The sequence below is a fragment of the Grus americana genome, chromosome 1 (genome assembly GCF_028858705.1).
Source record: "Grus americana isolate bGruAme1 chromosome 1, bGruAme1.mat, whole genome shotgun sequence".
NCBI lineage: Eukaryota > Metazoa > Chordata > Aves > Gruiformes > Gruidae > Grus > Grus americana.
Window position 1 is genome coordinate 86795388 of NC_072852.1, and position 139451 is coordinate 86934838.

At 46.3% G+C, this 139451-nt stretch overlaps 9 protein-coding genes and 1 pseudogene across 21 annotated transcripts; 5 read left to right on the forward strand and 5 right to left on the reverse strand.

The window, feature by feature from the left end:
* Positions 1-23507: 23507 nt before the first annotated feature.
* PEX5 (peroxisomal biogenesis factor 5) lies at positions 23508-46668 on the reverse strand. 13 transcript variants are annotated; one of them, XM_054833816.1, is made up of 16 exons: positions 45806-45937; positions 45231-45438; positions 44695-44730; positions 44386-44518; positions 43681-43815; positions 42454-42559; positions 41154-41244; positions 40704-40820; positions 40228-40320; positions 39936-40055; positions 39246-39389; positions 37075-37145; positions 36693-36908; positions 36388-36553; positions 36032-36189; positions 23508-23690 (listed from the first exon to the last, which is right to left on the reverse strand). In XM_054833816.1, the coding sequence occupies exons 1-16, from the start codon at positions 45919-45921 to the stop codon at positions 23651-23653; spliced, it is 1950 nt and encodes a 649-aa protein (XP_054689791.1). In that variant the 5' UTR covers positions 45922-45937; the 3' UTR covers positions 23508-23650. The 13 variants fall into 13 exon arrangements, with proteins under 13 accessions (XP_054689791.1, XP_054689811.1, XP_054689800.1 ...); XM_054833836.1 differs by lacking the exons at positions 23508-23690; positions 45806-45937 and adding exons at positions 34578-35694; positions 46538-46667; XM_054833825.1 differs by lacking the exons at positions 23508-23690; positions 45806-45937 and adding exons at positions 34578-35694; positions 45992-46130.
* Positions 46669-51050: 4382 nt separating this feature from the next.
* LOC129195445 (solute carrier family 25 member 36-like) lies at positions 51051-61841 on the forward strand. The gene is made up of 7 exons (XM_054801484.1): positions 51051-51274; positions 57935-58111; positions 58562-58639; positions 58960-59060; positions 59674-59740; positions 59935-60218; positions 60318-61841. The coding sequence occupies exons 1-7, from the start codon at positions 51234-51236 to the stop codon at positions 60515-60517; spliced, it is 948 nt and encodes a 315-aa protein (XP_054657459.1). The 5' UTR covers positions 51051-51233; the 3' UTR covers positions 60518-61841.
* CLSTN3 (calsyntenin 3) lies at positions 61810-77238 on the reverse strand. Its single transcript, XM_054801469.1, has 18 exons — positions 76828-77238; positions 74013-74135; positions 72851-73046; positions 72154-72362; positions 71697-71846; positions 70864-71049; positions 70217-70486; positions 69815-69927; positions 69580-69742; positions 68422-68478; positions 67489-67646; positions 67158-67306; positions 66476-66702; positions 65227-65397; positions 64475-64620; positions 64207-64342; positions 62602-62819; positions 61810-62516 (listed from the first exon to the last, which is right to left on the reverse strand). Exons 1-18 carry the CDS (start codon positions 76910-76912, stop codon positions 62346-62348), a joined length of 2928 nt encoding a protein of 975 aa, XP_054657444.1. The 5' UTR covers positions 76913-77238; the 3' UTR covers positions 61810-62345.
* A 549-nt stretch (positions 77239-77787) lies between these two features.
* RBP5 (retinol binding protein 5) lies at positions 77788-79570 on the forward strand. Its single transcript, XM_054844655.1, has 4 exons — positions 77788-78033; positions 78287-78465; positions 78910-79011; positions 79402-79570. Exons 1-4 carry the CDS (start codon positions 77961-77963, stop codon positions 79453-79455), a joined length of 408 nt encoding a protein of 135 aa, XP_054700630.1. The 5' UTR covers positions 77788-77960; the 3' UTR covers positions 79456-79570.
* A 4543-nt stretch (positions 79571-84113) lies between these two features.
* C1R (complement C1r) lies at positions 84114-91697 on the forward strand. Its single transcript, XM_054812521.1, has 11 exons — positions 84114-84262; positions 85069-85297; positions 85533-85725; positions 85907-86050; positions 86198-86394; positions 86892-87039; positions 87124-87245; positions 87840-87918; positions 88319-88459; positions 90096-90170; positions 90404-91697. The coding sequence occupies exons 1-11, from the start codon at positions 84255-84257 to the stop codon at positions 91204-91206; spliced, it is 2139 nt and encodes a 712-aa protein (XP_054668496.1). The 5' UTR covers positions 84114-84254; the 3' UTR covers positions 91207-91697.
* Positions 91698-94471: 2774 nt separating this feature from the next.
* Positions 94472-102770, reverse strand: C1S (complement C1s). The gene is made up of 12 exons (XM_054812747.1): positions 102626-102770; positions 102099-102163; positions 101468-101669; positions 100027-100204; positions 99645-99770; positions 98783-98982; positions 98411-98564; positions 98061-98176; positions 97752-97830; positions 97359-97496; positions 96771-96845; positions 94472-95700 (listed from the first exon to the last, which is right to left on the reverse strand). Exons 2-12 carry the CDS (start codon positions 102101-102103, stop codon positions 94907-94909), a joined length of 2067 nt encoding a protein of 688 aa, XP_054668722.1. The 5' UTR covers positions 102104-102163; positions 102626-102770; the 3' UTR covers positions 94472-94906.
* Positions 100732-100887, reverse strand: LOC129204325 (60S ribosomal protein L39-like; annotated as a pseudogene).
* A 9100-nt stretch (positions 102771-111870) lies between the features above and the next one.
* LPCAT3 (lysophosphatidylcholine acyltransferase 3) lies at positions 111871-126982 on the forward strand. The gene is given in 14 exon segments (XM_054832163.1): positions 111871-111912; positions 111914-112067; positions 121013-121120; positions 121243-121349; positions 121503-121596; positions 121718-121755; positions 122804-122982; positions 123388-123496; positions 124213-124299; positions 124631-124797; positions 125426-125573; positions 126108-126266; positions 126374-126500; positions 126632-126982. Coding segments are annotated over 13 exon segments (1509 nt in total). The 3' UTR covers positions 126491-126500; positions 126632-126982.
* Positions 126983-127208: 226 nt separating this feature from the next.
* EMG1 (EMG1 N1-specific pseudouridine methyltransferase) lies at positions 127209-129501 on the reverse strand. Its single transcript, XM_054832188.1, has 6 exons — positions 129314-129501; positions 129134-129235; positions 128654-128795; positions 128215-128273; positions 127897-128046; positions 127209-127529 (listed from the first exon to the last, which is right to left on the reverse strand). The coding sequence occupies exons 1-6, from the start codon at positions 129440-129442 to the stop codon at positions 127416-127418; spliced, it is 696 nt and encodes a 231-aa protein (XP_054688163.1). The 5' UTR covers positions 129443-129501; the 3' UTR covers positions 127209-127415.
* A 146-nt stretch (positions 129502-129647) lies between these two features.
* Positions 129648-135750, forward strand: PHB2 (prohibitin 2). The gene is made up of 8 exons (XM_054832176.1): positions 129648-129829; positions 129904-129988; positions 130102-130181; positions 130276-130460; positions 132299-132428; positions 132914-133017; positions 133429-133506; positions 134040-135750. The coding sequence occupies exons 1-8, from the start codon at positions 129703-129705 to the stop codon at positions 134118-134120; spliced, it is 870 nt and encodes a 289-aa protein (XP_054688151.1). The 5' UTR covers positions 129648-129702; the 3' UTR covers positions 134121-135750.
* The last annotated feature ends 3701 nt before the right edge of the window (positions 135751-139451 follow it).

The following is a 139451-nucleotide window of genomic DNA, read 5'->3' on the forward strand; positions in this document are numbered from 1 at the left end:
ATTTCCCCATCCTCCTTTATTTTCTTCCCTACATGGGTACAAATTATCTCCTGCATCAAGTTATTGGTTCTCTCAAATTCCAGACTTTGCTCTCAACAAAAAGAGTTGTTAGCAGTGCACTGAAGGATCTTTTTGAAAGATCTCATGATCAAAGGATTCAAACTGATACTGACAGAGAGGTCTTAAAGCAAAGTATTTCCTCTGTGGTCACGTAAGTGACAGTACCTTAGGTGTGCTCTTGAGAACTCAGCCTGTACGTGATTGCTGTAATCTGTGACTGTGAAACAACTCACTCTTCTGTGAATGCCATCTCCAATAGTGCTTCTCCAGAAAACTGCTGGACATGGTGAACAACCTACAATGAACACCGAGGGAAAACAGTTTACTGAGGTGTGATGAGTATCATTACTGATCACACACTTTGAGTCATACTGGAACTCTTCTTTGCAGAAAACAGCATCCCCTAAACTCTGCTGGAGTTTCTTCTGTAGTGTGGGTGTTCAGGACTTAGCCCATCCTCTGTCTGCTAACCATCTTTCAAGGGGCTTCACTCATTCTATGCTGGTGTACCTGACTAAATACTAAGCACCAGAAAGATCATCTAATGAATTACTGAATTGAATTCATCATACAGTGAATTGCAGAATTTGCTATGCAAACATTGTTTTTCCTCATAAATATTATCTAACCGTCTTTCATCATTTATCACTGGGCACCTGCTTTACAGGATCATGCAACTAGAAGATGTTTTTCCTCGCTGCTGGTTTCGAAATTAACTAACAGGCATTCTGGAAAATATTACAAAATCATGCCTGGAACAATTCCCAGAGTCAGCTTCCAGCCTTCATGCTTTATCAGCTGTTTAAAATCTTCCTGGTTTGTGTTTTCACAAAATGTTTTATATTATCATGTAAAAATTTCTTGAAAATTTGCATTAGCATAAAATGAATTTTCAGCACAAAAATAAAAATAAATTATGGTGGGTTTTTTTTTAATTTCTGCTTGCCATTTTTGTTGAAAGAATGTGAGACACTACTGGTGCCCACTCAGGGGAAACTGCACTAGCCCAACCACTGTCAGAAATTAAAGTTAGGGAAAAGTTAGAGAGACCTATGAAACTATGTCACTAGGCATTCATGATGGGTCTAAGACTGTCTTCATCAAGCTTTGAATAGTGTGTGGGACAGGGCGGTGTGTGGTGCTTTGACAGGGAAGCCATGGGTGGACTTACATTAAAACCTCAAATGTAACAGAGGCAGTGACATGCGATAGATGGTGTTGACCTGTAGCTGCTGCAGAGCAGGGGGTCTGCTAGACCATATTTAAGAGGCATGGATCCTGCATGGGTCTAAATCTAATTGAATTATTCTGCTGAGCCTTATTGTCTTTTCTCCTTTGGTCACCAGCTCTACAAGTGTCTCCTTCTGTCCCACTAAGACCCATCTTGCTCTTTATATCTGTAGGCTTGGAGCACTTCTGAATTTTAAAGTCATACTTGTAAGAGTATGTGGAATATGAGAACATTTGCTTCATTAAGTTTATCAGACCAAGACCTTTTTGGTCATAATGGTGTAATTTGCTAGCAAACTTCAAGCTGGACTAGCCAGCAAGTAGGAGGCCCAGGATCTGGGCAGGGATATCAGACAGGCAGAGGACTCATGCTGATACTCAAGGCATCCACAAGTGTGAGGATGCCTATGAGTGTGTGAGTGTGTACATTGGTTGGCTAGCAAGCATCAAACTGGACTAGCCAGTGAGTAGGAGACGCATAGCTCTCAGTCAGAGCGCCAAGATCCAGGCATGATATTGAACAGGCTGAGGGCTTATAGTGATACTTGAAGGACCTGTGAATGTGCTTGTGGATCTCGAGAGTGAGGGTGTGTATGTTTTCACTGTTGGACTTCAGTCTTGATCATCTGGGTACACTTACATTTTATGTGAGTCCTGGTAGTTTATACATGAGGTTGTTGAAGGCAGCGCCTTGTCTGTGGCAGCCTGTGCAGTTGGCCGTGTCAGTGTCCTTTGCGTGGACGTGTGTGCGCGTGTCTCTGGGTTGCATGCCCAACCTCACTGCTGGCTGAACCTGCAAGCTGGGAAGCAGCAGCTGTGTCCACCAGCCTTCGACAGAGAGACCCTGGCTGGGCTCCAGCAGCCAAGCAGGAGGAGTTACCGGGGCTCCAGCCTGCCATACATCCCTTAACTATACTTACACACTATCTTGAAAAGTGAGTGGACCAAAAAGAAACTCTGGAACTGGTGTTTCCCCACAGGACAACTAGCTTGTGCAACTTTATTGTTCTTTCCTTTTACTTTATGCCCTTGTTCTGTGATATGTTTTCACCCTTTGGTTCATTATTGCTGATCAACTGCTTACAGGAACTATCATGGGCTTTCCTGGAAGAGCATCTTGCATGTTGAAATCCTAGACATCAGCAGACAGTATCTGAGTTCTCTTTTTCTTGCAGTTGTTGTAAGATGTTCTACTGTTCAACTTCTGCTGTGTCAAAAGCAATAAAACAGCATCCTGAAAAATTAGTTTCACCAAAAAAAAAAAAGAAAAGCAACAAAAAGCTGAAAACACCAAACTGAGGAGAGACAAATTCCAGGGACAAATTAACTGCTGAGTGCTAGGACAAAGCAAAGAAGCTCATTAGACCCACTTCAGTGAATGTCAGTGTACATAAATCCAGATCAGGATAGTAGCAGACTGGTATGGCTTAATAGGAGGGATGGATGAGGGACATGGATCATCTTTATTTATAGCAAGATTGCTGAGGAATACTATGGACAGGAAATTTGGATTGGATTTGCCAGTCCTGGGTCTTAAATAGTGAGCTTGGATGATCCTGCTAGCCAGGAGGATCATGGGATCATAGGATAATTCAGGTTGGAAGTGACTTCTGGATACCATCAGGTCCAATCTGCTGCTCAAAACAGGGACAACTATGAGGTCAGATATGGTTGCTCAGGGCTTTATCCAGTCAGGTCTTGAAAACCCCCTGAGTATGGAGACTACCCAACTTCTCTGGGTAATATGATCTAAATTTTTACTGACCACATCATGAAAATGTTTCTCATTATATCAGTTGGAAACGCTCTTGTTTCAGTTTATGCCTGTCACTTTTTCATCCTCCCACCACTCCAAAAAGCCTGGCTTCATCTTTTTGATAACCTCCTTGTAGGTATTGGAAAGCTGCTACTAGGTCCCACGAAATCCTTTTCTCCAGGTTGAACAAGCCCAGTTCCCCAGCTTCTCCTCACAGGGCAAGTGCCGCAGTCCCTTGACCTTCTCCATGGCCCTCTGTTGAACTCACCCGAGTTTATCGACATCTTTTTGTACTAGGTCACCCAAAACTGGATACAGTGTACCATCTGAGGGGCACGAGGAGAAGCATGCTAGTGAATAAGCAACCAAAAATGTGATATCCATGGAGCTGGAAAAGGGTAATGATCCTGTATGCAATGATCCCTGTAGAATCTGCAAGAAACAGACTGTCAGTACTCAATTGTTCTGGCGCATGGGTGACCCATCCTTTTTATGCTAAAGAATTGTTAATTAAAATGTCTGAACTATTTTAGCAGCAGGTGAGATCCTGCTGGTCTATGGAATAACAAACATGAAGATCCAGGTGGCAATACACTAATCTGGTGGAAGAGCACCACTTTATATTCTTCAAACCTGTCACTCATCCACAGTTATTAGGAACATGTAGGGAGTTACTCAAACTGTCAGAATCATTAGTAATAAGCCACCAGGGGAAAGATATCTCAGCCATTAAATTCAAAAAGAGATTTTTTCCAGATGTGTTTTCACAACACCTTCTTCTTCTAGGATAAATGTTCCCTCTGTTACGCGGGATATGTGCAAAACTTCCAAAGATTTTAATACTACAGCTAATGAAAAATAAGATTTACTAAGACTAGCATTTGAAAAATCCAGTTGTTGAAAAGTGACAGCATAGTACAGATAAGATCCCACATCACTTAGGTATACATCCAAATGGGGTTAAGAGGCAGAACGCAAGACTTGGGTGCAGTCTGTTGCCTCAGTCCAACCAACAGTTCACACACCAGTCACCCTGTTCACCTGCCCACTCGAAGGCCAGTCTCCATTGTGGTCATCTGACAAGGGTCCATCGTGAGCTGCTATTTCTACAGGGCACAGCACTGTGCTAAAGACAGACATGAGCTTGGATCCCAGGGTTGTGTATATGTGTTAGTACGGTACAGTCACTGTGCTAGGAGGGGGCTGATTTACAACAGGGCTAATTAACTCAGGTGCAGCCTTACACTGGCACATTACATCAATTTAGGTTCCAGAGCAGGGTTTTTTTGCCATGTTGCACTGCCATGTAGAAGCAAACTCACCGGCACCACTGAGACCAGATTCCCAAATTGTGTACACTCACTAGCCTGCAGGGCTCATCAGAGTGTCTCCGGTGGTATCTTAGCAGAGGAACTCTTGAACGTGTCTGGCCTGTAAAAGCACCCTGCAGATAATCTGTCCTCCAAAAGGTGGTAAAAGGAATTAATATTTCACAGGCAGAATGAACCACAGAATAAGATCAGGCTGGTTTATCTCACTGCCACATGTAAAAATTAGGCTCAAGGTCAGATCTTGTCTGCCAGGAAACCAGATAACAAGTAGGCGTACCTGCTTTACCTTATTTGTAATATATGGAACTTTGTAATATATGTGCAAGGTGCTAATAATCGGCTGCTAAAAGATAGGATTTATCAAAAGCAGTGCTCCCTTGTCACTGAGCTGGTTTTAATGCCAAGGTTCCACCTGGAGGCGTAATGAGGTCTTCACACACTCACCATTTCATGATTAAAGCATGGAGAGAACACAGCACTGAAACAGCTGGTCACCTGTTACTGTTCCCTAGCACCTTAAAATTTAATTTCACTGTTTAGATTATTTTCTTCTTGTTAAGCTGAAAAATTCATTTGTGAAGTATTTGTACCACTTCATTTTGATTCATTTGCTGATATTTTCACATATGATATTTTCAGAAAGCCTCTTCTAAATGCAGTTCTTTGGAATAGTTTGTTTTCTGGAGCCATTTCCTCAGACAATATTGGTTCCCAGCTCAATGGGTGAATATGTGATGCATGATAACTGAAGCAACGTACCTCCAATACATTTTTTGCAACAAGGTCAGATTTGAGAACTTGAATGATCCCATCAGAGACAGTGTTGTGAAGTTGGAATGAAACCACATTTTTCCACAACATGTTTGGACAATTACAGTCAATTTTCACAAGAAACTGGGGGATGGGGGGGGCGGGCAGGGACAACAACAGCCGGGACAGCTGACCCAAACCAGCCAAAGGAATATACCATATCCTATGACGTCATGCTCAGAGGGGGCTGGCCAAGGAGGAGGAATCACTGCTCGGGCATGGGCTGGGCATCAGGTTCTGGGCAGTGAGCAAATTGCATTGTGTATCACCCTCTTTGTATGTTCTTTAATTAGTATTGCTGTAGTTATTTTCCTCTTCCTTTGCTGTCTTAGTAAACTGTCCTTATCCCAACCCACGAGTTTTACCTTTTTCTTCCAATTCTCCTCCCCATCCCACTGTGGGGGGTGGGGGTGAGCAAGCAGCCGTGTGGTGCTCAGCTGCTGGCCGGGGCTGAACCACAACAATCGTGTATCATATATTATAATATATAATATGTTATATATTATTATTCACATCCTTCACAGCAGGGTGCACTGCCTTTTGTGAACTGTGGTAATGGGGCCTCTGAAGTGCTGGTATTTGGTCTGAATGTTGCAGCAGAACTGACCCATTGGGTTAGCAATGGGTGGAGGGTGCGCGTTGGCTGGCTCCTTTCCTCCAACCTCTCCCCGCACAGTATGCACTGTAAATGTATATAAACAGAAATAAATGCATGTGTATCTGTATAACCACTGTAGAGGGGCACAGATATAAGGGTACAGAAGGCCATGAGAACATCCTGCTACTCTTTGTGTCCAGCAACCTGGCCAAAAAATATCCTAGTAATTGAATCCTTCTACACAGGGAGAAACACACACACACCGATGCACTGATTTCTCCTGGAAAACCCTTCTCTGCCGCAGCTTTTATTACGAGATACCTGTGATCTCATTCTCCAAGGTGTCAACACCACTGGCACCAGTACAGCAGCTATTCTCTTGATTTGCAGGTAGGTGTTCCTGTCAGGGTCAAGTCATGGCAAAAATGGGGGGAAAAAAAGTGAAGAATATCCATATTGAGATTAAATTAAATGCTTATAAAAATATCTGCCTTCTGAAGCAAATTATGTCCCTTCGTTGAAAACATGGGAGTGGCCAGAACTTGAAAAACATTCAGTCCTGCTGGCATGCCCATGGTTCTCCAATAAGATGGAACCAGGAGGTAGCCAAAACATGTCTCTCATTATGTACCATAACCTAAAATATCTTTGGTATTTATATTATAATATAGTTGAGCAAGAAGGGAGCCTGTAGTTAGGACAAAAGAGCTAACCTGAAGCAAGTGGGGGTGGTTGTTCACCAAGAGCTACTGCCGCTTGGTTCCACGGGTCTCCACAGGCATGCTGAAGAAAATCTTTTCTCCCACAAAAGCAAGCTGTGTCCCTCTTTAGGCAAAAGGGTGAGAATATAGCATACCTCCTTTTTTTTAAGCAACTAGAATAGTAAATGAGAAATGTAGAGCAATGTTTGACACTTATCTGTCTCGTCTCCTTCCCGAAACAACTGTTGGCCTTTCCCTAGAGCTTTTGTTTTCCTCTCAGTGAGTCTCAACTCAACTGCAGTTCCTTTCATGTGGAATCCTGTGGTGACATTTGAGTGACATAAGCAGGGCAGAGGTGACTGGATTGAGTTTTTCCATGTTTATACAGATCTTCAGGCAGTCAGATATTTCAACGTTGAATTACAGAGAATTACACTGTGTTTCTGGTTTTTGACAAATAAACTAGAACCCTTTTGTAAAACCCTTTACTGTGTCTGCAGGCTGACATGTAGAAATATAAAGTTTAGAGAAATGAAAAGCTTATGCAATGGATTGTAAAGGTACATTTGATCACCTGGAACTAGACTTTATTTTTTTTTTCCTGAAACATTTAAAATTATTTTTAGTTATTTTTATTTAGTTTTAATTTAGTTTTTAGTTTTATTTTAGTTTTCATTCATGACTAAACAACATTGTCAAAATGCAAGGATGACCTCTTGATAGATGTTTTCTTGGCAACTGCTTTCACAGCCTCATCCTATCTTTGCTGTTTCCAGATCAGTTTCCCATTAGGGACCACAAGAAGTCAGTTCTCATGCTGTAAATGAGACCTTCAAATAGGTGATAGGCAAGTGGGGGGATTTGCACAACTGTACTTTCATTTATAGTTTTGTCATTTACTGTGGCAAAATTTAGACTGAACTATATATCACATAAATTACCTTTTTTGTTGTCTTTGAAGTTTATCCTATTATATGGGCTGCCTAGTAATAGAAATTTTCCCCAAACTAAACTGTTCATGTAGTAAGACAATAAAAAAGCTCCATCCAGTTCTTGATGAGACTTCATCTTGATTGATCTTCATTGTACACTACAGATAATTTCTGGATGAAACAGCTGGGTACATCTTCCTTCATCCTAAGCCACACAGACTCAGAACTGAGATGAGAAGAATTATAAAAGTCATAGTAAGCCATAATAAAACCCTTCACCATATGTTAGCAGAGCTCAGATACTTCAGAGCAATGATTTCTCTGCATCTCCTGCAAACATGCAGAAATAATGAATGAACTTCTACTAATTATGCCTTGAACCCACAAATAGTCCCTAGGAGGATGTGACAAACATAAAAGGTAGAGGTTCAAATTAAATCCTCCTCTCTTTTTTTATTATCTTTTTAACTCTTTCCCCTAAATTCAGGGTTTTGCCCAGCACTGTTGTAGTGACATCAAAACAAACTTCAGATGAGATCACTTTACTCTCAGCAGCAGTCTAACCATACAGCAGCAGAAGCCCCATTTGAATTAGACCATATGGAATTTTGTGGACACTACCTGCTAGCTAAAGAAATACCATTGTATAAACCTTATACTACACTCCATGTGTGATAAATCCTCAGTGTGTCCTAATTTCTTAATATTAAAAAAAAACCCCATTATTCTGATAAATTTTGTACTTTATGTGTGGTAAGACTACATGCCTGTAGTTTTATACAGTACTCAAAGTTACTGAGAGAAACAGATTAGAGAACATTCATGCTTTGTTATTAAATGGTTATTTTACAAAAGTTGTTTTATAGAAGCTGTTTTTATAGATATTATCAACAAAAAAGTCTGAAATGGCTCCTCTACTATTTGAAGATTTTTCTTCTAAACACATAACTTTTCACATCTTTCAAGCTTTTTCTAATCAATTTTGCTTAGGAGATGCTAGATTTTCCTCTGTTTTTTCCAGAAATCTTTTTAATCTTCCCAATGAGATTTTCAACCCAGAGATTCTGGAGGAACAACTAAAAGGCAGCTGGTTACATGGAAAAGTTAGCATGCAATAGGTCAGAGGCAAATGTAGAATATGCCAGTTGCTCTGAATGACCTTCTTAGCTTGATGATATTAAATGTGAGCGTATTCCGGGGGTTTAAGAGAGGCGGCCAGGATAGGAACTGATTGTATACCACACCGTCCAGGAAAACCCTCCTTTGGGGAAGCACATACTTGATGTCTAACCCATGACTGCCTGTACCTCAATGGGAGAAGCTGAACACTTGATTCACTCTCACATACTTGAACCCGACTCAGGCAAACCAGGGTCTCAGCTGACTATCCCATGTTATAGACGTGCATGCTTACAGCAGATTTATTAGCTAGTCTGTTACAGAAATATCCCTGTCTCCCTCCCTCTTTCTTCACAGCTGCTCAGGAAAAACATCCAAGTGCCTCCCTGCCCAAATGTCTTCTGAATTTCTGACCCATTTAGGGTAAGAAATACATCTGGTACACATCACAGGTGCTATCCACCATTTAATTCCTGGTCAAGCCCTACTTTCAGAATTCCTGAAAAATTGTCTCTCAGGGAAAGAAAATGTACCCTGAGTATTGTGAACAGATCAGAGAAAACGGTAGTTGCATCAGCTCATAACAAATTCCTCTGCCTCATCTGAAAAGTTAGCACATTTCTATTTGCATGCAGTAGCTGTATTAATATTTGACTGCATAGAACAATTAGTTCTTTAAAGCATTTGAGATCTAACAGGTGCGCACTGTATCTTGTCTGTCTTTGTCCCTTTCCTTCTCATCAATTATTGCAACTTCTAAGCAAAATTTCACTCTGGAGTCACTAGTTAGAATAGGTTGCTGCTAACCCAAGAAAAGCCTAAGATTGCAAATTGATTCTGTTAGGAGGTTAAATTGCAGAAGATGTCTAGTACTTCATTGGTGTTATTTCATGTGCTTCTCTCAACACTGAGGTTACTCAGCCATCCTTGCTTTCATAATGATTTCAACCACTTGCCCTCTCACACTCACGGAGTTGAGTCAAACATCTAAACTCTTCAGAGAGTGCTCCAAGTAAACAAAAAAAGCATCCTAACCACCTAACTCCAACTTTTATGTAGTCTCTGAGCAGAGGATTCTCTTGGCTCTTTTTCACCCAACTTACTCCTTCGTTATACTTCATTTTGAAAAGTAGCTGGTACACTCACTATTGCTGTTAAGGTTTTACCCTACCCCAAGCTTAATGGTATTTAGTATATGCAACAACCAAGAGAAATTAAAGAATTTGAGGTGTCCCTGAGTTGTCTCTTTCTCACTCCATCCTATTGGTGGACAAGAAGTTGAACATAAGGTAATCATGCAATTGTGTGTTAGAGAAGGCCAACTGCATACTGCACAGCATGAGGACAGGAGTAGCCAGCAGAGTAAAACCTTTCTGTCAGTAATTCTAATAAAGATTAAAAAGCCTTAGTCACTCTGTGGAAAATTTGATCCTTCATTCAATTCTAATAAAAAAGTTTCATCATCATTTCAAGTCATATGTACAATAACTTGGAGATTACTGTTTCGACCTTTAGAAAGTCCATTTCCCCAATGTCAGTCTTCCCTCCCATTTCCTCCACAGGCTCTCACTTGCTATCTTATCATCCTAATCCACAGGGCTCCATTTAAGGGCCAAAGTCCATCTCCACCTTGATTTTCTCCTCCTATTACTGAAAAACCTTCAGGAATCCTTTGCTAGATTTTTTTTGACCTGACGCTTCTGCATTTGTTTATATTCTGTCACTTCGATCAAAAAAAAAAAAAAAAAGAGCACTGCAACAGCAGATGCAAAATTTCTGACACATCCCCATCCATATCCCTCCTTAGAACTTTCCTTTGCTGTGACACCTATGAGGCATTTACAATATTTACTGCTACAGTGCTGACATCAACCTACAGCTCTGTTATGTGCCTCACTTAAATTCCTATATTTGGTTCTTGACTGCAAAAGTTTTGTAAGATTACACTCCTCTCTGATGCATAAGTAGCTGTGTCTATGACATGCCAAAGAGAGGTTTATAGAGTTATAGAAACATTTAGGCTGGAAGGGACCTCTAAGGTTTTGTGCTTTAAGCCCTTGCTTATGGCAGGATAGAGATTTTGTGAAATCCATATAAGATCCCTAAAAACTCCACAGCTTCTTCCATCAATAATTCTAGTGTTTTTCTCTAGCAGGGAAACAGAGAACAGATTCCTTCCTTCCTCTTCTTGTGTTTGAAGCCTGTTCTCAACTCTTCGTATTAACTCCTTCAGACTAAGCAGTCTTAGCTTGGTCAACCATTCCTTAAAAATATGTTCATGCTTTTAAAAAAAAAAACCCTCAATATTTTTGCTGCAGTCTTCTTCAGACATATCCATCCTCCTTAGAAAGCAAAAACAATGTAAAAACAAGAATTCCCAAGGGAAGAGGAGGTGGACTAGACTGGCATTTGGTAGCTCAAAAGGAAGAGAAAGAAGAGCAACAATGTCCATGAGGGTTATGCATGTATTGGAAAGGTATTTGTGTTGAAAAGGGACCCCAGGGATGTCTGGAAGCAAATTTTTTAATAGACTAAAATACTTGATTGTAGACTAGAACACATAATTATGTCTAAATGGGTTTGGGAAAAGTTGTAGAATCACAGAATAACAGAATAGTTTTGGTTGGAAAAGATCTTTAACATCATCAAGTCCAACCGTTAACCTAACACTGCCAAGTCCACTACTAAACCATGTTCCTAAGCACCACATCTACATGTCTTTTAAATACCTCCAGGGATGGTGACTCCACCACTTCCCTGGGTGGCCTGTTTCAATATTTGATGACCCTTTCAGTGAAGAAATTTTTCCTAATATCCAATCTACACGTCCCCTGGCACAACTTGAGGCTGTTTCCTCTTGTTCTATCACTTGTTACTTGGGAGAAGAGACCAACACCCACCTGGCTACAACCTCCTTTCAGGTAGCTGTAGAGAGCGGTAAGGTCTCCCCTCAGCCTCCTTTTCTCCAGGCTAAACAACCCCAGTTCCCTCAGCTGCTCCTCACAGGACTTGTGCTCCAGACCTTTCACCAGCTTCATTGCTCTGGACACACTCCAGCACCTCAATGTCTTTCTGGTAGAGAGGGGCCCAGAAATGAACACAGGACTCAAGGTGCGGCCTCACGAGCGCTGAGTACAGGGGGACAATCACTTCCGTGGTCCTGCTGGCCACACTGTTTCTGATACAAGCCAGGATGCTGTTGGCCGCCCTGGCCACCTGGGCACACTGCCCGCTCATATTCAGACAGCTGTTGACCACCTGCCCCCCAAGTACTTTTCCACCAGGCAAAAGATGATTCATCTTAATACAAAAGTTTTGATATATAGAAGATAGTACCTAAAATGGAAATATATATATATAAAAAAAAAAAGGTAGGAGTTTTCAGAAAGGTAGAGAATAGAGAGATTTTACAAGTGCTGGTTATAAAGCTAGAGGAGAGACAGTAGTGTTAAAGAGAAAGGTTTGTTAGCCTCTAACTATGAAAACGTTTCCTGCAAGGGGCTGAAGTAATGGGGTGTTGGGAAAGTGGCCACGACTGTGTCAGTGAGTGAGAAACAGAGAACAACGGCTGCAGGAAGCCTCAGGGAGCTGATAGAGACAGCAAGCCTCACCACAGATACCACAGCTTCAGCTGGGCATCGCTGCCACAGACATGCTGGTCCCCAGGTGCGTGAAGTGTTACTGCAAGACAAAAAGGGCAACCAGGTGGCCTAGCAGCTGCCTCTCTAGGGGAGAGACTGTAAGGCAGCGACAGGTATTTGGGAATTAAGTACTGCGTGTTACCTTATTTATCTACCATTTGGGACTTCTCTTTTCACAGATTCACAGATTCACAGAACAGCAGGGGTTGGAAGGGCCCTCTGGAAGTCCTCTAGTCCACCCCCCCACTAGAGCAGGATCACCTACAGCAGGTTGCACAGGACTGCATCCAGGCCGATTTTGAATATCTCCAGAGAAGGAGACTCCACAACCTCTCTGGGCAGCCTGGTCCAGTGCTCGGTCACCCTCACAGAGAAGAAGTTTTTCCTCATATGCAGATGGAACTTCCTGTGTTCCAGTTTGTGCCCATTGCCCCTTGTCCTGTCACTGGGCACCACTGAAAAGAGTCTGGCCCCATCCTCTTGACATCCACCCTTTAGATATTTGTAAGCATTGATGAACTCCCCTCTCAGTCTTTTCTTCTCCAGGCTAAACAGACCCAGCTCTCTCAGCCTTTCCTCATACAGGAGATGCTCCAGTCCCCTAATCATCTTTGTAGCCCTCCACTGGACTTTCTCCAGTAGTTCCGTGTCTTTCTTGAACTGGGGAGCCCAGATCTGGACACAGTGCTCCAGATGTGGCCTCACCAGGGCAGAGTAGAGGGGGAGGATAACCTCCCTCAACCTCCTCGCCATGCTCTTCTTAATGCACCCCAGGGTACCATAGGCCTTCTTGGCCACAAGGGCACACTGCTGGCTCATGGAGAGCTTGGTGTCCACCAGGACTCCCAGGTCCTTCTCCACAGAGTTCCTTCCCAGCAGGTCAACCCCTAACCTGTACTGGTGCTTGGGGTTCTTCCTCCCTAGGTGCAGGACCCTACACTTGCCCTTCTTGAATTTCATTTGGTTCCTCTCTGCCCAGGTCTCTAGCCTGTCCAGGTCTCGCTGAGCGGCAGCGCAGCCTTCTGGTGTGTCGGCCACTCCTCCCAGTTTTGTATCGTCAGCAAACTTGCTGAGGGTACACTCTGTCCCCTCATCCAGGTCACTGATGAACATGTTGAATAAGACTGGACGCAGTACTGACCCCTGGGGCACACCACTAGCTACAGGCCTCCAACTAGACTCTGTGCCGCTTATCACAACCCTCTAAGCTCTGACATTCAGCCAGTTCTCAACCCACCTCACTGACCCCTCATCCAACCCACACTTCCTAAGCTTGCTAATGAGGATGTTATGAGAGACGGTGTCAAAAGTGTCGCTGAAGTCAAGGTATACAACATCCACTGCTCTCTTTTCTTCCTTTGATAATAATGTGGTTCACTAAGCCAAGTGTTTCCTGCTTGCAAGCACAGGAAATCAGCTACCTGATTACCAGAAAGCTTTGTTGACTTTTCCCAAGTTTCCAGATAAGGTCTTGTCCTTATAGTAACCCCTTCAAAATCTTACCTGGACTTTGCTGGTCTTGGCAGAAGGGTGGCATGGGAGGGAAACAAAACATGTAAAAGAGCTAATGTAGATTACAGGAGACAGCTGAAGCTATGCATAACAAGCCAAACAAACAGGTATTGCAGACCTTTTTTTGTATTTGAATATATGTCCTGCCTCCTGTTTTTATCCAATAGGTATAAATACAATTAATAATTTTATAGAATAAATGCAAGTGACAGAAATCCCTATCTCCCTCCCTCTGCCCCTTCTTCCTTCACTAAATGTTTTCAACGCTTGCTTAGACAGAGCAAGCGAGAGTAGTTACAGAGTCTTTTGCAAGTAAATTCAACCTTTCTGAAGTTAAATATAGACAATTTCTGATATCCCTGAAGAAAAATAAACCCCTTTAGGTTTTGCCAGGTTAATAGTAGGTAACTCATTTGGCCATTTGTATCTTCTACTTAAAAGAAAGAGAAATAAGCCCAAAGCACCAATTTAAGAGCAGTTTCTATTCCCATTAAAAGCCAGAAAACGTTACACTCTAAAATGCTACATTACAAGAAACTTCATATCATTGTGTCAGTAACCAGGAAATTACATGAACAAGGATGTTCTTGCATCTTCAATTTTTTCCATTGTACATATGAAAACATTCCATAATATTCATTTCCTGCCTTACATGTTGTTTTTTTTTTTTTCCACGGTGCTTCACTACATTCAGGTGCTATCCACTCTATGCCTAGTAAAGAGCTATAAAAGCATTATTCTTGTATCCTTTAATACCACAACCATAAGCCGTTCACCTTTAGCTGTAACAATGCTAAAGTTTTACCATAGACGTACCTGGGTCTACACAGCCTTACACCTTAGTATAGGGTAGATTTTCTCCTCAGTCATCCATGGATAGCATAAATTTTAAATGTTCATTTTGCTGATACTTGGAGCTTTAGAGACTCTTTTTGCTGATATACAGAATTTCTAAGAAGTGTATTACTAGCTTGTAATGGAACTACTGTAGATATGAAAAAAGTAATATGAAACTAAGATAACCTGACCTGAAACCAGGGCAAAGTTCACTGTATTGCTAAACTTACACATCATAGAATCATAGAATCACAGAATGGTTTTGCCAGGAAGGGACCTTTAATGACCATCTAGTCCACCCCGCCCTGCCATGGGCAGGGACACCCTCCACTAGACCACATTGCCCAAAGCCCCATACAACTTCCAGAGAGGGGGCATCCACAACTTCTCTGGGAAACCTGTTCAGGGCCTCACCACCCTCATTGTAAAAATGTCTTCCATATGTCCAATCTAAATCTACTCTCTTTCATTTTAAAAGGCCCTGGTAAAAAATCTTTTTCTGTCTTTCTTATAAGCACCCTTTATACATTGAAAGGCCACATAAGGTCTCCCCGGAGCATTCTCTTCTCCAGGCTGAACAACCCCAACTCTCTCAGCCTGTCCTCATAGGAGAGGTGCTCCAGCCCTCCGATCAGCTTCCTGGCCCTCCTCTGGACTCGTTTCAACAGCTGGATGTCTGTCTTGTACTGGGGACCCCAGACCTGGATGCAGTACTCCAGGTGGATTCTCACCAGAGCGGAGTAGAGGGGCAGAATCACCTCCCTCGACCTGCTGGTCACTCTTGATGCAGCCAGGACACGGTTGGCTTTCTGGGCTGCAAGTGCACACAGCCGCCTCATGCACAATTTTTCATCCACCAGTATCCCCAAGTCCTTCTCCTGGGGGCTGCTTTCAATCCATTCATCCCCCAGCCTGTACTGATCCTGGTGACTGCCCTGACCCTCAGGTGCAGGACCGTGCACTTGACCTTGTCTAACTTCATGGGGTTCGCATTGGGCCACGCCTGAAGCTTGTCAAGGTCTCTCTGGATGGCATCCCTTCCCTCCAGCATGTCAACCGCACCACTCAGCTTGGTGTCATCTGCGGACTTGACAACGGTGCACTCGATCCCACTATTTATGTCATTGATGAATATATCAAATAGTATTGGTCCCAGTACAGACCCTTGAGGAACACTATTTGTTACTGGTTTCCATTGATCCCAATAAGGCCTATCATGTACTCACCCTGAGCATGGCAACAAAAGACAGTTAATGTGTCGGTAGCATAGCACTAATGCTGTAAAAGAAGGTATCCCTCAAAGGAGATCTATCAAGTTTTCTTATCTTTTACTAGAGAACTGGGTGACTTGTTCAGTTAAGGTGATTCAGCAAGAAGGTGTGTTAACAATTAAAGATATCAAACTACTTCCTGCTTGTTACTTCTTTCTGTGTTTGTATGCATCATATGCTAATGTAGCCAAGATACTCTTGCATCTGTCCTCCACAATCGTCCTGATCTCCTAGTGCAACAGCTCCCACTCTGATACTTCAACATCCAGCACTTGTCCCCAGGCAACAGTGAATTTCCAGTGTATTCCTGTCACTCATACCTCCCAAAAGAAGGTGCTGTTGGATGATGGCAAGCCTATGAGTCCATCTTGCCCGTCATAGGCATTTCCATGAGCAGGTGTGCTGCGTACAGGGCTCCCAGCTACAGTTCATCAGCCACTGCATTGCAGAGTATCATTGCAATGGGAACTGGTACACAGCAGCTCTATATCGCCAAGCTGCTTTATTCCCCACAGGTCCTATTGCTCTGGGAGGGTGTCTCATGCAGCAGCCGTGTAGCAGGTGTAGCTGTCTGAGTGCATCTGCCTATGGGGCATAGACATCATACACATGCCAGGAGCTTGGGGGATTCAGGATCAGTCTGTGCTGAGCTCCAGGGCTGACCGTGTTTAGCTAGATGAACTGCACCCCAGGAATACGTGGGACTGTGTGAATAGGAACAGGGCTTTGGAGCTGTATGAAAGACAAGCTTGTTCCAAGAAGGGGAATTCCTTATAAAATAACCTGCTGCAGCTGCACTCATTTCACCATGTCACAATTATTTTCCCAGTGATCTGTAGGGATGTCTGAAGGAAGGTCTCTCATTACTGCTTTTGTCAGCTTCATGCTTTATATTTTTCGAGATTTGATTTAAAAGGGTGGAGAATCTCATTTAAGCTTTGCCATAGTATTACTATGATTAAATCAGAGTCAAATAAGGCACTGCCAAGAAACCACAACAGCATAAGGGGTAGGAATATTCTGACAAAGAAAACCAAGAAGAAATTAAAGGAAGAATCAGCAGGAAAGCTGAAGGTGGGATTGCTGTGTTGTTGGGTAAAGAGAAGATGTGTGAAGATGCATATGAAAAAAAAAGAAATTGCTGCAGCCCTTCTTCCTACAATAGGTTTTGTGTTGGATACAGAGATTAAAAATGTACAGCTGGGGGAGTACCGGCACTGGATGAAATAAACAGGACAGAAGCAACACTGAAAGCCTGCAAGTTTGCAAACAGCAAGTTTGAGAATTCTGTATTTGAAAAACAGCTTGAGTTTCCCCAAATGAATGTTAAATCATTCAGCCAAAAAAAGAAATTAAGAAATGTGCAGCAGAATATCCTGTCTTCTTGTTTCCCTCTGCTCCTCTGATTCTGGGCTGCTTGGGCAATGGAGCTGCCAGTACAGGTTAAGAGTTAGAGCCACACGGCTGATCCAAAGGAGCTGCATCACAGCCCTGAAAGTGACACAAAGGGGCCTGGTGTTGATCATCTGCCTGGAGTTATGGCCCTGTAGTTTCTTCCATGTTGAGACACAGGCTATGGGTTACTGTGTCCTAGCTGATATTATTGTTTGTGTGACTCCAAAGCTTTTAACCAGGATTTTGAGACCTGCTTTCTGCCCCCAAATGCATAATTCTCCATTTGAACGTGAAATAATAACTGCCTGCATGTTGATATGTATAAAAGAATTTACACTATCCTGATGTACTTCCTTTGCAGGAAGAGTTTCAAAACTGCTTCACAGGTTTCCCTCTGAACAAATGTGCCGGTGCCAAACCAATAAGTGTTACCAAAGATGCCATTCTTTAACCTAGAATTGAAGTCTTTCAGCAGGATCCTTCTCTCAACAACGGGGCAGCCAAAACTTGTATTGCTGTATATGCAGCTGCTAAAGCTCTGTGGAGTTTCTCCTCAGACTGCCTCCAAACTTGTGGTGGAAATTAAAATTTGTGCTGCCTTAAGCTCTGTACATATTCACTTCTGAGAGTTAATTGCTCCCCTGGGGTCACTTGAGTATAGGTTGCTGCGCAAGCATTTCTCATATGTCCAACAATAACTTCTGGTGTAAGTAAGGGGGAAGAAAACCCAGGAAGTGAGAACAGTGATGTGATATGATGTGTGTGTTACACAATTTTGAAAAGAGAAGTCTATTTTTGCAGTTAATGATTGCACATAGGGATTTAAAGATTTCAGCTTTTATTCAATATTTTCTGAATTAAATTTGGATCTAGAGCCTATAAGTCATACCAAATGTAATTCTTACTTTAAACAGCACAGACTGAAGGAGAGTCGCCTGGTGTCCTATCAGTCAAGAGTCATGATCCATCAATGCATCAAGCCCAGCCATGAGCTGAGAGCCGAGTTGGTATGAGGAACCGGCTCCAGGGAAGTTCTCTGAAGAACATGTTATCTAATCAGCAATGCAATACGGCATCGTTACGAAGTAAGGTAAGTGGTTAATGTGTAATCATCACCCTGTTTCTGGGTAGACAAGATCTGACCTTAAGCCCAAGTTTTATATTCTGTGGTTACCCAAACATTCCTGAACTTGCTGTTCCTGAATATGCTGTGGACATTTCTAATCAAGCAGAGAAAAGGAAAGTCTGTTTATGTATCACCTCTTCGTTACACCCATGGTGTTCGAGCCACCTTCTCTAGACTTCTCCTTTTGGTATATCACAGGTTACAAGCCTTCCTTATGCAGCACCCTGTTCTAATATCCATTTGCACTTCACTGTGGAATAGTAATAATCCCCTCTGTGAAAGTTTTTTACTGATTGTTTGTTTTTGAATCAGTCTTTTTACTCTGTATTAGTACTATGTGTAGTTTAACAGGGCTTGGGGCCTCCAGATACTGTTTATCCCTGTGTTGACAGGCAGATTGAGATGCCAATGCTCTAGTCTTTCCTGAGCAAGAGTGTCATACAGTACTTTTTTTAATAGGGATGCACATCACATGAGAAGTACAGTAGTGTCCGAAAAGCGGATTCATTGCCCGGTGTGCAATAAGCCAATTCTCGCACACACAGGAGAGATACTGCTTTTTATTCAGGCCTGGATGCTTGGTGGATTTCCACAAATCAAGCACACCTAACCCAGTTCTCTTGTCGTATTTATACACAAATGTTACAAATTAGTCCACTCCCAGTTACAATGGTCGGTTCGTATTTCTTCGCCTAGTATGCAAAATAGAACACGTGCTCAGTTCTTTTCTCCGCCTTTATCTTTTGAGTAGGTGGTATAATTTGGGTAGAGGGCTCATGGGTCGGTGGTCGTGGAGACCCTGGCCCAAATTACCTTCCCCTAATTTCTCAATACTTGTGGCACTTCCAAATGGTTCTTCAGGGTCTGTTGATCAGACTAATGATTTATCGGTTATGCTTCTACCTCTTGACAATCACGTCTTAATTGGTACATTGTTTGGGTAAATATTAACTAACATAATGGTAGGACAGTACAATAGCCATCCTTAGTAGTACCTAGCAACTATTTACAAAACTATCTGTAACATCCTTGACTGTGGAACTATGAAAAACTATCTGTAACTTCTGAGCTACAGAATCATGATTAACTTTTAACTTTGATGCTGGATATCAATTGGGAATGCCAGTAGGGAATGCCAGGCAGGGTGTTGTATCCTTCTCAGATGCCTCTTAAAGGCTGCTGCAAGGGTGAGGATGATCAGAGAATATGATTTCAAGGGCACTGCTATCTGAGTAGTGTAGAAATTGCCTGTTAGTGTGCAGTGCACTGCATCCCATGAGCAACTAGACCTCCCATCCCCAAAATAAAGAAAATCCCCTCCCTGGTGACCAGGAGAACCAGAGACAGACAGGAATATGAGATGGTTAAAATCACAGAGTAACAGCAACTTTGATAGGTAATTGTCCTGGTTTAGCTCCAGCTGGCAACTAAGCACCACGCAGCCGCTCGCTCACTCCCCACCCAGTGGGATGGGGGAGAGAATCGGAAGAGTGAAACTGAGAGAACTTGTGGGTTGAGATAAAAACAGTTTAATAGGACAAACACAAAAAGGAAAAAAAAATAATAATAATAGTAATAATACTATATAATTTACAAAACAAGAGATGAACAGCACAATTTCCCACCCTAAGGTCATGCAATACATGCCCCCTCCAGCTGCCCAGCCTCCCAGCCCACACACAAAAGCAAAGCAAGACAAGGAATTCATTCGCCACTTCCATGGGCAGGCAGGTGTTCAGCCATCTCCAGGAAAGCAGGGCTCCATCACACGTAACAATTACTCCGGAAGATAAATGCCATCACAGCTGCTCAAGACCCCTAGCTACCACGCAATGCCCCCAGCTGCCATGCCAGGCCCCCAGCTGACACACCTCTCAGCCCACCCCCAGTTATATGCTGAGCATGACATCATATGGTATGGAATATCCTTTTGGTCAGTTTGGGTCAGCTGTCCTGGCTGTGTCCCCTCCCAGCTTCTCGGGTGCCCGCCACCTTCTCCTTAGCAGGCCAGTATGAGAAGCTGAAAAGTCCTTGACTACTTGGCAACAACTAAAATATCAGTGTGTTATCAACATTATTCTCAGCTGTCAGAAAGAAAATTAACTCTATCCCTGCCGAAACCAGGACAGTAATGCAATCTTTTCTTTGCCCAAGAGAAACAGAGGGAAAACTCAGAGATAACAATTACCTGATTCAGAGACATCCTGGCTGTAAATAAATTTTCAGTTATATATGCCAAGAAAATAAGAAAATACCTTCTTTCTTCTTTAAGAAATGAGATTTTTCACAAAGGAAGTATCATAAAGTGTATTTCCTAGGAAAGATAATTAGAGACATCCTAAATAATCTCTCTAATATTAACAGTGCCTATGTAATGTCATTATTGTGCTGAGATGCTGAAAGGCATCCCTCAGACATGACCAAGGCAATTCAATAGCATTTCCAAAATAATTTCTTCCACAGATTGGTTTGGGCAGAAGATGACATTTGCCACTTGATTTGCCACTCCAAAAGGTATTAGTATTGGACAGTTGCATTAATACAGGGAACAAAAACATAACATTGATGTTTTGCAGCTTTGTATATATTGAGTAAATGCTGTGCTTGGGCCTTTTGGAATGAGTCTAATGGTGACAACACCGAGCTCTGCTCAATCTAATTTACCTTATTGAGAAGGCTGAGAACACTGCATACCACATACCCTCTGATACCATTGCTACATAGAACATACATTGCATACCTTAGAACATAGCAGTGTTTGCTTTCCCCCTCCCAGTACACTATCTCCTTTCTTTGGACAGAGCTGGCTTTATCTGGAGAGTGCTCAGTGTTTGCAACCTATTTTGGCCTAGAGAAGGGAGTATGCTCCATGTTCTTTGAACTGAATTTTGAAATCCCATTAAAAGAAGATCTTTGGTGAATAGAACAAGGAAACCTGAAACTGGCTGCAGAGCGGTAAGAAGTGTCCCAAAACACACGGAGCCTGAGCTATCACCATTGCATCTGCCCATGTGAGCCTAGCAGAGTAACACAAGTGGCCGATATGTCAGCACGGCCTGCAGTGTTTGTTTCAAAATAGGAAAAAAGCCCAGCAGATGATAGTGCAGGATGTTCTGGGTTTCATTTGCAGCTATAAATACAAGAAAATTGTGGCAAACAGGAGCTCAGCACAGAGCTAGATAAACATTGCAATGCAGAGCTGCATGACAGCTGTCGTAGTACATGCCTCAGAGACTGCAGCTGCCATTAGACAGTGATAACGCAGAACTGCAGCTCTGTGGTCTCCAGGTAAACTTGTACATGGCAAAACAGTTCCTGAAATAGCTACTGATCCCACATCTGCACGAAGGCCTTGCATAGTTCATATTCTGAACACCATTATTTTGAAGTTGACTTTGTCATGTAGCTTTTAATGCATCACAATCCTGCAGGAACGCTGAACAGTAGGTCATTCTCCAGGCTGCTCTGGGGCTTGCAAAATACTGAACTATGGATGCTTCAGCAACCCTTCTCCTGTAGCTTGCCACTTCCCGCAGCTTGCATCTTCATCCTCCATTTGCCCCCTTGCCCTGTGAAAGATCTAGTTTGTGTCCCGTGGTGCCCATGGAACTGGCAAAGGACAAAGAAGGGCCTGCTGGGATTCCTCACATGCTTGTAGCAGTGATAACCCCTGGCACTGCTTAGTGTGTTGTAGGGCCCTGAGCTACCTGACCTGGCATTTCAGCCTGACCTGTGGTAGAACATACCACGTGGTGAATATCCAGATTGTTACAACGCATAATGCCATTACAATGTAAAATCACAGTGAAGGTAACTTTAGAAGAAAGGGATTTTCCCATTCTGTTTGAAACACTGTGCTTTCAAAAGGGTACTTCATCTCATATCAAGATAAAAAAGGTTTAAAAAAAATCAGACAGGTTTTCCTATTGGGATCAACCAATCAATCAATTCAAATTTGTCAAAACTTTCTGTTTGATTATATAATTGAGGGCAGTAGAAGATGATATCATTAGTATGACCAATGCCTTGAGATATGGACAATCTTGTGATAAGTAAAGTCTCCAGGTGAGAGCTTGGCCAGGATCACAGCCATACTCAGCATGCTCACCAAGACTTTAAGTCTGGTTGAGTCAAGCCTGAACCCAGTGTTACTGACAAGTGAGAATGGAAGGAGATAGAACCTTCCAGGAGAGGTCCACCAAAAATGTTTACAAGCAACTGCATGAACTGTTCTCTGAATACACAGAGATAGGTCATCATGAAAGGGCAATATTTATCTATAGCAAACCACAAACAATACATAAAATAGACCCACTGTTGCTTTCAATAGCTTCTTTAATGGCAACCACACAAAATGGAATACAAAAAATGGCAGAGGCCATGCTAAAGCAAGAGCATTATAAAACAAATTACAAAGTAAGTGATGCTGGTTATATACTCACATAGCAACAGAAGCAACGTGCAATGCTTTCACATTACATAGTACAGGACATTGGAATGCCAACTGCAGGTGCAATAGATTACACACCCCTAGCTTGTCTCTTATCTTTGAATTTCTTTCATTTGACCAAATATGATAGTTCTTGCATTCATGAGGATTATAGGGAAGGAGAACAGTGCAAGGCAGGATGAAGAAGTACGGATCTGCAGTGCAGCATGAAAGAAAGCTCTCCCACTCAGTGTTTCTGTGACGCAGGGGAAAAAAGCAATACAAGCATAGACAGAGATCTAGGTCTCAAATTTCTTGCTGGGGCTGCATCTTCCCTCAGTGTTGCAAGATGTGCAGTCTAACAGCTGTTGCCAGGGCGAAGGGGACGCAGAAATGAAAGCTTGTCATTGAAATTGATTGTGTTGTAATTCGGAAGGTGTTCGTGTTCTCGTGCAATGTAACAAAAACCACCTCCATCGCTGTGTTCACACAACAGCCAGGCACCTCTCTGGACTTTGTGAGAAGATATGATGTCATTGTCATATCCCCTACTCAGATTGGTTGCTTCTGTTATCACCCTGGTCTTCCCTTGATATTGGGCATGTTCATAGAGAGTGATCTGGGGATTGTGCAGATTTTCAGTGATCAGCTTCAGAGAACTGATCTTATCGTTCATCTCTGTACCAACAAAGCTATGTTCTCCCTCCTCAAATACCAGTAACTTGCCTGTATAGTTGACATGCTCATAAGCCACCCAAGGCTGGCCAATTACTTTCACTGAGGAGACACAATCATTCCAATCTACATGTTTTAGATCGTCAATGTCGCTGGTGAATTCTTTGGAGTAACCCTGGAAGTTGGCATGCTCGTAGATGATGATTTTTCCCATCTCAGTAGGACTTCTATAGTTTGGATTTCTGGCTGCAGGAGCTGGATGACAGCCTGCAGAAAAGGAAAACAGAAAATAAGCAATGCCTGTAAGAAGCCTTTTCACACTGGACACAAAATGCTGGAGAGGGTGGTAAAAAAAGAAAAAAAGGACAAGTAAAACATTTTTAGCAGAGGATAAATATAGCAGCAGCTGTAAAAGAATGAGGAAATTTGAATTTGGAAGAAAAAAGTAAAATGAGATATGTACATCAAAACTATCCAGTTTTATTAAGTTGTGTGTTTTGGTTTATGTGAGGGACATCTGAGCATTTAGTTTAACATGTTATTGGTATATCCTAGATAATAATGAAATATATAACTGGTGATAAATCTTTCAGTTGATAATTGACACTGCATGTGAGGATTATTTTAGAAATTGGCATTCATTGTTTGGACTAGATTTTGTGATCCACATAATATTACAAGTAAAGAAGTAGTGAGACATTCAATTAATTCAATTAATTCAATTAATTTCTAAATGAAAGTGCATTTTGTACTGTAAACAGGAAAAAAATCTATTTTGTTAAGGCCAGAACTGAGCTTTTAGACTCACTGAAATACCTTATTTCTCTTTTTATATGAAATGCTATTGAAATCAAGAGATTCCTCTTCTTGACGTAAGCTGAAAAGCAATCAAGTTCAAAGCATCAGCTCTTTGAGTTGGACTAAATTTCGAGTTGTAAATGTCTTTTTGTAGCAAATACTCATATCTAATTCCACACAAAGTCATCTGGAATCAGATAAAGAATCACCATATTTATTAGTAACAGCTGCAGGAACAGCAGCAGAAATGAGCAGCCAATTAAGATAGCAGCTCCCTTTCTAAATCACTTAACACTCATCAAAGCAAAGTTTTAGATTTCATGGCAAATACTTCTGAGGGAAAGAAACAGTTGCTCTGATTCTGGGAAGGGGTGGGAGAAGATCATATCTGCCCAAGCAAGATTAAAAGTCAGACTAAAATTGCAAGACCTGAGCAATATAATCAACATTTTTAAACAAACCTCACTTAAATCTCGCTTTTTAGAAAAGAATCTCACTATGTGATTAAATACATTTAAGCATTTTTTCACAGTTATAATTGAATTTATGGAGGCTGTGGCAACCCAAACTCTAATTTATTGTTTGTTTGAGCACTAGTATAATGACCTTCTACCTGTAGAAAAAGTAATAATAAGAATAAAACAGTTAATTTTGCTGACATAATATAAGGATACTATGCCCAAAATTAATTTGTAAAATATTCTCACTTTCACCCCATGGAATTTTGCAGCAGTGGCTCTCTCCACTCTCTCCCTTTGTAAGGTATGTTTATCCTGCAGCTGTCTTCTCATTACCTGAAAGACGCATAAAGTTTCTGCAAATACAGACACCACCAGATCCTCACATACACGTTGCAGCTTTCATCCTAACACCTCAACCTCTTTTCTCTGCAACTTCATTTCACAGTAGCTGCCCAAGAAGCTATTGGAAGTTTTCATCTAGAAAGCGTGCATCTCACCTTGATGTTGGCGTCTCGGATGGGGAAAGCTGACAGTACTTCCTCCAGTCCGGTGCTGCTGTTTGCAAGAGGCGGCCCACTTGCCTGTATTTGTAGCTAGCACAGAAGTCTTGTGAAACACCTCATTTGACAGAAATGAGAAGTGGCCTCAGGGATCAAAAACAGTTAACTATTTCAGTTTTGTTCTTCCTAGAAACAGCCATCTTATTGCTCTGGGTTGAAAGTGCATTGAAGAGCGAGCCTCTTGATAAACCTTAGAGCTTTGATTCTTGTCTTTATTACTGAGAAGCCAGCTGAATCACAGTAATAAAAACACATCAAAGTATTTTGTGATGCCTAGGCTGTACAAATTTTTTGCTTCCTGCAGTTTACATGTTTGCTTACCTGGGAAGCGCATCTAATACACACTGTTAGCTTTACAAAGGGTTTCTATGTGAGCTATCCAGGTGACAGAGGTGGCATTTAAGTAGCTTTTTTTTTAAATTTCCTTTCCTCCTTCTCACCTATGTAGCCATTTGAGCAGCGACAGGGATGCAGAGCTGGTAAAGCAAGGCAAGGAGGCCCTGGCAGAGCTGCAGTGGCAATATTTTTTTCTTATTTTCATATTGCAGGTTTACTCTGTAATATATTTTCAGACATATTAATTGGCTAGCATGCTGGCAAGCTGTACCACAGTGGAAGGAAACAATGGGATCTTGGTTAGTTCAAGAGCAATCCAGATCCTGCAAATACCCACACCCATAAAAAGAAAATACTTCCTTTAAAGGCTTATTTTGCCTTAGCCATCTCCGAATTTTTAAATCAACAGTCAGATGAATTATAACAACTGTATAAAAAAATTAACAAGCTGCACTGCCAGTGAAAGCAAACAAGCAACTGTTTAGCTTCACAGAAAGATTTAGGTGGGAAGGGACCTTTGCAGCTCTTGAGCCCAACACCCCTCTTCATAGCTGGGCTGAATCTAAACCTACATGGGGCTGCTCAGCACCTTGCCCAGGTGACTTCTGAACATCTCCAAGGCTGGAAATTGCCCAGCTTCTCCGGGTGCTGAACCACCCTCAGAGGAAATTGGTCCCTCTCTTACCAGCAGATGTGAGAAAGCTCACAACAAGGACTCAGAGGGAATTTAGTGGTTATTGGAGCGAGTGAATCAAACACTCACAAGCTCAGGAGTGGTAGATCTCAAACTTATCTTGGATATGGGCAGGCTAGCCAGGCGCTGTGTGCAATTCTCTGAGAGCAACCAAGGAGGCAGGGGCTATGAGCCAGTTTTTCATACAACAGAACTCCCAAGAAAGAAAATACGTACTTGTGCTCACAGCTACAGAGCAGATGTATCTGTTGGCTGCTCTAGGCTGTCATTAAACATAATGACCTCAAAAGGCAACATTTGACCTGCACGGCTTCATCCAAGGCCACTGTATAACATGCCCTGCCGTAGTATGCTTCAGGGACCCCTGCTCTGTCAGGTAGGATGCTGCTGGAAAGATGGGGAGCTGGGAAGTGAGAGAATTCACCCCTGCCAAAACAGGCAGCCTGTAGACTAGCTCCAGCCAAATCCTCCTGCTGCGTTTCTTTCACTGGTGTTTGCCTGACCCCACGGTTTGCCAGATCACAAAACTGAGATAGCACAAAAATACATGGGTTCTTTTTCCACACAGTTCATTCTTTTGCTGCTCTGCAAAGGCTGGGAGCAGAGCAATTGAAATTTGCATTCTAGGGTTTGGAAGAGAGAAGCAGGACCTCACTTTCTAGCAGCAGCTAGATGCAACATCAGCTTTGCTGTACTGCCAAATCACACCTTTACAGCATGGGTTTGAGTGTTGCAGAGAGCTCACCCTACAGTTCAGTGCTTCTGGAAAGGGGAAGGCCCCATTCCGTTCCTGAACGATGGTGTCCACAATATGGTAAGGGAAGGGAGAAAGAGCACAACAAAGTGAGGAATGGTTAGAAGAGGGACTAAATCAGCCTAGAATGGGATGGATTTATGCTGCCATTGAACAACGTTCTTTTTTGGCTTGCTAGTATATTTTACTCATGAAATTATTTAATTGTGTTTCTGGAAAAAAATAAATATATATATATATAATATGACATAATTCAGCACAAACTAAACATTCCCACCTTTCTCAGCACCTGCAGACTCAGAAAAGCCCTTTGGACAAACATATGAGCCATGAAGGCAACACAAAGAAAGAGTCTGAGTGTGTTTCAATTGCATTACAGAGTGATACAGGCAACAGCGAACTCCGAAGTCCCCCACCTCCTCTCTGCAGAGCACCAAAGCTGGCAGTGGGGCTTTTCATGGCACTGAGGAATATCAAAAGGCGATATGCGATGGGATGTGTTGATGCAAAAGCTTGGCAAAGGTTCTCTGTATAAACACTCCCAAGCTCATAGAAAGAAATCACAGAATCATAGAATCATAGAATGGTTTGGGTTGGAAGGGACCTCAAAGATCATCTAGTTCCAACCCCCCTGCTGCGGGCAGGGACACCTTCCACTAGACCACGTTGCCCAAAGCCTCATCCAACCTGGTCTTAAACACTTCCAGGGATGGGGCCTCCACAACCTCTCTGGGCAACCTGTTCCAGTGCCTCACCACTCTAACAGTAAAGAATTTCTTCCTAACATCTAATCTAAATCGACCCTCTTTCAGCTTAAACCCATTACCCCTTCTCCTATCACTACACTCCCTGATAAACAGTCCCTCAACATCTTTCCTGTAGGCCCCCTTCAGGTACTGATAAGCCGCAATCAGATCTCCCCGGAGCTGCCTTTTCTCCAGGCTGAACAACCCCAACTCTCTCAGCCTGTCCTCACAGGAGAGGTGCTCCAGCCCTCCGAACAGCCTCCTGGCCCTCCTCTGGACTCTCTCCAACAGCTCGATGTCTCTCCTGTACTGGGGCCCCCAGAGCTGGACGCGGTACTCCAGGTGGGGTCTCACAAGAGCGGAGTAGAGGGGCAGGATCACCTCCCTCGACCTGCTGGTCACACTGCTTTTGATGCAGCCCAGGACATGGTTGGCTTTCTGAGCTGCAGGTGCACACTGCCGGCTCATGTTGAGCTTCTCATCAATCAATACCCCCATGTCCTTCTCCTCGGGGCTTCTTTCAATCCATTCCTCACCCAGCCTATAGTCGTGCTTGGGATTGCCCTGACCCACGTGCAGGACCTTGCACTTGGCCTTGTTGAACTTCATGCAGTTTGCACAGGCCCATCTCTCCAGCCTGTCGAGGTCCCTCTGGATGGCATCCCTTCCCTCCAGCGTGTCGACCACACCACACAGCTTGGTGTCGTCGGCAAACTTGCTGAGGGTGCACTCGATCCCATTGTCCATGTCGCCAACAAAGATGTTGAACAGTGCCAGTCCCAGTACCGACCCCTGAGGAAAGCCACTCGTCACCGTTCTCCACTTGGACATTGAGCCGTTGACCACAACTCTTTGAGCACGACCATCCAGCCAATTCCTTATCCACTGAGTGGTCCATCCATCAAATCCATGTCTCTCCAATTTAGAGACAAGGATGTCGTGCAGAACAGTGTCAAATGCCTTGCACAAGTCCAGGTAGATGATGTCAGTTGCCCTTCCCTTATCCACCAACGCTGTAACCCCATGATAGAAGGCCACCAAGTTTGTCAGGCACGATTTGCCCCTAGTGAAGCCGTGTTGGCTGTCACCAATCACCTCCTTATCTTCCATGTGCCTGAGCATAGTCTCCAGGAGGGTCTGCTCCATAATCTTGCCAGGCACAGAGGTGAGACTGACCAGCCTGTAGTTCCCTGGGTCTTCCTTTCTACCCTTCTTAAAAATGGGGGTTCTGTTCCCCCTCTTCCAGTCGGTGGGAACTTCACCAGACTGCCAGGACTTCTCAAATATGATGGTGAGTGGCCTGGGCACTTCATCCGCCAGTTCCCTCGACCCACAGATACAACTCATCAGGTCCCATGGACTTGTGCACCTTCAGGTTCCTTAGATATTCTCGAACCTGATCTTCTCCTACAGTGGGCGGTTCTGCATTCTCCCAGTCCCTGCCTTCTGCAACCTGGGCAGTGTGGCTCAAGCATTTGCTAGTGAAGACTGAGGCAAAGTCATTGAGTACCTCAGCCTTCTCCATATCCTGGGTAACTAGGTCACCTATTTCATTCCGGAGGGGACCCACATTTTCCCTTGTCCTTCTTTTCTCAATAACATACCTATAGAAGCTTTTCTTCTTGTCCTTGACATCCCTGGCCAGACTAATTTCTATCAGGGCTTTGGCTTTCCTAACCTGATCCCTGGCTGCTCAGACAGTTTCTCTGTATACTTCCCAGGCTACCTGCCCTTGCCTCCACCCTCTGTAGGCTTCCTTTTTACGTTTGACTTTGCCCAGGAGCTCCTTGTTCATCCATGCGGGTCTCTGGGTGGTTTTGCTTGACTTCCTCTTTGTTGGGATGCATCACTCCTGAGCTTGGAGAAAGTGACCCTTGAATATTAGCCAGCTGTCTTGGGCCCCTCTTCCTTCCAGGGCTTTGTCCCATGGTATTCTACCAAGCAGGTCCCTGAAGAGGCCAAAGTCTGCTCTCTTGAAGTCCAGGGTAGTGAGCTTGCTGCGCGCCCTCCTCGCTGCCCTGAGGATCCTGAATTCCACCATTTCATGGTCGCTGCAGCCAAGGCTGCCCAATGTGCTCCTAGTTCTAATGACCATCTTTCAAGAGCGTTATTGGGATTGAAAACTAAATAGATTTCAGTGTTGCTCATCTCATCTACATGGTACTGTATGCTCAAGGAAGTAAGACACTGAACAAAGCAGAATACCAGAGGGTCAGGTTAGGAGATTGAGATTGGAAATATTTTTAGCTTGGGGGTTTTTTTCTTGGGTGTTTTGGTTTTTTCCTTACAGGAGATTATTTTTCCAAAACTTCCCTCCACCACCCTCCTACAGAAATAGCAGTATCTCAAAATCTGGAAAAGGAAGTGAAAAGAAAAAGAAAACTGAAAGATGATATGAGCAAACCAATTTTCCTCTATTGCCCTCAGCAAACAAAAAGCAGAACGAGCAAGATGAATGATGAACATGCAGAGTCTTTGAAAAATGTGCAAAAAAAACACTTGAAGAAATGAAGACTTATTCTGATTTGGAGCAAAAAATTACTGAAAGATTTTTGCCTCTTTCATAAAACCACTTTTGGGGTTTTTTGTTTGTTTTTGATGAGTCTTAATAGTGAGCTTATTTTTTTGTTCTCCTGTAGAATCATTTCCAAATCCATTAAGACTCTTATGTATTTATTTACTTTTATTTCCTCTGTGGTTGACTTCATCATCATTGCACTGCCGGAGTCTAGTTTCCACTAAATTGTAGGGTGGTAAAACAACTTCACTTTGATCTGTGGATGTCACATATGCACCCACTTCACATCATTAGAAAAAGAAAAACAATAGAAAAATTAAATTAACAACTCCTTCCTCCTCCACATTCTCTTGTGTTCCCACCCTTCACCACCACAGTGGATACCTTAGTTTGTATCTCAATAATACTAATCTCTTTGTATTCTGTACTTTAAAATAATGGGGTTTAAAAAAAAAAAACCCCACACATGAACTGCATCTCCCCAGTTCCTGATTGCTATTTTGGCTGGTAATTGTGGACTCAAGGCAGCAGGACACTGGTTTCTTTGTTTCAGAGTGGTTTTTGTGGTTGGAGGGTGTGTGGTTTTTTGGTTTTTACTCTCTTGGCAGTTGTTAGGGCTAGTCAAGTAATTCTTCATTGCAAAGAGGGAGCCTTTTTCTCACTTTTGCCTCTAAGACTTCTGTTTCTCAAACAAAACAACCCCAAAAAATGCAACATAGGAACATGCAACTGGACCACAGAACCCCAAGCTGTGAACAGTCCACCCACCAATAAATACATTCACTGGCAAACCCTTGAGGGGAAAAAAGATGCCTCCTTTTTTGCCTAGCATATCTCACACAAAATCCCCCCCCCTTTTTTTTTCTCTTCTCTCTTTGTTTGCCACTGTGTTTGCTGCACTCCCCAATTGCCAGAGCTAAGTGGCCTGAACAACACTACTTTTTTAGCACTGACTAAAAGAGAGACAATAGCACCCTTTTGGATGAGTACTGCATATCCACGCATGGCACTGGGAGTGAGCTCCATAAAAGATGGGCTGGGAAGGCATAGCAAATGCAGACTGACAAAACCCTTGTAAGTCCGACTTGACAAGACACAGAAGCCAGAAAGGAAAGGGAAGGGCTTTTCTAACTATTATTTCCTTCCCAAAGTCTCCCCTTCCCAGATAAAGGAAAAGGCAACAGACTGTCTGTGAATAATTTAGTTCAATTTGTCAGAAACCAAACTGGGTTGCTTTCTGTCCCTGTGTTTAATAAATGTGCAAATGGGTTTCTATAGCATGGTTGCTAAGCTGGACTCTGCAAACACAAATGCCTAGACCAATTAGATGCTTAGTACCAAGAAAAAAGAAAAAAAAAAGAGCATCACAGACCCTCAAAAGGTCCTAGCTTCACAGCACCACATTTGGCTGGGAAAGCCTCTCCAACTCACAAAAGCCACATGTCCAGCATTTTGTTGCTCTGATGTTTTATTAGCAGGTTGTGCTCCTAAACCCTTTAATGGCCTGCTCAAGTGTGTCAGACACGGACCTGCCTTGACTCGACACTAGGTGTCACTTCTGCTTAAGACACACAACGGAGAAATTGAAAAGTTTCAAAAAACCTGCCCATCCGGTATTAGATTTTCAGGGCATCTCTGTACCTACAACTCTTCCTACAGTCATGGACAGTTACAAAGTTTCACGTCTCAAATTGGGCATCCAAAAGCATCAGAAAATAGCAGGAATGCTTTGCCATACTAAGCATAACGGTGACGGGTGAAAGGTTTCTCTTCTTACCTTTTGGAGGAGCAAGGAAAGAGACGGCTAGGTGAACAAGGGACTACTATATGGAGAAGCTGCCAGAGTCTGCTCTGACAAAGTGACCTGCCTCTATTGCTGCTTTGCTGCTGCAGGTGGGAGAGCTGCTGTGATGCTTTCAGTCCTTCCTCAGGAGCAGACTTGCCTGCCAAAAGATTTCTGAGCATCAGGGACTGACTCAGAGGAGGAGAAAGATGCATGGTGTTTTGTGGTCAGAGCCCCAAGGCAGGCTAGGGTATGAATGATTTGCAATACAGGAAATGTAGAAAAGATGCAGAAGCATGGGGTACAGAGGTAGGGAAAGAGCTCCCCCTGGGGAGAACTATCCTGTTTAGGAAGGACACACTAAAGAAAGGAGAGAGATTAATGAAAGTATAAGAGGGTGACTGCAAGACCAATTATTTACTATGTCTTACAGTGCCAGAAGCAGGAGACCACAAAAGAAGAGGTAGCAGGCTTAAAACAAAACAAAACAGAAGACTCTGGATATCCACAAGACATTGTAGAGACCAAAAGTATTACTGGGTTTGAAAATCAACAAGATGCCAGCAGAGAATAAATTCACCGAAGGCCATTAAACAAACATAGTGATGCAACTTCCGGGTCAGGCAATTGTTAAGCAGCAGAGTACCCGCTATACTCTTGCCCTTACACACTTTCCATGAAGACCCACTTCAGGTCACCACCTCTAGAGAAAGATTGGTCTGAGCCCCTTTCAAACTGCAAGGACTTCAGCACACACAGGCAAAAAAGGTAGGAGCCTGGGACAAGAGATCAAGGGTTTGTAACTCAAGAAAACCCAGGATCATAAAGAGGCTCAGTAGCTCAAGATGAGGAAACTGCAGTGGTGAGGTACAGCATACAACGGCAGCACATCCACCTTGTCAACAAGCATGGATGCTAATGAGGAGCACGCTGGCTAGAGGCATAAGGATCTCAAAGTACAAATTTTCATTTGCTGGTACCTCCCAACTGGGTGTTGAGTCAGGCCAACACCAAGAGAGAAGAGATTCTAAGACTTCTTGGGGCCTTATGCAGCAAATACATAAAACACTGAGGGAAGAAATACAACAGAAACATAGCAAGAAGCATGAGTGGAAGAACACATACTGAACCATCCCCTTTGGCCACATGCCCAGTACCCTGTGAAAGATCTAGTTTGTGTCCTGTGATGCCATGGATTTGGTTAAGAACAAAAAAGGGTCTGCTGGGATCCTTCACATGCTTTTAGTGGTGACAGGCCCTGCCACTGTTCTGTACACTGGGAGAAGTACAAAAAATGCAGAGCATGATCATTTATAAGGCCCCCAGCTACTTGATCTAGCATTCAAGTCAGGCCTGCTGTGAGCATTAGGGACCTCCAAACACCCCTCACTGCCTTACCTTTCTTGTGAATCTGAAATGCTCAGTACCTGCTACCCACCCCCACTGTACAACAGGGCTCGATAACAGCAGACGTGGATGCAGCTAGAAATGTAAACTAGGATCTTAGATACTTATAGCCACAGTGCAAGCCTGGTTCTGAGGCAGCCAGAGACAGGGTTGCAGAAGGCAGGCAAAAGATGTGAACTGGAACCAGAACGCAGATACGATCAGCCAGCTGCTGTTCCCTGCACCAACACTCCGGTTCCAAAGACAAGTCTTAACAGGACAAGGTTAGACATGGTCTGGACAGAGGCAGCTCACTCATCACTCAGCCCTGGGAAACTAAATAGGGACTACTGTCTATGTGAAGATCTGGCCTCAGCAAAGGTAGCACAGATGCTGTGAGATGATTTAAGGTGAGCAGAGAAGAATCTGACAGAAGGATTGAAATTAGTAAAAACCAAAAAGCACATCTCTGACCAGGAGCAGCGTCTGTGAGGACACAGAAGCAGTGTTTTCCTTCCTTTTAGACGGCACAAGCAGCAAAGTGTTTTGTATGCATTACAGCAATTTCAGAACAGTGCACATGGTTTCAGTGCCACAGTGCAGGATGGGAGACAGGGGAAGCTAGAGCTCAGAAAACACAGTGAGAAATGCTCCCTGCACACATTTTCTGCTCCCAATTGTTGCAGCAGTGAGAGCAAAACAAGCCTGTGAGGTAGAGGTTTAAAGAAACAGGTGCCTGGTGGAAGAGGAAGGGTAAGTGCTCCCTGCCTAAGCCCCTGATCTCAACTACTGCAGCAGTCAGGTTCCTCAAAGAGGTAACACTGCAGATGGTAGGAAAAAGTGCTTCACTGACCCCTAAACCTAAGCAAGGAAAAAAAAAGAGCTTTTTGGCACAGGGAAGCTCTTCTGCTGGCTCACAAAACTGAAGCCTGAGGCTACAGCAAAATGAGGTCCTTTAAGCTTCATTTGCATATGAGCTATCAGTAAAACAAAACCTGGGTCAAAAAGGGAGATAGAAACTGAGAGAGACTCAGATCTATCTCTTGAAAAACAGTGGGCTTATACCCCCAAAGATCTATACTACCCACCGCAGCTCCAACAGAGGCACAAAGACATAGTTTTGGCAATTTTAATTCTCCCCCCTTTATTATACAAAATACTTTACAATTAAAAACATTTTCCCCAATAGAATCATATACAGATATTTATAATTAACAAGATTCAGTTACAGACAAGATGGGGAACTTCTGCACAGAAGACAGTGACAGACCATCAAGTGAAAATTAAGACTTGACCCTTTCCCTACCATAATTCTGGGAGGGGAGGTTACATTTTAGACACTTGTTCCTATCACATTCCCCCAAGTCTGAACTCTGGGATCTCCTCTTACCATGACAGGCTAAGGGCCTCCACCTGTGTCCCTAGCATAAGTATAATACTCTGCTCTCAGAAGAATTATGAAGAGATACTGAGAAAGTAGCATCTGGCTGTACCACAAAGTTACCAGTACCCAGAAAAGGGGACGGCTGCCCCAGTTTTCCCTAGCAACCCACATATACACACATGCAAGCACATACATGGGGGAAGCATGCTCAAAACCCAGAATTTTTCACCCTTTCACCAAATGGCAACCCCACCCCACCAGAGCAACCTGCATTCGAGACATTCAGCAGCAGGCAGTCTCTGCAGAATGGCTATTGTAACCTCTCATAGCCGAGCTGGGCATTACTGTGAACGCAGTCTGGCAAGAGGGCTGGATGTCGCTGTCTTCCCCTCTTTGATCATCTGCCTACCACAGCAGAGTGTCAGTCAGTCATGGAGGCGGTAACATGAACTGCTCAGAGATGCTCAGGCCACAACGGACAGGTAGGGGAAGTCGCACACTTCAGCGGGAGGTCCTTGAAAAAACAGTTGCCAGTGATCTGCCCTACCAGAGCAAAAGTATGTGTGAACCCTAGTGAACATTTTCTCTCTAAGGAAGATCACTGCTGGGCGGGGCGAGCCCTGCACTCACAGGGAAGCTCATCCCAGAGTCACTGCTGGAGGCCAAATGCCTGAAGCAGTGTGGGGAGATCATGGGCATCAGCTGCCCCATACAGATCACTCTGTCCCAGCATGGAGAGGGCCATGCGGAGGGTGCTCCAGATGTTGTCAGACATAGCACCTTGCTGTCCCCGTGGACCTCGGCTCTTCTGCTGCATGTGCAAAGCCTCTAAGAAGTGCTCCACAGCCTCGCTGTCAACATGAGAACATACACATGCTTACGGGAGAAGATGATACATCTCATACATACTCCCTTCCAAAACAGTTTCCCCCTCTTCACCAGATCCTGCCCTACTCCAGAACCATCAGAGATCCCCCTTTTCCTTCTTAACAGAAACTGAAGTCCAGATGGCCCCTACTCCAACTGCATCTGCCTGACACTTTGTACTCAGGGCAGAGTCCTCACACTCACTCTGCTCTTCTATGCCAAGGGAAGACTGCAGGCAGCGTGGCACTGCCCGAGTAACCTATTGCAGTCTCTCTCCCACAAACCCATGCACGCTCATAGGTGACAGCAACCTATGCTCACCGGTGGGCGCCTAAGTTAATGCAGCTGATGCCCAAGTTGTAGCGAGAGCGGATGTATCCTGGCTGGAGCTCCAGCGCCTGACGATATGCAGCCACAGCTTCCTCACTCCGATTCCCATTGGCCAGGGTGGCACCGAGCTTGTTCCATAGAAGATGGTCCTGGATGAGGGGGCAGAGAGAAAGGGCTGAGATAAACTGGATCTTTTTAAGCTCCAAGCCAACCCTCCCTCCCCCACGTGTCTGTCTTCTTCCTCCACTCCAAAAATGTACCTCATACAAGCGGCACAGCACCTCCACCCAAACCTTCACCCATAAGCCTCCAGGTACCTCTAGCATCCACAGTCTGCCCTTTCTTACATTGGGGCGCACACTGAGTGCGGCACTGAAGCAATCCACAGCCTTCTCATACTCGCCACTAAGGTTGAAAAGGACACCCAGGCCACACTGAACATCAGGATCCACAGTTGAGGGGTTGCTGCGCACAGCTGCTAAGAACAGCTCTTTCACCTCTATGAACAGCGAGCTGGAAAAACACAGAACAAAGATATTGGTGTACTGTGGAGAGAGCTGGCCTTGGGTTGCTCCCTCTGCTCCTGCCTGACCAGTCCCAACCATCCAAAAAGCTTTTCAGCCGAAGGCTGAAATTTGTAACCCTAACTCACTCTGAAAGCAGGGAACCGAGGACACGCTTGGAAGGCCCCAGGTTTGTCCCTGAGACACTGTCCTCTGGTTCCTTCTCCAGCAGGTGGGCATAGTCTGCTTTATGGCGTAGCCAGTCCCGCAGAGTCTCGCATGCCTGCTTCTGCAAGGACTCATTGGTGAAGCTGACCGCTAAAGCCATAAGTGCCGTTAGGTTCCCAGGCTGCAGTTCCAAACACCTGCAGATCAAAGAAAAAGTAAATACAGTATTAAATCAGTCTGGGAGATGCCAAGATACAGGAAGTAACACAATCGAGACAGAGCACACCATGCTAGCCATATGGTCCTTGTGGCACTATGCATTAGACAAGGAGCCATGCTCAGAAGCTCTTCTGCAACACTCACTGTCTGAGGGCACTGATTGCCAAGAGCTCCTGTTCATTCTCTGCTTGGGTGGTTCCCAGATATTGCCAGGCCTGGAGAAGATAAGATGCACGAAGTCAGACTTCTTCACATCCAGAGAAAAAGATCAGCTGATAAGCCACAGCGATTACATCCACTGCATTATCCCACACATTTTTAGAGTGAGACCAAATATATGCAAGTATACACATTAGCCACAGATAAAAGTTTCTCTTGAAAGACATATAGGCTTTATAGCACATAAGTCCTCAAGGCCAATAAAACTGGCATTGTTACAGTGAAAAGAAATGAATGTCTACCCGGAGCTCTATCATAAAGCAACTGTTGGCAGTTTTATACTTTTAAGTCACAGAATCTCCACTTTTAACTTCTAACTGTGGTCAAACTGCAGAGGAAGGAGGGAAAAGCAGATCTTTTATTTCCCAAGAACAAAATGGCATAGCAGCAGTGCTAATAAGGTAAGCAACTGTATATACTTGTGCAGTGGTCCACTAGCAAGTGAAAATCTTGGACTTGACCATCAGACCTGAAAATAGAAGCACTGTTATTTTACTGAGTTTTCAATCATCATGACACTAGTACATGAAAACCACTTCCATCTCCAGGCTGCTGACATAGGGAATATTTAATTAAGGCACTAAATCCAAAGTACTTGTTCACTTTATGTTGATGACCACAGCCCTTGCTCAAAAATAGGCTAGATAGTTGGCTGAACTGTCAGCACGAAGTACCTGCTTTTTGAATGCAAGTCACAAAACGCAGTATCCGCTCTCTCAAGGAAGGAAACTTTCATTAGTGAAGACCCAGGCACACTGCACAAGCCACCACAAGCAAGATGCAAACTACTGTCTCAAATCTCTAATGTCTCACCATACAGTTGCAACTCAAGAAGAGCTGACCAGTGATAACTGCATAGTGTTCTGCGGGCAGAAGAGCTGAGATTCAAGGTAAAGTTATGATCTGGACCAAAGCAACCATGACATTTCCTTCAGAGCAATTACTCCAGTCTCTTTGATCACTGTGAAGTCTTGACTTCTCCTGTGCTTTCTGCACCGTCACAGTAGAAGAATTCAGAATGCTTTCAATACAGCTAGCCAGAACTGACCCAAGATTTCCTCCCCTAAGGTTTCAACTACCTCTCCATTACACTCAGCCTGCAGCCCATGCTGCCTATGATCAGAATGCACTGATTCTAAAGGACTGTCAGCAACCCCTTCTGATCATTTTAAAGCTAAATTATATCTCCAAAACTCTGCTTGCTTTTCACCTACTCCCAGTACCTTAGAAAGTAAGATGCATGTATTTCCAGAAGCCAAGAACTTCTGTCCTGAGAGGTCACTGTCATCTAAGCCTCAGGATTAACAAATTGGATATTTCCCATCATATACAATTAGCAGAGCTTGAATCAGACACACTGAGAATTCAGCATCCTTGAGGCAGGCACTCCAGAAACAGACGCGGGTGTATTTTGCATTCTTCCTCTTCCTCCTGAGAATATCCATGTCCTCTACCTCTGGTCAAAGGCACACAGACTATTCCATTTCTCAATCCATCCTGCAGAAGCTGAAGTGCTTTATGGAAATAAGTATTCACTGAATTAGGAGCTGGAAACTTGTCTTCAATATAAAAATCATTCTCTGACCCACAGCTTCAGATGAAGACTATGAAGACACCCAAGCCATCTCTCAACCCTTTTGGGTTACATCTTCTCCTGGCATCTAGATGGAAGGCCTAACCAGGACCCCTAGTCTAACAAGCTGCTCAGAATATTGAGAGCGGTTATCAGCCATAAGCATCTCCAAGCTTGCAATGCCAATAAAGACTTCAACAGAAGCAACTTAAGAGATGAGAACTCCTTATCTTGGTTCCATGCAGAGTCTCACATGCTCCAAAGATTTTACACAGCTCTGGATCAGAGTCTTTGTACTTTTTGTAACTGATCTTCATCACAAACTTCCTTGCCCACAGCCGTCCTGGGGATTCACATACATCAGCTACAGACCCACGGCCACAGAAAAATGAGATGTTTTCATACACCCTGCACAGCTCTTAACACTAAAGTAAGTTTTCTACACACACCCTGACATCTCACAAGGGAAGGATCCAAGCAGCAGGACATCTGGCCAAGGCCTGTTATCTCTGCTCTCACTCACCTCCATATGATCTGGCTTCTGTTGCACTGCAGCCTCAAAGAGCAAGACAGCATTGGGGAGGTCACCTTCCTCCAAGCGTTTCCGCCCCTCTTCAAATGCATCCGGGTGATCTCTCATGGGATTATCTTCCTCAAACTGGTAACCCTAGCAAGGAAGACAGATGGGGGCTAATGCTAGGAGACAGGCTTAGGGAAATAAGCATTCTACAGTACAGCACAGTCTAGTCTTGCTGCATCAGAAACACTCAAACTGCAGACCAGCCAGAAACTCGTCCTCTCTGCTAGTTTGTAGCAGATCAGAGAACAATGGCTCTTCTTCCTGCCTGGTCTGTGCTGAAAAATTCCCCCAAAGCTGACCTGGAGTAAGTTGCACAGAGACTAAACATCTGGTGTGGGTCCCATCAGCTGGGGGCGGGACGTGACAGCACCAGCACTCATTGCAAAGAATCCCAGCGCTACCTGTTATTTCGTGTTGGGCAAGAACTAGGCAGCATTTGCAGACGAGCACAAGTGAAAACAGCATTTGTTTAACCCCTAGCTGATCTGGGATGAGGGTGCATGTGACAGCAAAAGATCAGTGCAAGAAGGAATCCTAGCAGCATTTGGGGTCCATCGAGCTCACCTGCGAGGCAGATATACTGCCAGTCTCCTCAAGGCAGTGCCAAGGCTGAGAGACCCTGTTCTCTATTACCTTGTCATATGATGAGGAGCTGAGGTCTTCATAATCAGAGAGCCAAGGGTGAGCCTCTGCATCTCTCTTGGCCATCTCCTCCCATTCTGCCTGAAGTTTGTCCCAGAAGTCCACATCTGACTGAAAGCAAAACAGAAAGCAACTAGAGTCACCTTAAACTGAGCTCTATAGACACCCCAGAGAACACCCTCTTAAATGTTTCTAGCCATCCTCACAGCATGCAAAGGAGAGAGGTAACCCTACCCACAGGCTCTCAGTTGGTACCCCAGCCCTCCTCCTCCATCAGCTTTACCTCTACAGCAGTCTTTGCCTGCTCAAATTCCGTATCAAGAGTTGACATGTTCCCAGATCGCGCAAATTGATCCACCCAGGCATCGGATGCCCCCTGGGAGTTTGGAAAAAGAAATACACCTTTCTTTTTAGAATTTGGCAACCTCAGGGCACATCCCAAAACAGCAGGAGGGCCTGTGATGACCCATCCTCCCTATCAATGAGAACCAATGGCCTGTGTAAAGTGGAGAGAGTGCATTTGGACATCCCCTTCCTCCCAGGTGCTACAGATGAGAAGACTCACACTGCCCAAACATCTTCCCAGTTTCTGGCTAGACTCTGCTAAGAAGAGCCCAACATCCCCTCCCTTACCTCCCCCAGCCTATTCATTAGTAAAGCATTGCAGAGAGTTGGACTTGCCATTCTCCCTCGCTCCCAGACTGTGCACTGTGGCAAAGAGCTTTCCTCCTTCAGAGCACATAGGGCTGGGGCTCCTACCTGCTGCTGTATAAACTCAGCTGCCCATTGCTCTGCCTGATCTTGGTCTCTGTGGGTCACCTGATTAGCTTCGATCGATACCCTCCCATCTCCGATCTGGCGGACAAACTTTAGGAACTGTGGCAGAGAAATGAAACAAGGGTGGAGCTGGGCAGATGCTTTGCCAACAAGCCCTCTGCCCATGCCCCCCTCCTTCATTAAGAGGACTTCTCTCTGCAAAGCGAGCAGAAAAGGCCCAAAAAGGTAGGGAGGAGAGAACTTCACCACAGTCATGTGGTAGAGGTGGATAATGTCTAGAGTGGATTGTAGGGTTCAACTTCCAGGAATCAGGGAAGAAACGGAAACACGGGACACAGCAGGAGGCCTTATTCTTTTACTGTCTTCCCCCTTCTCAATTCCCCACACCTCTTATTCACACTATCTGTCAGCCCCAGACAGGGAGTTTCTCACCTCAGAATTCTTGAGTTTTGGATCATCCACTTTAGAGAGGAAATCACTAACAGTTTTCTTAAGATCATCCTCAGGTTGATATTCCTCATACCTGTGTTCACAGAGGCAGTAAAAGGGAAAGAGAGAGTCTAATACCAGGTAACAGTGAACTCTCACTAACAACAGTCTACACAATGGGCCCAACAACAGTATTGAGGGATACAATCCCTCCCTCAAAGATTCTGGGGTTCTCCCAAGTGATTCGGTACCTTTATCCATCCGTAAAAATTACAAATTACTACTAGGTTAACTGTGCAAGTAACTGACACAAATGGTAGCAGAATTAAACAATTACAGTGACAGCACAGTTCTGCAGAACAGTCTGGATTCCTTGGCAAGCTCACATGCTATCAAACATTGCAAGTTTTAGCACTATCATAAACAAGGTCATATGTCTAGAAACAAAGAAAGTAGGTCGTGCTCGTGGAAGAGGAACAGTGTCTTAGAAAAGCATCGGCTCCAGAGGACTGAGGGCTCATAGCAAGCACGCGACACTATGTTGTGTCTTACAGCAGGGTAAGACCAGTTCTAAGTGTTATCACTACCTCCAGTCTTAGTGAAGTCTTTGGAACCAGCAGCAGTAACTCAGGAATGCCCATATTTGCAGAAATGTATCAGAAAAGGCAAAAGCCAGGAGGAAGGAGAATCCAAATATGCAAAATCTCTCTTAGGGAAAAACCTAAGAAGCCCAAATTTCTTGTGTCTTGCTGCTTTAATTGAAAAACTTTACTGTAGTTAACATGTACCTATATAGAGATTTGTAGTAGTAGACCATTTTTTAATCTGCTACATATGAAAATAATGTCTGAAAGGCTGAATCTAGAAATATGCAGAGGAAAGGCTGGATATGGTTTGTCAAATAGGGAAATAAAGTGATGAAAATTTACAGCTAGTAGTGTCTAGTATTTGAGATCTCTAAATCTAAAAAAGAATCTGTTGTGGAAAAAAGTTCTGCTTGATTAGGAGTTCCTGAGCTCACTCCTGAAATCACTTTAAGGAGTTTTGCATTAGGCATGAGATTAAGTTAGCCTACATGATCACAGCATCTTTCTGGAACTAGAAAATAGAAAAGCTGGGATCTCAAAAATTTCAGTCTCCAAGCACTGTTTCCTCCTTTCTCTGAAACCAAAGGCCTGAGACCATCAATCAAAGTTAAATGACTCAAAAGCATTCAGACCATAACTGATTTCTATCACCTATCCAAACTTCACCCATTCAAGTGCCTAGCAGCAATAACTAGTCTTTGAGAAAACAAACTCACCATTTATCTGCCAAAGACTGGTCTTCTGATACCCCAAGCCACAGTTTCTCCTCTGACTGCTCTAGGTATTCTTCTGCCCACTTGGCAGGAGACACAGACAGCGGATCTGCATAGGACATCAGGAAGAATGGGGAGAAAATTAAGAAAGGCAGACCATCACTCAGATTCATTTCAGATTTTGCTCTCTCCTCTTTACACAGTTAGCTAACATACAGCAAAGATGTCTTAAAGAAAAATTGTTTACACTTGTTTCTTCTAACTCTGTTTATTCTGATCTAAAAATCAAGCCTTAGGTTCACTGTGTATTAATACAGATGCCACTGTGGTGCCAACATGCTTATGATTTTCTACCTGAATTTCGCAACTTATTCGTCTGCTCCATGCGGGATACTATGTAGGTCAAGAAAATTAGCAATGCATTACAAGTCTCTGTCAACAGCACAACCTACACAGCACTAGGTTTTCATCAGAACTTTCTCAAAGACCTTTGTAAATGCTGATTTATACTCCCAGAAGTATAAAGAGTGAAGGTCAAAGAATGGGACTACCTGGCTCTCTACAGTGGCTACTCCTGGAGAAGAGAATAGCAACTATTTAAATCTTACTCATAACTTCCAGATTAGGTCATTGATGGTGACTGGACCCTATTCCAGCCCCGGCTCTATACACAATGCAGGATGGCTTTTCAGATAAACTACTGGCTTGCTTGAGATGGAAAGCTCAACCTTTGGGCCAGAAACATTCACTTTGCACATTTCCAAGGTGCAACATCCCTTTACCTCCATGAAACAGACAAAAAGTATTTGGCCAAAGCACACTAAACAGTATTTACCCTTGTACCAAAGGCAAATTTAGCCTTAAGAGAGGGAATTGGAGAATATGTAAGCAAGAAGCAGTACCAGACCATCTCCAGAATTTGCATCCATTGAATCATATTAATTTTTATAAAGGCAGTTTGAATAGCCTGCTTCTCCTAAGTTCTCCAAGTAACCCAAGCTAAACAAAAGACCCTTACACCTGAATAAAAGCTTCCACACCACATTGTTCGCAATTCGACTAAGCCACCACAAAGCAGCTTCCCCCCCCCACCCCCTTTAAAGCTGCTACAGTAAACACTAACTGCTGGGCCCAAAGCATTACTCCAAGTTCACATTCAGTAACTCCTCACTGCACACAGGCATGTGACTGGGCAACATCTTGACAGTAATTCCAAAAGCGACCCTTCACCTGTCACTTCAGCAATGAACTCCTGTGACCAGTCAGCCTCATTGTAATCTGAAGAGACATCACCAGCACTATCTGCTGCAGCCAAGAATTCCTGGGTCCAGTTTTCAGACAGTGCCAGGGCTGCCACACCTGGAGCTACAAGAAGAAAAAACCAGAAGTGAGGATCAGAGGACTCAAAGGCATCATTTAAGTGTTCCAGGCTAGCCCTCACTATCTCTGATCTTTCATCTTCTCTTTGTTAGAATAAAAAGACCTGTTAGAATAAAAGCGCCTGTTCCAGTAACTGAACCGCCCTCCAAGGGAAGAAGAGTTTCCTTACATCTAGTCAGTTCCCCTTCCACAAATTGTGTCCAACACCCTTGTCCTTAGGCTGTGTATCACTGCGCAGATCCTGGCCGCAGCTGCTGAAGACAGCAACTAGACACTCCACCTCCCACTCCCTCTGCCCCTTAGACACCTCTTCCCTAAGCTGAACAAACCCGGATCCCTCAGCCTTTCCCCTTACACCACATATTCCAGTCCCTAAACACCTTACTGATCTTCACTGGACTCATTCCAGTATGTCAGTGTACTGGGAAGCCCAAATCTAGAAACAATACTCCAGATACAATCTCACAAGTGCTAAAGAGACGGGAACCACCCTGCTAGGAGCTTAACCAGGACACCAAGATCTTTTCCAGCTCTCCACCTTCTAGCTCCCCTCACCTCGCTGAGGGGCCTGTCGGAAGCTTGATTGTTCAATCTCTTGCATCTCGGCCAACAGGTCATCCATCTTAAAGGTCTGGGGTGCACGGGACAGTAGAGGGGCATTCTGCTCTTGCAGGAACTCTCCAACCAGCTGCCAAAGACAGAGAGGGATTACAAACATAGCATAAAAGATGAACAGGCAGAGCCATGGAGCATGAGAGAAAGACATGGGCTTGTCAGAAGGAGAGATTAATATCGGGTAAAGGGGAAAACAGCAAACAGCATTAATGAGAAAAGCTGTAAGGAGATGCATCAATCTGTTTTTACCTCATCTTCAGTGGCCACTCCCAGTGGTTTTGATACCTACAGGGAATAGTGGGCAATTACCCCAACAGCTTTGACCCCATACCCCTCTCAACACACACCCTGTGGCCTGGTTAGTTTACATCTTCCTCTTCCCTGAGCTTAGGCTGTCAGAATTTTATTGCATTAGCTACCTGCTTAGCTAAAGGAGAAGGAATACTTTGAGTGATACTGTCCAACTCCCTCCCACCACTTTCTGGGTTAGGGCCTGTGACAGTAAGGCATACAGCCCACCACAGCCACCAACATCCTCTTGAGCGCCCATGAACACAGCTTCCACAAACAGACCCTCACCCCATAACCCTGCAGGACAAATCAGGTGACCCCATGGCCTCTGTCCCCAGAAAAAAGCAACACTGCACCTGTCTGCATCAACAGCCCCCCCGGTACTGCTCACCCCACACCCCCTTCAGCCAGCACACCCCTACCCCATGCAGACGGACCCAGACGCGGGCAGGCCTCACACCCAGCCCCAGCTCAGCAAGCAAGGCAACACTCACGGCTGCAGCTCCGGGAGCCCCAGGGGGCCAGGCCAGCGGGCCCTGAAGTCCTTCCTGCCGCAAGGCTTTGTCCTGGGTGAAGTGGCCGGCCAGCTTCATGAGGGGGTTGGAGCCCCCGCACTCCGGTTCCACCAGCTCCCTCATGGCCATGGCGCCAGGCAGGGAGGGAGGGAGAGAAGGTCGGCGCCAAACCCCACCGGGCCTGCACCTGGCCCCAGGACGGCACAGACACCGGGTGAACGCCAGGCAGAGCGACCGGCTGCCAGAGCCGACCGGCGCCGGGCCCTGAGCCAGCGACCACCCACCAGCCCTCTCGCCCCTGCGGGCCCGGGAGAATGCGGGGTGAGGCCGGCTGTTCCCTCCGCCTGCCCGAGCAGGGAGGCCCCGAGCCCGCAGGGGCGGGGGCCGGACTCAGAGGCATGCCACCACGGCGCCAGCTCCCCCGCCGGCTCCCAGCGCGGCCGAGCGCAGCCCGGGCGGGCACAGCTGCCATGACCAGGAAGAGCCCCACCGCCCCGGCTCCCTCCGCCCTGGCCCAGCCCCCGCCCGCTGCCAGGGAGAGGACACCCGCTCACCAGGACAGCAAGGCCGCGGCCTCCCCAACGAGTCTCGTGCCCCCGCCCACCCCTCCCGCCAGCCGCCCAGGCGGCGGCACCCCCGGCCCAGCGCTCCCCGCCCCACACGGGCGCATGGGACGGGAGCGGGGGGGGGGGGGGGGGGGCGGCAAGGCCCGGCGAGGCTACCCCCGCCCGCCACCGTACCTGGGACTGCCAGGGCTCGCGGGGCTCACGGGGTGGGGGGCGGGGCCAGCCCTTAAAGGGCCAGGCACCCCGCGAGGGCCGCACCAGAGCGCCTTAAAGGGCCAGCGTCCGGCGGGCTGTCAGCGCCCGGAGGCCTGCCCCTGCTCGGCCCCGGCCCCGGCCGCCCGGGTCCCTCCTGCCGCCCGGGTCCCTCCTGCCGCCCGGGTCCCTCCTGCCGCCCGGCCTCCCTGCAGCAGGCGACATTCGGATGCAGCTGGAGCTGCGCCCGGGCGGCTTCAGCTCTTCAGGCGCAGCCAGGGGGGTGGTGCTGGTGCTTCGCCGTGTCACCGCCGGGCACCGTTCCCCCGGTCGCTGCACGGCCGCCGGCCTCACCCCATCCTTCTCCCGCAGCTCCCGGGCCGGTTCCGCGCTGCCCAGCACCGGCGGCGGAGAGGACGAGCATGTCAGCATGGGCTTTGCCAGTCTGGGCTGCCCGCCGCTGGAGCAAAGCGGTGTGTATAGGGTATGTACATCTACTGCACAAATATGCATAATGCTATAACGTACCATTAAAACCACGTCACAGAGTCAATAAACGCGTTGCATAGACTTAGAGCAGCAGTTCTGCCGCGGTGTTGGTGTCCCGCTCACCGCTCCTCTCGGTTGAACCGCAGGCAGCGATAAGCGGGTTTTGCACAGTGGCTGCAGCCCGCCCCCCCTGCAGCGGAGCACGGGCACGTGGGCAACAGGGGGGTCTGGTAGCGTCTGTGAACAGCACACCTTCATCTGCCTGGCGGGCTGCTGTTTGCTTTGGGATCACTAAAATATTGCAGCTGGTGGTAACAGGTTAAAAGTGCCTGCATTTAGCTGAAAAGCGTGTGATGGCTTCAGGTAAGCCTTAGAAATGTTAGCTCCTTTACAGTTTTCATCCTTCTACATGTGTGATTCCAAAGAAAGAGCAAACCACCTGGAAAATCAGAGCTCATTCGTGTGTAGAATGGGAAAAGCACAGAGGGGTGTTGTGGTTTAGCACGATGACTGCCTCCTGGGATATTAGGGTGCTATAAATAAATTGTTTTCAGAATTAAATCCCATCTTCTCCTTTTCAAAAGGAATATGCTCATTTGCAGGGTCCTCTCCAGACTTCCCAGATGCAGTTCATCTACCCAAAACCTGATGTCCGGTGCTGGTTTAGATGCTATTCTTTGGCAGTAAGTCTTCTTGGCTGCTCTCCTTACAGCTTTGAAATGCATATGACATATACAGCCAGTTCTGTGCTAGCAAGTAGTATGGCTTAACAGGAACAAATCTTTATTAAGTGATGAGACTGAAAATCCAACATCCACACCAAACATGTTTGGAGAGCTTTCTTTGGATTATATCTTCCCTGGTGCCATGGACTGCACACCAATTAGTGGTTGAAATGCACGAGGTGTGCTCCTATGTACGGCACACCTACTAGCTTAGCGCCACCTGAAGGGAATCTAGTTTGCACACCAAGACTGTTCTGCAGTACAAACCAAAGCCCAGCAAGCGGGGATTACTGGCAAATTCACTTTGAAAGCACACTTCAGACATCCATTCAGGCACTGATGAGGAAGCACCCTACATCTGGCAGGCAGCTGCATTAAGATGGTGACACTTGAAAAGACATTTACATAACCACTCTTACACACGGAGACTGAGGCTGCACACGCTATGTAACACTGGCACAATACATTCTACTCTTCCAGATGTCTGTCTTTTGATATTGCTCCCTGCTTGCCTGTAAGTTATAGTCATGCTGGGACTATGAGTGTGCTAACCCAACCCTTCCAGAATGAAGCCCCTGGAATAACAAACAAGACTCACCCACTATTACCAAATGCCAATCCTGTATACGCCTAGCGTGTACAGATCAAGAGTTAGCAAGAGCACCTGAAGAGAGAGATAGAGGGAGGAGGCTTTTGGGCAGAATCCTGAATTACTTTCAAGAAGAACAGACAGACAGCACTGCTTATAGGGAAAACAATAGACTGCACAAAGACGTGGAGAAGGGGAGTGTAGGCATTGAGATAAGGCATGGGCAAGAATCCAAAAGCCATCAGAGACTGAGCAGTGAAGAAGTCAAGATGAAGCAGTTTCAATTTATAAACATTTGTATTGGTGTCTTGGGGTATGCCCGTGACACCAGCCTGGCCTACTGGTTCAGGACAGGGACTCTGGAAGAATGATCTGCAAAAAAGTCCCCACAGCCTCCCTTCTTCAAGTAGCAAGAACAGGCCCTATAGGGAATGTATCCAGGGTCATCGCTGCTGCCTGGAGGAACAAGACACACTAAAGAAAAATGTACCCTCTCTTCTTTTATCTTCCCCTCTTTCTCTTCTCCTGGGAAGACAGCTTCTTTTCCCTGGCTCTTGGCCACCTTCAGGCCCACCAAGACTCTTGCAAAGCAGTGCTCATCATTGAACCAGTTCCAACATTAAGCAATCCTTTGAGCTACTGAAAATGTCATGGCATCATTTGCACCAGTCTGAAGACAGCCTGTAGGAGGGCTTCAGAAAGCATCTTCCATGGCTGAGTTACCATTTGTCATTGCCTAAGAGTGAGGCATGGGTGCCCCTCTACCTGAAAGTACAGAAAGAGACCTTGCAGAGTGAGACTTTCTAGGTCTTAGGTTTATCCCTTACACTCCCAAAAGACTGTAATGCAACTAAAGGAATCAGAAGTGGCAGTGGTGGCAGAGCATCCAGGACAACCACAGCTATAGCTGTTGCTGGATAAGTATCCTGCTGAAGCCACAAATATTTCTGTTTGCAGGTAGAAAGCAAAGGGTCTGATCTAAAGTTAGCAGGAAAAGGAGCAAAGTCAATGGACCCTTGCATGCAAAGTGTTATTTTGGCAGTAAGAACTGAAATATCAGGGGGCCTCAATAACTCTTGGAGAGGTGAAAAAAACAAATTGTACAGTTCCTGAAAAGGCTATTCTGGGCTCTGCATCCTTCAGCCAGTCTGAATTTGATGGTAGCCAGTACTCTGTTGAAGGTCCTGGGCCTGATGGGGACCAGTGACAAAACAGAGGTCTCTGCCTAGCTATTCCCCATCCTAACTTTGTGAAATTCATTGTTTCTTTCCAAGTGCAGAACTTAGCATGTGCTTTTATTAAATGGTGTTCTACTCTTTCAGGCCATTTCTCCAATTGATCAAGATAATTTGAATACTAGTTTTGTCTTCCAAATACATTGCAACCCCTCTCAGGTTAGTGTTGTCTGCAAATTTAATAGACACACTTTCTAGTCCACTGTATAAATCATTGAAGAAACTATTAATACCACACTGAGAACAGATCTCTGCTGGACTCCTCCTTAATACTTTTTTCCAGATAGACAGCATACCATTGAAACCAATCTTAGAGTTTGCTAATCAACATCAGACTCTCCTAATAGTGATTTCAGAAGATCCAGTTTCCCATGTTTCCTAGCTTTTTTTGTAAGACTGTCAGATGAAACAGAATAAAAATCCTTACTGAAATCAAAATATATAACATCTATTGTTACTTTTTTACTCACAAGGCCTGTTCTTCTACTGTGAAAGATTGGTTTGACTTGATTTCTTTTTTTTTTTTTTTGCAAATGGAAAATGTAAATTGTCTGCTTAATGTTTATTTGTTCCAGCATCAGAGGGAGGCAGTAAAATAACGTTAGCTGGCGAGTAATTCCTCAGATCCTTTTTTTTTTAATAGCCAATATATTTGGCCTTTTCCAGTCTTCCGAACCTCTCCATTCTCTAGAATTCTCAAAGATAACTGCCAGTGGGCCTGATGTTGCTTCAGCCAGTTTCCCAACCATCACAGGATGAATTTCATCAAGCCTAACTAGTCTGAAAGCATTGGCTTTGCCCACGCACTTAGAAATCTGGAATGACTTTTTATCCATTTGTCATTGGTGCTGTTTAAGGTATTCACCTAGCCACCATCACAGTGAAGACAAGTAAAAAAATACTTGCAACTTCTTGGTATCTTTGGTGGATTTTCCATTTTTCTGACCAGAAGGCAAATCCTTTTTCTGGTCTTCCCCTCACTGCTCTTGTAGTGACAGGCACTACTGATGGGCTGATAGTTCTTTTCTTCTCCACCACAGGTAAGGAAAGTATTAATTTCTTTTTTGAAGTATCTTTGTACACAGCTTGAAGTCAGTTGCCATGTATCCCTCAATTCCTTCTTCTCTAGACTACACACTGCAATTTTTTCAGTCTTCCTGCTTGGATGGCCCAGTTGAGTTGTTCCCCTCTGCAGCTTCACTCCCCCACATTTGCCTGTTTTGTAGCAGTGTTGTACCCAAACTGTACACTCAGTCCTGTGTCACCCCGTGCTGTGAGTGCTGAACTTACAGTAGTACAGAGTTGATCTGACAGCTTATTTCATCTGACCTACAGGCTTTCCTTCCAGCCATGCAAACTGATATGATGTGTGCCTTTTTGGCAACAGCATGTTGCTTTTTTTCCAAGGAAGATGATATTCTGTGAATTCTGACACCATCTGAAACTTTGCATTTGCAAAGCAACAGAGCATCTTTCAGCCCTGAATATTCCCCATCTTTGACATACTGATCCTTTGAACTTCAGAATCGTGGGTCTGATTTGTTGTGAGGGTTTGTTTTTTCCTGAAACACATTGGCCTGTTTTCTTATAAACCCAAACATTGGATGAAGCATCTGTGGTCCCACTGAGCAAGGATGAGAGTCAGGAACGACTAGGCTCTGCTCTTGGGCACATCACTTCCCTGTGGTCTGACCTCCAAGAAATTATTTTGCCATCTCTGCCTTGGTTCCCCCACTTGCAAAATAAAAACGAGGATTTTTTGATTTTTTTTTTTTTTAAATGAAAGAGCCTTGAGTGGCCGGGCAAAAGGAATTAGCACCTTAAAATCTGCCAGGAGGGAAACGGGAGCACAAAAGCACGGAGCGGGGAGTCCACCCGGCAGGAGCGAGGCCCGTGTTCAGCCCCGGGAATACGCGGGAGGGAGGCACTGACCCGAGGCGGCACAGGCTAGGGCGCCGGGCCCCACCGCGGCCAGGAGCGGTAGCTCCGCAGGCCGGCCTCCCCACGCAGCCCTCCCGGCTGGCGGCGCCCCGGCCCGTCCCTCCCGCTGCCGCCGCCGGCGAGCCCGGCCCCGCAACCGCCCGGGCGCCTCCTCCGGCCGGCCGGGAGCCAATGCGCGGGGCGGCGGGCGGGCCAGGCGGCGGCCTGCCGGGTGGCAGCGGCGCGGCGCGGCAGAGCGCCGGGCCATGCCGCAGCACAGCACCCTGCTCCACCTGCTCGCCGGAGGGTGAGTGGACCCGCGCGGGGCGGCCGGGGCCCGCCGGCCTCTGCTCCGGGACACGCGTCCGGGAGGGCCCGGGGCTGCCATGGGCGCGGGGTCTCGCCGGGCCCACGGCCCGTCCTTCTCCCTCGGGTCGGCCCGGGCCCTGCGGGTACGGCGGCCGGGCAGCTCCGGGCCCCTCTTCTACTTCTGCCTGCTGCCAGGCCGGGGTCTCCCTCGCCGCGGCCTCCCGGCGGCCTGCCCGCCCCTGAGCAGCGAGGCCTGCGGCGGCGGCCTGCACCGCCGCTCCCCGCAGGCGGGCCTCGGGTCGTGGCCCTGTTTTGCGCTGGGGACCGACTGCGGGTCCGCATGTCCAGCAGCAGCTGCCAAAGAGCCGGAGGGGAGGAGACCCTGCCTTGCCCCAGGCCAGATACTGCCTGTGCCCCATAATCCTCACCGGCGCTTACTTTGCTGCGCCAGGTTCAAACGTAAGCGCATTGGTGTGGCACAGCCACGTAGCACTGGGGTGAATGTACAGCACTGCAGTTTGGGAAGAAGGGGAGCTTCCCTGTGAGTCGTGGGGTCTTTGCCTGGCGTTTCATCCAGCCTGAGCTTACTGGGGATGGGGGGGCAAAGGAAGCAGGGCGCTGGACAGGAGAATGAGAGGCACCGTGAGGCCTCTTCAGTGGAGCAAACGGTGGAGCATCCTTATCTTTGGGAGGGCAGCCAGCCCTCCATCATCACATGGCTGGGATTCCTGCATGGCTTCTTTAAATAGTGCAGCTGATTCTGGTGAGTCAGGTGTGTGGAGCGTGGATCCCAGCAGTGCCTCTGAATTCACAGCGTGCCCTTGAGCAAGTCCCTTCCTCTTTTTAAGAAACATTTAAGTCTCAAAACAATGAGCTTTAAGTTTATGATGTCCTAAAGCAGAAGATATCATGGTCCTCTGGACTTTGCTGAGTAACTGCAGAACTCCCTTGCCTAGACAGCCACCTGATCCCTTTCCAAATTCCACCAGCCTGTTGGAGTCCATGTGACAATGAGGTCCACGGTATAGTGTGTGCAATAAAGCACAGCATTTCATTGCTCTTAATTAGTAAATGTCCAGCTTTCTGGAGCTAATGCAGTTATTGTGCCATGCTAATCTTTGCTTATATGTACTTGCCCTCTCTGTTCCCAGTGTGACTTTGTATATGTTATTCTCTTTTATTAATTTATCCTTTGAACTATATAGTCACTGCATCTTAGCCTTTCTTAATATAATTCTTCCTATTTCTGCGCTTTCTTCTTAAGCTTTTCCTCATCCTCATTTTCTAGTTTGGTTCCTGAAAAACTGAGAATTTGGCTAGTGAGAGGAGCATTGCTAGCGGGAGCTTTCTCAGTGTGTATCCTGTCCTCACTCATTAAGCAATAATCCTTGAATTACAATTAATTAAAACCGAAGAGATGAAAAAGAGATGAATAAGAAGTTTGGGTTATTGCTGCAGCATATAGTTAATGCTATTGTTTAACCTAATGAAATAGATCTCATTGATGAAGGAACAGTTGTTCACTTTATCTTCTACTGTGAGAAGTGGGGACCATCAAATGAAACTTGTGAGAGGTTTGTTCAAAACTAATGCAAGAACATAGCTCTTAACACAGTGTGCAGTTAAACTGTGGGACTCCTGGCCACAGGATATTAGAGGGTAAAAGCTTTTTATGTGTCCAGAAAACATTTTAAAAAGATTAATGGAAAAGAATGTGTTGAAGGCTATTAAATGCAATGCAACGTTTCTGGCTGAGGAAAATCCCTGAGCTGAAAATTGTGGGAAGCTGGGAGAGTGTTCTGGAGATATTTCTCCTACTCTTCTGTAGGTGATCTTTATTTGCCTGTGTCCCAGGCAGAATCCTGGTTTAACTGCAGATTTGTCTGACCTAGCATTACTATTCTTAAATAAAGCTTTTTCAAGCCATCTCAATTTTTGGCTAGCCTAAGTAAGGGCTAAAATGTGACCTACCAGTAAACCTTGTCACCGCTGTGCATGTTTTCATACCTTTGTCAGAGCATTGAAAAAATGTTAACGGTGGTTTTTGTATTGTTCTCAACTAATCCTCTTTTTCTGCCACCTCCAGCTTTCTGGTTTTCCTTTTAAAATGTGACAGCAAGATCTAGAGGCAAGTACTGTTTTCTAAGGTAAAAGTACCTGCCTTCTTCAATCAGTTGGTTTTGCCACTGCTTTTCTCTGGGAGTACATATTGTACTGGTTGTCAGCTGCTGCTCTTCATCATATTTTGCAGGAATTGCTTTTGTTCCTGCTTCTAAAGTAATGACTTCAGGGTTTTGGTTTTGTTAAACCTGTCAGTTTAAGCCCAGTATAAGGACCCTTGGTGACTGCTCAGTTCCATGTGTTTTTTCATTAGTTGCCAGTCATTGCAGCTTTGCTTAGTACTGTGACAATATTTGTCACCCATGGATTTTTATCAAGAGTAAAATGTTACCTCCTGTGTGTTGGTGGAAGAACTGAAAATTGTTAGGTCTAGTCTAGAAGTGATGTTCCTACACTCTTGCTGGCCTACTGCTGTTTAATTCTCTACTGACAACTGGTTTCAGGGCAGGGAAAGATGGGCTGATATTTTTCTTCTTTTTGAAATTTTGTGGTCTGATTTTAATCCATTCAGCATCTGTGCTGTGGACAGAGTGCTAAAGATCTAAGTGTGTTTTTGTGAAATATCAAGCTCACTATTGGCAAAACTGAAGTATGTTACATCTTTGTAATTGCTTTTGTGAATCCAGCTTTTGTTTGGTAAATTCCATTAAAAAACCCAACAATATAGCCCCCACACACACACACATTGATTAGTACAATGTGTCTTTTAACTCTATAGTGATCTGATTCCATAATGCTTTTCCAGCGTGAATCTCAGGTCATATAACCATATAATCTTAGCAACATAAATTATTACAAATACACCTTTTTTTTTTCTTTTCTTTTTTTTAGTCCTGGTAGACATTAGAACTCTTCTAAGCTAGTATATTTCCCAAGTCTCCTAACATTTCTTAAGCATTTAAATCTGTAGGTATGAAGTCTCTTCAATCAACTATTTTTAATATCCATGGCCATGGGGTTTTTGTGCCTGCCTGTTCCAAACAGATTTTGTTCAATTTTGCCTTCATTAGTATTGGACTGAAAAATAGTTCATCTCTTTGTGATGAGAGTACATAATTTTCCATTTCTCCTGAAACAGAAGAATTTTGGAGACCTATGCCTTTCATACCTTGTGAGCAGCTGTATCATCATGTAGCATGTGATAAGACATCATAGTTGAGATTTCTTCTAGTTTTGAACAACTGGTACACCTTATTTCCTTAGCTTTGTTTAGTCAGTGTTCTTGCTTCCTGAAAAATCCTCCTCAGTCTTGCCATTGAGCCATAGTGGCTCAGAGATCCCCCTTCACCTCGGACTCTCTTACTGCTGATTAAATGACCACCATGCTAATGAGTAACAATTTCTTTAACTCTTATTATTGCTTTTAAAATTCTTCTCTATTAGCTATACATACCAGTAGCTTGAGGAACTTGAACTCAGGAAACTTTTATATATACTGGAGGCGTGGGTTCAAATTCATATCCTGACCATGCTCAGGTAGGGATTTCTTGAAGAAATGAGATATTATGAAAACATTACATAAAGTTGTGCTTCCTTATGCACTGTTAGAGAGAAAAATCTTTAGGATACCAAGCAATTGCTTCTCTAAATGCTATCCTGTTGTAGTATTTGCTCAGCTTTTAGATAAGAAGTTGAAACTGCTCTGTTGAGATTTCTTAGACATCTTGATCTGTCACCACTGTACTCAATCTTCTCCTGAGCAGGAAACTACACTTCTCAAGAAGTGTTGTCAAGAAGACAACAGGCCTGTATCAGGGAAATTAGTAGAAACTGTGGTAAAGAGCAGGACTGTTGGACCCTGAATGAATATGGTCTCTGTGGAAAGAATCACAGTGGCTTTTGTAAAATGAGGCCCTGCCTCGTGTGACTCCTGGATTGCTATGTAGGCTGTCTTGGTGTCTGTGCTTGATTAGCTTGTTCATCCAGAGAACCTGAGCCAGGATGTTTACTGCTTTGCTTTGTGTTGCCATCTGAGCCCCAGCTAAGTTCTTTGGTCATTTTCCACCTAATCCCAGACTCCCACCACTCACAGTATCTCCTGAGGGAAATCGCTGCTGATTGGCTGCTCTGCAAGTCATCACCACTGTGTAGATCTGCAAAGGGCTTGACAAAGCAGCATGAGTGTAACAGAGTAGCATAACTAGTTGCTAGTTGCTGGCATCATTATCTGCATAACCTTCTAGCTGCCAGATCTTCAACTCTTGGACTTCATTGCAATAGCCATCCAGGCCTCTTTTCTTTTTTTTTTTCCTTTTTTTCCTTTTTTTCCTTTTTTTCCTTTTTTTCCTTTTCTTTTTTCTTTTTTCTTTTTTCTTTTTTCTTTTTTCTTTTTTCTTTTTTCTTTTTTCTTTTTTCTTTTTTCTTTTTTCTTGTTTTTCTTTTTTCTTGTTTTTCTTTTTTCTTGTTTTTCTTTTTTCTTGTTTTTCTTTTTTCTTGTTTTTCTTTTTTCTTGTTTTTCTTTTTTCTTGTTTTTCTTTTTTATTGTTTTTCTTTTTTCTTTTTTTTCTTTTTTCTTGTTTTTCTTTTTTCTTGTTTTTCTTTTTTCTTGTTTTTCTTTTTTCTTGTTTTTCTTTTTTCTTGTTTTTCTTTTTTCTTGTTTTTCTTTTTTCTTGTTTTTCTTTTTTCGTTTTTCTTTTTCTCTTTTTTTCTTTTTCTCTTTTTCTCTTTTTCTCTTTTTCTCTTTTTCTCTTTTTCTCTTTTTCTCTTTTTCTCTTTTTCTCTTTTTCTCTTTTTCTCTTTTTCTCTTTTTCTCTTTTTCTCTTTTTCTCTTTTTCTCTTTTTCTCTTTTTCTCTTTTTCTCTTTTTCTCTTTTTTTTTCTTTTTCTCTTTTTTTTTCTTTTTCTCTTTTTTTTTCTTTTTCTCTTTTTTTTTCTTTTTCTCTTTTTTTTTCTTTTTCTCTTTTTTTTTCTTTTTCTCTTTTTTTTTCTTTTTCTCTTTTTCTCTCTTTTTCTCTTTTTTTTTCTTTTTCTCTTTTTCTCTCTTTTTCTCTTTTTCTCTCTTTTTCTCTTTTTCTCTCTTTTTCTCTTTTTCTCTCTTTTTCTCTTTTTCTCTCTTTTTCTCTTTTTCTCTCTTTTTCTCTTTTTCTCTCTTTTTCTCTTTTTTCTTTTTCTCTTTTTTCTTTTTCTCTTTTTTCTTTTTCTCTTTTTCTTTTTCTCTTTTTTCTTTTTCTCTTTTTTCTTTTTCTCTTTTTTATTTTTCTCTTTTTTCTATTTTTATCTTTTTTCTCTTTTACTCTTTTTTCTCTTTTTATCTTTTTTCTCTTTTTCTCTTTTTTCTCTTTTTCTCTTTTTTCTCTTTTTTTCTTTTTTCTCTTTTTTTTCTTTTTTCTCTTTTTTTTCTTTTTTCTCTTTTTTTTCTTTTTTCTCTTTTTTTTCTTTTTTCTCTTTTTTTTCTTTTTTCTCTTTTTTCTCTTTTTTTTCTTTTTTTCTCTTTTTTTTTTCTTCTTTTTTTCCCTGACCTGCAGTAAGTGAAGCCCTAGGAGCAAAGGCTGTGAGAGCAATGTATATGTGCGCTGAGCTGTAAATACTTTTTCAAAAAAATTCTTCAGAACTATTGCCACTTGCTGTCCTGTACCATCATATGTAATTCTGTTGATATACTCGATTCTTTCCTGGTATCTTGTAGTTCTTTGGTTGGCTTTTCTTTCTTTTGGAGCAGAGCGAGCTTTTTTTTAAGCCTCCATCTCTTGTGAAGCAAAGCAAGTTTGGCTATAGCAGATATGAACAATTGTCTATTTGTCAAAGCCTCTTGCATGGCAGTCCGATGCAAATTCACCTCAAAACAGACTTTCAGGTACTGAGCATTCTCTAGAAGAATAGAGTTATTGGTCAAAGGATCTGAAGGGGCAGAAGCTGAGAACTGAACGTATCGCTTCTGACTTGTCCCTGGGTGGCAGAAAAGGATAAAAAAGGGGATATGTGTCCTTTCAGTGTTACTGAGGTGTGACTAGACTGATTGATGATGATATTTCATCAGTTCCAAAAATAGCTTCTGTCTGCTGAAGGTCAGAGTCCTCTTTCATTAAGCAAGTCAGGCTAGGGGTGAGCCTGGCTGTTGGCAGAAAATACAGATCTTGCTTACGAGGCCTTGCAAATGTGTGGCTGAATGGGGTGGGAGAGTTTTGTGCTGCCCCTCTATGAGCCAATGCCGCTGTGGGGAGGTGTGAGGCACTGTGCCTGCTGATCTCAGCAGAAGGCATTGCAGTGAGGTTGGGCAGCAGAAATGTTTGCTCTGGGAAATTCTGAATGCAAAGATCAGCAGCTTTGAGCTGAGGGACTGCTGAGTCCCTATGGACTTGGGACTGTTTGTCTCAAACACTGAGTGAGGATTCAGAGTGAGGCTGCTGGGAGATGTCCCAAGCTAAGCCATTATTACGTTAATCAATGTCAGAGCAGGAGGTCATGTGTGACGCAGACTGGGGGACCTAACCTCCTCTCCTAGAGGGGAGAGGTTGTGGATGAGCAGGGTCAGAATTATTGCCCTGTTCCTGCACAGGGGTCACTCTTACATGTGCTGTTATGCCCTTGCTATGCCCTAGATGTGGTGGCACAGCTGGAGCCATCCTGACCTGTCCCCTGGAAGTGGTGAAGACACGTCTGCAGTCATCCCAGTTGACACTGCGGCCTCTGTGCCTCTCGGAGATACAGCTGCCAGGGATGAGTGTGAGGCTGATGAACCCCACCCCACCATCTCCTGGAGTGCTGAAGTTGCTGAGGTGAGTAGGATAGGGAGTGTGCATGATAGTACCAGGGAGCTGAAGGTTTGACCATCAGGTGGAGAGAGAGGAGGGGAGAGAGCGATGGAAGTAGCATTTGAGGTAAGGCTCTGGAAAGTGCAAGTGTGGTAGGGATTTTCATCAGAGCACAGATACATCTGCTTCTCACAGTTGATCTGTGCTTTGCACTCTGAGTCTGCAAGGCAGCTTTTGGGACTGTGAGAAATTTCTCAGCTACAGAGTGGTGGCGTCAGCAACAATGGGAAGAAATGACTGAAGGCAAAAGGAGAAATGGTTGGAGAGAAAATGAGAGTAAGGCAGAAAAAGATAAGATGGGAGGTGAGGAGAGGATGCTACAAGGACTACTGAAGAACGAAGGAGGAGGAGGAGGAACTGGAGAGCCCCCAGCTTAGTTATTCTGCTGATTTGTCTGTTCATTTCCTTCTGTAGGGCCATCCTTGAGAAGGAAGGCATGCGATCCCTATTCCGAGGTCTGGGTCCAAACCTTGTTGGGGTTGCTCCTTCCCGGTGAGTACTGCTCCCTGAGGATAGCTCATGCTGTACACTTTTTAAAGGACCTCTGTGACAGCTACTGCTCCACATTCTGAAAGCAGTCTGGGCCTTGTGCTCATTGTGCCACAGGACCTTTTCACACAGACATTCTCTGGACCTTCTGATCATAGCTGTAAGAGAAGACAATTGCTGAGGGCCTAGTATAAATGCTGTCTGATGTCACGTTAGACAAACCTGTGCTGGGAGTAAGAAAAGTTGGAGTGAGACCCCACAGCAGTGCTGTCTCTGCTCCTCATAGGTAAGCTGTAACCTCTTCTGTGTTTCTTTCCAACCAGGGCTATATATTTTGCTGCCTATTCTGGTGTTAAGGAGAGGCTCAATGCTGTCCTTGTACCAGAGTCCAAGAAAGTACACATGCTATCAGCAGCCTGTGCAGGTGAGCCTCTTCTGTCTCAAATCAGAGCCAAGGGGTCCTTCTGTCTGTAAGTGTAAATGGGTTTCATTCCTTCCCTATTGCTGCTCCCATCAGTCCTGCTCTCTCTTCTGAAGTTTTCTCCCTCCACACCTGGAGCAGTGAGTTCCTTGGTTAACCAAAACTTTTTCTCACTCTTTGTTCTTCTTAAGCTCATCTCTTCAAGTTATGGATCTAGTCTTTACCCCTATCAGGAAAAGAGCTCCATTCAGCTGTGAGAGGGAGAAGGCAGTGTGTAATTTAGACCACTCACAGAATCATTTCTCTAACAAAATCTTGCACTCTTGCAAGTTTAGCCCATTGTTTCCTGCCTCTTTGTAACACCAGGGCCTGTAGTAGGGTTATGTTGGAGGCAGAGGAGCTAATTACCACCAGACAAAGGCTGGAATGGGGGAGGAGGACAATCAAATAGTCTGCCCTAAATGTCTCTTCTCCCATTGGAGCTCAAGGTCATTCTCAAATCGCAAATGCCTGCAGCTTGCCAAGCAGAATTCAGAGAGCTGATAGATCAGCACCTCCTCACAAACTGTCAGCATGATCCTGGTGCTCATGGCTGCCTTCCTCTTCTGTTCTCCAGGCATTACCTCTGCCACACTCACCAACCCTATCTGGTTAGTGAAAACCAGGATGCAGCTGGAGGCCAGGTAAGGCAGGCTAGCAACGCAGAGCCACTCCGTGTCAAATCAGGACTGGATTGGGGGTGGGGTTGGAGTCTGTGACTCGCCATCAGAACGTAGGCCTTCAAGGCATGCTGGGGAAGAGTCATACAGTTGTATCCACAACAGCATTTTAGGTCAATGGCACAGTATGCCATTCTAACCCTCCCTCCTCTTTACAGGGTGAAGGGGGAGATGGCCAGCAATGCTCTCCAATGTGCCATGCATGTGTACCGTACTGAAGGCTTTCGTGGATTTTACCGTGGTATCACTGCTTCCTATGCTGGAGTGTCAGAGACCATCATACACTTTGTCATCTATGAAGCACTGAAACAGCGGCTGAGAAACAGCCATCATTCCCTTTCCCCACCACTCACGCTTTCCCCAAACAGCCACGATTTCTTTGGACTAATGGGAGCTGCTGCTGTTTCCAAAACATGTGCTTCATGCATTGCATATCCACATGGTGAGTGGGTCTACTCTCCTTGCTTCTGTTCCCCTGGATGGGAGATGCCATGCCTGTAGGATCAGCCTGCTAACGTCACTTTCGTTTTTGTCTCTCCAGAGGTCATTCGGACACGGTTGCGAGAAGAAGGCTCACGATACCGTTCCTTTATACAGACTCTGCAGCTTGTGGTCCACGAAGAGGGACCCTTGGCTTTATACCGAGGGCTCCTGGCTCACTTGATTCGCCAGATCCCAAACACAGCTATCATGATGGCTACCTATGAACTCATCGTACATTTAGCCTCTTCCACCTTGTAAGCACACTGTAGCACCTGGCTGAGGCTGCTGTAGAGGTACAGGGACCTCATGGTCCTAAGACTTCGTCTTTTTCTATGCTCTGAGAGGTGATGCTTTTCATCTCATATCAGAACTGGGTCAGGCATAGCATTCTCAGGATATAAGACTATTTTGTGCAAGATTTTTGGCTCCAATGTGCACAATGTAGCCTTTCTTCTTTCTGGAGACTTGAATTATTCTGGTGCTTCAAGATGTCAGGTGCTTTAAGTTCCCTATATGAAACAAGGGCATGGAACTTACTGGGAAGGAGACAAAGGAGAAGGCATAAGAGTATCTTCGTCTCAGCATGTTCACTTCTTTTGGACCCAGTAACAACCATCCGTGGGCACAGTTGGATGTGAAGACAGGCTAAAGCTGAGACATCTGAGAGAACTGCAGCAAGCACAGAGCTTGTGCTGAGACCTTTCATGCCCTCAGAGGGGCTCGTCCACTTTCACCTACCATGCTAACCTTCCTACCCCTAAGGAGGATTTCTCAACCTTGGCTGCCAGCACATGTCCTATTGCAGAATCTTCCTTTGGGTCCTTAACATGGGCAGCCATTGCCCCAAGATGTGTCAGGCAGCTGACGGCCTCTTTTCGTCTTGCAGGGTCTGACCAAGTAGATCAAGGGAAGAAGCCCAACCTGCTGTGAAGCACTACCCTAACAACTCATGCTACTGGGCTCACAGCCATGCTTTGCCAATATCTGTTGTGTTTCTATCCCCTCCATTCCCAGTAGAAAGAGATTCCCAATAGAAAGAGAAGATGCCTCTTTCCCTCAGAAGTGCAGGGGCTGTTCAGCTACAAGCTAGAACCCCTGGTGTGAAAAATACTCTTTTATGCTGGTAAACAAAGTGGATCAGGTATGAAGCTGAGGATTTGGCCTGGTTCTATTGATGATACACTAAGTGTATGGAAAGAACCTTATTTTTTTTTTCTGCAATCAAGAATTCAGTTTGCTGCGTGCATTAACACTTGCCTGTAACAGGCTGGGATGCCTTCTGTTCCTCTATGGGTTCCTAGCCCTGTGTCCTGGGGAAGGCTACGTTGTGTTTACAAAGAGTATTTTGACTCTCAAAAAGGCAGGGGGCAGGGTCAGGGGTGATGTGTTTTTCTTGTTCCAACACATACACTAAAAAATGTAACCCTTCCCCAAGATAAGGCAATAATTTCAGTTAATACATGCTCTGGACAATCTCCAGCCTCACATTAGAGGCTACACTGACTGTTTCTTTCCCTGCTTGTAGTGAAAAACTGCAGAAACCCTGAACATTTTATTTGAAATCCATTTATTTTAAAATCCACTTTTGTTTCCTCATCCTTCTTACCTTCATTCATTTAGTTTAGGAGTATCAACAATTTTACAAAGCGACACAAGCTGCGGTGGTGGGGTTTGGGTTTTTTTTGCATGAAACGAGAATAAACCTCAAACAACAACATTGAAAAAATATACAATATATATATATAATATCTGGGGAGGGGTTGTGAGAGACCCCACTCTGAGCCCTATGACTGGCTCCTTCCAAATTTCCATTCTTTCCAAGCCCCTCCTTCCTCATCATAGTTTGAACTGTGCCACTGTCATGTGCAAGTGCCCTAACACATGTTTCTAGAGAGCCAGGGTCAATAATGTGGGGAATGTCCACAATGAGAATGGCAGAAGATGAAGGAACATGGGAGGCAGAAATGACAAATGAGGGAGGAGCGCATGTGTACACGGTAGGGGAAGGAAGAAGTCAAAAGTAAGACACCTCCTCCTTCCAGCCATATGTTTTTGGGGGATCCATTGGACTGGTGTTTTAAAGCTCCTAGTAGCGGTGAGAGCTGTCGCTTTTGCCGATGATGTGTCGGTCATCCATGTCATTGCTGTCTGGGGAGTCGGGTGTCTCCGAGTCAGTGCTGTCATCTTCATCCTCCATGCCGTCGCCAGTTCTGCCCTCGCTGCTTTCTGCTGCCCTCTCCTGGCAGCTCTGGTAGGACTGGGGAGGTGAGACATGGGGGTAAGTGGAAGGATCTGGCACCCCAGCTGCCTGCCCAGCCCCGGCCGCTGTGGCTGCTCCTCACCTCCATGGGGTTGACTATGATGGTGAGGGCTGAGTCGTCCCAGAACATGTCGCTCTCTTTGCCCCCAGTGCTCGTATGCCCCCCTTCAGCAGCCCCAGGGACCTCTTGCCCCACTCCCCGCCGGTGCAGGGAGTGGATGCGCAGGATGCCAAGGATCACCATGAGTGCCAGGAAGCCCACACACACCACAATGATGACAGTGGCAGCGCTGGGGACCACTTTGGAGACAGAAAATGAGAAAGCATGGTTAGAGTCTATCATAGGAACATCCATTTCCAACCTGACCTGCAGGAACTGGGGTTCTTGGGCAGAGCTTGGGTTTTTGGTCTAGTCAGGAATATGTCCTGAGTTTTCTGCTCCCCTGGGCACCAGCAGTTCCTGCCTTCAGCTGCTGTCTCTTTGCTTGAGGCCTGCATGGCTTTCCAGGATGCCTAGGTCCAGGTGTCCTCTGATGTTGGCCTGGCCTGTAGACACTGCACATCATTATCTACAGAAGTCACCAATATATATTGCACAGCAGCCATTTGTATCCCCCTCTTGGGAGGGAGAAATGTGTACCGGGGAGAGCCTCTAAGGGCACACAGATGATTTTCAGAGGGTGTGATTTCTGTGCAAGCAGCAGAGAAAGAAGGAAGCCTAAAGAAGTCTGCTTTGCACATGGGCCAGAGGTGAGGGCTACGATGACCTAATTAGTGCCATCATCAAAGCCTGGCTTCTCCACAGGAGAAAACTTGAAATTAGTCTAAGACCCTTAGCCCAATTCCCATCCCTTTGTTCTAGGCCCGTAGGCTGAACCTTGATTCCCCAGATAACCCCCTTCCCTCCCTGCAAAATCTGTCCAGGCCCTCCATGGATTTGTTCTGGGTGGTTCTGCAGAGCAGGGACAACATTTCCTTTTCTGCTGCATTGGGGCAGAGCTGGGGAAGGGATTGGCAAAGGCTGGTTTTTGGTGCTCTCCCAGCACGTACGTAGGCTGTCCCTGCAGTGGCTCAGTGCTGGCTGCAGGACTGGACCAGCTTGGGAATAGCTGCTGTGGGAAGCTGCAGCAAAAGCTAGCACCAAAGGTGCTTCCCATGTTCCCTACAACAGGGGCCAAACCCAACGCAGGGTCCTCTGTAACAGTTCTAGAGCTTTCACAGCCCAGGAGGAGCCAACTGGACTGTGGTCATGCTTGTAGCACATGGCTGCCCGCACAAACCAATAAATCTAATCTCTAGTCTAGCTTTCAGGCTTCTCTCTCCTCTCTTTCGGGGGCAAGAATCCTCCTCTTGTCTGTGTGGTGCCATCTGTATTTGTCTGCCTTGCTGGCCCCATGTAGTCCCATCTCTTTTTTTTTTTTTAGAGCAGTGGCAGTCTTGATTCTCATTTCTTTCCTGCTGTTGAAGTTTCTTTCTGAACTTACATTACCCAAGCCTGCATGGGCACCAGCAAGGTGCATGAATGAAATCCTACCAGCTTACTGTTGTTCTTTTTCAACCTTCTCAGCTGTAGATTTCAGACTGCTTCTACATCAAGAAAACAGCACACCAAAAGAGGAGGATTGTTGCACCAAGCTCTAAACCACAATTTGACACAGACTGCAACCCAAAAGATAGTGTTACATACTTGGGTTGTTATGGGTGCTTGCCAAACTGTGTCCAGATAGCTCTGGGGGTAAATGATGACCTCGGTGCATGAACTGCTGGGAACTCAGAATATGGTTAGGATGAGCGGCTCGGTTTGTGTTGTGGAGGACATTCACCTGCAGAAAGACCAGAGCGAGAGAGAGTCAGCCCTGTGTTAATGGTACATTCTACACCGTGTGCATTCCTGTCCAGCATGTCCTTCTCCATGCATGTACAAGCACCTACGTGTGCATGTATCGATCTTGTACCTCAACAGTAAACTCATTGCTGGAGTAGCGTCCATTCATCTCAGTGCAGGACAGGTGAAACTTCCTTTCATAAAGGGCAGCCCCATGGCTGATGTGGTATGAGACCTGGCGTAGTATTTCCTCGTAAACTGCAATGCTCTCCACGCCTGAGACAAGAAGAGAGAATTGGTGTGGGGTGAGGAAGCTCCTGCTTCAAAGTCCTCTGGCACTGTAACCCTGTAGCACGTAGGAGCTACAGAGGAATCCAAGGCAATGCTGGGTTCATTAATTTTAGGAAGGGAGTAGAGATGGAGCTGGCTGCAAAGGACCTGATGAAGTCCCTGCTTGCATTGATAAAACAAGTGGAAGGGAAGGAGGGATCAAGAGCAACAGCCCTGTTAAGTTCTGGAGAGTACAATAGCATTGTACCAGCCCACAACCTCTGGGATGTGCTGTCCCCCAGTCATGTGACGCAAAATGCTGCTGGAACCTGAGAACACCAGACCCCAAGGAGTAAGTCAGGAGGAGTGATACAAGCCTGGGTGAGAGCTCAGACACTCTGCCCTGCTACTGTGTGCTGGAGGAGGAGCCACCTCCCCAAGGAAATGGCCTGGGACTTCCAAAAGCCAGGGCTTCAAGAAACGGTCACACCTCAGAGTCTCACAAAGTACACCAATGCATCTCTAACGGCAGGTTAAGTGCTTCTCCCAGCGATGCCTGACAGGCAGTGAGAGAGGGGTAATTAGACAGCTGTGGCCAAGGAGAGGACTTACCTGTGATGGTCAGGTAGGCAGAGGTGTTAACAAGCTCTAAGCCCCGCTGCTGCAGCAGTGCCCCATGCAGGAGCAGATACTCCCTCTCTGGGTCCAAATCATCTCCCACCAATGAGATCTCGCAGCCATCCAGGTTGTGCACAATCTCATCTGACATTCGTGTGTCTGTCACTAAGATGCAAACAGAAAGAAGGCAGGGCCAGAAAGCCAGACAGCCAGGAGTTACTCGGAGTGGTACCCACTTATTTAAAAGTGATCACATCATACATAACGACTTCTCTTTCTCTGGCTAGCACTGACCTTGAGTAAAATCACTGTCAGTCTAATTACTTGTTTGAGGAGTCCTCCTGGTTCTAATGACATTATTTATGCACATAATAAAGTCACTTTATTTTGGAACAACATCCTATTATCAGACTGGTTCATGATAACACATCTTGGCTGTAAGGACTCTGTTGACACTGACAATGTGCAAATTAGGAACAATGGTATCACACATTCCCAGACCCCGAGTGCTATTGAAAGCTTTCCCCTGTCTCATGACTGCTGGTTACCATGGTTGAGATCTTCTCTTCTTTAAAATGGCAACTGCTTTCAATGACTAACTGCTTTCAGCAGGGCTAAGACCAACCTGCTCCAAGTCAAGAAACTCATCATCGTATGAGGAAGGCAAAGCTGCTAAACAGAAAACTACGAGCAAAAAATCCCATTAGCAGAAGAGATATGAAAGAAATGAAAGGACATGTAGAGCATAGAGTGCAGACAAACAATACGGGGATGATGGAGAGAAATTGAGGGACAAGATATTATAGGGTGTGAGGAAACTGACTGGGGAATTCATAGAAATAAGGGATGCAGGAAGAGATGGGAGGGGGTGAGAAATAAGGAAAGCAGGAGAAGGAAGCAGGGGGAGACTGAGTGGAGAGGGTAACAGGCAGGACATCCATCCAGTGCTGGATTCAATAAAGGGAAATGTAGGTAAAATGTAAAAGGGATTAGGAATGAGCAGCCTGGGAAAGGAGGAGGAGAGAGTGAGGCAAAGGAACTGTGTGGATAGAAAAAGTGCAGGGAGGAGCAGAAAGGGATAAGAACTGATTAGCCTACATATTGACAGACAATGTGTCTTGCTTCTGTATTTGTAAACTCTCTCCTATTCTGGGTGTAATGAGGGGCTCTACTTCCTCTGCAGGACAGCAACTCTTGCAGGTCTTTCCAGTTTGTCTCATACCTTGCCCTGTACTCCACTCACCGGTACCATGCCAATTCTCATCCTTCTTGGCCTCCACCTGGTGAGAAATAGAGCAGGTGATCTGGAGGTTGGGGAACAGGGGGACTCCATCAGGAGCCTCAAAGTCTGATGCAGGATGAGCAAAGTGGGCATTGCCACTCAACAAGATCTGGGGGGCATCAGGCTGTAGCACCACAACATAACCTTCCACATCAGGAATGGAGACACAGGACTCTTCACTGAAACATCTGAAGGAGAGCAGTAGAAAGCATCACTTAGCCCAAGCTTCCATCAGCAACACTGTAAAAGAACACCTCCTGCCCATTACCGCCAGCAAAGGGAATATCCTTTTTCTGGTAGTCTTCCTAAAGCTTCTCTGCTGTCCAAGACAGAGAGGTGTGGTAGGAATGACATCACTGGGTTTCAGGAGTCTCAGGTCACATCCACACACCACAGAGAAAATTAAAACCAGCCCACATGCCTGGAACACCATGAAGTTCTGCTGCCTGCATAGATCCCAGGACCCAGTATTACAGTATCCATTTGGATAGTGGATACTTTAGTATTTATTTTCAGGAAGACTTTTACTCATTTCAAGACCATCAATTAGACTTAAAATACAAGGTGAAGGAGTGTAATTTTAGTCAAAAGAGAGGTAACCCTCTTGCTGAACTTAGCCGGAGGTGCTGCTTTGTCCACTCACTTGACAGTAGTGGTGAGTCTGAGTGGCCGGACCCCAGGGGTAGCAAAGCGCAGTGAATTCATGTAAGCCACATGCTGGATTGCATGGTTGAAGGTTTCCACATCATCACCCTCCAAGGTGAGCAGGGACTGAGAGGGGTTCACATGAACCTACAGGTGGAAGAGAAAAAAATACTCAGGGTTCCTTGGCAAATGCCAAGAGTCCAGGCTAAGACAGACACAAAGGAGAAAGGTGGGGAGTTGTCTGAGGAGGGGGAGCAGGCAAAGTCCTGGGAAGCAAGGCTGGGGAGGAGAGTGGAGGAGACCCATGCAAGCTGGGCAGATGGGCATACCTTCATCCCTTTGCCCAGACTGTCGAAGTCACTGTAATCAAGCCCCTCACGGCAGGCATACAGGCATTCAATAACCTCCCGGCTCTCCAAGCTACCAGGGCGTACAGTGAAGCCAGCCAAGTAACCATGGAAGTAGTGGTGTATCAACAGAGGATCTCCTGAGGGAAACATGGGAGGTGGAGGGTGTGAGAGACATGGCGAGGAAGAGAGCAAAAACAACAAAAGCAACAGTGTGAGGGACATATGGATATTAGGGGAGGTAGAGAGAGACAGAAGGGTGCACAGGGCATGGCAAAGCCAACGCAACAGAAGCAACAGCGTGAGGGACATACGGATGTTAAGGGAGGTAAAGAGAGACAAAATGGTGCGCAGGACATGGAAAAGCAAAGACAACAAGAAAACAGGGGATGCTGAAGTAAGGAGATGACAGTTTTTTGAATTCCAGATGAGGGAATGTGAGAAAAACAGACCAGCAGAAAGACTAGGGCAGTGAACAGTGGGTAGCGTAGAGAAGTTTCTGCCAAACTGCTGAATGCCAGATGGAAACAATTTCTTGTCCCCTTGTCACTCTGCTTCCTGTGAGGGCTTTTAAAAGAAACTATATGTTCCATAGATAGTTAGGGATGAGGTGACATCTCCTGATGTCTCTAATGTCTATAGTGTTCTTCAGAGACCAACTTTCACGATCAGGCATGAGGACTCTTTCTCCACATGAAATGCATACTCCATCTTTCAAAGCAGGCTGTAGTCCTCCTATCAGCCTTTTCATGCTCCACAGATATCAAGGACCAATATGCCAAATAAGGGTTTTCCTCCCAAGATGGTGGGAAGTGGCAGGACAGGATTGGGGAAGCTGTATGAGGAAGGCACCATGCAAGAAGTGATAGTCATGCATGGTGAAGAGGGGAAGAGAACCATCTTTCTTTTCCCTACCTTGTACAGTATCAGTGGAATTCTCGCTTCCTTTGGTTTTCTCTTTGTTTTTCTCCTCTGCAAAAGGAGAACGTTCAGACAAGCAATAAGGCATTGGAAGAGGGTAGTTACAGAGTCAGGCAAGTATCTATACAAGTGCCTGTATTGGCCAGTCCACAAGAAGAGCTCTGGAGTCACATGCCCAGCAGTGCATCCTTCAGCCCTAGAGACAGCACATCACAGATGAAAGAGGGTAGAGTCCCTCTCATGAAGGGGATGGTGAGACTGTAGGATGAGTAACTGGTACAAGGGAGAAAGTACAGGGGTTTTTTTCTCCTTTCCCAATTATATCTATTTTGGAAATTAATTGATTTCCATTTCCGGAACATGGTCCTAGCCATGTTCGCAACAAGCCGTGTTCTCAGCATCCTTTTGAAACTTAGATGGTTCCAGGAGGGTGTCCCAAGCTGATTAATATTTGTTTGTTGCAAAAGGCCAATCAAGAGCACAGCACTGTGGGAAGATCCCTGACCTGGGAGAAGCAGTACTAGAGTAAAGATTTGATCTTGCTAGAAATTTCTGCTGGAGTGAAGGCAAGCAGCAGGCAAATTCCTTTAGTTCTGTCCTGCTTCACTCTTGCAGGAGAACTGAAAGACCTGGGAAATGCAGCCTTAGATCTCCACAGAAGGGGTTTTAATCTGGTAGTGGCTTAACTATATTCCTAACCTGATCTTTGTCCTCCAACCCAATTTCTCTACAGAATGATTTGTGACTTCCTCATATAGACCCCTGAGACACAGAAATCCCCATCAATACAACCTGCAGCACAAATAGTACTGCCTGCTCTCTGGTGAAAAGCTTTGATAGAAATGCCAATGCCTGAATGAGGTGCAGAGTTTCATCTCTCCTCTGCCTGAAAGCTGGTTATCCATCTCATATTCTACTGCTGTTGTCCATGAAGCTGCCAGTGACACTTGTCCCTGAGCTATTATTACTGTGGCCTGCTGGCTTGGTCCACAAAGAAGGAAGGAGCCACATTGGCTTTGGAGCCAAGGAGGCAAGATGGCTGCAATGTGGTTTGTATCTTTTAGTATTGGGTGGCGTTTCTTTCACCTCTTCTGGCTCTCCCTCCATTCCCTTGTTTGGCACATGGGAATGGTTCAGGGAGCAGGCACTCACCGGTCCAGCAGGCTCCAATCATGAGCGAGGGTTCCTGCCGTGGGGGGTGAATGAGGCCATTGTCGTGGATGAGGGCAGGGTCATAAGAGACGCCATCCACATAGAGCGTGACAGTGGGAAACTCCAGGTTGAGGGCATAGTGGTGCCATTCGTCATCGCAGACCTACAGCAGAGGAAGAGGTCAGCAAAGGGTAGAAGGAGAAGGGACATGGGGAAGAGGCAAACGCTTCCTCACCTGCTCGAGCTTCCAGAGGAATTTCACAGGCCTGGCACTTTCCAGCAATGGCCAGTAGAGGAAAGCAATCCGGCAGCCGTGCACAGCCAGAGAGTAATGCGAATAGCCATCCTCTGCCGGGGACAAGCACAGGGAGTTACATATCACACCTCAGAGCAGTCTCACTAGTCACAGCCCAGAAGCACACGCCAGCCAGCATGACTGGCACTCAGCACCACGTGCTCACAGCAGGCTTGACTGCTCCCAGAAAAAGTGACACCTGAAGAAGCTGTGTTCCTAAGGAGGGACCCCTGCCCATGTCCCACTCTGGAACAAGAGAGATTTCCTCCTGCAGGGACAATCCCTTCTAACAAGTTAGAGGCAGTGGGCAGAAGTGTCACCACCCCAGGAGAAGCATCTCACCACTCTGCACTGTACTGCAGATCACCGTCTCCTCTTCCCGCCTGCCTTTGCCAGGCACCACGGCATGCTTCATCCATACGGACAGGGTGAAGTGGTCACTCAGCCCCTCATGGGCATTCGGCCCATTCACCACTGGCACCTGAGCAGCCTGGCTGCCATTGAACCAGTAGATGAGGCTGCTGTCCTGGCTGTAGTGCACAGAGAGCCGCGCGGTCCAGTTTGCCGTGGGACTAGGCACTGGCAGCAGGTCAATCTCTCCTGAGGCAGCACCTAATGAGAAGGGAAGGAGTCAGGAATGTCAGCACAGGAGAATAAGGAGCCTGAGAACTGGGGAACAGACAAAGAGGGTGCTAGATGGCTTTTCCATCTCTGCTGGGGGAAGTCCCATGGACTCTGCATACCAGGGCAATGTACAGAAACCTCTGGCTACCCAGCAAGGAAAGCACAGGGAGCCCTTGTAAATACAGGCAGGGTGCCCACTGCCCCTCAAGGCAGCACGTGAGCTAGGTGTCCTCCCAGCCCCACTGACCACAGCAGATGTGAGGAATGCATCCCCCAGCATCTCCGCTGCATGAGGAAGCCCTCCAGGGGAAGGGACAGGGTGCTGTGCTATAGCTGCCCCTTGGCCCAGGAAAGAATCAATTCACCGCAAAGTTTGCGTAGTGACTTCTCGGAGTAGTTATCCCGGTCACAGCCCTTGGCCACATGGTTTGTCTGCAGCTCCACCGTGGCCTGGATGTTCCACAGGGGCTCATCGCAGGTCTCCAGGTGAATGCTGGGGAAGAGCGCAAGGCTGCCTGCACCAGGGGTGTACTCAATCCTCTTGTTCCACCCTAATGAAGAAGGGTGAAAGAGAGGGGTTAGGTCCTGCCAAGGACATTTGGCACACACACAAGTGGCGTCTATGGACTAGCCCAGAAACAGAGATTTTTGGCCCTTTCCGTGTTGAAAAGACAACTTTATGCAGCTGGCATCAGTGCAAGGGAATATTTCCTAGAAGCACAGAGTCCAAATTCTCATCTTCTACAGCTAGTACCAGTGCAGCATCACTTCTTGGATTGCCAACCTCTCTTATTGGGCAGAGCAGATATTTAGCTGTGTTGATTTCCCCTTAATTCTATTACTAAGTTGAACCTGTAGGCATACACCACCTCTGGAAAAGCCAAATATCCTCAATATGAGCAGCCCCAAAAACAATCTACATTGAATACAGCCTATAAGCCTTATCAAATACATAGCAGTTCACGGTAATCCAAGGAATGATTTTCCAATGTCAGAATTGACTTTCAGTGGCTTTGTAACAGACTTAGATGTCTGCTGCATCCCCTTAGATGAGTCTGATGTGTCAGTGCCAGAACTGAACCATATATATGGGCATACAAATTTATATGTGTATACACAAACATTTGCAAAGAGCAGGACTGAGTAGTAGTTCAGCAAAAGCAAAGGGAAGACATAACTGTGTTTGGAGATTTCATACCCTGCCAGCTGGGCTTGCAGGTGGGTTTCACCTGGATTTCAACTTCAGCATCATCAGAAGCCCGCTTTTTTCCACAATCATAGGCTGTCACTGTGAATTTGTAGAGACGATCTCCACTGTACTGCAGCTTCTCCGTGTTCTCAATGTTCCCTGGTTAGCAAAACAAAGAGATCAAGGGAGAGGAAAGACAGTCTCCTCAAAGATGTTCCTTCTAGAAATCACTGTCATTTTTGATCAACTACAAAAACAACCAAAAAGGGGTTGAACCCCCACAGTGCCACTCTGTAACAAGCTATAGCATCCTATAAAATGGCTGCTGCATCTCTGCACCAGGGGAGATAGATCAGCAGTACTAGAAAATTCATATAGCACAGCTCTGCCAGCAAAAGGGACTGGCAGAGAGGGAGCAAAGCGGGAAAGGGGGAGGGATGTGCTCATGGTAGGTGTGGATTCTTACCATCATTGTCAATCAGAAAGGGAATATTGGGGGTCAGGATCTCATAGTAGCAGATCTGGCTGTACTGTGGTGAGCAGTCTCTGTCAATGGCCTCCACACGCAAGATGCGGTCATACAGCTTTCCCTCAGTCACTGCCACACGATACAACTTTTCCACAAAGACAGGAGCAAACTCATTCACATCATTTACTCGAACGTGCACTGTGGCCCTGATGCACAGAGACATGAATAAGAACTGGTCAGCTGATTAGGAGCCATACACCACCTAAATTTCAGTATAAGTCACTCCCCTAAAGTGCACCAGTCTGATTTCCAGCCATCAAAAGCAAGGACAAGGAAAGAGACCTTGGTTTCAACACAGCAATGCTGGCACACAGGAGCTTGGACAATGGTTTCCCACCCCAGAGAAAGAGCAAAAGGAATGAACATGTAATCTGGACCTCCTGCCCGTATATATATGCAACATAAACCACCACCCTTAGACACAACCATCAAACAGCCCTCATTTTTAGTGTATCCACTCATGTGACTCAGTCAGTGAACATTTCTCTCTGGGTCTTATTAACATGTTGAGTTATAGTATCAAGGCTAGAGAAAAATACTTCTGGCTACAGGAAGCATTCCCACAGCAATTTTCATTTGCATTTCTGTGACAGTTTGCATTTTTTAACATGCAGCAATGACTGCATGGACTTACTTGTGTGATTTCTTGGTATTTGTTCCATCAGGTCCCTCTCCACAGTCATAAGCCTGGATGGTGAATGTGTGCTCCTTATGTGCTTCACAATCCACTGGTTCCTTGGCTCGGATCAGCCCCTCACCTGTAGCTTTGTCCAGGATCACAGCTTCAAAAGGTACCCCTGCCCCATGGATCCTGAAGCCACAGATTTCACCTGGTACCCACAAAGGCAGAGAGGAAGGGGAGAAAGAAAACGACTGAGGAGAGCATATTATGCCCCCTTGCTTCCCTCCTCCATATTTTCTTCCTTTCTAACCTACACTCTCCTTTCTCCCTCATTATCACCTCTCATTTTGAGCAGTTTTTGGTTCCCTAGGAGTTCCACCTGCCATCTCTTACAGCCATTAATGGTGTGGATTGCCCTCTGCTGGAGACTACTCCTACGGCAAGGAGTCCTGACCAGCATCAAGAAAGATTAGAAGTTAGAAGGCTCGAGCTAGATTTATTAGTGCTACACAGCCACAGAACTGAGGGAGCACCTATTTCTCCTCTGCATCACTCAGGGAATCAAAACAGGCCATATATTGCAGATAGACAGCCTAAGCATGAAGATCCGTGATGTCTCATCCACCCACATACGCAGGATGTGCACAGTGCCGCAGGGAACTGCAGATAGGGTCACCTAAATCCTGAAGTTCAGCTCACAGGGACCACTTTTCCTCTTCCAAAGCTGAGGGAGGATGTGTGAGGAAGCTCCCGGCATGGCCTAAGCAAGCACCAGGAATACAACCCTCGTAAAGCCTTGTCTGTAGTTTCAAGGATTTTTGCTTACTGTGAGGGGATGTAGCACTGCCAACAAAGTGTGCCCTACCAGCTTTCTCCAGTACTCACAGACACAGAGCTGTGCATGTGATCTTTGGAAATAGCAGAACTGCGTCAAAAAGTAGCTGGCTCCACCCTCAATTTCTCTCCCTAAGGGAAACAGCTCACAGCATCCTAAATCAAGCTGTGCCCAAATTGCCTCCAGACTTCACTGGGGACCTCCTCTGGAACAAGGTTTGGAGGCGATCCTTTCCTGGAGAGAACTAGAATCCAGCACAGGGATGAATGTCACCCTGTCTCTGCCTCTTCATAAGTCTCTCCCTGCCTCCCACCCTTCCCAGAGCTGCCACCCACCTACCTGCATAGCGTAGTGGAGCATCTTTGTCCAGTGCAAATAGCGGTGGGTTGAGCAGGACTGTGTTGTCATTCTCCATGATGATGCCCTGATACTCAGCTTCAATCCAGGGTTTGTGCTTGTTTGCTGAGGTGGATTTGGGGTAAGGGATGGAGCACAAGAATGTATTAGCCGTCATTGACAGATTCAGTTGCAAAAGAGCAGAATATCATCCAGTGGCAGGTAACAACCACCCCTCCCCACCTTCTTCTCTGGAAATAAAGAAGTCTAAAATAGGCTGGGAGGAAGAAGTTATCTTTCTTCAATTCTACTCTACGTGGCTCTTGGGGGACCTGATCAGAAACAATGTGTTCCTTCTGGCCTCCTCATTACTATCTTATTAGAAATATGGGGAGAGGCATCTGGGCACCCAGGAAAGCTGGAACACTTTAAAAAAATGAAATCAAGAGGCAGAAGTAGCCTGATTCTGGAGACAGAGTCCAAATGCTAAATCCTTTAGCTCACTGAAGCCATAATTAAAGTATCAAGGATACATCTTCCCTTGGGGTGTCCCCAGGGGACAAGCCTTGCATGCAGCTGTTATCACTTATGCCTCGCATCCTCTGGACTAAGGCCCAGAATCTACACACACGTACCCAGGTACACTTCCAGTCAGTCATCCTACACATATAACAACCCACTCTGAGAGTCGGTCCCTTGCTCCTTCCTTCCCCACTCCATGGCGAGCACCATATTCCCTTGGCCCCTCCTTGCTAATCCCGTTGGCTGGAGCCCAGCCAGGCTTGGCATGGAGGCAGCAGCCAGCAGGAGGCTCTGAAAAATGTCACAGGCCCAGAAATAGCAAATTAATCTTTATCACACAGGCTCTGGGGCAGGGAAAGGGAGAAATAAAGGGGTGGGGGGAGGGAAGGGGAGGGGAGAGGAGGGGAGAGAGAAGAAAAATCATTACAAATTAAAAACCCCTCCCCCATGCCCACTCCCTGCCAAATGGGCCTCAGAGATTATATTACATGGCCTAGTTACAACCCCCATTCCCAGATAATCCCCCACTCCCCAACCCCCCGGAGACCAAGATTTATTATGACCAAGCAATACTTTGAGCACAGCATGGCTGAGAGCTGGTGGGGAGGAGGATGCAGAGCCTTTCCCCTCAAGGGCACTGCTTCCAATATGTGAATTCATCCTCTGCAGCACAGCATCCTCTGAAACCACACCGGCATGGCATGATGTGTTGAGTCAAAAGGGACAGCATCCCTTACAACCAAGAGCTCCTGCAAACTGGGGCGAGGGGATGCTGCTGGAGCTGGGTGGTGGGCCAGCAGGCAGGGCGACAGGTCAGAGTGGGGATGCACCAGCAGGGCAGAGCAGGCTGACCCGGCTTGGCGTAGCAGCGAAGAGCGCGGGTTGGCATTTCTCCCTCACCACATTGATTAAGATTATAAAGCATTGCGTAGGAAATCCAGAGAAACATCCATCCTGCTCAGTATGCAGGTGGAATCCTCCCTGTGTGCAAGTGCCCATGTTTCACCTCACCCCTCCATTGCCCCCACCAGATTCCACTCCGTGACGGCTCTAGTCCATGCGCCACACCACCGAGGTGGGAATCCATGATACAAATACCAAATGTGCCCTGTTGCTGGGGTAACAAGCTGGTGGTAGAGAGATAAATCCTTTGCTGCATCCACCTGCAACTTGGGAATCACCAATCTGATTTCTCAGGAAATTAGTTCCTGGAGATTAGAAAAACATTTTGGGAATATTTTTTAAGATACAGACTTCTACCAGCTTCAAGAAAGCTGCTGCAAATCTAAAATAATTTGCCAGAGGTGGGTAGACGTTTCAGAGTGTAAATTCACAAAGGAGAGAGAAAATCCAGAGCGCAAGGGGCCTTGCCTCGCCACTGGGCCCCTTGGCACCAGAGCAGTACAAATAAATGTCCCTGCCAATGTCAGCATCCACAGAGCTCTGTGTTGCACCTGCCCTGTAGCCCTACCTCTTCCGAAGCACAGAAAGCACCCTGAGGTGTCATGTTCCCTGATGACCCCCAAGACCCTCGCATGTTTTCAGATTCTCCCACCCCATCAGATGATTGATGCACTGGCACTCCTGTCGGATGAATTTCTCATGCCTCTCTATAGGCACAGATCTAGAAACCTACATCTTTCTCCACCGCCCTACATGTTCAAAGAACATCTGCATTCAGTATGTTACAGCTGTAGCGTTTGGGGGTTTTGTTACATATTTAGCACATAAAATACTGTTTTATATAAGCAACCTGCATAATTAATACATGACTGTACAATAATTCCTATTGACAGATTGTAGATGGATGAACTAGAATTGAAGATGGAGCTAGGGGATGTGTTTTGGAGACCACAGGGGTCTGTGGAGAAGCAACACATTCTCTCTCAGCACACTAAGGAAGGGAAGCTAAATCCGCACAGCGATAACTGAAACAAAAGCAAGACAAGTGGGTGGAAAAGAGGAAAACCCGAGGGGAATGCTAGAAGGAGAGGAAGGAATGGAGAAAGAAGCGGTGGTAGAAGACAGATGGAGAAAATATGTATGGAGAGAGGACGGGATGAGAGAGCCCGAAGGGGCAAAGAAAGCCGGAGCCGCCGGGGACCGCGGAGATCCCCCGACAAAAACGTGCCAGGCGAAGGCGACGGGCAGCGCGGAGCCGCACCGCCACCGCGGGCGCGGATGGATGAGCCGCGGCCAACGTGTCCCTCAGCCCCGCCGCGGGAGGCAGCCAGAGGGTCCCTGCGGAGCGCCCCGCCGCCGCCCGGGACCATGCCCGCGGCGCTCCGCCGCTCACCTTTGTTGGAGGCGCTGCCGGGCAGCGCGGCGCAGAGGCAGAGGAGAGGGAGGAGGACGGCGGCGCGGGGCCGAGGGTCGCCCATCGCGGCGGCGGGTCCCAGCCCGCCCGGGGCTACTGGACAGCGGCGGGCGCGGCGCGGCCCTGCCCTGCCCTACCCGGCCCTGCCCGGCCCGGCCCACGCCCTCGCTCCCGCGGCGGCGGCGCGCAGGGACGGCGCGGCACCTCCGCGAGCCCCGCTCCGCTCCACGCCCGGCCCCGCCCCGCCACTGCAACATGACGTCACGGGCGCGGCGCGGGGCCGGTGGGGGTCGGCAGCCAATGCGAAGGGCCGCCGCGCCAGGTGCTGCGGGGGGGCGCGGCGCGGTGCGGTGCGGTGCGGGGGAGCCGCTGTTTTTCCTTCTCACTGCAATCCGGGCAGGGCACGGAGAGGGGCGAGGGCTGGGGGCGCCTGGCCGTGGTGGGCGGGGTGGGGGGGCTTCAAAGCCGGCGCCCGGTGCTTCGCCCCGGGAAGCATCCTCGCAGCTGCAGGGGGACGCCGGAGGAGCAGGCCGGGGAGGGGGGGGATGTGAAGATCGGGGAAGAGGCGGGGGGGCTACCGGGGCGAGGGGCTGCGGATCGCATCCAGAGCCCGCCGCCCATCCGCCCCGGGGTCGGCAGGGCGGAGCTGCCAGCCTGCCGCCGCATCTCCTCGACGGGTTGGCCGGGGCGGGGGGAGTGTGGGCCGGGAGTAAGCTCGCAACCACCGGCGTCACGGCGTGAGGAAGGGCCGGCGGGGAGGGGAGGGGAGGGGAGGGGAGGGGGGGCCTTGCCGCTGGTTGGCAGCCGAGAGTTTAACACACGCAGCCCCCGAGGAGGGCGGAGGGTGAGGAGGTGACCTGCCGCGCTCACGTTCTCCCCAGCCGAGGCGGAGATGCTGGAAGCAGGGGCAGTCCCGGCCTTTTCCGCGCCCTCCGGCGCGGGGACTCTTACTGCAGCGGGTAGTCCGGGAGCCGGGCTGCCCCGCAGACCTCGCCGCACCGCGGGAGAGGGACCTGCCCGCCCGGCGAGCGAGCTTGGTCCCAGCTCCGTGCCTGTCCCGCTCCTTGCCCTCTCTCCTCCGTCGGTCGTCGGCCCTGTCCCTCTGCCCCGGGATGCCCCCCAACCTCACCGGGTATTACCGCTTCGTCTCCCAGGAGAACATGGACAATTACCTGCGCGCTTTAGGTAACTCCACCCTCCTCATCCCCTTTTGCTCCCTTCTGCCTCCAAAAATGTCAGAAGTCGGGAAGGGGAGGAAGGGGTTTGGGAACCCTCTGGTCTTTCTGTCTGCGACTGCCACTTTTGCACTGTGGAGGGTGTGGGGAGGAGGTATCATGGCTGGGGCTCCTTGGCCAAAAGAGTGGAGGAGCTCTGCGGGGATGCTGCTAGAGGAGGGGCCCAGGCCATCCACGGATCTCCCCTCCCTCTCATCCTCCAGATATCAACGTGGTCCTGCGAAAACTGGTTTGCTTCCTGAAGCCCGATAAAGAGATCATCCACACGGGAGATCACATGGTCATCCGCACGATCACCTCCCTGCGGGACTATGTTATGGATTTTGATCTAGGAGTCCAGTTTGAGGAAGACCTGGGACCCGTGGATGGACGCAAGTGCCAGGTGAGAAGCCCAGGCAGCGCAGTTTGACAGCATACTGGGGCTTGCTTAGCTTTTGACTCACGAACCAGATGAGAGCCCAGCCCAGAGCTGGCATGCCCCTGCAGGTCCAGGAATAAGTGGTTCTATGAGTAAATCACTCGCACGAAAGGGGATGAGCACTAAACAGCCAGAACCCCAGTACTTTGGGACCAAGAGGGTACTATCCTCTGGAGCAAAGCCTTGAAAAGACAGAACTTGGCAGTACTCTGTTGCACTTGGAAGCCAGAGGGTCGTTCACCTCCCACAAAGAGCATCAGTCCCAAGGAGCCACCGAAGAGACAGCAGATCAGGGGCTGCATTTGAAAATGTGTTTGAGAGAAACAGTCAGTGTCATCACTGGAAACTTCTATTGCCAGGACCTGCTTGTCCTGGGACCATGTCTTCCCCTCTCCTCCTTTTTTTCAGACAACTGTCTCCTGGGAGGGGGATCAGCTGGTGTGTGAGCAGCTAGGAGAGAAGAGGAACCGAGGCTGGAGGCACTGGCTGGAGGGGGACCAGCTGCATCTGGTGAGGAGGGGTCCAGCACAGCTCACTAAATCCCAGTTGCAGTGGGCGGGTGACACAGTGTGGGTGCTGCGGGCTCTGAGCCAGCTGTGCAGCTTCCTTCCAGCTCCCCTCAGACTTCAATCCCAGCTCCTGGGGGCCAGCCACCGCTTCACACAAACATCCACCTCCAGGGTTTAAAAGTTAACACAGCTCAACAAAGGCAATGGCCCTTCCCTGCCCCTGCAGGCTGACCCGCTGGAGCTTTGGGAGGGTCGGGAAGGGCATGCAGCAGCATGTGGCCTGCAAGACTCCTGCAAGCAGGAGGGCAGGCAGGACCGCACCGGCTGCTGCTGGGGAGGGAGAGAAGTAAGGGATCCAGCCTAAACTCATCTTTCGCCCCCCTGTCCCCAGCGCATGACCGCTGAAGATGAGGTCTGCGTCCAGGTTTTCCAGAAAGTGAAGTGAGCGGCTCCCCTGGACAGATGCCGGGACGGGACCCTCGCTCCCCAGAGCAAACTGCTCCGCATTGAAAAAGAAACAAGACCCGAGCGAGCCGAGCCCCCCCGCCTCCCCGCAGCAGCGTGTTTTCTTATGCCTCGCCTCTCCCTCAGCAGCGGGACGGGACGGGATGGGACGGGGCGGGACGGGACCTCCCGCGGCCGGGGGTCACGGCGCGGCCGGGCCTGCGGGGAGCGGGAGGCGGGGAGAGGAGGCGGCCAGGGTGGGCCGGGGCGGGGAGGACGATGGGCCGTCGGCTGCACGGAGGCTCCTTTCAGAATAAGAGTTGGGCCGGATGAGCGGGGCGGGGGCTGCCCCGCGCCCGGCCCGGCCCCCCACAGCTCGCGCGCTCCTCCCGCCGCCCCCGCCGAAGCCAAACCCCGCGCTGCACCCCCGGCTCCCCCTGGGAAGCAAGGGCTGATGCCCGAGTGGGCAAGGGTGGCTGAGGCTGCCCCTTCTTCCGCAGCCACCGACACCAGCCGTCTTCTCCTGGGGACGCCACATTCTTCTCAGGATCATGGGATCGTCGAGCAGGGTGGGTGGAAAACAGAACTTGTCCTTCAGAGTCAAGGATTTTCACGTAATGGTGTGAAATCCGAGGGCTGGGGCAAGGGAACTCGCCCCATGTTCACTGCGCTCCAGAGAAGGTCCCAAGGGTGAGGAAGGCTCAGGCTCTCCTGCTGGTGTAAGAAACCACGGCCAACGCCTCTAGCCCCAGCATCCCTGGCGTTCCTGGCAGTGTCTCCCCATGGCCATCCTAGCTCCCCTGGTCCACAGCTCCTCTCTACAGTCAGAGACCAAGGGACAAAGGAGGTGAGGTCCCCTGAAAAGCCAGACCAGTGCCGAAGACAGAGGTGTCCTGTAATGAACCCACAGGCAGTTATTTTTGAAGGATGCTTGTGGTTGCCCCCCAACAAAAGGTTGAAGGGCAGGGCATACAGAAATGTGTAGCTACTGAAATCACAGAGAACCAAGAGGTAGGCAGATTTTGGAAATACAGGCCCTTTTCAAGCTGAGAAAATGCAATTTTTACCTCCAGCAGCTCATCTAAAAAGTAGTATTTTCCAAAGAATTTCTTTTCAGGGAAGTGCAAAGATGAGTGCCATTACTTCAGAACACGTGATAAGCAAGGGGTCGGGGAGCTGCAGCTGTACCTATAATGTCGACCTCTCGCTCTTCAAGGTTGTCTCTGAGGACATCCCAGGCTGCAGCACCCTGTCAATATCCACAGTGCAAGAGCACCACTGGGTGGGACGCAATCAAACCCAAAGAGCAATCATAGCCACGCCATCCAGCATGTCATTTATCTGCTTTATGCGGACCTCCACAACCCAGCATTGCTTCTACCAGAAGGAGCCTCTACACTATTTTTGCTGTATCACAAGGTTGCAAAAGGCAGCGCTTTGACTGACAGCAGCTGAAGCTGGTTCAACTGTTGCCCTCTTCATACTCCTTCATACAATTACAATAAGAGCCCTTCTGAGCTGCTTCTGATCCCCAACACCAAGCTCACTTCAACACATCCAGTTTGATGTCTTCCAGACTGTGTGATCAACAATTAATCAACTCATTTCCATCCCTGCACCAAAAGCTGGTGCAAACTTTCATTTTCTGAGTCTGTGTTCTGGTTTGATGGTAGACAGCTATTGCGTACAGGTGGTTAGCCAGACTCTTCCACTGGCATGCCAACCATCCACATAATTGTCATGTAAGCCTGTAAGGTGATATGCTGAGTGGATTGCTTCTGACTGGTTGCCAGCCATCATATAGCCATGACAGTCTCGCGTCTTCAGGAAGCATCCAGTTGTGCCAGAACCATAGATAGGAATCATACCCACTTGATGTGGTCCACACTCATAATAATCATAAGGGATAGTATTACAACCTATTCTAGGGCTTCAGTTAGTAACTACCAGCACTAATAATTCACTGTTTTTTCTTTTGTAATCATGCTGTAGGTGTGATGCCTAAGTCAGATGGTGACTTTGCACAACAGTAGTATATTGCTGAGACACGAGCCTGTGGGAGGTGAGGATGCTAGCGTAAGGCAGGGGATAAGGTGTGATACTGGGAGGACACTCGCTTTGTTCTTGCCTCTTGCTGAGTGGCTGGTGCTGCAGAACTACATCCCTTCTGGGGTATTGCACTTGGCTTTGCTCCTTGATTTAGAAGACACAGAAACAGACTACCAAGATGCTGCTGCTGCTCACTATCTCATTCTGGGGGAAGATCCACTCTTAGAGTCCTGAGACTTCTTTTAGTGTAGGTCATCTTCTCTGTATCAGCCAGAGCTGCAGGAGTGGCATGATTTGTCTGAGAAAGTGGTAAGCCATTGGGTAGCACAGGCCTGGCTGTGTGAAGCCCAAGCCCTATGGCTAGTGAGAGAGCATCCCCAAAGGGCTGTGATGGGTAGTCAAACCAAGGGGTTGAAGGTAGAGTGCCCTGGGAAAGCAGCTCAGTGTTTGCCAGTGAGCCTGGGTCTGTGGCCCTGATGTACTGTAGGGTAGGTGGTGTAGCTGTAGGAAGCCCAATAGAGCTATTTCTCTGTCCTCCTTGCTTCAGATTTGAGGATAAAGTATCCAAGTTGTCTTCTCCTCTTCAGTGGATGAGAGGGTCTGCACATCAGGGGATGATCTCATGACTTCTGAGGCAGTAGAGCAGGTTTCTTTCCAATGACCTCCTGCAACACATTGTATTCAAAGCAGGAGTCTCTCTCCATGAGAGGATATTGGCATCTTTGACCGTGCTGAACATCTACAGTTTCTTTACTTTGCTCTGATATTGTCTGGATTTATTGTCCAGTCCTCTTGTAACCCAGCTGAGTCAAGCAGGGTAGTTTTGGCATTTTGTGGTTCTACACATATTCTGCCTTTTAGCAAAGAAAGGTACAGGCATCGTCCCGAGGGAAAAACAGTACCAGATATTTCCCGGCTTGTACCTAACATAAGGAAGAGGATTACACAGAGCATTTGAAGGGGAACGCCACCAGTGGGAGCACTGGAGCAGGGATGAGGGCATAGCTGTATTGTCCAGATCAGGTGGGCCTATGAGACATGTATTAGAGGTGGGCTGCTCCAGTTAGGCATATCCCCAGCTAACTGCCCTTGCTTTACCAGCTGAAGTACTCTCCTTAGTAGCCCAGATGGTGTTATCGGGGCGGGGAGAGGAAATGAAGACATGGGAGATGTGTCTTGAAAGTGCCACAGGGATAGAAGATTCCTTGTCAAGAACACATTGAAATGATCAGCTTCCTTACAAATGGTCCTTAATCATCTCTGCCTGTCCGTACTTTGCCAGGGAACACTCTTCCCACTGGCGACCTGTTCATAACAGATCTCTCGGAGTTTCCAGTGCTTGCCAGCTACTTTCCAGATGTGGTTCCTGAGTAAAAGCTTCCCTTCTGATGGGACAGTAAGCCAGCAGAACCTGCTCTGGCATGGCACAACACAGCAGTGAGCCTGCCCAAGTATGTTTATCATGCAGAGGAGGTATCTGGATCTCAGGAAGTACTGCGGTAATGTCCCCTGCTTAATCTCAATTCTGATGTGTGGGGGCATATGGTGTTATTACAGAGGCACTAATTACATGTTTATGTGATCTTTTTCAGATAATAATTCAAAGATGTTTGATGAGCAGGTTCTCTAGTAGACTTGAATGAATAGACCATGAATATCCCAAAGACGCTTTCTTCATTCTTTTTAACACTATTTTCATCTTCATTCAACATGTTTTTGTAGCTGTGAATTATTTCCTATGATCCAAGGCAAGAAACTTGCTAATTTCTCTGAAGTCACCCATAATTCTAAGGGAAAACACTAAAACAGTGCTTTACCTCTTACACCAAAGTCTGAAAGCCAAGAAATGTTAAACTGGATGAAGTTGGTGGCACACAATATGTGTCTTGGGCACTGTGTTGATAAAAGCCTGAAATGTGTTTCTAAGTTGCTATATTTTCTCATTTCCCCATTAAATACTGAAGGCGTTATCTATCTATCTTGTTTGTCTTAAAAGTGTTTGCAGAAGAAACAGCAAGAAGGGTCCTTGAAAAGGAATGTTCTCAGAATGCTTTTAATTCTATAGGATTGTTCATTTTTCCTAATATCTATTTAACTCAAATGCCTGAGGTTTCTTGCTTTCCCTGAAGAAGATCCCAGTTTCCATCAAAAAAACCCACCACTAAACCCCCCAAAAAACACCTCTGAAGTGTTCTTCCACAAGCCAGAACAGAGAAAACCTGACTTTTGTGATGGTTTGTTTTGCTGGTTTGTGGTTTGTTGGGTTTTTTTACGTTGTTAAGACTAAAATTTCTGGTCTGCTTCCTACAGCAGAAAACTGCACCGGAGTGGGGGAGACTTCCTAGGAGGACATCTTTGGAGGGGAACAAACTCAGAACGGCTGCTGGATTGCAGACCAAACCCTAGGAAGGGTCTCTAGCAATCGTTTTCCTGCCTTCTCGCCCAGAAGAAACAGATCGGCTCTGCGGGGCTCGGATGCGACAGGCCCCCAAAAGCACTCCCCGGGGCCCGTGTTCGCATGGCCGGGGGGACCAGCAGCTCGGCAGCAGCTCGGCAGCAGAGGGCAGCAGGGCCCGGGCTGCGGGAGCCTGGTCCGGGGCCAAGCTGTTTGCAGCTGGGCTTTCTCTTCCCTCCCTCCGCCCCTCCCCACCTACCTGACCGGCCCTCGGGCTTCCCGCTGATCGCCGCTCCGGAGCTCCGGCCGGGGCAGCGGGCAGGACGGGCAGGGCTGCGTGCGCGGCGCGGGAACGCATGGACATGTGAGCGGGGGCATCTGGGGAGGGGGGGCGCCCAGCCACATCTTTGCGGGGACGGAACGGGAGGTTAGACCCTTCCGGGAAGGAGAATAGGGCAAAGGGGCTAAGCTCATGCTAGCCGTCCCTCCATTAAAGCTGTGCTAGCACGAAGGGTTGAGGAAGAAGGATCGTCCTGGCAGATGTTTTCATGAGATCTGGGCAGTGAGCTTGTTTTGGAGGAACACTCATAGTCCCGTTCCCCAGAGAGGAAGAGGGGACATCTGCAGAATGAGGGGGAAAAAAAAATTAGGGCCAACTTTTGGGGGAGAGAGACTGAGCCATGACTGGGTAGAGGGCTGCCCTGAAGGCACTGCAGGATTGCTCTTCAGCAAACTGAGCTTGAGATCTTCAGACCCTCACCAAAGGAACTGGGCAGAGGTCCTAAACTAGCAATAAAAAGAAGTGACCTGCTGGCCCAGAGCCAATGGGAAACAAACTTCCCCTGGATCTAAGGGACCTAGCCCCATGATTGCTGGGAACAAGCAGATGTTGCTCAGGGAATTCACCCATGTTCCTTCAGACTGATTCCTGGGTTGATGAATCACTATGGCTGGGTCACAATGCCTTGCTAGAACCTGGGTAGTGCTGGTGTCTTCATTTCAGCTGTCCTCCTTGTTCCCGAGTAATCCAAGCCAGAAGCCTGACCTGCAGCTAGGCCTTCTGTGTTTGGATTCCATTAGACAGTGCACAAGTCACTTGTGAAGTCTCCCCTGATTTTGGATGAGCTAATTTTGTGCAATGTCATAGTTTACTTGCCATGATGTTCACAGGCACGTTCCTTTTCTCCTGTGGGTGTTCCTCTTCTTTGGAGTAATCAGTTCTAGTCCAGTCTCAACAAAGCTTTTTGGGGAGATCAGATCCCCTGGTTATCCCAAGCCATATCCCAACAATAACATCAGCATCTGGGATATCCACGTCCCAAAAGGCTATGTGGTGAAGCTGACCTTCAGATATTTTGACCTGGAGCCATCTGAGTCCTGCTTCTATGACTATGTTAAGGTACGTGCATAGATACCTGGGCCAGGGGGTGGCTGGAGATGGGAATCTAGTGGCCACCGCATGCAATGGCTCTTCGTTCACCATGGCTCATCTCATACTTCCCACAAAGGAAAGGGAAGGAGTTAAAGATAGAAATGGGTGGAGCAGGTACTAGCAACTCATGGCTGGGCGATAGTGATGCATGGAGTAGACTGAATCTTATGAGGCTACAGTGATTTCCCCTTAACTTTGACAGATCAAAGCAGACAAGAAGAACTTGGGCCGATACTGTGGCCAACTTGGGTCAACCACAGGCAATCACCCAGGAAGAAAGGAGTTTGTATCTAAGGGGAACAGGATGCATCTTGCATTTCATTCTGACTTCTCCAATGACGACAATGGTACAGTGATTCCCTACAGGGGCTTCCTGGCCCATTACCAAGCTGTGGGTGAGTAGACAATACCCTCCGCATGCAGAAAGAAGCCTATGTGGCTGCAACCATTTTTCCTCCTTGTCATGCAAATAAAGAGAAGCTGTAAGCAAGGATATGGATCTCTATGTACTTTCAGTGTACAGCAGAGAGGTTTAACGCTTTCCTCCTCTTGTCTCTGCATCTCCTGCATCTTCAGATCTTGATGAATGTGACCCTAACAATGCTATTGAGAAAGATGAAAGGACTCAGTGCCAGCACTTCTGCCACAACTATGTGGGTGGCTATTTCTGTTCTTGCCGGACTGGCTACCAGCTTCAGAGTGACCACCACTCCTGCAAAGGTAAATTGAAATTTTGAAAGATCAGAAGGTTCCAGGGAAGGAGCCCTTCAGCTGGGAAGGGTGGGAGAAGTGGTTTAGGGAGCAGTTGACAGGGCTGCAGATGACACAGCTCCATAATGTGACCTCTACTTTCTTCCCCTATACCAGTGGAGTGCAGCAGTGAGTTGTTCACAGAAGCATCTGGGTACCTGAGCAGCCCTGAGTACCCCCAGCCCTATCCTGAAGACCTCCGGTGTAACTACAGCATCCGTCTGCAAAAGGGCCTGTCTATCATCCTCAAGTTCTTGGAACCCTTTGAGATTGATGAACACCAGCAGGTCCACTGTCCTTATGACCAACTGAAGGTACTGGAGATTAGCAAGCTCTACTTCCAACCCTGCAGCCAGACCTGGACCAGAATTGTGGGGACACCACCATTCAGATGAGAAATATGTGATCAGTACAAGGAGAATGCCCCAGCATGAAGGACTGAGCTCTTCCCTTGTCCCGGCCTCAGTGCACTTAATTACCATTGTCCTGAGGTCAGAGGCTCTCAGTCACAGGCCCCTGTGAGTGGAGCCAAAAAAATCGTCCTTCTTCCAGTTTTATCTCCCTTTGACTTAATCTCAGGATTTGAAGGGGTTGACGGCTCTGATTCCAATGATAATGGAGAAGCAGAGCTTGCGGTAGGTCAGCCCTTTGTTCTGATCTCTCAGTGCAGACATCAGCAAAGACGGGTCGGACAACCAGCCCTGTTCACCATCACAGGCACCATGGCAAACTTGGCCTGGATTGAAATAGGGATACTGGGGCAGAGAGGCATGTGTGTTTCTGTCTCTGTGATACATGTTTTCCTCATCAGATCCAAGCACGAGGGAGAGAGATTGGTGAATTCTGCGGCAAGGAGTCACCTGGCAGCATTGAAACCAATAGCAATGAGGTGGACATACTCTTCCTCACCGATGAATCAGGGTTCAGCCGTGGCTGGAAGATCCACTACACCTCGGAGAGTAAGACGTTTCTTCCCCAGAGGCTACTACAGCCTGTCTACACCATTTGTTAATACCATCTTACTTTGTCCCATTCTCTAACAGAAATACGGTGCCCACAGCCTGTCCCACGGGATCAGTTTACCATCATCAGAGACCTGCAGCCTGTGTATCAATTTCAGGACTATTTTGTTGTCAGCTGCAAGACTGGGTATAACCTGATGGAGGTGAGATCCCTTCTCCACTCCCTTCAGCCATATTCTGGCTTCTCTTCAGTTTGTGTAAGTCTTTCACCTTTCAGTAAAACTTTCTTTGGAGATTTAACTCGTGGCAACCTCTTGCAATTTCTTTTTCTTCCTTGCTTCTATCAGCTTTCTTCCAATGGTTTCTCCTTTCCTAGCTCCCTTTCTTATGCAGTTACTGTTTCACGAAGCCCTGGTAGAAGATGAAAGACAAAGATCCCAGGAAACACTGGTAAACAAGAATATCTCTTTGGAAGGATATAAAGTCAGACTTGGAGCAGAAATGTTACCTGCCTCCCTTGCCATCCACTTGCCAGGACTGGGTAGCACCCCAGGCTTGTCATGGTTTTATGGTTGCTGGCTGCTGCTATCTTGGCCTGCTATGAAGAATTTGTAGCCTGTGGCAAACACAGGGTAGAGGGAAAGCAGCAAAGGGAGAGGACAGCAACTGGAACAGACTGCAGAGGGGGAGCTATTGGACAGCAGTGAAAAGATGGGCACGTAGAATATTATTTTATTGTGGGGAAGGGGATGTAAGGCTCTGTACAACCAATAGAGATGTTTTTCTCTCCCGTGCAGGGCAATCGAAAGCTGCTGTCCTTCACGGCTGTCTGCCAGGCCGATGGGACGTGGCATCAATCTATGCCCCGCTGTGAAAGTGAGTGATCTGAGAACAGGAATTATGCCTCCTGCCGTGGCTTTCCCCGTCCAGGAACATGGGGAGTTCAGCCTCCATGACTCAAGTCTGTGACCGCAGACTCATGGATATGCTGGTTGGAAGGACCTGTTCACTTTCATTACATTTTTCTGCTTGCAAAAACTTAAATGTTTTTCCTCCCTCACAAAATCGCATACAATATCACTAAAATTTTGCTATAATGTTGTAACATCTAAAAGCAAAAGATCCCAGTCTGGGATCCATTTTGGAACAACCCCTCTCTGCCCACTGTACTAACTGGTCCTTCACATCACGGCCACAATCCAAGTTAAGCCTAAACCTGCAGGCAGTAAAGCTGTCTTTGATTCATCTCTTTTTTTTTTTCTTTCCTTTTCTGTAGTTGTGAACTGTGGCAACCCTACAGACCTGGCCAATGGGGCATACATCTATGTTAACAAACGTGCAAACAACAAATACCAGTCAGTGATCACATACCAATGCAATGAGCCGTATTATCACATTGTCACCGGAGCAGGCGGTGGTGAGTCCTAATCCCACACAGACATTGAAATCTGTGTGTGAAAAGCCCTCTCAGATTTCCATTTAGAATTATCTCTGCTCCCCGGGCTTAGGGCTCGTGCTTTCCTCCTGTGAAGGCTCTCCAGTCTTTCCCTGGCTCTGCAGCATAGCTCCTGAGGTCTCTTCTCTCAGCCTCTCCCACCCTGCTTCATTCCCAGAGTCCATCACATCCGTCCTCCACACTCTACTTAACTTTTGCAGAAGGTCTTATTCTCTCATCTGTAGTCAAGGTTTATTCTTCTCTAGTGGATTTCATTCTTTCACTGAAATTAGAGGCATGCTGTCTGGGAATCACCAAAATTATGAAACCTCACCACACCAGTCCAAGTTGCTACAGATGCAAATAAATAAACTCAAACTCTACTCCACTGTAATACTGTTTACTTCTTTGGGATATTGTTCAGCATCAGAGACATCTAAGGGCTAAATAACATACATACAGAGAAATCTATTTCTATGCAGCAGATCAGAAAAATTAAGGCAGTGTTCAAAACCATTCATGTGCCTTCTTTTTGCACCTGAGACATGATTTGATGACATTACAACAACACTATAAGGAGTTCATGATTTCCATGCCGTTGCTGCTCATTTGACCTCTGTAAAAAAATGAAGATTTTTAAGCTGACTCTGTTCCTGGATACGGATTCCAGCAAGGACACACAGTTGTGCAGCATGCGGGAGAGAGGTGACACACTAGCGCTGGGGCTGGGTGCAAGCAGCTAAGGCATTCTTTAAGTTGGTACTAATGCTGAATTTGATTATTCTTGCATCTGAGTTTATCTCCTTCATAAAGACTCAGAGCTCCATCTCATCAGAAAAAAAATCAGGAGCAAGTAAATATCAGCACCAGCGAAATTCTGATCATGATTTGAAGGAGAACAGCAAGCACTTTCTTGGAAGCATTTACTACAGTGTAAGATAAATTGTATATAAGTTATTTTTAGTCACCAGCACAAACTTTCTAAGAAAAGCAAGAATGCTGGAGATACTGGAGTTTGTGTTGAGAGGGGACATGCAAGTTAGCTGACCTACCATATAGCCTCAGAAATAGATACTGAGCATGTGCAGTAACTGACTCATCTCTTTCCTGTTTCTGGATCAAACCACCTTGTCCTACTCTTTGCAAACTACAGAGATCAGAAACTTGAATCTAAAATCCATGTCTTTACTTCTTCTCTCCCTTCTTTGGCCTAAATAAGGTCAAATAGTGCTCTGTAAGCATGTGGACTGACTGAAGTTAAGACTTCACTCAGATGGCTCTTCAGGCTTTTCTTCTACAGAAGCAGTGCCTGAGCTTTACTGGTCCCTGGAACCGAGGTGCTTCGAGATGTACATGCTCTCCCAGATGGAGACATTCCAGACTATACCACAGGCGGCTTTTCCTGGGAAAGGGTGCCTTTGGGCTGGAAGGGCTGAGTGCAGCACGTGGGACACCTTGGAGAGAGGAATGCCGTGAAAATTTCTATTCTATTCTATTCTATTCTATTCTATTCCATTCCATTCCATTCCATTCCATTCTAATCCTATCCTATCCTATTCCTTCTTCCCACCCCATGCCTGCAGACCTAGGTGTCATTCATTTCCCTCTCATCCTACAGACAGATTCACCTGCTCTCCTGAGGGAACCTGGGTGGATCGAGATGGTCAGATGAGGATTCCTGCCTGTTTGCCAGGTCAGTGAAAAACTCTGACTTTGTCTGGTGTTTACCAATTCATGCTTACAGTCAGTACAAAGCTGGGACAACATGTAGGGAGAGGAGTGAGGATAATGGTATCAGTGAGGGAGGACAGGGAAATCTGTCCAGGAAGGCAAAAATAAGGTGAAATCAAACAGTGATGGTGCAGGAAAGAGAGAGACGAGCCAGGGCAACAGAGGGTGTCATGATCTCCATGCATTTTTCCACAGTGTGCGGGAAGCCGTTCAATCCTGTTACTGAAGTCCAGCGGATCTTGGGCGGCAGGTCAGCAAGGAGAGGCAATTTCCCTTGGCAGGCTCTGACTGGCATCCACGGGCGAGGAGGTGGTGCACTCCTGGGTGATCGCTGGATCCTGACTGCTGCCCACACCATCTTCCCCAAAGGGGCGGGAGGGAACAATGCAAGCCTGGACCAGATAGCAGAGGAGGCTGACATTTTCCTCGGCCACAACAAGGTAGAAGAGCTCCACAAGTTGGGTAACCACCCTGTACGTAGGATCTTTATCCACCCAGATTACAACCCTGAAGATGAGCACAACTTCAATGGGGACATAGCCCTGCTGGAGCTGAAACACCCAGTAACCCTGGGACCTACAGTACTGCCCATCTGTCTCCCAGATACTACCAACACCACGTTCTACATGGATGGGCACATGGGCTATGTGAGTGGCTTTGGTGTGGAAAAAAACTTTATTTCAAACAATTTGAAGTACGTGAGCCTGCCAGCGGTTGCTCGAGAGAAGTGTCAGAGTTGGCTGGACAGTAAGAAGAGAGATATACCTATGGTTTTCTCTGAGAACATGTTCTGTGCTGGCTTCCTCACAGTCAAACAGGATACCTGCCAGGGTGATAGTGGGAGCGTCTTCACGGTGTTAGACACAGGAAGTGGTCGCTGGGTGGCTACCGGTATTGTTTCTTGGGGTATCGGCTGTGCCGAGGGTTATGGCTTCTACACCAAGATCATCAACTATTTGGACTGGATCAAAGGGATAGTAGGGGAGGACAGGCTCTAAGTGTTGCTGTCCTACTAGTTGAAGAATAACTGATAGCATATAAATTTCCAGACACAGCAAATCGTATCTAAAGCTTTTGATGATGTCCCAAAGGCTTTTCAAACACACAGACCAGATAACCTTCATCATGAGCATTTCTGAAAGCCACCGTACTGTGTGATGAATTCTTGGTGGTACCGTGAAAACTTACCAAAGCTGCTGTACCATTGGCAGCTTGTGGGACGCCTTTGCGAATGTTCTAGTTCTTCCAATCTTATTACTGGATGAAGCCTTAATAGTATCAGGAAATCTTATAACAGTAAGCATGTTATTTTTTGAAGTGCTGATGATATCATAAGACTACTGCAGTCTACTTTTGTACCCTATTCTGTGGGAAGATAGCAGGGCAGCAGACTTTCTTGATGGATGTGGTACTTTGTGCTGAGTACAGTGTGCATATGCCCATTGGCATCAGTGAGATTCTATGAATATTAAAATCATTGCTGGAGAAACCAGGTGTGTTACGTTTTTCTGTCTTTGTTTTTAACAACTACTAAATATTCCCCATCACTGAAAGCTACTTACAGACTTTATACAGGGATTGCATTACCCACCAATAAAGTGTTTCCAGCTCTGCAACAGCACGTGGCAGTTGCTCACCTGTCACAAAACTGCCATTAGATTACCCAGTCTGAAACTCCAGGTTGCTTCAAAGGAGGCAAAAGTAAGGTGTCTGTGTGATGCCACATTCAAAAGACAGGGAAGACAACAACCAATCTCATGGAGAAAAGAGCCCAGGAACCTTTCTTTACTGATCAGAATTTGAGGATGGATTTTTTTATACTATATGAAATAAAGCTCAGACTGCAGGACAGCATCTCTAAAATGCAGGACAGCTGCATCAGAGAGAAGGTGACCCCCTCGTGTTGTGGGCATTCTCTGGAGTTGTCTCTTGACTAGCTTTGCTACTGCAGAACAACCTACCTTTTTCTTGTGAGTCGCTGGGAGAACTGAAGTGCAAGAGCTTGACAGGGGAACTCTGGGAGTAAGGTCATAGTTGCCTTCTCAAACTGTTTTCTGTGAGATCCAGCTCCAGATCTCAGGTGTCAGTATTTCTCATTTGCTTTTGAGATAATATACCCTGGGGGAGTGATCTGTGAAATTGCACATCTGATATAAGTTCACCTGTGATCTCCAGGGGTCAGAATCCTGTTGATTTTTCCCATTTGTATGGGCAAGAGGGGAGCATGAGAGGCAACAAGAACATGGAAAAACAAGGTGTCCAGTTGTACAGGAGCAATGGATAAACCCTGGTCCAGGGGAGAGAAGGGAGAATGAGACATGCAACAGGGGGGTATTCCAGGTGAAGAACAGGGAATTTCTGGTATGCTCGGTGAGTACAGGTAACAAGAACAACTCAACTCTTCAGTCCTTGTAAAAATTAGGAAAAAATACTGAGAAGCCATCTTAAAGAATCTCCTGCTTTGCAGGAGACTAGGAAACTTTGGGAAGCTGAGGCATGGAGAATAGATGATTTGTCCCAAATGCCTATAGGAATCTGTGACCCTCCCAGGAATAGCAATCCCAGCTAAAAAAGTATCTTTCCTACTCCTGGACCGTTCAGCCACATTTCTGTTTTTCTTCTCTGCTGTCCTGAATTGATTTCAGCAGTTTGTCTTCCTGTCCTTTTCCAGAAAGATTGGAGTTAATCAGTGAGCTAGTGAGTAATCGTGCGATGCTGCTTGCCTTAGTGGCTTTGTGGTCACAGAAGCTAAGGAAATATCTTACCTTAGTTTGAAGGTCACTTTTTCAGAACTTAAAATGGATTAATTTTCCCCAAATTGTACTTTGTTGAGCCATTTCTACTGCTGAAGTATCCATCACATACCAAAACAGAAGCTTCCTAGTAGCCAGACATAGCAGTCTGTAAGATTCCCAGTGGCTTTTGCTCATGATTACCTCAGATGTTTGGGCATGTTTGTGTGATTTATGGAATTCTAATACATACTGTGAAGTTATAAAATATTGTTACAACAGCAGCACTGCATCATTATTGTTTCTTTGCCAGTCTATAGTCACCTCTTTGCACAAGAGGAACATGGGCTAAGATTGCAGCCTGGACTGTTTACCAGGGATGGACATTTCCCTTTTGCACTCCAAAAGTTGAAAGCTGAGATGAGTCCGCCAGTTAGCCACAAGAAGGAATTACTATAAATCTTCATACTAGATTAAAGTTGGCACATACAGATATAAAAGTAAAAAGCATTCAACATCCTGTGCGTCACAGTTCCTCAGGAATGCAGTGTAAGATCCTTGCTTACTAGCCCAACAACAAAATAACCTTTTGCCTGTTACACAAAATTGAAGGTGCTTGAGCCGAGTGCAGGAATCTATATGAAATCTCCCAAGAACTCCACACGTCCTCCTCACCATTTCCTAAACTCTCAGAAAAACTTAGGCTGGAAGACGAGGTCTCTAATCCAATCTACTGCTGACAGCAGGACTAATTTCAGAGCTTCAAGGGCCTTGCCTGGGCGAGTTATGAAGATGGCCAGGGACAGATTCCCCAGTCTTTTATGGCACTTGTTCCAGCGCTGACCCACACCCTGGGAAAAAGCCCAACTGGAAATTCTCTTATTGCAATTCATGTCTATTGTCTCTTGTCCCGTCACTGTTTACCTTTCAGAAGAGTCTTGTTCCGTGTATTCTCTAGCCCTCCTTTAGGTACCTGAATACAGCAGTTAGATCCTCCTGTTAGCTTCCTCCTTTTCAAGCTGAACAAATCCAGCTTCCTCCGTATTTCATCATATGCCACCTGCACCAGTTCCCTGACCATCTTAGTGGAAGGATACCTGTGAGTGATACAGGACTTTCTGGAGCAGAAGACACCCCTAACGCACGTCAGGTAATCTTCTCCCACAACACTACCTTCCCTAAATCAAGCAAGCTTTATTTCTTATCTAACACAATAAAGTTTGAAAAATAAAGCCCTGAGGACATGTGAATGAAAGGATTTTGAAGTTGTCTCTTCTGCTTTGCTTGATTCAGAAGTCTAAAGTCCTCATTGCTGGTAATGGTTGGTCAATGAGATGCAACCATCTCAGAAAAACTACATAAAGACTCTTAGGTAGAGAGGTGAGGTAGCACAAGTTACAGCTTGACAAAAGCTGGCAGTGTAGTGGGTCAAAATGTGACTAGACACTTGATTTAGGGAGTTTCAAGGAGAACTAGGTCTAGACTGAGAAGAAGAAAGGCAATATACACACAGTAGCGCATTGCACACAAGGCAATTTGGAAATTCTTTAATGCTATTAGATATTCTGAACAATACAGGAAATAGATAAATCAGAAATCAGGCTCTGAACCTACCCAGGGAACCAACAATTATTCTCTATTGTCTTCACTGAAATCTTCCTGTCAGGCGGAACATGGCTAGGTCTTTTTCAAGTGGGAAAAAATGGGATAGAAAAAAAATAAGAGGAAGGAGCAGGAGCCTCTTTCTCCAGAATAGCATCTTCCTCTTATGCTACTGAGTGGGAGAAAGAGAATTTCCCTTCCCATACTCAATGACAGTGGGAGAAACAGATACATATTCCTGACTCTCCACTCAGCACAGACACAACGAGTAGACTCATCATATACACAGAGCGAACAGGATCACAGCCAGCCTGAATATGTAACCATCACATTTAGAAAAAGTGACTGTGCTGAAAGGAGAGAGTTAATACTGCAAAGCTTCTTCATCTTCATGCTTGCTCATGGTCTCTGTAATCCAGTCCAAATAACGCACTACCTTGGTGTAAAGACCAAAGGTACCACATCTTGGTCCCCAGGAGATCAGCCCGGCCACATAATACCGTCTCTCATCAAGAGGATCTTGGATAGCGTAGGCTCCACCGCTATCCCCTTTACAGCTGTCCTTGCCACCACCAGCACAGATCATATTGTCAGTGAATCGGTAAGCACTGGAATCAGCAGAGCCCTCTGGTTTCACAGACCGGCACTCATCCATGTCCACCACGGGAATCTGGGCCTTCCAGAGATAAATAGGCAGTCTTCCTCTCTCTCTCTGGCCCCAGCCAGCAATGTAGCCCAGAGTCCCTTCCTGCAGCTCATACTCAGGTGATTTACCAGGAAGACAGAGGGGTGAGATGTTTGGGCCCATCTTTACAGGATCCCTCAGCTTCACTAGTGCAATATCATTATCAAAATCAGTCCTGGTTTCTATGGGCTGCTTCTTCCAACCAGGATGGATGAATGAAGCCTCTGGGATCAACTGCTTGGCCTCCAAGTACAGAGATTCTCTGCCAACATTGATTACCCCAGCATACATGTTGGGGTTGTCGTATCCCTCCAGTACATGAGCTGCAGTCATCACCCATCTTTCAGAGATGAGTACACCACCTCCTCTTGGATAATCAAAATACACCTGCCAGGGAAAGTTGCCCTTTTCTGCAAGGGTGCCTCCAAAAATCTTTGCTCTCTCTCGAATGGGATTACTAGGCACTCCACAGACTGGAAAGAAAAGAAAAAAAAGAGGAACCAGATGGGAGAAATTGCAGTTACAAATAGGGGGTTCTTTGGTACTGCTAAAAAGTCCATAGTCCCCTCCTTCCTGTGTCCTCTAAATCATCTTTGATTCTGAGTAACTGGTGTTTATATTCTATGTCATAGAGTTTGCAACTACTATTTACAGAGAAATTCAAGAAATTCATCTGGATCTTGTACTTTGCCAATGAGGATTTGGGGGTCTGGAGTAGAGAAGAGGCATCATGTACAACTAGCCCTAGGCATGCTGGCTTCTCTAAGAGGGTAAGCTGAACAGTGTGCAGGATACATAGGATTTAAAATTCTCTCTATCAGCTGGAAGTTAAGACCCAGCCATAACTACCAGCAGGCAGGAACAGTAGTATCCATGCACTTGCCTCCTCAGTGTCTCCCAAGTACACAAAGAGACGATGAGTTGGTCCTTGACAGGGACCTTGCTTGAGCTTTCAGTCACAGTAAGTGTAGCTGAATACCGAAGGACATGTTAAACCTTAAGGGTTTAGGCTATGACTTCCAGTGAGAGTAGTGAAAGACCTTTCCCTATAGTGCTGCATCAGTCCACAGTAGTGGACAGCTGGGCCCTACCCCCAGGAGAGGTTTGAAGAGAAGCTACAGCTCTCAGTGTAGCTTGGGAGGGACCGAAAACAGAAAGGTCCAGCATTGTTGGACGTCTCTTTTGACCTGTCAGTCTTTTTGTTACCTGCAATATAGACAGAGATCTAAAGCACTGAACAACTTGAAAATGTGCACACATGAAGGTGGGGAAACTGGTGTAGAAACACACACTGATACTCTAAGAGGTCCTGTTATACCAGATGTCTTATTATGTTGCCCATTTTTGTCTCCAGTTTCTTTCTGCTGCCTCGTCTGACCTTTCTTTGGGGCCCACAGCTTTCAGAAATGCCATGTCCAACGTGATTCAAACAACATAGAAAGGATCAACTGTACTATCAGGCTTAGCAGTTTAAAAACAGAGAGATGAAAGAAGCAGTGGTCTTCATATGCTGCTTGTACATATACAAAGTTTTTGGTAGTACCTGGGACACATTTTGGTAGCTTTGTTCCCATCTCTTTGTTGACCCATTCTCCACTGGCCGAGCACTGATACACCACTTGGAACACACAAGAAAAGTGCCGTAAGGATACAATCAAGATGAAGAGAGGGTAAGTAGCATTACTGTATAAGATGATGTATTAACCTTCTCATTTTCAAGGCAAGCACAGCTTGGTAAACATTGCTGAGGTCTCCCTAGAAGTACACAACCCCACCAGGGTGCTTCTGCCCCTATTTTGGTGGGACCTCATCTAATAGATATCTTTTGAGTCCTTTACTTCTCCACCAGAAATGTGTGCTAGATGTGACAAAAACCGCTGTGGTTCACACACCAGGCAAATGGAGACAGGACTGGCTAATGCATGTAAGGTCAACAGCCCAAGTACAGACATTATTAGACTGTATTAAACACAACAGCAACACAAAACTCCTGCCTGCAACCCCACACCAATAAGAACTTTTTCCCAGTCTTGACCTGATGGGATATAATGCCAGCCCCATGACAATGCCAGTACCATTTCTTAGGACTTTGATCAAAGAAATACGTTTGTGTGGCAGAGGCAATGCTTACCATCCCTTTCGGTTTTTAGGGTATAGTAGGGTGCATCACATTGATACTGGAAAGCAGCTTTGTACAGAGGCTCACGAAGCTCAGAGACGTATACGGCTTGGGCGTTGTCAATAGGAACGGGATCACCACAGTTCACAGCTGTAGAGAAGAAACAAAATCGATCAGATACAATCAAAGGGGCATCCTCACCCAACAATATGATTAATATGTATATTGGGGAACCACTCAGCTCCTCTGATCCCTGTACAGTCATCAGCACTCCCTTCCTCTGTACCCTTCAGCATGCTCACACCCCAGTCCTTCAGCATTCTCCTGATCTGGAGCTATAGTGGATCTAAAGCCTAAAGGCTCCATTCCAGTCTGCTTCCCACAATACAGAGATGGGTCACTTACGAACACATCTGAAATGGGAGTTGCTCCATTCACCATTGTCCTGACAGCTGGAGTAAAAAGTCATGATGCTGTCCCGTTGCTAGGGAAAAGAACACGATCCATGTAAGTCACTGGCCATGAGATATATCTCACACAGGCACTCCAGTGGAGGGTCCTCAAAATGCTGCAGTGGCTGGAAGAAGTTTTCACTTACTACAGCTGTGGTGAAAACTTTGAGTCCCCAAAGGTGCTCAGGACACCTGATGGGAAATGGCATCAGGAAGCTGCTGAGAGGGACAGAGAGGATTTATGCTTTTTTTTGTAACTTACCCTCACAATTTCATAGCCTTCCACACAGGTCACCTTCACAATGTCCTTGATGATATACTTGTTCTTCTTTGGGTCAAGAACAGCGTTGGGGATGACACTCAGGGGACAGGTTATAGCTTTGAAGAGATAGGTGGAAATCAGTGATTAACTGTTTCAAGATTTACTCTCCTTCCAGCTCCCAACTTCCTTCTCCCCAGTGATTATTTTCCCTACCAAACAGGCATCCTCTGTTTACCCAATACCAGCAGCTGTGAACATATTAACATGGTGTTCTACCATGAATCTGACCTGGGACAAACCCTCTCCCTAACTCAGCAGCAGAGAGGACACTTTCCCACGTGTTTACTCACGATTCCCATAGTAGCGTATTTTCCAGCCTTTGTGCTGTATTGCATGGTCTGTCTGGAAGATTATGTCAAGAATGTTGCTCCTAGTTTTGATTTCAGGAGGATCTGGGAATTTGCTACCACAATAGGGACCAAAATGCTGCTTTCCAGAGACAAGCTAGGAAAATAACAAACAAGAAGAATGAGAAATACCAAATGTATTCAGAGAGATATTCAAATATATATTCTATATATACATATTCAAATGTATTCCCAAGAACTTCAAAAGGCAACATAGTTGAAAATAAAGTTAAGCAGTCAGAGGGTCTTCTGAATATGAGGAAATTGAGGGGAGATCCAGAGCATCCTGACTGCCTCCCTAAGCCCCACACCTACTGTTAAGCTGTCGTGACAAGTCCCTTTTGAGTCAGCTGGTTCCACATCGAAGTCCTCGCTGCGTATGGTCAACGCCACAAAGTAGCCTGGCCTCAGAGCCACTCGGTACTCACACCGCGAGTTCTCTGGGTACTGGTTGGGGTAGTTGGGGCTGACAATCTCCCCTGATGGCTCAGTGTAGACATTTCCACTGCAGTTCACTAGGATTAAGGAAGGAACGCAGGTATGATTCAAAAAAGGAGATCGTCCAACTATGAAGCTGACAAGCCTTCCATTTTCCACCACATCTCCAGTCTCCCCAGTCACCATGTCACAAACACTGCATCTTTCCAGGAAACTGAAGCCAGGGCCACTCTCAATCCAATTAGCCAGGGACTTTAACTTCTAATGGCCTTTTTTTACCTTCCACCTGCAATTTAGGCCCTCTTCGCTCATGCTCAGGTCCTCATATTATACTCCTTTCAACATGCACCATTTGTGACTTCGTAATGTTTTTATTCAAGCCAAGCAGTCCCTTGGCCATTTTTATGTCTTTATTGAACTGCCCTGTTTTGTCAGAGATTAAAACATTCACAGATAGCAGTACGCTAAGAAAGGTCTCCATCACAGCCTTTAAAGAATGTCATTTAGTAGTTTCTTAATCCTCTTGACACAAAAAAAGAAGAGTATTAAGAATATGTAATAGAAATTCCCCAAATCACGGTCTACTGCCAGTTCAGATTTGCATGGGGATGGTTTTTTCACCAAAATATACCTGTCACAACTAGTTGAGAAGGTTGATGGAGAAGGTCTTCCATGTACAATATCTCACTTGGCCTAAAAGGACTCTTGCTGTTGACCACAGCTAATGTAGATCTCTTACCTCCACATGTTTTCTTATCCTCGTAGAGGAAATAATCTGGTGGACAGGTACAGAAGTAACCTCCAATATAATTATTACAGTAATGACTGCAAGGTTGCTCCACAAAATCCATGCACTCATCCAAGTCTGCAAGTGTGAAAAGACGAATCAGCTGAGACTAGGAGAGGGCCCTAAGGGCAAGAGGAACATGAGAAAGTGAAGCAAACACCGGTGAGCGACAAGGAAAAGGTATCTCTAAGACAGCATTTATACTGGCCATATTGGAAAGCAGTGCTGTCTGCTTTAAATAGGGCATTCTTGTAAGGAAAACCCTTCTGTCAGCTTTTGTCCCCCCCCCAGCCTGGACACTACAGAGATTCAGAGGAGGCTGTTTCAGCCTTACCCACTGCAACATAGTAGGCTGCAAAACCAGTGAAACGCTCCTCATTGGAAAAGTCTGATCGGAAGCTCATAGTGAGGGTGTTGTAAGGGATGTGAAATTCCTCCACAATCGAGGAGCCAGGGGCATGAGGTTTCTTCCGCCCACAAAGCACACCTTCAACATGGCCACCAGACAGGATCTGCAAAAGAATGCAGAGAGGTTTTTCTCTCATTACTGGAGTATGTGTAATTGCCAACATTTGAGTCTTTCAGCTTATAGGTGGCTAACCAAAGGCTCCTAAATTGCATGCATTTCTCACAGCATTCAGGTAGATCTCTCAGGGCACAGCTATGTCACATAGCTAGCAGGAGGGACCGAGGCTGCTGTGTCATCCACTGAGCTGGCCAAGGGTGGAAGACAGCCAGCCAAGGTACAGCTGAATGGAGCCCCTAGACAACCAGTTTCATGACATTTGTAAGATGCCCAAGTCTACTGAATTCCAAGCTGTGAAATGCCTGTCTTAATTCCTCAGATACAAATTAATCCAGAAATGGATCTCTGTTCTCTGTTAACATCCTTTCCTCAGGCCCACTTGCACACAAAATCAACACCTTGGTTCAAAATGGCAAAACCAATCACTGACGGTCTGCAGAGCAGTCTGACAGGTTCATTGGTTTGTTGCAAAAGGACACGTGTTATTACAGCTCCAAGCAGAGCACATCCATCCTACTGTCCCACCTTGGTCCTTCTCCAAGGTCTCCTTCTAGTGCTGCACCTGATCTTCTTGCCCCTTTTCACACATAGTTATTGCAGGATAGGATGGTCTTGTTTCTGTCTATTTGTGTGGAAATGCTTGATCTTTTGTGCCTTGTGGGACAACATGGAGCAGAGCTAGTGGGTCTCTGTTTTAAGAAATCTGTGGTGCATAGATCATAGAAAACTGTGGTGCAATGTACCACAGCGCTTTATCTGAGTGTCCACTATCCATACACAGATCTCTTGACTGGTTTACCTTCATCATTTCCAATCAATTTTTGATTGCATTAAATCATCTATGCCCACTCATGGATTAATTCTGAATAATTTCAGGGACAGAAAAGCAAATGGCCTAAGAAAATGGCCCTTTTATACCTATGGTTCACTGGCTAAGAATATGCCTTGCAATAGGGAGGTGTCAGTGATGGCTAAGAAGGCTTTTCCTATGAATATAGGAGAAACATGGGGAAGGGGGCAGCAATGGGACACTCAGTTGGCAGACAATGCTTATGTGGTTATGAGGCAAACTCAAATCAATTTAGTGACTGCTAGTGCAGATACACTCAGTCATTTGGGCTTCTTGGAGCTCAGAACAGGAAGGATGTATCTATCTCCTCTTTCAGCCCTGAGCTTTGTACACTGCTTTGCTGTTCTGTGCTCTAACCTGCCTTCTTGTCTTTTTCTCACTTGAGGACAGGGACAGTACCTTCACAAAGTCATATTCGCAGTTCTGCGATGGTTCAAGATCCATATGTGTGAAATAAAGGTGAATGCCATATCCCGAAGGGACCTGGATTTCCCAAGATTCCTGCAGATCATTGGGATACACCTGAGGATAATTGGGTGACAAGATCTCACCATACATGGACGCTGCATCAGCCCAGACAGGGAGACAGAAGATAAGGTACCTGAGAAAAGAGGAGGGAAGATGACATTGCAGTAGTCTTCTCTGTCCTCATACACGCGGAGTCCCTAGTGAAAAAGCTAGTCTTTGGCTGTATATAGCATGTTGCGTAGCTCCTGGCTTTGGAGCTTTAATGACCAATGCTGTGGCTGTGTGAGGCTTGTCCTTCTCCTGTAGCTTTTCACACAGAAGGAGCACAACCTCAGTTGTGCTCTCTGCTCCTCTTCAGCTCTAGAAGAGCTGGTAATGCTGCAGGAGTTGAACACAAGGGTCTTATGTGCTATTCCCTACTTCACTGCCTTGTTCTGGAGGTTAATTGGGCTATAGATACATTCAGATTTGAGAATCAGTACTGTACTACAGGAAAAACACCTAATTTATAAAATGAAATTATTAATAAACCTGAGTTCCCCTTGGAGATTCAACAACTCACCACATCTGGAAAAAGCTGATCTTCCTTTCTGAAAACTTTCAGGAATTGGACTTTGGAGTCACAGCCTGGGACAAAAAAACAGTGTTACTGATTAATGTTGCCTGTGCTTCTGCATGTCTGCTAGGCAGGTCAAAGACCCTAAAACCCCAGCTTGTGGAGAATACATCAATGTTTTGCCTCAAAAGCAAGTTTATATCTCTGTTCCTTCCTGCATACAGCAACCCCAAGCATCAAGAAGGGATGCTAGGCTCCATACTGGCAAAATGGAGAGATGATCCCTATCTTGGTACTCACTGGTACTCGCATTCTCTCATGACCATCATTGTCTCCAAACACCATGCTGGTGCACAGTAAATTAATACAGAAAGCACCTCCCGCCCAGGGTACCCAATCCATTTTTCCCACCACCTCAGAAATTATGCTAAGGCCCTGGGGATGGGGACCAGCTTGTCCTGACTCTTCTAGCAGTTAGACAGCGATGCTCAGGAATACTTTCCTTTCTCATATCCAATGCTTGCAATATTTACCTTCTCTCCCTAGTTCGTGCCTGGCTTTCGTCTCTCTTCCCTTCTCTTTTCTCTCTTTCGCGTTTTCTTTTTTCTTCCTGTGCACACCCTCCTCCAAACGTACCCAAGGCTGAGGTCTGGGAAGAAACCTCTAATTCGCAATATCGCAGCACCCTCTATCTGTGGGATGCGGCTTCCCAGCCACCCGGCTGGGGTGAGATGCTCGGCTTGCCAGCTCTCGGGCAGGGAGGGGAATTTCCAGAACACATTGCTCAATCCTGTTGGCTCGGGCTGCGCGGGGGGGCGCACAGATCTGGTCTGTATTAAGCATTTTCGGGAAATCAGATGACTTTGGGGAAAAGGGAAGGGAATAGAGTTTTCGGCTGCCTCCCCTCTCCTCCTCTTTCCCCGCCCCCCTGCCTTTTAAAAGTTAGGAACAAAATCCAAAGGGAGAGTCCACCTGAGAACTGGTCCAATGTTTTTGCATGGAAAAAAATGATCTGTTTGATCATCCCGTCCAGAGACCACTTTGCCAGAGTCCACTCTGTTACTGCAATCTAGTGGCCACTGGGCTACTGCCACTGCACCTCATCTGATGCTTCAGACACCCTCTTTTAGGAGGGAAAAAAAAGGAAAAGACAGTGGCCTATTCAATGTTATGCCTCTCTTAGGCTACCAGCAGGAGTAAGAGTGTGCTGTTTTGCTGGGTTTTGTTATGGGAACACTCCTGTAAGTAAGAACTTGACTAAGAACTCATAATTACCTCTTTATGTACCAAGTGAACTTCATGTAAGAGCAACTGTTCATCATGCTTAGCCCTGGAGCAAGTTAGATCTAAGATCCTTATGGAAAGGAGTTTCAAGACTTATGCCAGACAGGACTCTTAATCCAGCCAGTTCCCACAAGCCAAGACCAAAATATCACCATACAAGCTAAAAGACCTGTCACTGATACTCCAGAATACCCCTTCTCCTCACAAACCAGCTACACTGGGACCAGCCTATTAATAAAAATGGAAAACACCATTACAACCTCTACCCTTTACAATCAGCACAGCATACTCCAGAGCATGTTTTAGGCAGGGAAAAAAAATGATTCAAGTTTCAACAGGCCATAGGCAAAGTGTGTTAGCAAAGCCCAGCTGAAAAACTCCTTTATATTGCCAAGGGAGAGAAACACCTACAGATGAATCATAACTGACTTCATTGTAGTGAGGATAAAGGCTTTTCTTGAAGAACATGCCTAGTCTGTTTTCTTTGTCAAACTGAGAATGGATAGAGAAAGACAACAGTGTGTCATCTCACTTCTGATGTATTTTGGGAGCACAGCTTGATGTTTCTAACTGGAATGTTGAGAACCAGGAAAACAGTGATGAAAGATACACAACAAATCATGGGGAGATGTTTTCTCCTCCAAACTGGGCAAAGTAAAGACACTGCCAGTGACTCTTCAAGTCATGATCTTATTTTAAAATGGACATGGCAGAAGTAAAATGAGTGCGAGCTGATATATTACACATGTCCTTTCATCACAAGGGAATTGCATATTTTCATATAAACCTGACTCAATTTGTCTGTTGCAGTGGTAAATTAATATGTGTATGAATATTAATAATTCTTTAGAAGACATATACCTATTAAGAAAAAGATTGCTGAAGTTAAATAAAAGCTAGCTGCATTTTATCTGGGCACATATCTGCATAATGCTAACTATTTATGCAGAAGACCAGTGATATTTATGTATATATTTCCATTAAATACACATATAGCATTTTATTGCATTTGCCTAGATCTGTATTGTTTTTACAATTTGTAAGATAAAGCAGCTAGGTAATATATTTTACAATTCACTGAAACTATGTCAGAAATTATATTCAAATAATAATTTAACAGAGGCAAAAACATGCCATTAAGGTTAATAAATGATAACATTAAGTTTGACAATGCAATATAATTCTGCTCAGTTACAAGCATTCTCTTAAATTCCTAAATTACATGACCACATACTACTTTTCCCAAATTGCATAAGACAAACCTTTTCTTAAGATGACTCAGAGCTGCATAGCTGTAACCTTTCTGCCAGATGTTATGATAAGCAGTAGTGTTCCAGTTTTCATAAAATTACCATCTAAAACAGGCTTGACTGGCTTGTCCTTCCCCAGGAAGTTGGGAGAAAAAAAAGTTTTTCCTGAGTTCTTACTGAAAGCCACACTTTTGCATCTGAAAACACTGAGTCAGTGCATAAAACAAAGGGAGTAAATATCAAAAGAGAAAACATAACATTAACTAGGTGAAACCCATCAGCAGGTAATCAAGGATATGTAAGTAGCTAGTAAAATATCTTTGATCCACCAAGACCTTGGCAGTAATTTGCCGTATTCATGTTCTAGCAGTAACAGGATTCAGTGGGTTTCTTCCCCGCCTTCGCTCCTGTTACCCAAGCCGGTTTTGTTGCCTGTGGTTAAATTCAGAGCCTTGGATAAGCCCCAGGAAAACCTGCCTGTGTGCTGGCTCAGAACTGCTCAGTATAACCCACTGATTTCCACCTCTGCATACTGTACCAGGGGAATTTTCACCAGAGTCTGTTCACTTCTGTTACTCCCTCCAGTACCGAGTCTGAACGCAAAGCTCCCACAGCCTCACAGCAAAACCTGGGACTCGGGACCATTCAGCTCCATGCAGTGGACCGCACTGCGATGCCTGCTGCCTTCTGGACTGCCTTCCCCTACACCCCTGCGTGTAGCTTCAAGCGTCCGCAACTGCTGAGCACAGACGATGCCTGCACAGGTGATGCACCACCTTTCCCATAAAAGAGAAGCCCTAGTCTTGTTTACATCCAAGGCCTTTTCCCTGTGGGTGAGGGGCTCTGACTCACAGCTGGAGATATCCCACCATGGGATAACTGGCGTCGGTTCTGCTGTGACCTTCCTAGGGACGTCCATGCTCACCGCATGCATGACTTCACCAGCGGTGAAACAGCGGCTGGAATGGAACAGTTTACAGTTTTGTCTAGTAGCATAAAACGTTCCTGAATACTTTGGCTTACTTTAAACCACAAGACTATAAACTGCAGTGCGGAGCAGCTGCAACAGCTAGCAGCACTGACAAGACGCTGGCTCTTTCTGAGACACACCAGCCGCTCCTGCCAGCCGGGGCAGAGCTGCCGCGCCACGCCACGCCACGCCACGCCACGCGTAGCGAGCGCTGCTCTGCGGCTTCATCAGTACGGCGAGAGTCTCCTGCCTGTCCCCTCCGGCCTGAAGCTAACGGCGGAGGCCCAGCCCGCCGCTCCCGGCGGCACCGAGAGGCGGCAGCAGAGACCGGCCGGCGCCGCGGAGCCGGCGAGGGCGGGAAGGGCCGGCCCGGGCGGGGGCTGCCCCGTCCGACCCTCCAGGCGACAGAATGGATGTCACCGGGGTGGGTGCTGCCACTCTGACCCCCGCCGGCGACAGCAGCGAACGCCTCGTGTGCCGGTCACGGTGTGTCCCAGCCCATGAACCGCAAACAGAGCTGCGACTCCCTAATTTCGTGGAGGGGGGTCCAGGGAAGAAAGTCAGCGATGTCTGAAATACAGGCTCTGGCATCATGTTTATTTGTGCAATAATTTCCACACCAAAAAGGTGAATTGTTTTCAAGCATACGGTTCCCTCCCCATCTCAGATGTCCATTGAGTCCCAGCTTTCTCTGACTCTGGTTTCAGTCATTCACCCACTCCAGACTTCTCTTCCCCTACAGGCTCCAAGGCTCCCTATTCATCCTTCTAATGAAAACTTATTTTCACATCTTCCCTGCCTGTTTTTCCAAGCAGTCTCCCTTCTCCCTCCATACCCCATCTCTTGCTAGTGGTGTTTCTCTCCCTGCCCTCCCTGTGCTCTTCCTTTGGCTCAGTGATCTGCAGCTGCAGACTTCAGCCAGATTTAATTTTATTCTGACTCTTGCTTTTCCAGTATCTTCCTCCTCGTTGTCAGTGTTCAACCCTAAACTGCAGTCCCACCCACTCTCCAGTCAGTCACCTAGTAGCCTGCTCCTCTCCCGTGGCCATTTCAATGAGGAGAGGCTCCTGTGCCTGCCTGGGAGAAGAGGCACTGGCAAGGCAGGGTGCAAGATTCCTGTTTCACTGCAGAAGAAATGGTCCTGGAAGGAAAGTCCTGCAAGAGCTCTTGAAGAACCATCTGAGGTCTTGTGCAGCTGTGGTCTGTGGGAAAGCTGCGTGAACCACGAACAGAGTCAATAAAAATGAACTTGCAGAAGCTTCAGCAGCTACCTTCCCTTATTGCCACACTGAGCTCATGTGAACTCCAAGTTTCACACCAATACCTATGATATGTCATGAAACCACAGGATATCTTTAGGACAGTAAAGACAGACTTTGGTTACACCTCCTCCTGCCAAGCATAGAACTGCTCTAATTATTAAAAAAATAGTAATAATGAAAAATGATGGTGCTCATCATGATCTGAGTCTCAAAAACAGCTACTATGCTCTGACCCGAAGTGGCTATCTACCACTTAATCTAAACAAGTCAAATAGAGCAACATTTCAAGCAACTGAAAACAAGAGTATCGCAATGGAAACTGTTAGGCAATCTCAGGAGCAGATGCTGCTTCTGAAACTCTTCTCTGACAATCAGAGAATCAAATAAGTCTGAAAGTTCATATACACTCTCTGTCACTATACACACTAACTGACCACAAGTGTATTTACATACTACAGTACTTTTAAAATTTATTTTACAAATAGTTGACATTTCAAGTAAGTTATTCTGTGCCCAAAAGGAGTGCTTCACAGGTCTGTTTCCTGAGCTATTCCAGAACACAAAGGACCTAGGCCAGAAGTTTGTCCAAATCAGCATAGCCTCTAATTCTTCCTTTTTCTGCAGTCTTAGGTCAGAGTTGTGGATGGGCTGCTGGAGGTCTACAGGCGAACACCACTTGAGCAAGACTGTGGTCAAAAGCCATTTTTGTGGCTACAAGTGTGACCTCCAAAATCAAACCTTGCCTTTTCAAAAGCAGGAGGAGTCTGTGTCTGCCAGGAGACAGAGGTCTACTTGGGCATGAGATGTACTGGTGCATGGGGAAAGCTAAGCCCAACACCGTGAACCCTTGTGGCGAGCCCAACAGAGTACCAGTAGCTGCAGAAACAGTGGCGTGGTTGGTGCCAGGTTACAGTCTGACCTTCAAAGCAAGGCTATTACCTACCGAATCTAAGCAATCCTCCACACGATCTAAATTTGTATACAAGGGGATGAGAAGGGAAGGGGAAGGATGAGGGGAGGGGAAGCTAAATGTGGAGGTTTAAGGAAGGAGGCAAGCATGTGGCAATCTTTCCTTGGTATATTCTCCCATTTTTGGCTATCTAAAGCTTAGAGACTTACTGAGCCGGAAGTTTCATCTGTATCGTACTGTTTACGTGTCCTCAATGGATCTTTCTTACATGAATGTTCTAATAACTTTTTAACTTGTTTGTGGACTTTTAATAAAATTATAATAATGATCCCCTGTCAGACAACAGCATAGTTGAGCAGGATAGAGACTTTGAGACGTTATAGCCCCACAAGTGTTAAATTTGTGAGATAATTTAATTGTATCAGACATGGGAGGAAGCTCAATTATGGAGTAGATTCCTTCAGCGGTGATGCCAACAGGCCTCTCTCTCCAATCTGGCTCTCCATTTTCATGATACTTCTACAAATGCAGAAGTTTGAGATGCCCATTCCTTGTCAAACACGACTAGAGGAAGGACAGAGAGTCAGCATGCTCACAGAGGCCTCATTTACTTAGGAAACTGGCCTAAACACCACATACACACAATTAAACATGGAAATGACAGATGAATATTCAGTCAGTCCTTGGACTTTGCAAAAAGTCTGGTGAACAGTGACCAGTGAGAGTGAACAAATACAGTAACCTACTTATAAAATCTAACCTGATGGAATCAGCTACCCAAGAGAGTTTTTAAACCTCTACTGACCATCTTGGCCTGCTACTCTGCACCTTACACTGCCTTCAAGGGACTTCTGGAGGTCAAGACCAAGATCTCCCCTTCTTCATACACTTCCTTGCTGCACTGATTACTCTTGATTTCCATTTTTCTCACCTTCTGGGAGCCTCGGGGCCTTGTCCAGGTGTCTTCTGAGCACCTCCAAGGCTGAAGATCACCCAGCCTCTCTAAGCACCTGTCCCCATGGTGAATCACCCTTCGGTCCAACTGAAATTTCCTTTGTGGCAGCTTGAGACCTTTGCTTCTTGCTGCTTCACTGTGGACCTCTGAAGTGACTCTGGCTCAGTTCTTCCTTAGCCTCATGTTAAGCCACATGTTATGTCAAGTGCGTTTGTTTTTCTGAACTTTGTGAGGTTTCAGTCAAACCATTCTTTCATTCTTTTCACTCCTTTTCTATTCTACTCTCTGCACTCTCTCCATCTTCTGCTGCACTGCCCAGTGTGCAGGGAAAATTGTTCTTTCAAGACTATTTCCTCTTCTTTCTCTGGATCTGTGCCTTTGCCACTATGGGGCAGGAAAAGGAAGATATGAGAAAAAACACATAATTTAAAGTGAAACCCATGCCCACCAAGGCCTGTTCCCAGCAGGTGAGCCCACCCCACAGCCACACCATAACTTCACGGTCAGAAATGCACCTAAGGTGAAGTAATCCTATTTCCCTCTGTATGGCACAGATAAAGTTGTATTTGGTACACTGTGTCCATTATGGGCTCCCCAGTGCAAGAAAGGTGTGAACAAACTGGAAAGAGCCCAGTGGAGGACCACTGGATAGCTGGCTAGAGCACTGATACCGAGGCATCTGGATTTGTTTAGCCTGGAAAGGAGAAGGGCAAGGGGAGGCAAGATTTTTAGCCTGGTCTCCTAGGTAAACGAGTCTATGCAGGCATGTTGCTGGTCAGTCCCTCTTTACATCAGATTTAACAAGGAATGGGATCTAATAGGTGCCACTGCCTAAAGGGTGATTATAAAGAGGATGGAGTCAGACCCTTCCCAGGACAAGAGGCAAAGGGCATAACTTGCAACATAGGCAATTCAGAGTATAATCTGGACAAAAATACTTTCCCCAAAGCATGATTCAGCACTGGCTGAAGTGCCCAGGGAGGCCAGGAGCTCACCCCCTGTGGTGGGTTGACCCTGGCTGGAGGCCCGGTGCCCACCAGAGCCACTCTATCACTCCCCCTCCTTAACTAGACAGGGGAGAAAAAATGTAACAAAAGGCTTGTGGGTCTAGATAAGAGCAGGGAGAGATCACTCACCAATTATTGTCAAGGGCAAACCAGACTGAACTTAAAAATTAATTTATTACCAAGCAAAACAGAGTACAGCAATGAGAAATAAAATCAAATCAATAAAACACCTCCCCCTACCCCTCCCTTCTTCCCAGACTCAACTTCATTCTTGATTTCTACCTACGCCCCCCCCCAGCAGCAGTGGGACAGGGAATGAGGGCTGTGGACAGTTCATCACACGTTGTTCCTGCCACTCCTTCCTCCTCAGGCAGAGGACTCCTCACACTCTGCCCCTGCTCCAGCGTGGGGTCCCTCCCATGGGAGACAGTCCTCCACCAACTTCTCCAATGTGAGTCCTTCCCATGGGCTGCAGTTCTTCATGAACTGCTCCAGCATGGGTCTCTCCCATGGGGTGCAGTCCTTCAGGAGCAGACTGCTCCAGCATGGGTCCCCCATGGGGTCACAGGTCCTGCCAGAAAACCTGCTCCGGCGTGGGCTCCTCTCTCCATGGGTCCACAGGTCCTGCCAGAAGCTTGATCCAGCGCGGGCTTCCCATGGGCTCATAGCCTCCTTCAGGTGTCTCCATCTGCTCTGGTGTGGGGTCCTCCATGGGCTGCAGGTGGAATCTCTACTCCCCATTATCCTCCATGGGCTGCAGGGGACAGCCTGCCTCACCATGGTCTTCACCACAGGCTGCAGGGGAATCTTGGAATCTCTGCTCCGGCACCTGGAGCACCTCCTCCCCCTCCTTCTGCACTGACCTTGGTGCCTGCAAAGCTTCTCACATCTTCTCACTTCTCTCTCTGGCTGCAAAAACTCCCTCTAGGTTGTTTTTTTCCCCCCTTCTTAAATACGTTATCCCAGAGGCGCTATCACTATTGCTAATTGGCTTGGCCTTGGCCAGCGATGGGTCCGTCTTGGAGCTGGCTGGCATTAGCTCTGTCGGACATGGCGGAAGCTTCTAGCAGCTTCTTCAAGAAGCCGCTCCTGTAGCCTCCCCACTACCAAAACCTTGCCATGCAAACCCAATATACCACCAATGAAAATGTACAGGAATTGCCCAGGCAATGCCCTGAGGAACCTGATCCAGCTTTGGAGTTCTGCTTGTGAGCACGGGTTTGAATCTGAGACCTCCAGAGGTCCCTTCTCATACAAACCTTTGTGTCACTCTGTGTTTGCCCCTCCAGCTAAGTTTGGGCAATACTGCCCACCTGAATGACACAGCAGGAACATGGTAACACAAACAAGGGGAAGAGGATCACATCCATTGCACCTGAAGCTTATGCTGTGGAGAACTTGGGGTGCACTCATGGATGTCTGCATGAAGGGACACACCTAGGAGAAGACCCTCCAACGGAGGAGTTGCAAGGAGGCTGTGCAGGCAGAGCCACCCAGTGACTACAAAGAGCTGGGTGCCACGGGGCCATGGTGAGGGCCAGGTGCTGCCATAATGCCTGGTACCGGAAGCAGATCCCTCTGTGCCACAAGAGCCAAGCACCATCAGTCTATCTTCCTGGAGCCACTGGGGCGGCGGACCTGGCAGCACTGGGGAGGCTCAGTAGCATGCCTTGTCCCCAGCCAGCAGAGCAGTGCCCCAAACCAAAGCCGAGACTGAGACTGAGACTGAGACCCAAACCCAAACCGAGACCCAGACCTAAACCTGGCCCAGGCGCAGGGGCTGTCCCTGCCCCGCTCGCATGACCGTTGGCCCCGCGCCGCCCGCCTCGTGCAGCCTCGTGCCCGCGAATAACCCCTGCCCCGCCCCATCCCCTACCCCTCCCTGCCCGGCTCTCTCCTGTCTCGCCACAGCCAATGGGGAGGCGAGCTCCGCTTCGCCTGCCTGGCCCCGCCCCCCCGCCGCCCGGGGCGAGCCCCGCCCTCGGAAGCGCTTTCTCCAATCATGGGCTAGCGGGGACAGCCCCGCGGCACCGCCCACTCGCGGGGTAACCTTTGCCTTAGTGAGCGCAGGGCCCTGCCCCGCTGCCACCGGCTGTCCAATCGGAGGCACCGTGGGGGCGTGGCCGTCCCGGCGCAGCCAATGGGCGCGGAGGGGGCCGCGAGCGGTGCGGGGGCCGCGGTGGCTGGTGCCGCTGCCGGGTTCGAGGAGCGACCGGCCGGTGGGGCGGCCGGGGGAGAAGATGGCGGTGGCGGGGTCCGGCTGGGGCCTGGCCCAGCTGGCCGAGGCCCTGGGCTCTTCGGAGCAGGCGCTGCGCCTCATCGTGTCCATCCTGATGGGTAAGGGAGGGCAGAGGGCGCGGCGGTCGGGGGTGAGCGGGTCTGGCGCCCCGGGTAGGGCGCCCCGCCCGTCGTGGGGCCGGACGACCCCGCCGTTCCGCCGCCGTGCCGTATCGTACCGTGCTGCGCGGGGGCCGGGCAGCGTTCGCGCAGCGCCTTGCCGGCGCGGAACCGCACCTGTGTCAGTGCCGCCGTGCCAGGCCACGTGTGCGCGCGGAGCCGGCGGGCGAGCCCCCTGCCGCCACCGGCCCCGCCCCGGTCCGGCCTGGCCCGACCGGCGGAGGGTGGCGTGCGCCCGGCTTGTGCCACCGCGCGGCGGGGAGTTCGGGACGTGCCTCGCAGCAGCTGTCGGGGTGCGAGCCCGGGTGCGACCCCCCGGTGGAGAGGGGGAACCCGCCCTGAAGCGGGCGGGCGAGCCGGTGGGTTTCCCCGCAGGGAGGTGGGGGCGAGGGCCTGGCAGGCGGCCTGTGAAAGGGGTGCAGGCACCCCGCGTCCGGGGGCGGCAGCCTGGCTTTGAGACCTGCTGGCACTCGGCGTGCTGCAAAACGAGTCCGCTTTAGGTCTGTGTCGTGAGTGATGTTTTGGGCGCGGGAACTTTGTTTGCAATTGTTCCGCTGCCTTTGCGTGAATGCCAGGCGCTGCATGTGCATCAAATTCCCCCCGAGCATGTGTCTGGAGGGGTGCACGCTTAGGAATCTCCAGAACCCCTCCGAGATGTCACCCTGTCCGAATGCAGGGAGGTCTCTGCCAAGAGACATTATTAGTGTCTGCAGCGATCATGGAACTATGTGGGAGTGGCATGGCATCACAGGGACTACCAGGTAGGGCGAGCAAAGCCTGCTAAGTGGCCAGAAGAACCGGGATGTTATGCTGCGCTCCACCTGCAATGCAAAGCATGTTGCAAAACTCATGCTGCTTATGCTTACCTAAACATGAGATAGTTACATGTAAAATGGTTAAGGCAGGGCTAGAGTTACAATGTGGGCTAACAATTGAAGGGGAGGTTACAGCTCCCAAAACATTAATTCAAGTGTATGGATACATGCTGTCTACATAAATCTCTGCAGATGCCCAGTGAAACTTTGGTTTTTGAAAGCTTTTGGTGGTGTAGTCACCTAGCAGAGAGGAAATACAAGATTTTTTCTGAACCTAAAAGTATATTTGAAGTGACACAGCTGCTACTGTATCATCTGTCAAAGTTGCTTTGGCTAACTAAAAGTGTAATTTTTAAGGAGATGCAAGAAAAGTTGTGTCACTTTATAACTGTGGTTTGGACCAGACTTATTTCTGCCTGATTTAATCTACGATGTGTAAGATCAAACTGAACCAAAACATTCTTCATGTCAAGGGTGGATATAGGGGACTGAACTGACTGTCATTTTGAACTTAACTTAGAAGTTAGTTAAACCAAACTTCTTCTATAAAGAACAAATGAAGTAACAGGAAACATATACAGGACATAGACATAAATCAGTGTGAATTAATCTAGCAGCTCCCCCACAGCTGAATGGGAAAAGTCCTGTTTTCTTTTCTCCCACATCTGTCTGTGGTACTTTAATTGCCATCAGATTGGCAGAAACCTAAACCAGAAAAAGCAGATAGTTTACTACCAGGTTAGTCAACTGAACCAACCAAGGCACTAGTCTTACAAGTGCTGATGCAGAAGAGGTGTTAGAAAGCATGTGTGGATAGAGTGATGCCTTTGCAGAATTCACCTTGAACATACCCTCAGAGTTTCTTGCTTCTTACTAGCAGTAAGCTAGAACACGATATTGGAAGGCTGTTTCCTGCTTGGTGTTCTATGGGTGAGCAAAACCACTTCTCTGAAATGAACAGCAGATAATTACCATCTTAATGATAAGAAGAGATGCGCACTGCAGTCAGTAGATTAATGAAGTGTGAGATTCGTGTGTGTTGTTACAAATGTTCCACGTATAGTGTTGACACTAAGCCCGCTGAGATGGCACAGTGTCCCTTCCTGAGGTAGGCCACTATCTATTTTTCGTAAAGTCTTAATGGGTCTTTATAATTTGTATTGAAAGTCTGGAGATCAGGGCCTGGGAACCCACTTGCACTTTTTTCCCCTGCATACCTAAAACCTATACCAAACCAGGAGGCTAGAGCTGCACGTTTCCCTGTCCTTTCTCCCTAGCTCAGTATCTCTTAATTACATGCAATTGGAGGCAGAACTTCAGACGGAAGGCTTAAAGGCATGCAAAGCAGCCTTGCCTGTAGTTTGGTACTTTTGCAGGTCATGTAGATTGAACCACTGAGGCAGAGGGGATTGACTCGAGTTTTCCTGCTTAATGGATGGGTAGTAAAGCATTATACCATTATATTAAAAGGAAGAGCCAAGCACCACTCCAGAGCAACATGATAGGGGAGTGACAAGAGTTCCTTAACTCAGCGCTAGTGAAGAAATATTCATTTAATTGCAGCTTAGTTTACAATCCTTTTAATGTGACTGAAAGCCTTAAGCCTGTTGGTAATGCAGCTAGCGCTGATGACCACTTCATAGGATGGCATGGGGTATAAATGAAAGGCATTTCTAAAAGCTGGAAATGACATTAGGACAAGCAAGGTACGGCTTTTCCTTCACTTCCTCCATTTCAGGTGTTTGCACAGATTCAGGAAGAAAACTATTTTTGTTGGCTGCGGCTAATGCTGCTGAATTATTTCAGAACAAGACCATGAGGATGAAGCGCGGTACTCTTGTTCAATGATAGATTATAAAGTTGTTGGTTATCTCCCTCTGTGATGCAGCTTACCATCTGCACTGTGCAGTTCTACTGCGACAACTGTTTCTAAGGTTTTGCTGTTCAGGAGATCACCAGAAACTGGTAAAAATAGCTTTCTGAAAAAAAGAGGAAGAATCGCAAAGGACTTTGCAACTTCTTACATTAATTTCCAGAGAAAGCTGAATTGTTGTTGAAAAAATAGTTTTAATGCACTCTCTTGACTCAGAATAAGAGCGTTCACTTAGTCATGATCTGAAATAACCAAAATGGGTCATTTAAAATGTTAACATTCTGCCACTACTGAAAAAAAATTAAATACAGGGAAGAACGAGAGAAGGAGGAAGGAGGAGCAACCAAGAACAAAAATTGGAATAGTCCTAAAGGGCACCACATTTTCTCAGTGAACAAGTGAAGATTGTAACAGCACGTTGGTGAGCAAATTACGGGGATTTTAGTCACAGCTTTGTATTTAAGTCAGAGACACCTTTTATATATCCTGCATTTTTGAAGCAAAGAATACAACTAGAATAGAGTCCATTACTCAGATTGTGCAAGAATTAAAACTCACTTCAGACTTCCTGTATGTGAAAATTTGCATAAACAACCTTTGAAGAAATTAGGCCGCAATTTGGCAATATTATCAACATCAATAATACTTGAAGCATAGTTCTGGACCCTGTCATTTAAAAAATTGTGGTATGTCTAGCATACTAATGTCTGTCCATCATATGAAAATATCTTTTGAGAGATGTACTCTACCTTGCATTCTTCAGTAGGTCCAAGGCCCAGTGTTCCCCCAGGAGAAACTCTGTCTTTAGATCAGCATGGAAGACACCAATGGTCCCAGCTCTGTACCTACAGAATTACTGTTCCAGCTGCCGGAGTAAGCGATCTGATCCAATGCTGTCCTAGCCTCTTGGCAAAGAAAAGGGGGGAGCCCCTCCAAGGGTGCGAAGGAGAGAAGAAGGTCTCTGTGCTGCTGCTCTTGTCCTCCCATGAGAGGAGATGGCTTTATTTCCTGCTGTTACCGCTCGAAGTGTAAGCCAACATACAGGAGGCCTCGTGGCACTGTGTATTTAAGACTTTAGGTTGATCTTATTTCTTGCATGGCTGTATGATCCCAAAGAGCTAAAGACATTTATCTGGCCATACTATTCCACAGTGGCTTGCAAGCTACCTGGCATGTTCTGCTGCATAATATGGAGGGGGGCCAACGTACTGTTTACAGCCCTGAGCCAGAACTGACCCTGCTGATCTGCCCAGACCTGCCAGGAGAAGCACTGGGGAAGTGTTCCCTCATCTACAGACATAGCAGTGACCTGCAGAAAGTAACACGTTCCTACAGAAGAGGTGCCAGAAACCAGCTGCTTTCCTTGCAAGAGGTCTTACCTCCTCCTCTTCTACCTCTCACTGGTTTTTTTTACATCTTCTGCTTGTTCCTGCTGTTTGCATCCTGGAGCTTTTTAGACTCAGTGAAATTCTCCCTGTGGTTGCCCATAACTGATGACTTATGCCAACTCAAGTCCCCAGCTGGTCAGCCAAGAAAGAACCTTACTGAAAGGGAGGTAAACAACTGGTCTTAATGGGTAAGATATGGGAGAAGTTGTAAGAGCAGCACCATCCTGTCACAGGAGCTAAAACCAACCCTGTCACAGAGCACTCGTGTGCTGCCTTGTTTAAACTTTTAACTTCAACTACATCTTATCCCTTAAATAATAATAATTATTAAAAAAAAAGTGCTGCGTAATGCTACACACTATGTCTACATAGCAAGTAAAATGGTACAGTAGGAGCAGATCTCTAGAGTGGACTTGTTTTGTGTGCAGTACCTGATGGGTTTTGGGCATTTACTTTGGATTTGTTTCAGTCCAGTCATATGGACTGAACACCGATTGGAGTGCATTTTCAGTTCATTTTCATCTGAAGAGAGTCCTGTTCACATGCTTTAAGACAGTATTGCTATGCAAACTAAAGCACCATAAATGGACTTTAAAAGTATACTCCTGAGCTGAACTAAAATACTCACGTATATGCACCCAGTGTTAAACAAGGTGTGGGAGTTTTGCAGTATTGTAGGCAGAAAAAGAGAATACCTTTTGAAATCAGAATATTAGGTAAGGCTTATATTTTAACGTGTCTTTTTCCTGTTGTCCCCTTCCTTTTAGTTTTAGCATTGTTATAAGAAAACAGAGACAATTGATCTGCTAGATGTTAACAAAGGTTAAGTTAACTGATCAGCAAAAGGGAGAAGAGGAAAAATAGTCTGATCTGCTTTCTTGAAGATGAAACAGAGCTAATGTATATAAAAGGGGAAAAAAAGGGAGCAAAGATGAAAAGAATGTTTCTGGTGTTCTTATTTGCAGTTTTATCTCCAGAAGAAGACAGGTACCTTAATCACCCTTTCCAGAAGATGGCAAACTTGACAGTGCTATTTTTGCTTGGAATGTGTAGAACTTTCCTCCTGCCTAATCCAGCTTCTTGATCATTTACTTCTTTTGCTCAATTAGATTTTTGTGTCTGTGGAGAACCTGGAATTTGTGCGGTGGCCCATTACTCTCCCAAATGGCTGTGGCCAAGAAGCCGACCTTTCCTTCCAGTGCAGGCATTCTCTTAACCAGAGATCGTCCTCTTGTTCCTGTGAAGTTTTTTTTTTTAAAAAAAAAAGGTGGGGGGAATTTGTCATCAGCAGCATGTCTTGGCTAATTTGTCCCTTTTGTATCAATTATTAATTCCCTCCTATAGAAAGTCTGTCTAGAGGCAAAAATCAACTCTGCATGCAGATTGCTTTTCAACTCCATGTTGCATAGAGCAGGAGAATTGCTTCGGATTAGGGGGTCACCTTCTGTTTTCTCCAGCAGTATTGCAGCTGGTTTCCTGCCTCGGTCCACTCTGCCTGAGGGAGTTGTGAAAAAGGATTTTGGCAGACTGGGAGCTGCCGTGCGGGGTCCCTCGGCTGCAAGGAGCAGGGACACCAGTCCTGTTGCTTCTGAATGGCACAAGCAAAGCAGCACAGCATCCTGCCGCTGACATCTCCAAATGTGACAGCAAGCTTGCCAGGAGGCAACGATAACCTCAAAAACTGCTCTTCTGCTTTTGCTGCACTATTTCAGGCTGCTTCAAGAACATTGTAGTGGGATGGGAGTACTGCCATTGTTTTTGGTAGGAATAGCTCATTCTTTAATAGATAGTTTATGAGTGTTAATGTGAGCACAGGCGACAGGAGAATGACCACTGGTATTCAGTATCCACTGCCATTTGGGGGTTAAAATTTATATCTGCTATGTGGAATTGGCCCAGTTGTAAACCAGAACATTATCTCGTGCACAGCAAAACTGTAACTAAATTGCAGTCCAGAGTACTAGCAAGTTGCTCTGGATATCAGAAGAATTTAGGCTGACATTGTGACTTTTGAACTGGAACAGCACCTATGTAGTGCAAGACCAGGATTTAAATTTGTGGCTTTCTAAAAACATGTATGCTATGCACATTAGTAGCTCTCTATTTGCAAGGGCTTGTAATTCTTTTTCCTTCAGAGCAGCACTACCCAAACCATGATATGATCACCTGCTTAGAGCTAAAAAGGAGTATGCCTGGCAAGTGAGACAGGTCTTTTAAAGAGTAAGAACACTAGTTGGGAATGGGAGAAAGTAGATGAAATTTCCGGCTTTTACAAATTTGAGGTACATTATAGTATTCAATCATAATTTAATTCTGTCTACAGAAATGGCTAGAGCCAAAAACCAGATTTTTTTTCCCAATGAAAATGGAATGTTTTACAAGATTGTACTGATTTTTGAGAGAGTGGGAAACCCTTGAAAATGTGGGTTTAAGACTGTATGTGTTGACAAACAGCAATAAATTGTGCTTTGCCTGTATTTCTGCTCTGATTTTTCTCCCCCTTGCTCAAAAGGGGGAAACATTTTTCCACAGTAAACCTCAGTATTTTAACTTTTGATCTAAACTGATGGTAACACTTTATTTTTTTTTACCACTTCCCATTTCACAAAGCCAGTTGTTAATACGTTTATTAAACTTCAGCAGGAAAATTGGCAGGTGAGAAAAGAATCCCTGTCTGCATGTTTCTGAGTAAAAGACTGGTAGACAATACTAGTTTGCTTGTTTATTTTAATCATGTGAATTGCTCTGATTCTTTGAGTTACTCCTGTATGCCCAGAGAGCCGGTGTGATGAACTCTCTTTGCCAGTTCCCTCTTTCCCCCCACCAGCTGGTGTGCAGGGAAGCAATGGGGCAAACGGGACAGACGTGCATGCTGGATAACAAAATAGAAGCCTGTAAAAAGCATGGGGGAGCAGGAAGGGAAAGGGACGGTTTGGGTAAGGCATTTTTTAGGGGAATTTGGAGCTGCTGTTGCGGTTGGGAAGAGCAAGCTGGATGAGCGGCAGCAAGGTTGCCAGGCTCTGCGGGCAAAGGGCCGTGGTATGTGGGGCTGGCCGGCCGCTCAGATGGAGAAAGCAGCCTGTGGCATGGAAACCGGCATGGGACACAAAAGGAGGAAGGAACAGGAACAAGGAGGCAGGGAAAGGGATGGGAGAAGCTGAGGAAATGGGGAGCAGCAAGAAGCAGCAGGTATGCATCTGAACTCAGTAGAGCGTGCTGCCGCCCAGGATCTAGAAGGGAGCCCAAAGCTCCCAAACTCTGGGACTCCCTCCCAAGGGGTTTGGGGGGACAGACAGGACCTTAAAATGGCTCCAGTCACACCTCAGCATGTTAGCACTGACAGACTGCAAGACATCTATTTTGCATAATGTGACGGAGTTTCTCATTTCCTCTCACAGCAGTGATTAGATTTGGCCTTGCTTATTGGAAACCTTCCATCCATCAAACACTTCTCAGCAAAATGTGCATTTCATCACCTTTTATTACTGCTCCATACAAAACATGACTACCTACTGCTACTATTACTCCATTAGTGTAAGTAGCAGAGATCTATCCACTGCTACAAATTTCGGCAAGGCTAATAAGCAGTATGGATGCCAGTATTGTGGTGATGAATTTCCTTTTTTCTTCTTTTTTTTTTTTTTTTTTTGCTAGAAGAGACTTTTTTGGTTTGTTTTTAATCAGGATAAAAGAACGCAAGCTTGCAAAGTAAAGCAGTAAGTTACAAAATGCCAGAATTAAAGTTGCTTCTGCTATCCCAGTTCAGCTCATTGCGCACATGCCTTTAGAAATGCTAATTGTGTGAACAGATTTCACATACTTGTGAGATGGACAACACTTCCTGTGTCAATATGTATTAAAACAATATATTTATTGTCTAATATGTGGCAATGTTTATTGTATGCTACATGAACCTCACCTAGATGACAGAATTTAATTTACTGATGAGTTTCTGTATGGCATTTCTCACCGTACTACCAGAGTGCTTCACAAATGTTTGCTTCTCACTAGAGCCACAGATGAATAATCTGGAGGCATTCCTAAATTAGACTTGGAGCTGACATGCAGAAATTGCAAGGAAAAAACTTCTTCTGCTTACCTTAGCTGCTCCATATGAAATGCTTCTTCAAAAATACTAACGTGTAGTCCCAGTGGATTTTAGTTACAGCTTTGTGTGCCCAATAGCTCACAAATCAGATGTAAATCTGAAGTTGGAGAGTTAGAAAAGAAAGAGTATGCTACTGGAGGTCACTTGAGGAAGTGGTCACTTGTGGGATTAAAGCTGGTCGGCACGATGTAAGAACTCATTGAGGTGGGAGCGGGGATTTAATTTTTTAGGATGATGTCATGGTATTAACCATAAAATTCCACCCTCCCCCCTTGCTCTTTTTTTTTTTTTTTTTAATCTAGCTTCTTTCCATGTTCACTGTATTTGTCACAGAATTTGGAAATGAATCAGAGACTAAAGTCCAATTCATGTATTTCAGCATTATCCATCACATGTATTGAATGAGGCCAGAAACTGTAATCCTGGAATTTCTTGCACTTCAGTGTCAACTTTGATATGATTTTGTTCCTGTTAAAGTATTTTCTTCTGTGTAATATACAGAGTAATTAATCTGGTATTTCTATCTCCCGAGATAGAAATACAATTTCAGGAATGTACACCGTGACCTGTCTTGATGATGTATCTATGCAAAGTGCGTGTTCCTACTAACATGTTCAAGAAGGCTATAATGTGGACCATTACAAATGCTTGTCTACACTAATTTACGATTCTTTCATCTTTTTGTTTTCTCGTCTATTCAGGATATCCTTTTGCCTTGTTCCAGCGCTATTTCCTCTTCCAGAAGGAGACCTACCTCATTCATCTCTACAATGTGTTCACAGGACTCTCAATTGCTTACTTCAATTTTGGTAAGATGAGTTTGGGAAGACAGAGCTGCCTGGCCCAGGGCGTGCTGCGGTTTGGGAAGACCTGTAGTGGGAAAATGTCATCTCTACTTCATATTTCTCTCTCTCTCTTTCCCGTCCCACAGGGATGCAGTTGTTTCATTCCCTGCTATGCGTCCTAATCCAGTTCCTCATACTGAGACTAATGGGTCGCACAATCACTGCTGTCTTCACCACGTTCTTCTTTCAAATGGTAAAACTCCCTTTCTTACTGCATTGGTTTGTAGAAAGGAGCCCTCTATTCAGTTTTGCACTTCCCAGTAGTAACTGTGGGTGGAAAAGTGGAGACAGATCAAAACCAGCTGGAGGAATTAGTTTGAATAACCTAAACAATGGTTTCTTTCAGACATACCTTATGGCTGGATATTACTTCACAGCCACAGAACATTATGACATCAAGTGGACAATGCCACATTGTGTCTTGACACTCAAATTGATTGGTGAGTGACATCTCCGTCTTATCTCTTGTACTCTGCAAGCCATGCCTCGGGGAAGAGAGGACAGCTTGTTCGACCCAACCAGCCCATCCCAGGGCTTCAAATAATTGTTTCTCACCTCTAGGTCTGGCCATCGATTACTATGATGGAGGAAAAGATCCGGTAAGACACCATGTCTGCTTCATTCCTCCTCCCCTCTTCCCTGCCATTCCAGTGAGCTAGAGGTCAGAAAATCAAGTTCAAAGGATATGAGTTAGCAAGCTGCATCCATTGTTTGGTAAAAGCCATAGCTGAGAGGGGAGACTCTTGAGTGTCTGAGGGCACTGAATTCTGAAGTGGAAAGAAATAATTTGCAACAGAGACAGTAGTGATCAGAGATGGACAATCAATCATGTCAGAATATTATTCTGTCCCTTTCCAAATTCCCCACTGTCTCCTTCCCTCAAATCTGTTGCTTTAGGTTCCAGATCCCCAATGCTCTGTGTCTTGTGGGTAGCGTACCTTTCATTTGCACTAGATCTCAGATCCAATCTTCCTTTCCTTTGTTTAGTCTTAGCATATCCTTCTGAGTGGTCACCCTTTACCATTTGTTGGGGCCCTGTTTTTAGAGCAGATGAAACAGTGAGAGAAGTTGCCCGGCAGTGTGTGGGAGAGGGCAGAACACTTGCTACAGTCTCTTAATCCTACTTCAAGTATCTGCATTCCCCGTCTCCTATTTGGGGCCTGACTGAGTCTTTAGCATCCATGGAATCACTGCTGACTGCAAAAAAAACCAAGGTTGAGCTGAAATTTCGTAAGCTGAAGTTTCAAGTATTTAAAGACAATGAAATCTTGCATCAAGAAGTAGGAAAGGTAGGATGATAAGGTCTTGGGAGAGTAGATGCAATTGCAGTCAGGTATTGGAAGACGTCAGATACGGTACTTTTACGATGCCTACTATGCTGGCAGGGATGCATGTCAATAGATCCCTTCCATCTTTTGAGCTTATTTGGGAATAGAGATCCGTGCAACTGGTCTCAGCCATTGGGTCTTGTTGCTATTTAGAGGGGGTGGGGATAGAAATGGCTGGGGAGAAGAATGGACATGAAGTACAAAGTGGAAAGTTCCATATACATGGACAGCAAGAACTGAGAGGTAGGCTGAGAACATAACATCCAGAGCTAGTACGAGATCCCTATGGATGATATTAATGCCACTCCCTTTGGTGCAGGAGTTCCTGACCCCTGAGCAGCGGCAATTTGCTGTCCGGGGAGTTCCTACCTTGCTGGAGGTTTCGGGATTCTCCTATTTCTATGGTGCCTTCATGGTGGGGCCTCAGTTCTCCATGACAGACTATCAGAAACTGGCAAGGGGTGAGATGACTGACGTTCAAGGCCAGAGACCCAATAGGTAATAAAAAGCCACTTAGCTCCTCACCTTCCTAAGATCCCAGAATGCTGAATCCCCCACGTGTTCCCTGCAGCAGAGTGCCTTCTTACCTGGACATTGAAGTACTGTGACCAGAAGTGATTTATAAGACAAGGCAGTCTTTCAAAAGTTGCTCGTAACTCTCTGCTTAATTTCCTAGTGTTGTTCCAGGGCGTGGAACAATTTGACATCTTTAGTACAGACTCAGTCTCAATCTGGTAATGTTAGCAGCCCAGCTTCCAAACGGAGGCATCTGCTGCAGTGGAACGTGGTGACTCCCTATTGCCATCTCCCCTACCTCCTCTTCTTCACATCTGTTTTTAAAATTGTGAGTTTGACGGTCTCTTTCCAAGGTTTTTCTTTGACTTTCATATTTTTCTTTCACAGTTTTGTGCCTGCTCTCAAGCGCCTGAGTTTGGGTCTCTTGTTTCTAGTAACCTATACCTTGTCAAGCATGTACGTCTCTGATGAATACCTCATCTCAGATGATTATATGGTAATATGATTAATTTGGCAGTTCTGGGCTGTGGAAGAATTCCACTTCTCTGGTGGGCACTGGGTCTACAAGAGTGGATTTTATTTTTTTTCTTCAGTTTTTCCTCAATTTAAAAATAAAGAGCAACTAGTTATAAGTCTTTCCACAACTGACTTGGCTTTACTGCCTGTCCTGTGGATTCCATTTGATGCAGAACAGGAGTGTGTTAAGCTGAACTGAACAAAATGAAAACTTTTACAAATAGAGAATTAATCTTAGATGCTACTGTTTTTGTAAACCTAACAGGTGTATTTTGCGGCCTTTTAATGACCTTCCATTTAAGCATTACACGCAAAGAACTTCACTAGAGTAACTTGCAAGGCTCACCAGAATCTTTGAGGTTCTTAGAAAACTCATTAACAATTAATTCCTACCTGCAGATTATCAGTGTTTCTGTGTCAGTATGAATAAATGAGGGAGTAAATTCTGCAATGATTATGCTAATCCCAGAGTCTTCCCAAAGTATCTGTTTCAGTACAGCCAAATATTACCAAAAGAAGGAGAATGATGTATAAATTTGCATAAGCCAATAGCCTGGCAGTACAGTCCATATAGCATTCTCAACACATATATCAGATTAAAATGAAAGACAGTGATGAGATCTCATCTACCTTGTCTCATTATTGCCACTCAACTCCGGGGTTTATTTTTATTCTATTTCACTCTTATCTCTGCAGGAGAAGCCTTTCTGGTTCCGTTGTGGTTACATATTGATCTGGGGCAAAATTATACTCTACAAATACGTAACTTGCTGGCTTGTTACGGTGAGTCTAGATGTCATTCCAGAAACAAAAGACAAATGAACAAAGGTAGCACCTTTGCAGCTACTTAGTATGCTTTTGAATATAGCATTAAATGGAAGTAATCCAAATATCTGGGGATCAGTGCAGGTCAGTTTAGCTTGCTTTAAGTTAGCAAAGGCTAGCTAACTAAAAAGTAGGCAGTTTTTTATCCATTTGTTCCATCTGCAGTGGTGCTCTCCACTCAAGAAAGTTAGAGTCAGAGCTTCCCCAGCTCTGCCTTTCCAAAAAAAAAAAAAAAAGGCAATTTTTTCCTCTCATCTTTCTTGCTTTCTTGTGAATCTTTTTTCCATAGGAAGGTGTCTGCATCCTTGTTGGCCTGGGGTACAATGGGAAGGACCAGAGCGGAAAGCCTTTGTGGGATGCCTGTGCCAACATGAAGGTCTGGCTGTATGAGACAACACCTTTGTTCACAGGGACCATCGCTTCTTTCAACATCAACACCAATGCTTGGGTGGCCCGGTGAGCAGGACAGAATTCCCCTTCTATAATGTGTCGGTCACGTCTGTGACAACAGAACCAAGATCCTAGGCTGAGAGGGAGTATTAGAGGAAGAATCTGCCAGTTTTCAGTTCCTACACTTTTTCTTCCACATTCTGCTGCTGTGCCATTTGAAACAGGTTACTGGGTTAGACAGATCTTTTCATTCAATTTAAAAGACCAATTCATTAATATAGGCAAGCACCTGATGGCAGCAGGAGGGCAGAGACTAGAATGGGACCACAGCGAGCCTGGTCAAACAGCCACAGAACTGCTCTAACAGCTGGTTCCTACGTCATGCCTTTCGATGCTCCCTATACAATGACTCAACCAGGTTTTGGTTCAGCACTTGCTGGGACATACAGCTGAGTTGTAAAATACTATTTTTGTGTGCGTTGTTGGATGAATCACTTCTCCCCATTAGCTGGGACGTCTTTAAGACAAGGGCTGAGGTACGTTTTGCCCTTGTAAGGGGAACTCTCTTGCTGTTCCTGTCATTGCAGGGTGTGCAAAGGCGTACGGTCCTCTGGGCCCTGCATCTCTGATGTGGAGAGGGGAGGAGAGACAATAAACTAGAAGCACTTTTGAGTTTGTTTCTTTTCTGCTCTAGCTACATCTTCAAGCGTCTGAAGTTCCTGGGTAACAAACTGCTGTCACAGGCACTGGCCCTGTTCTTCCTGGCCATTTGGCACGGGCTGCACTCTGGCTACCTGGTGTGCTTTCAAATGGAGTTGCTTATAGTCATCGTTGAAAGACAGGTGCGCTTTGTCTGACTTAACCAGAATGGGGTGGCCTGCATTAGCCTTTCCCCAAGAGTCTGGAAGCTGTCACGCTGAAGGCTTTGCTTGGATTAAATGCAAAAAATAGCTGCTCACTTTGGAATTGGTTTTCAAACATGATACAGTTCTGTTCTCAAGAGTTCAGTAGGTTGCTGGCTTCTGCATGGGCAAGCCATGAATTTATCGTAGAAGCTGACAGGAAGAAAAGTGGAGAACTTGGCATATGAGTAGAGGGCAGCTGAAGAGCTTGGCAGCTGGAAAGGTTGGAGGACAAGCACATGAGCTGAATGCCTCTACTAAATCTCCCAGTACTGAGAGAACAATATTCCATATTTGTACTGTGGGGTTTTTTAATTAAAACTGTGAGGATGGGGTACTTGGCTACTTTTTTTAGACTAACTGCTTACTAAAATTCATTTTACACAGCTGGATAGAAAACTTTGGCCCCAGAGCCTGCATATATAGTCATAGGACATCCAACTGACAAGAATTCTGTTTTTTTCTTTAAATTAGGTCATAAACCTTGTTCGGGACAGTCCTCCCCTAAGCACTTTGGCCTCCATCACTGCCTTGCAGCCCATCTTCTATGTGCTACAGCAGGCTAACCACTGGATGTTTATGGGTTACTCTCTGGTGCCATTTTGCCTTTTCACCTGGGACAAATGGATGAAGGTATTTAGTAGTCACAAACAGACACCTCATGCAACTAACCCTTTTCTCTCCAGCCGATCTCATATCAGCTGCTGGCTGATCCTTAACCCTGCCTTTTCTCTTCACAGGTGTACAGGTCTATTTATTTCCTTGGCCACGTGTTGTTCCTCACCTTACTATTGGTGTTGCCTTACATTCGCAGATTAATTGTGCCACGAAAAGAAAAATTAAAGAAAGCAGAATAACAGCCAAAAGGTAAGGCTGCACTAGGTAAAGCAAATCCCACACTTGGGGTAGGAGGGGAAGCAGGGCAGCAGTGTTACATCCCAAGGTGAAAAGCAAACATAAAAATCAACCAAAACAACTCTAGCACTTTTCTTTTTCAGATTGTACCACCCGTGCATTTGTAGGAGTTGACTTAACACTCCGGAAGCAAAGCATCACCTGCCAAGTTTGCTGTCTTGAAGTATGACTTTTTTCAATGTGAGGAGGGGGAAAGAGAAAGCACAGGGTCAGAGACCCAAAAGGAGGGGAATGGAGTAAGCTTCCTTCCAGACCCTCCACCTTCTGTATGTTGCCTTATCTCTCTGCCACCCTCCAGTGGACACTCGCCTCTCTCTGCTGATATCAGATGATTGTAAAACACTCAACGCAGCCACTGTATTGGATTGGAGCCACCCTCTGACTTTTCTACGTTTGTCATCCAAGATAAAAATTGCTCCTGGTCTTTTTTTTTTCATATCAGCTTCAGCTCCTTTCCTCTTGGGTGCCTCAGTGTGGGAGCACCAACTGTTGCACACTGCCAAGCAAAGTGATGCCACAGGACCGAGTAACTTCAGCTGCAGGGCAAGCAGGGCACAGCTAAGAATTTCAGTTCCATGACAAGCAGGGACTCAGCCCAAATTTATAAAGGGATCAAGCCTGCCCATGTATTAAACACAAGAAAGTAAAATGCACAAGCACTCTTAGCAAAAGCAACCTTTAATAGGAAGAAAAAAAGGTCAGTGGGGCAGTCCTTTTAAAGTCTCTTTGCTCCAGAATTTACAAGGATGAAGGATGAAATTCCCTTCCAGGAGCCCAAAGTTGCACCAGGTCTACACCTCAGTAAAAGAGCCTCTCCAGATGTGGAGTCACTGTCTAGGAGTCCACCATGACAGTAGCACCAGCAGCTCATACTACTCCCCAAACTTCCTCAAAGGCAGTAGTAATTTTAGCACATGTCAGGGCAGCAGAGAGGGGGTAGTTGCTGATAGAGACCATCTTTTCTGTATAGTCAACATTGACCTAGAGGAAGAAAAAAAAAAAGTAATCAAGCTGCAAGTTTTCACTTAGCCCCATCTATTTTCATTGGTTGGGGAGGCATGATATTTCTCCAAGGTTGAATACAGCCACAATTAAACACAGCAGGACAACTGCTAGCCCTCACTAGTGCCCTCTCTCAGGAGGGAGAAAAGTCCCAAGTGTGGCAACGTTGGGGCCTGTTTTTGACAAGCCTACCTGGGGGGAAACAAAAGGGGGTGGGACAGGGGAACCAAGCAAAAAAAGAGCAGGGAAAAAAAAAAAACCAAAAACCCCCACATGCCAAGAACAAGACTGAAACCTATGCCGATAAAGATTTTTACAACTCTAAGTAAGGGATACGCGCACTTACCGAACCATGGGCAAAAGCTCCCACAACAATGGCAACTGGCTCCGCTGCAGGAACCAGTTGACGCAGATCTGACACCTTTGGAACTGCAAAAGAGGTACCTATCTTCATACAGCCCACAGGGAGATGATCGCTGACTGGGTTTTTAATCACCTACAGAAAGCAGAAAGTTAACGGGCATATAAGTAAGAGACCGTGCCACATAGCTAAGTCCATGGTTTTGCACACACAAAGAAAAACCCCAAAACAATAAAAAAACCCCACCAAACTAAACCCGCTCCTACATCACTAGGTGCAAAGGAGGAATGTTGCAATGTTTACCTTCAACAACTTCTGAGGCCCATCAGCTGCTCGAACACTGAGCTTATGCAGCAGCTGAACTGACGAGAGAAGAAAATTAGTTAAGCTATCCATTCTTTTGCCAGAGGAATCCTATCCTCTACCTAGTGATTACAGCTACAGTAGACAAAAAGTCTGTCTGTAGAGTTCCCAGCATCTTCTAAAGCGGTCCTAAGAAATACTGATGGGTGAGTTATTTTACTGCTAGCACAGCCTGATACAGACACTCCCCGCTGTGCTAAGGAGCACATAGTTGGACTATACATCCTAGAAATCACAAAAAGACACTTTGATTTCTCTGCTCTTTGCTCACTTCCATATTTTTAAGGTTGGTGCAACTTTTTGACTCTTCCCAAAATTCCTCACTCCTGATCACCTTCCTGCAGTATTTTATGGCTGGTATAAAGTTTGAATCACTTACCCATAAGACCACAGAATCGATCGAAAGTTCTTGGGATTCTGGTTTGGGGATTGACTTCAATTAGAACATTCTTCTGGGTATGGATATAAACCTGCAGGAGACCAGCCCTATTCAGGGGGCTGTCCATGAGCATCAGGAGACTCTGAAATAGAAAAACACAGTAGTGGAAGAAGAGAAGTTGCAAGAGAGAGGACTCTTGGAAAACTTGAGGGTCAGGCCCCACAAATGCAGAAGGGACCGATGTTGAGGCAGAGAGGAGTTATCTGGCAACACGAGCTCTACTGTGATGCTGACAGAAAGCAATCCCACAACCAAATAAAGAGAATTAATTCACAAACCACGAACGTATGGGGTAAGGCCAACCTCACCCCCGTTCCAGGGGCACGGGCATCCCCCATGCTGAGGGACAACCCCGCTCAAGCCGCCCGCCACCCCGAGCAGCCCAGGCCGCCACAGCCACTGCCCAGACCCAGCCGGTACCTGGTGGGTGATGTCGGGCCGCACCTCCCCGGGGTCCCGGCCGTTCCGCAGCAGCAGAGCCTTGTGCTTGTCGCAGTTGAGGAGCTCGAACGTCTTCCCCACCTATGGCCAAAGCACGGAGAGGTGGGCAAGGGCGCCCACGGCCGCCCCCGGCCCGGCCGGACCCCCCACCGCCCGTACCTTCACGGTCTCCAGACTCGCCCCCTCCAGCACTACCAAGAGCCGCCGCGACCCATGGGGCCGCTTCGCCTCCAGAGAAGCGTCTTCAGCCTCCATCCCCTCCTCACGAGGCCGCCTGGGCGCCGCCATTTTGTTACCGCGGCACCGGGCACACGGCTCCGGGAGCACCGCACCGCCCCCAGCCCGCCCACCGGCCGCCGCGGCCACCCAAGATGGCGCCCGGGACGCTCCCGTTATCTCGCTCCGGCCGGAACCACTTCCGGAGAGCCGTGCGGCCGCGCTGGAAGGCGGTGACGCCTCCTGCGCCGCGGTTTCCCGCCGGAGCGCCTTGGAGGCGGTAGCTTCCGGTGTCCTTCCCGGCGGGGCGCGCGGCGCGGCGCGGCGCGGCCATGGCGCAGAACCTGAAGGACCTGGCGGGGCGGCTGCCGGCCGGGCCGCGGGGCGTCGGCACCGCCCTCAAGCTGCTGCTGGGCGCCGGCGCCCTGGCCTACGGCGTCCGCGAGTCCGTCTTCATCGGTGAGTCCCCTTCGCCCTCCCCCCGCGCCCGGTTCCTCCGTTTCCCGCGCTGACCATACCCCTTCTCCCCGCAGTGGAAGGCGGGCAGCGGGCCATCTTCTTCAACCGCATCGGCGGTGTCCAGCAGGACACCATCCTCGCTGAGGGGCTGCACTTCAGGTAGGGCCCAGCTCCCCCGCCCCGAGCCCGGCCCCGCGGTCCCGGCCCCCGCCGCTGCGGGTGCCCGCGCTGTCCCCATCGCCCCCGTGTAACGGGCCTCCCGCTCCTCGCAGGATCCCCTGGTTCCAGTACCCCATCATCTACGACATTCGAGCCCGGCCACGGAAAATCTCCTCCCCCACCGGCTCCAAAGGTGAGAGCGGCCCCGCAGGCTGGAGCACGGGGTGGGAGGGGGCGGGAGTCCGGCTGTGGCGCTGGCCCTGCTCACGTCTCTTTCTCCTCTTCAGATTTGCAGATGGTGAACATTTCGCTGCGTGTTCTCACACGCCCCAATGCTGCAGAGCTGCCCAGTATGTACCAGCGCCTGGGCCTGGACTACGAGGAGCGAGTCCTGCCTTCCATTGTTAATGAAGTGCTCAAGAGTGTGGTAGCCAAGTTTAACGCTTCACAGCTCATCACTCAGAGAGCCCAGGTGAACTTTTCTGGAGGAAACTTACACTCAGATTGCAAAGAAAGAATTAAACTGTGGATATGGGGAACGTTCTAACAGATGAAGGGTAAATATATTAGACTGGTGGATGATGCATCCAAACAGAAAGGGCATGGAACTGTAACCCGCTTACAGTTTGATTCCAATACTGATACAAAGACTAAGGCTGCACCACTAGTTTCTGAGAAGAAAACTGGATTAATTGGTACATAGAATGCAAAACTGCACCATAATGTAATGATGGGGGAGGGAGACCTGACTTACACCATTGTCTACAGGTAACAGTAGAACTGGCTTTAAAAAAACAATTATCTGGCCCTTCATGGGTCTCAGAAGATCTGTCAGAGCAAGTCAAACAGTTCTAAACAATATGAAAAGCAAAGTAGATGAGCAGTTAACAAAGCGGTAAATTTTCAGTAATGGGTGCTACAGAAGGGTAGCAAATATTTCTGTTTAGAAAAAGATTAGAGAGTAATCTGGGTGGGTTACAAAATAATAGAAATATTTAGTTTATAAAAGCCTGTACCTGAAAGCTTGTCTTCTGATAATTTGATTGCCAGGGATTCTGAGAATATATGTCACCTATGACAGCTGAGGCAGAGAAGTTGCTGGTCTTCTAAAAGGCTTTAGAGGAGATCCGGCATGAGACTGCTAAAGAGGACAAGTTGTCAGAAGGATTTTCATCTCTTAACTAGCTGCTGATCCATGACAAGAAAAAAGCAAAGAGTAGAACTAAGTGTCCAGGTCCTGTTGTGAGAACTGATTCACAGCAGGGACTTCAGGCTTTTGTGCTAGGCCACATGCTGTGCACTGAACGGATTTGTTAATGGTCTTGTATAAAGAGAATGAGTGTAAAAGGGAGGATGTAACACAAAGAAACAATGTCTACAGGGGATTTAGGTTTATTGGAAGCAATAAAGACTTCGGTATCTCTGAAATTTCTGAACAAACTGACTTGAATTTGCCTTCTTGTCATATATTCATCTAGTGTTCGTTATTGTGATGTATAATGAAGCAGTTGATAATCAGAAGAAAATTAAGTGACTTTACATAGTTACACACTTGCAGTTCACTCAGGAAAGGATTCAGGCATAATTTTAGAATTCTGCTCAGAAACAGCTGCAGTAAAAGTAACAGCAAATGCTAGACTGGTCAAGGATGTGATACTGTAGCAATAATTCTGTTATGTCAATATTTGGTGCAGGACGACTCAGCCTGCCTGAAAAAGATACTGGCAAGTTAAAGATAACTCAGAAGTGAGTAAATCAAAAGATCTACCAACAACACTCATCCACTGAAAAAGTGGAGTAGCCACACTACACAAGTAGCTACAGTAATTAAGAAATGTGATGCATCTACAGTGTGTGGTAGTGGGGGGTGATAATTTTATTTTCTTACTCTGAATACAAATACAAGGAGACAGTCAAACTGCAAACAGCGGCAAATTCAAGATGGAGAAGGAAATACATACTGCCAAAACATGCAGGAACTGTGGAACTAGATGTGATAGCATGTGAAAGCAAAAAAACTTCCAGGAAGTTTTTATTTTTGCACTATTAATTGTATAGTACAGTAAAGTGATAACTATAAATAAGCTGTAATATACTTTTGAAAATGCGGTAGGTAGCTACGGGTATGCAGCGTTCTTTAGAGGCAGCAGATTCAGAGATGGTATTAATGTTTAGGGTTTGGTTTAGGTAATGTCTCTTGGGCTTGATGTGAATGAACTGTGAAGAGCAGTTGTGCTTCACTTTTGGAGTGCACAGGAAGTGAGAAGCAGCCTGTGTTTGGTACTGGTTTTGCTATTATTTGTGTTTCAGGTGTCTCTGCTCATTAGACGAGAACTGACAGAGCGAGCCAAGGATTTCAGCCTCATCCTGGATGATGTGGCTATCACAGAGCTTAGTTTTAGTCGTGAATACACAGCAGCTGTGGAGGCTAAGCAAGTGGGTGAGTTCAGTTTCTGCCTGGAAAGGGTGGATTGCCTTTGCCTTTTCATCAAATTATTAAACGAGGAAGCAGAATTTGGGCTAGTGTGTCATTGCTTTTGCATTGATACAGCTACAGAGTTATAAATCTCAGCCACCTTAGTAATAGTGCTAAACAGGTTATTTCACAAGTATTATCAGAAAATTTTGGGTCATAGCTCATGGGATGGACCATCAGTGGGACTGAGTTCCCAAGACTGTAGGGTTCCTTTTCAGACTGGGGCTCTGTCCCTTACTGTGGGGATTATGTTTAGAGGGCCTGGATGCTGTTGATTTTATTTAAGAAAAAGTAAAGTATGCCTAGATGCATTTCTTGTTTGTGGTTATGGCACCAGAATGCCATCAGTTCTTTCGAAAGCAGAGCCCCCAGACCTCAGCTATAGGCTTCTGGTGGAGGGCTCAGAAAATGGGATCTGGTTCAAATGCTTTTGGCCGTTCTCTCTGCAGCCCAGCAGGAGGCACAGCGTGCACAGTTCCTAGTGGAGAAGGCCAAGCAGGAGCAGAAACAGAAGATTGTCCAGGCTGAAGGGGAAGCTACAGCTGCCAAGATGATATCCTGCTTTGGGAGATTTTGTGGGATGGGGCTTGTGAGCTTGGCAGTCTCCTGAGAATCTGTCACGTTGGGCTCATGCTTAGGAGAGTGTTATCAGGTGATAGCTTCAAGTAGGTCACTTTTTTCTTTTTTTTTTTCCCCTACAGTTGGCTGGAGTGAGATTGCAGGTCAGAGCAGAGAAGGCCACAAGCCTTCATTCCCTGTTCTAAGGTTTAACTTTTATTGGCTGTATGTGACCATAATCCATAATGTTGTTCTTGATTTGAGGAAGTAAAAATAGGCCTGCCCAAAGGCCCGAGTTATTGGGATAGAGATTGCTAAGATATTTGATGATATGGCTTAGGAAGAATTCCTTGAGGGTAGGTAACTTCTCTTAGCAGATTTTTCCTTAACTTTTGCTCTCCTGTACCTCGGTGAAGCTCTAAGCAGGAATCCAGGCTACATCAAGCTACGTAAGATCCGAGCTGCTCAAAACATCTCAAAAACGGTGAGCAATGAGGCACAGAATTTCCTTTGTTCTTGTGCTGTTCTCCCAGCCCAGTGGCCACATGATGAATTTAAGGCGAATGTGACCTGCCCTGTCCTGATCTTTGTTCTGCTCAAGTAAAGCTTAAGATTTAACTTGCAAGGATCGGCAATTAGATGTGAGGCTAGGAGTTCATGCCCTCCGTATGACAAGGCCAGATCCACATCAGATTCCATCACCTAAACTCAGCTGCAGCCACCAAAAGCTCCTGGTTTCCTGCAGGCTGAGCAAAGGGAACAGATAAGCTTGGGATCAAAGGTCTGTCTGACAGGGAGACAGAATGAGCGCTTCTTTTAGAAAGTCTGATGGCGCTGGGATGGGTAGTCAGGAAGTTACAGAGTTGTTCTGGGGAATTGCATTGATTTAACTGAGATCTTAAGTGAATAAAACAAGAGTGCTGTGTCTGGAGGGGGTTATAGGTTCTTTATTAGGGCTGTTCCTCCATGTGCATTTATACTTCTTTATGCCATCTCCGTAATGGTTTTCTTTTTCAGATTGCTGGCTCACAAAACCGTGTGTATCTCACAGCGGATAACTTGGTACTGAACCTGCAGGATGAGGGCTTCACCAGGTAAAGGGACCAGATGGCTCGATTTATCTGCACCCTACCTGTGAAGCTGGTCCCCTTTCGGGAGCTCTCTCAGGATCTTTTCTCTGAGAGAAGCCTGATGCCAGAGGACACAGACAAGTAGGGAGCAGTCTTACTTACTGTGGAAATTGATATTTTTGTGAAATCTAATCAATTTACTCTTGTTTTTCTTCCTTCCTTCCCCTATTACTGCATCTCTTGACACACAGAGGAAGGTAAGGCACTGTTTATTTTGATCCTTTTTGTTAGTACTTGGAACAAGGGTGTTGATGTTTGCCTGGTGCCTGGGATGTTTCTGGCTTGAGTCTTTCTGGCCACAGGAAGTTTATTCCATCTCTATCTCAGTTCCCATTTGTGATGTGAAGCTTGAAGCCTTCCTTGCAGGGGCCACACAAACATTTGCATCAAATAGGAGATGCTCAGTAATTGGAGCTCTGTGTGTGTCCCATAAGGAACCTTGCATGGGGAAGGCAGGAGTAACTGAGGAGTGTCCTCTGATCTGTCCCACGTGTACAGGGCATCATGCATTTGCGGCAGAGGGCTTTAAGAAGGTGTTTAGATGACCGTAGGAATTTGTGTTGGTTTGGGGTAACAATCTCTAGGGAAGATGTTCCTGTTACTCTCCAAAAGCTTTCCAGCCCGTGCTAGAAAACCCCATTCCCTGCTTTCAGGGCTGGCAGGAATTTGGTGACTTTGTCCAATCTGTCCACTGTTTACTGGACAAGGCAGCGCCAGCTGAGATAATAGCATGCAGCTAAAAGTTTAGATTTCTTACAGTCAGGAAAGTAAGGCGGAGTTGGTTTCTTTTCTGTGGGATCTCTGATTGTAAGATCTTTCTTCCTTACCTCTGACCAAATTTTCTGTCTTACTCATCCCAGGAGGCTCAAGGGTCTTTGAGAAAAGTACGTAGTAGGACGGACTTGGAAGTCCATATCCTTTGGGTGTGACACCCTACGCCCCCAAGTCTGTAGCAAGGGTCTGGTTTGGCTTGGCTTTGTGCTTTCTGGAGTAATGACTCACTTCTGTCTCCCTTTCAGTGACAGTCTCCTACTCAAACAAGGGAAGAAATGAAAGAAGCTAAAGCCTGCTAGAACCACTGGCGCTGACCAGCAGAAGATATGAGTGAGGAAGCTTTGAACTCCCTCCACTAGTATTGTTTGCCCTCACTTTGAAGTTGTTAATCCAGTAGCCAGATTTGGTTCCCATGCCCCTGCTCCATCTGTGGTGATCCAGTTATGGGATTGGGCTCTGCCATTAGGAAGCTGTAATCCCTTTCTCACCCCATCAGTTAAATTTGGGGAGGGGGCAAGGGTGCTTACTGGTATTAACCCATGTGGATATAGTAATTGACCTCTAATCTTGATTTTTAGATTTCTGTAGGGTAAAATCAGAATTCTTTTTTTTTTGGCCAAGCGAGGGAGTTCTGCTGCCATCAGCACCAGGCTTTTTTTCGAGTAAATTTTGTTTCTCTTTCACTCTTGATCCCAAGAGAACCTGGGACTGAATTCAAGAAAATGTCATTCATTGGGTGCCTGTCACTGCTGGAATATCTTTGTGTCACTGTCTGCTCAGTGATTCTTTCAAACATTTGTAAAAATTAAACCCCCCAAAATTTATACTGTGTCTAAGTGTGTTTAGTGCCAGAAGAAGAGGTTATTTTCTATGGGGGAGGTGGAACAGAGTTTTTATTTGGTTGAAGGCAGAATCAGGATGTTGCGGGGAAAGGAGCAAGGGAAATAACCTCCTGTTTGTTGAGAAACCACAGGGTGGGGAGAGAATGAGCAGATGTGAATGTTCATATAGCTTCATGGATGACCAGGGCCTGTTTCTTAGCTGCCTGTAGATGCTGGAGGTGAGCACAGGCTTACCTGCTTTTCTGTGTCACAGCAGCATGTATGTACTATGTCCTGACTTCCGTTGTTATAGCTTGTTTTTTTCCCCCCCTGCATTCCTGGCCAAAAGTATAGGAGAAATCTTCGTCCACTGACTAAACTCTCTTCTGTGCTTGGTTTACCAAGGCACAATCTTGTCTGCTTCAGGGGCCAGCTTTTTCCCTGTCTCACTGGGCTGCCCTATACCAGATTTAGGACTTGGGAGATTTCACAGAATCATAGAATCGTAAAATATCCTGAGTCAGAAGAGACCCACAAGGATCATCGAGTCCAACGCCTCACTGCCCACAGGGAAACCTAAAAGTTAAAACATGGATAAGAGCACTGCCTAAACGCATCTTGAACACAGACAGGCTTGGGGCCATGACCACTTCCCTGGGGAGCTTGACCACCCTCTCAGTGAAGAACTTTTTCCTAATATCCAATCTGAACTTCCCCTGATGCAGCTTTAAGCCATTCCCTCGTGTCCTGTTGCAGGACACCAAGAGAAGAGATCAGCGCCTCCATCTCTCCTTTACCTCATGAGGAAGTTGTAGACAGCATTGGGGTCAGCCATCAGTCTCCTCTAAACTGAACAACCCTAGCTGCTCTTCAGAATTCGTTCACCATCTTTTTTGCCCTCCTTTGGACATGTATTTTTATATCCTCCTTGCATTGTGGAGCCCAAAACTGCACATGGTACTTGAGGTGAGGCTGGACCAATGCTGAGTATAGCAGGACCATTGCTTTTGACCAGTTAACTATACTGTGCCTATTGCACCCCAGGATAACATCGGCCCTTTTGCCTGCCAGGGCATGTTGTTGACACATTGACCTTGCCATCGACCAAAATGCCCAGATCTCTTTTCACAGGGTTGCACTCCAGCCTCTTGTCCCCCGGTCCATACGTACATCCAAGATTACACCTATCCAGGTGCAGAATCTGACATTTGTTCTTGTTAAGTTTCGTACAGTTGGTGATTGCTCAGCATGGTGATCTATCAAGATCTCTCTGTAAAGCCTCTCTCCTCTTGAGGGAATAACAGCTCCTCCTAATTTAGTATTGTTGGCAAACTTGGTGTGTACTCGGCTCCTGTGTTTAGGTCATTGACAAAAGCTTTGAAGAGAACTGGCCCTAAAACTGAGCTTTGAGGAATACCACTAGTGACTGGCCACCAGGTAGATGTTACCCCATTTACTGCAAGTTTTTGAGCTTGACCCATCGGCCAATTGAGCACCTACTGTATTGTGTGCATATCTAGCTGTGTTGTCCAGAAGGATACTGTGTGAGACAGTATCAAAAGCTTTGCTAAAATAAAAAAAAATCCCCGCATCTGCTGCCTTCCCTTTGTACACTAGGCAGGTAACCTTGTCATGAAAGATTAAGGGATGACTTTCCCTTTGTGAACCCATGCTGGCTTTGGCTGATGACTGCAGCGTCTTTCAAGTCTTTTTCAATAACTTCCAGAAGAATCTTCTCCATAATTTTACCAGGCACCAGAGTGAAATGGACAGGCCTGTAATTAGCAGGGTCATCTTTCTTGCCCTTCTTGAAAATTGGGATGACATTTGCCAGCTTTCAGTCAACTGTGACCTCTCCAGATTCCTGAGACTGTTGATAAATAACAGAGAGAGGTCTCTGAATAACATTGGCCAGCTCTTCAGTACCCTGGGATGAATGCTGTCAGGCCCCATAGAAGTGTGCATTCAGTTGCAGGAGCAAATCCTGTACAAGTTCAAAGTCAACTGGGAGCTTATCAGTCCCCCAGTTGTGGTCCTCCAGCCCAGGGCCTTGGGCCTCCCAGGGCCCGTCATCAGTGTTAAAGGCAGAGGCAAAGAAAATGTTAAATGTCTCTGCTTTTTCTTCATCCCTGTTTGGGTATGAGGTGACCAACATCAAGTAATGGACCAATGTTTTCTTTTGCTGTTAACATACTTTAAAAAGCCTTTTTTGTTATCCACCACAGTACCAGCCAGCTTCAACTCCAACTGAGCTTGGGCCATATGAATTTTCTCCCTGTAGTGGCAAATAGCATGTATGTAGTCCTGCGGTATAGCCTGTCCTTCCTTCCAAAGTCCATGCACTTTCTTTATCCACCTAAATTGCAGGAGGAGATCCTTATTCAGCCAAGCCAGCCTTTTCCCTCACTTGCTTAAGACACATTGGAATTGCCTGCTCAAGTGCTCTTGAGAGAAGGCCCTTAAAAAGTGACCAGCATTTATGGACTCTGATATCCTCAAAAGCAGATTCCCAGGGGACCTTACTAACTAGTTCCTTGAGCAGTCTAAAGTCTGCTCTCCCAAAATTCAGGGTAGTATGCTACCGTCTGCTGACAGTTTTTCTTATATCACCAAAGATTTTGAACTCAAACTATTTCATGACCGCGATGGCCGAGACAGCCACCCACGAGACCATCTGTATTTACAAACAACCATCTCTATTTACAAACAACTCCAACTTTTAAGCTCTCCAATGAAGAGGAGAGGTCTTTAGGGACCTCTTAGGCAGGTGAAGCACAGCACAAGATGTTTAAAGGAACAGACATAATCTATGGATTCTTGGTTTTACAACTCACTGATAGCTAATACCCATATGTCGTGACTTGCGGCACCAAGGTAGCACCAATTTTTTGAACTAGCTTTGAAAATGCTTTCTCAGCCTGCCACCCAAAAGTAATCTGTAACAATGCCTAAGCATAAAGCAGGGTAGGCTGCTTATTTCAGTGCTGCGTTTCTTGATGTACAATCATGAAAGTTCTTGTTCAGTAGATGTTACGGACTCATTAAGCTCTGGAATTTAAACATCAAGTGAAGTTCTCACTGTAACCTGAACTTGCTCCACAAGATGTCATCATTTTCATGCTTTGGGTAGTGTTTAAGCTAACCATTGGTATGCTTTGCTTTAGGCTGCGGCAGCTTTTTAAGAAGGAGGTGGATTAGAGTCTAAAGCAAAAGCAGGTGTTTCCTGAGAGTGGGGTCTTTAGGCCCGTGGCTTAGAAGAGGTTATCTGGCATCATTCAGAGGATACGTCCACTCATCTTTCAGCTTTTCTTCTCTGTCCATTGTCGTCGTCGTCATCCTCCCCACCCCACCCCAGTCCCTTTCCTGCCTTTTCCTTTAGTGGCAGCAGAGTTTCAGAGCCAGACGGTAAATGCATATCCCTGTTGGCTCACAGGCTAAGGGAAGCTGAAGTCCAGTGCATGGGGAAGAGGGTCTGCTCGCAAAGTATCGTCTGTCTTCCGAATGCTTCCAACCAAGTTTCTGCCATGTCAAATGACAGCAAGTGGTGTCCTTTCTCCCAGTATATTGTGTTTCAGGTTATGTGTCTGTATCCCAGGCAGCTTTCTCAGCCACATGCTCCAGAAACAGCTGCTGAACTCAATAAGGATGGAATTGACGCTGTGGCATTGTTTCTGCCTTTGCTTTCTTGAGGCAGAGTTTGTAGC

Excerpts from the sequence above, each read along its gene's own strand:
- PEX5 (XM_054833784.1), bottom strand. The coding sequence starts at position 45,921 with ATGCGCCCGTGTGGGGCGGGGAGCGCTGGGCCGGGGGTGCCGCCGCCT. Across the intron at positions 44,519-44,694 it reads GAGTGGCCACTGAAGATGAG|CTGGTTGGAGAGTTCCTGCA; the intron begins GTAAAAACAGAT and ends TGTCTTTGGCAG. Across the intron at positions 41,245-42,453 it reads CAGTCTTTGGCAGATAAATG|GTATGAGGAATATCAACCTG; the intron begins GTGAGTTTGTTT and ends CTGTGAACACAG.
- LOC129195445 (XM_054801484.1), top strand. The coding sequence starts at position 51,234 with ATGCCGCAGCACAGCACCCTGCTCCACCTGCTCGCCGGAGG. Across the intron at positions 51,275-57,934 it reads CTCCACCTGCTCGCCGGAGG|ATGTGGTGGCACAGCTGGAG; the intron begins GTGAGTGGACCC and ends GCTATGCCCTAG. Across the intron at positions 60,219-60,317 it reads ATGCATTGCATATCCACATG|AGGTCATTCGGACACGGTTG; the intron begins GTGAGTGGGTCT and ends TTGTCTCTCCAG.
- CLSTN3 (XM_054801469.1), bottom strand. The coding sequence starts at position 76,912 with ATGGGCGACCCTCGGCCCCGCGCCGCCGTCCTCCTCCCTCTCCTCTGC. Across the intron at positions 66,703-67,157 it reads AGACTCACCACTACTGTCAA|ATGTTTCAGTGAAGAGTCCT; the intron begins GTGAGTGGACAA and ends GCTCTCCTTCAG. Across the intron at positions 64,621-65,226 it reads TGCCTACCTGACCATCACAG|GCGTGGAGAGCATTGCAGTT; the intron begins GTAAGTCCTCTC and ends TTCTTGTCTCAG.
- RBP5 (XM_054844655.1), top strand. The coding sequence starts at position 77,961 with ATGCCCCCCAACCTCACCGGGTATTACCGCTTCGTCTCCCAGGAGAAC. Across the intron at positions 78,034-78,286 it reads CAATTACCTGCGCGCTTTAG|ATATCAACGTGGTCCTGCGA; the intron begins GTAACTCCACCC and ends CTCATCCTCCAG. Across the intron at positions 78,466-78,909 it reads TGGATGGACGCAAGTGCCAG|ACAACTGTCTCCTGGGAGGG; the intron begins GTGAGAAGCCCA and ends CCTTTTTTTCAG.
- C1R (XM_054812521.1), top strand. Across the intron at positions 86,395-86,891 it reads GTCCTTATGACCAACTGAAG|ATCCAAGCACGAGGGAGAGA; the intron begins GTACTGGAGATT and ends TTTCCTCATCAG. Across the intron at positions 87,040-87,123 it reads GATCCACTACACCTCGGAGA|AAATACGGTGCCCACAGCCT; the intron begins GTAAGACGTTTC and ends ATTCTCTAACAG.
- C1S (XM_054812747.1), bottom strand. Across the intron at positions 98,983-99,644 it reads GGATAAGAAAACATGTGGAG|TGAACTGCAGTGGAAATGTC; the intron begins GTAAGAGATCTA and ends CCTTAATCCTAG. Across the intron at positions 97,497-97,751 it reads CTCCCATTTCAGATGTGTTC|CTGTGAACTGTGGTGATCCC; the intron begins GTAAGTGACCCA and ends TCTTCTCTACAG.
- EMG1 (XM_054832188.1), bottom strand. The coding sequence starts at position 129,442 with ATGGCGGCGCCCAGGCGGCCTCGTGAGGAGGGGATGGAGGCTGAAGAC. Across the intron at positions 129,236-129,313 it reads CGAGTCTGGAGACCGTGAAG|GTGGGGAAGACGTTCGAGCT; the intron begins GTACGGGCGGTG and ends CTTTGGCCATAG. Across the intron at positions 128,274-128,653 it reads TCGATTCTGTGGTCTTATGG|TTCAGCTGCTGCATAAGCTC; the intron begins GTAAGTGATTCA and ends TTCTCTCGTCAG.
- PHB2 (XM_054832176.1), top strand. The coding sequence starts at position 129,703 with ATGGCGCAGAACCTGAAGGACCTGGCGGGGCGGCTGCCGGCCGGGCCG. Across the intron at positions 130,461-132,298 it reads TCATCACTCAGAGAGCCCAG|GTGTCTCTGCTCATTAGACG; the intron begins GTGAACTTTTCT and ends TTTGTGTTTCAG. Across the intron at positions 133,507-134,039 it reads CTCAAAACATCTCAAAAACG|ATTGCTGGCTCACAAAACCG; the intron begins GTGAGCAATGAG and ends TTTCTTTTTCAG.